General features: G+C 44.6%; 2 protein-coding genes and 1 pseudogene across 22 annotated transcripts in view; all 3 read left to right on the forward strand.

Moving 5' to 3' along the window:
• The first annotated feature begins 49,244 nt into the window (after positions 1-49,244).
• Positions 49,245-78,798, forward strand: TPM1 (tropomyosin 1). Of its 19 annotated transcripts, none has more exons than XM_040226675.1 (10): positions 49,245-49,626; positions 50,708-50,833; positions 64,108-64,241; positions 66,744-66,861; positions 68,013-68,083; positions 68,864-68,939; positions 69,397-69,459; positions 69,747-69,816; positions 71,245-71,323; positions 72,880-73,078. In XM_040226675.1, exons 1-10 carry the CDS (start codon positions 49,513-49,515, stop codon positions 72,881-72,883), a joined length of 855 nt encoding a protein of 284 aa, XP_040082609.1. In that variant the 5' UTR covers positions 49,245-49,512; the 3' UTR covers positions 72,884-73,078. The 19 variants fall into 19 exon arrangements, with proteins under 19 accessions (XP_040082609.1, XP_040082613.1, XP_040082612.1 ...); XM_040226679.1 differs by lacking the exon at positions 68,864-68,939 and adding an exon at positions 68,342-68,417 and having other exon boundaries at positions 49,302-49,626; XM_040226682.1 differs by lacking the exons at positions 50,708-50,833; positions 68,864-68,939 and adding exons at positions 50,380-50,505; positions 68,342-68,417 and having other exon boundaries at positions 49,334-49,626.
• Positions 56,123-62,461, forward strand: LOC120853070 (annotated as a pseudogene).
• Positions 78,799-141,956: 63,158 nt separating the features above from the next.
• LACTB (lactamase beta) overlaps positions 141,957-144,179 on the forward strand; it is a 16,153-nt gene continuing 13,930 nt past the window's right edge. Inside the window, exons 1-2 of one of the 3 annotated variants that reach the window (XM_040226696.1) lie at positions 141,957-142,391; positions 142,824-142,890. In XM_040226696.1, coding sequence (XP_040082630.1) covers positions 142,029-142,391; positions 142,824-142,890 — 430 coding nt within the window. In that variant the 5' untranslated portion in view covers positions 141,957-142,028. Of the gene's footprint in view, positions 142,392-142,430; positions 142,611-142,823; positions 142,891-144,179 lie in introns of those variants that run through there. The other 2 variants (XR_005718704.1, XM_040226697.1) reach the window with 2 other exon arrangements.

A 144,179-nucleotide genomic window follows, 5' to 3' on the forward strand; every position in this document is an offset into this window, starting at 1 on the left:
ATCTATCCAGTAGACAGCAACAAAGCAAAAAAGGAAAAAGACACAAGTAACTAGAAAACAAAAAGTGATAAAGGTTAGTTAAATATATCAGTAATAACAACAAATGCAAACAGGTTAAACTTATCTGCTAAAGGACACATTTTCAGTTTGGATTTACTTTTTTGTTGTTGTTGTTGTTGTTGTACAAATATGCTATTTTTAATATTTAACAATTATAAATCATAAATTATAGTTTATAAATAAACTAGTTCTATAGATTTTTCTTTTCTTTTTTTTTTTTTTTAGTTTTCATTTATTTTTTATTTTACTTTACAATTCTGTATTGGTTTTGCCATACATTGATTTGAGAAATAATTACCATGTTTTAGGCACTGGAATCTAGCTAAAGCTATTCACAAAATATACATGTGAAGAAAGTTGAAAGCAAAAGATTAGGAAAAATATACCAAGTAAATATTAACTAAAAGAAAGTTGATTTAGCAGTATTAATTTGAAACAAAATAGACCTGAAGACAGAAACTTGGCAATAAAGAAGGTGTTGATAAAAGGAACTGCTGCTGAGTCGCTTCAGTCGTGTCCGACTCTGTGCAACCCCATAGACGGCAGCCCACCAGGCTCCCCCATCCCTGGGATTCTCCAGGCAAGAACACTGGAGTGGGTTGCCATTTCCTTCTCCAATGTATGAAAGTGAAAAGTGAGAGTGAAGTCGTTCAGTCATGTCTGACTCTTAGTGACCCCATGGACTGCAGCCCACCAAGCTCCTCTGTCCATGGGGTTTTCCAGGCAAGAGTACTGGAGTGGGGTGCCATTGCCTTCTCTGATAAAGGGAACAGTTCACCCCTAAAATATAACTATCCTGAACCTATACTCATCTTGCAACATAGACTCAAAATACATAAAGCAAAAACTGACATTATAAGGAAATATTGACAATCCACATCATAGTGATGGATGTAAATCGCATATCTCAGAAAGGGTCCAAACAAAAATATTAGAAAGGCTGTAGAAGATTTGAACTGTGGGTCAAATTTATGACCCTTGCATCTCATAAGTAAGGAATAAATAGCTTTTAAAATAAAACTTACGGAAATTAATCATGTACCCTAGGCCATAAAAGAAATATCAAACGGCACTGAAGAATTGATAATATATGGGCCACATACTCTGTGCAGTGCAATAAAGTTATGTCAGAAACCAAAACATTTCTACACAAAACCCAGGTGTTAAGAAAATTTCTAAACAGATTTCTAAATAATTAATGAGTCAAATAAAGAATAATCATGGAAAATTTTAAATATTTTGTAACTGAATGACAAAAAGGTATTATATAGCAAAGAGCCATATAAATACAATTACCACCCCATGAACATCTCTGTAGCACAGGGATATACCAAGAGAATGGGGCTCTGATGCAGTTGGAAGCCTTGAAACCTAGAGCAGATAGAGTTACAGTAGTGCTGGAAGAGATTATTCCTCAAATACCTTTTTTATTAAAAAGAATACATTTGAATCAGTTCTAATGAGATGGATGAAACTGGAGCCCATTATGCAGAGTGAAGTAAGCCAGAAAGAAAAACACCAATACAGTATACTGACACATATATACGGAATATAGAAAGATGGTAATGATGACCCTTTATGCAAGACAGCAAAAGAGACACAAATGTATAGAACGGACTTTTGGACTCTGAGGGAGAGGGAGAGGGTGGGATGATTTGGGAGAATGGCTTCGAAACATGTATACTATCATGTAAGAAACGAAGTGCCAGTCTATGTTCGATACAGGATACAGGATGCTTGGGGCTGGTGCATGGGGATGATCCAGAGAGATGATATGGAGTGAGAGGTGGGAGGGGGGGTTCAGGATTGGGAGCTTGTATACACCCGTGGTGGATTCATGTCAGTGTATGGCAAAACCAATACAGTATTGTAAAGTAAAATAAAGTAAAAATAAAATTTAAAAAAAAAAAGAAAAGAAAAAAAATTGAACTACAATTGATTTACAATATCATGTTAGTTTCAAGTGTACAGGACAGGGATTCAGTTATACATACATATGTATCTCCCTTCTTTTTCAGATTCTTTTCCCTTATAGGTTATTACAAAATACTGAGTATAGTTTCCTGTGCTATACAGTAGGTACCTGTTGGTTATCTACTTTTTCTTTTTATTTATTTTTGATTGAACAATAATTGCTTTACAGTATTGTGTTGTTTTCTACCAAACATTAACCTGAATCAGCCATAGGTTTACCCATGTCCCCTCTCATTTGAATATCCTTCCCACCTCTCTCCCCATCCAACCCCTCTAGGTTGTTTCCAAGCCACAGGTTGAGTTCCCTGAGTCATACAGCAAATTCTCATTGGCTACCTATTTTACAAATGGTAATGTATTGGAAAAGGTCAGTTTTCATTCCAATCCCAAAGAAAGGCAATGCCAAAGAACACTCAAACTACCACACAATTGCACTCATCTCACACGCTAGTAAAGTAATGCTCAAAATTCTCCAAGCCAGGCTTCAGCAATACGTGAACTGTGAACTTCCAGATGTTCAAGCTGGTTTTAGAAAAGGCAGAGGAACCAGAAAGCAAATTGCCAACATCTGCCGGATCATCAAAAAAGCAAGAGAGTTTCATAAAAACATCTATTTCTGCTTTATTGACTATGCCAAAGCCTTTGACTGTGTGGATCACAATAAACTGTGGAAAATTCTGAAAGAGATGGGAATACCAGACCATCTGACCTGCCTCTTGAGAAATCTGTATGCAGGTCAGGAAGCAACAGTTAGAACTGGACATGGAACAACAGACTGGTTCAAATAGGAAAAGGAGTATGTCAAGGCTGTATATTGTCACCCTGCTTATTTAACTTCTATGCAGAGTACATCATGGGAAACGCTGGGCTGGAGGAAGCACAAGCTGGGATCACGATTGCTGAGAGAAATATCAATAACCTCAGAGAGGCAGATGATCCCACCCTTATGGCAGAAAGTGAAGAAGAACTAAAAAGCCTCTTGATGAAAGTGAAAGAGGAGAGTGAAAAAGTTGGCATAAAGCTCAACATTCAGAAAACTAAGATCATGGCATCCGGTCCCAACACTTCATGGCAAATAGATGGGCAAACAGTGGAAACAGTGGCTGACTTGATATTTTTGGGCTCCAAAATCACTGCAGATGGTGATTGCAGCCATGAAATTAAAAGACACTTACTTCTTGGAAGGAAAGTTATGGCCAACCTAGACGGCATATTAAAAAGCAGAGACATTTCTTTGTCAACAAAGGTCAACTTTGTCAAAAACCTAGTCAAGGCTATGGTTTTTCCAATAGTCCTGTATGGATGTGAGAATTGGACTATAAAGAAAGCTGAGCGCAGAAGAATTGATGCTTTTGGACTGTGGTGTTGGAGAAGACTCTTGAGAGTCCCTTGGACTACAAGGAGATCCAACCAGTCCATCCTAAAGGAGATCAGTCCTGGGCATTCATTGGAAGGACTGATGTTGAAGCTGAAACTCCAATACTTTGGCCACCTGATGTGAAGAGCTGACTCATTTGAAAAGATCCTGATGCTGGGAAAGATTGAGGGCAAGAGAAGAAGGGGATAACAGAGGACGAGATGGTTGGATGGCATTATTGACTCAATGGACATGGGTTTGGGTAGACTCCAACAGTTGGTGATGGACAGGGAGGCCTGCCATGCTGTGGTTCATGGGGTCGCAAAGAGTCGGACATGACTGAGCGACTGAACTGAACTGAATGTATGTTTCCATGGCACTCTCTCCATACCTCCCACCCTCTCCTGATTATCTGTTTTATATACAGCTGTGTATACATGTAACTCTCACATACCCTTGATTTCTTCCTACTCTTATTTAACTCTGTCTGAAATGCCTTCTTCCCTTGCATACCCTACATCTGCCTCCCCACCCTGACCTTCATCTGATTAACTTCTTTTCATATTTTAAGAACCAGTTCAATTGTCATTGATTCAGCTTACCCTTGGCTCCTTCAGCATCTCTTTTCTAGAGCACTTTTTGATCACAAGTAATTATTTGTGTACACGTTTCTCCTTTACAACAGCTACAAACTCTGCAGAGTAGAGGCTACACCCTAGTCTTCTTCACTACCTAGAGCCACACACAGTCAGCACTCAGGAAGGTTTTGTTGAAGTACCCCTCGGGTTTTCATCTCCACCCTTATGTCTTTCATTACCTGGAACATTCAGACTGTGGCCTACCTGCCATGGCTGGAAGGAAGCCCCCCCAACTCTGGTTTCCAGAGGTGTGCCACAGAAACTCAAACCGTTTCCATGCCAGAGAAAGCCAGGGAGCCACATACCCACCAGGTCATGGCCCCCACTGAAACCACAGCTATAATGCAAGGAGGCCACTTTAAAATCAGAGCCCAGGATTTCATTGCACAATCTACCCTCTGGTGATTGCAAATTTGGGCTTTGGGACCAAATCCTGCCTAGAAAATTAGCATTTACCTGCTTTTATAGAAAGAAGTAAGATTTCACTCTAGGCAAGAAAAACCTCATTACAGACTGCATTTACCTTCCTGGAGTCATTTGCCTGATATGAACTGAATCCTAAAATGCAAATTCTTTCCTGGGCATGAGGATGGCAGCTTGATGTTGCAACATTGCTCAAAATAATTTGAAAGCAATTCTGTTATTATTATTATGATCATTATTTCAACCTAGCAATTAGGTTGATATGATTAAGTCAGCATTTTCAGCAAATTGTTATGGCATGAAGGAGAGACAGAGAGTGTGTGTGGGGGGGGGGGGTGTAGCTGTCATCATCATTTCTATTCTGTTTTAGGGGTTAAATATTTAACCACAACTATGTGCTACAGGCTGAAACCTGATGCATGAGAGGGAGCCAGGGAGAAAGGGGGGCTCCTAACCATAGTTCTTATTAATATTAAGGTAATCAACATGACTACCTTCTTAATAAACTACATGTAAGCTGGTCTTTGAGGCCATAAGAGATCACGTACATACACGTCAGCATCTCAGCACCTCCCATGGATGCTGGCTGTCTCCAGGCTGAGCATTTTGGCAGCCCATAGAAGGCTAAGATGAACTTGACTTAATTAAGCAAGTGAAAGCAGCACTTGTGGTTTATATCCCCCAAAAGCCACTGCTTGACTCATTACCACCCCCAGTTACCCAACACTTCCAGCAGACCTGTAAAGCAGGGGAGAGGGTGAATAGCTTTAGATCCCTTTCATGGAGTCAGGGCAGCAGCTTTGAAAAAGTTGGAGTGAGTCAGGCCTGCATATGAGTTCAAACTGTGTGACCTTGCACAGGTTACTTAACCTCTCTGAATCTGTCTTCTCATCACAAAATAGGGACTATAATCCTCTCCCTTAGGGTGGTTATGAAGGTTAAAAGAGATAAAATTGGTATCACATTTACTGTATGCATTATAGGCACTCAGTAAAGAGTAGCTCCTTGGTTGTTATGGTTATTCTGTTCTCATTAGTTCACACCTGTTCTCATCTCAACACCTATTTTCTGCTCCCACGTGCCTAACTCAGTGCCTGCCTCGGGGCCCCCCTGGTACTCGTTGGCCTTTCAGAAACTTGACGGCCAAAGGGACTGTCTGAAGACATCCAGGAGGAGGCACCCCACCCCTGGGGAATCTCTCCACTCTCTCCCCTGGCCCTGGAAAGTAACTTGAGATGTCAGCTGGGCATTGCTCTTAGAGGACAATGTGTATACAAGTACTGCCAGGGCCATGGTGTGCAGGTTGCGATGGGACATTTGGGGATTGGGTTCGGGGTCTCCCTTCCCTGGGGACTCCCTGTTGATCTGTAGTGGGAGGCACTCATACGACTTACCCCTGCACCCTCACACACACACACTCACACATACATTCACACACATCCACACTCACACACACACATTCACATTCACACACTTATATACTGTGTTATGCCTCATTTTCTCTTTGGAGACTTCAGTTTGGACTAAATGGCAATATCTCTGTTCACAGAGTGGAAATAGAAGATACATAAATATTTTATCAGTGGTTTAATCCCCCCTTCTTAAGCCTACTTTTTAAAACTTGGAAATTATTTTTTTTTAAGTAGAAAATCAAGGGGAAAATATCTATAGTCCCACTCTCCAAACACCTTTGCTAACATTCAGCAACATCTCTTGTAAGTCTTTTATGCATATTTTATTTTACATAGTAATGATTATCCTATGTATTTAATATCTAATTGTGTATGTCTTACTTCTTTCGCTTAATTTATAGAGTAAGCATCATTTTAATAGTTGCATAGTGTTCCATAAAGGATACACCACAAATTATTTGTCCCAGTTATTGGAACCTTAGAGCAATGTCTAAGTGGTTGCTATTATAAATGGAGTTATGAAATCAAATTTTTCCTTCTTTGGGAATTGTTATATCTCAGGAATTATTTTTTTAGAAATATAAAGTTAAATGTTATAAGGCTCATAATACATATTTCCAGACTGATTTCCAAAAGAGTAACATCAGTGTATGAACCCCCAAACTTTTGCTCTTGATCTTTACTGATATGAGCCCCCAAGAAAAAACCTGGCATCCTTGAAGGGTGCGTCAGTTGGGCAGCAGGACGTGGTACCACCACTAAGTTCATCATCACTCACCAAATGGTGACCCCCACACCACTGAATACAGAAGAAGATATTAGGGTGAAAAAAACCAAACTGTTTAAAGTATTAGAAAAACTATGAGGCACACAAAATCCCTGTTTCCATAAGTATTATTGTTTAGGAGTTGGCTATAGTATGTATTTAAGTTTTATAAAAAGGTATTGGCTCAAAGAAGAACTGTGCTGTGCTCAGACATGTCTCTTTGCAACCCCATAGACCATAGCCCGCCTTTCCTCCCCCTCTGTCCATGGGATTCTCCAGAACATGGGTTGCCATTTCCTTCTCCAGGGGATCTTCCCAACCCAGGGATGGAACCTGCGTCTTCTGCACTGGCAGGTGGATTCTTTACCACTGACCCACCAGGGAAACCCCCCAAAAGAACTACTGTGTAATAAAAGTTTAGACCACACACTATTATGATAAAAGCTATAAAAGTGCAGCAGGAATGTCTATCCTGGTCAAATAGGCAGAGCCCGCTATGCCCTTAGAAGGAATTAGGGACAAGGTAGGAAAAGTGAGCAAAGAAAATTGCTTTCCACACACATAGGCCCACATGCTAATGAAAATGCAGAGACCCTTGGAGGGTTGGGGGTGAGGTGTGGGCAGCACTGTATGCTGCCTTCAGACATTGCTACCTGGGTAGGAGGGAGGGACCTAAGAAAGTGAAGGGGCCAGAGCAGACCCTGGGGTCCTAGATACCACCATGGGGGTTGGGGGCACAGGGAGAAAAGAAAAGATGAGAATGGCAACTCAGAGGGAAGTTCTATAAATTAATTTGCCAGTTTCATAATGTCACCTTGAACACAAGTGTCATCCAAGTAAAGCCAGAGCTGAGTCTTGTTTCCCTGCTGCTACAGAGCCTGAGATTCATATCAGCCAGACTTGTGGGCAGATTCTAGGTCTGCCACTTCATAGCTGTCCACATGCTCAGGTTTATAACTTATGTGGGGATGGTAGTGCTACAAGTTTCATTGCACCGCTGGGAGGAAGAGAAACGATGGATGTGCCTAGCTCGGTACCTTGCACAAAGACAGACTCCAATAGGGGCCAGTAGGAAGAATGGGGAAGGGAACAGGGAAGGAGAAGGGGGTAGAAGGGCCAAGTCGTGACAGTAGAGAAAAGAAGAGGGGAATGTGAGCTGGTGTGGAGTGGTAGTCATGCAGCTTGTTGGTAATTCGTCCCACCAATAATTCTTGGTTCTTCTCCACAGAGCTCAGAGGACATCCTGCCTCGCCCAGTCTTTTGCAGGGGAGTCCCAGCCAAGGAGAGGTGCCCGAGTAGGGAATCCCACATACCCACCAACTACCAAAGAGCTGAAACTGGTAAGAACTACCGAAAGCCTATAATACAACTTTAGCAGGTTAAATAGTACCCCCCAAAACTCATGCCCACCATGAATCTCAGAATGTCACCTTATTTGGAAATGAGGTCTTCGCAATGTAAGTGATTAAAACTCAAGATGAGATCATACTGGATTTGGATGGACCCCAAATCCAATGGCTGGTGTCCTTAGAAGGAGAGAGGACACAGAGGGGCAAGAAGGCTAAGTGCAGACAGATGCAGTGATTGGAGTGATGCTCCCATGAGCCAAGAAACACCAGGGGTCACCAGGAGTCAGAAGAACAAGGAAGGATCCTCCATAGAAACTTAAGACGGAGCATGACCCTGCTGACAACTTTTTTCTTTTTAATCAGCATGCTGATGAACTGAAAGTCTATCTTGTTTTATTTAGATCTTTAAGTATTTCACAATTGACTTTAGCTGTGTCAGCAGGAATTCAGAAGTATAACTGATTAACTATCCAAAATTGATGGGTAAGAGTCTAGTTTTAACAACATATTATGCATGGCAAATCTGACTGATAAGGAACCAGCTCAGATGTTCTGCTGACAACTTGACTTGGGACTTCTGGCCTCTCAAACTGTGAGAGAATAAATTCCTGTTGATAAGCCACTCCGTTTGTGGTCCTTTGTTACTACAGCCTCAGAAAACTAATCCACCAAGCATCTGTTTACAGAGGAAGAAACCAAGACCATCACTGTCCACCCTCTAGAACCCTCCATCCCCCATCCAGAGCTCTCCCTTAGGGAATTCCCCAAGTCTTTGGCGTACAGCTTCACACCTAGGTTTGGGCCAGAAAAAGGCCCATTTTTACAGGGCCACCTACCCCTGTGTGTGTGTCCTCCCCAGAGAACACACAGTGAGTGGAACCCACTTTTCCCAGTAATGACTTACTGCTCAATCCTGGGTGAGAGCTCTGACTGGTACGTCATCTTGAGACTGGTGAGTTTGCCTGTAGGTATCATGAGACAGGAAACACCAGCAAGCCCCTCCCCTGCTGAAACCAATAGGCAAGAGGTTAATCCCCAGAGACCTCAGTGACTGCCACACAACAGGGGCTTCATAAAAAAAAAAAAAAAAATCAAATAACATGTGATAAGTACCAGAACTTCCCTGGAGGTCCAGTGACTCCTCTGTCAGTGCAGATAAGTACATGTTGCATCAGGGGGTGTTGTTGGATTAGTATGCCCAGGTATCCCTCTAACAAGAAACAGAGTTTTCTGCTCCACTTGTGAGGCACCTACTAGGCGCCAGGTGCTGTGCTCAGTTTCTCCCTCAGGCCCTGCAGGAAGTAGGTTGGACACTCATGTCAGGTTAATTTGGGAGAGTTGAAGAAAGGGGCTGTTTACAAAGCAGGACTGTTTATGGACAGAAGGACTTCCCTGGTGGTCTGGTGGTTAAAACTTTGCCTTCCAACACAGGGGGTACTGGTTCAATCCCTGGTAGGGGAACTAAGGTCCTGGTGTATGCCATGGTGTATAACCAAAAAAATATTTTTTTGAAGTGTGGGCAGAGTATGGTGGAGAATGCAGCACCCCAGGATGGGTGATATGGAGCGTTGCTACTGGAGACTGAAGGGCTAAGAGGTGGGAGCCAGGAGCTGTGAGGACAGGAGCTGTGACATAGGGTTGAGGGCCCTGCCTGCGGATGGAGCGGCCTCCTTGTCCTGTACAGAATCCCGGTGGTGGGGAGGAGTGGAGGTGGGTAAAGGGAAGCACACCTGTCCTCTCGGGGTCAGCTGGCTTGTAATTATATCAGTTAATTTTCACAATGACCCTGTGATGGAGGTGCTATTGCTCACTAGCCTGTTTCAGAGACTGGAAAATAAAGTAGAAAAAAAGAAACCATTTCTGGTCGTTAATGGGCCAGGATTTGAGCCCAAATCTCTCTGATTCCACAGACTACAAGAGTTCTTCTGTTCTCATGCATTAGGACATAATTTGCCATGAAGTTAACACCAGATAAATGCAGTAGATGTAACTGCAAGAACACAGATGATAAAGTGCCATAAAACAATAAGGAAGTAGCAAAATTTTAGTATTTATTAAATTTTGTTTTCAATAAAATGTGTTTATTATAAGTTTATATAATTTCCTCTTTAATCATGGCAATATTTAACTACTGACTTGCAAATTCCAGAAAACTTATCAGTCACCTTTCACAAGCTGGTATGGGCTGTCTCCAGCACCCACTGAAGAGGTAAATTTCTCTTCTGTGGCTTAAACAGTACTATCTCTCCAAAATTAATCGCTGTTTAGGGGAAAAGAGTATATTCATGATTTCATGGTGCTATTAGGTCACAGTACCCACACGCATGCAGCTCACACTGATGGAAATGTTAAGAAATCCAAAGAGAAGACTCCATGTCCTCTAGTGACCATGGTCACCCTGCTGATTTAACTTCTATGCAGAGTACATCATGAGAAACGCTGGGCTGGAAGAAACACAAGCTGGAATCAAGATTGCCGGGAGAACTATCAATAACCTCAGATATGCAGATGACACCACCCTTATGGCAGAAAGTGAAGAGGAACTCAAAAGCCTCTTGATGAAAGTGAAAGAGGAGAGTGAAAAAGTTGGCTTAAAGCTCAACATTCAGAAAACGAAGATCATGGCATCCTGTCCCATCACTTCATGGGAAATAAATGGGGAAACAGTGGAAACAGTGTCAGACTTTATTTTTGGGGGCTCCAAAATCACTACAGATGGTGATTGCAGCCATGAGACTAAAAGACGCTTACTCCTTGGAAGAAAAGTTTTGACCAACCTAGATAGTATATTCAAAAGCAGAGACATTACTTTGCCGACTAAGGTCCGTCTAGTCAAGGCTATGGTTTTCCCTGTGGTCATGTATGGATGTGAGAGTTGGACTGTGAAGAAGGCTGAGCACTGAAGAATTGATGCTTTTGAAGTGTGGTGTTGAAGAAGACTCTTGAGAGTCCCTTGGACTGCAAGGAGATCCAACCAGTCCATTCTGAAGATCAACCCTGGGATTTCTTTGGAAGGAATGATGCTAAAGCTGAAACTCCAGTACTTTGGCCACCTCATGAGAAGAGTTGACTCATTGGAAAAGACTCTGATGGTGGGAGGGATTGGGGGCAGGAGGAGAAGGGGACAACTGAGGATGAGATGGCTGGATGGCATCACGGACTCGATGGACGTGAGTCTGAGTGAACTCCAGGAGGTGGTGATGAACAGGGAGACCTGGCGTGCTGCGATTCATGGGGTCACAAAGAGTTGGACACGACTGAGCGACTGAAATGAACTGAACTGAACTGAACTGAACAAGTGATACATGCTAAATAAGGAAATGTTTAAAAATTGGAGGGACTTGAACAGAATAAAAATTATGTTATTGTAAAAAAAAAAAAAAGATTAAGGGCAGGAGTAGAAGGGAGCAACAGAGGATAAAATGGTTGGATGGCATCACCGACTCAGTGGACGTGAATCTGAGCCAACTCCGGGAGATAGTGAAGGATAGGGAAGCCTGGTGTGTTGCAGTCCAGGGGTTGCAAAAAGCCAGACACGACTTGGTGACTGAACAACGACAATGTATAACTGAGTCACCTTGCTGCACAGAAGAAATTAATACACATGATAAATCACCTACACTTCAGTGAATTTAAAAAGAAAGAAAGAAAGAAAGTACAGAGTCCATTGCATGTACAAGAATAGCCAGGGGAAAGAGACAAGTGTGATTTTATGAAACTTTAGTTTCAGTTATGTATGGATGGATCTGTAATGTACTGTACAACGTTGTAAAATAAATTTACAAATAGGACATAGAACTTTTCTTCTCCTACGTTATAACTCCAAAGTGGCCACGACTTCTTCAATAGTTCGGTTCAGTCACTCAATTGTGTCCGACTCTTTGTGACCCCATGGACTGCAGCACGCCAAACTTCTCTGTTCATCACCAACTACTTCCCTGTCCCTCACCAACTACAGGAGCCAACTCAAACTCATGTCCATCAAGTCAGTGATGCCATCCCACCATCTCATCCTCTGCCGTCCCCTTCTCTTCCTGCCTTCAATCTTTCCCAGCATCAGGGTCTTTTCTTCAGTAAAGAACTCAACTTATGCCTTGTTCAGTCTGACATGGCTATTTTAGGAAGCCCAATATAATGGGGTGACAAAAGAGTGCTCATCTACTTGCTGGCCTCAGAGGAGAGGGACCCATAGTCTCTGACCCAGTAACTCAGGGTTCCAGGAGGCAGACATGCCGATACTAGGGGAGGCCCTGAGAGGACAGGGGGTAACCCAACCTTCTGATCACCCCTGTAGTTTCAATGATGCCACCTTCTGAAAGGAGGGTGGGGGGGCCACAGCTGGCTGGAATCCCTGACTCCACCTAGTCCACAACAACAGCATGGTGATTTCACTTGCCTGCTTCCTCGCCTAGATCCTGTACTCTTTGAAGGGAAGAGAAGATGCCGTCCGAGCACAGGATCTGGAGAGCAAAAGGTGATCAACAGATGTTTGGGGGTCTGAATGAGACCCCAGCAGGAGCTTCTTCAGTCTTCCCAGGAGAAGAAAGCTCTGGGCAGCAAATGAGCAAGTGAGAGACGCTGGCCCAGGATAGCCAATAGACAAGTGTTATGTTTGGCTTCAGATGAGCTCAAAGCACTGAGAGAAGATGAAAGAGAGAATGGACCCTGGCCTTCAAGAAGTTTCCCCAGGTGAGGAGCTACGCACACCTGAGATGATCAGACAAGTCTGGACTTGAGGTGAGTTCATGGGTGAGTTCCGCTGTGAGCCTGGGTGACTCATCTGAAATCTTGGCAGCAGGATGGGGATCCCGTCCAGGTTTCTTGCTCCTCAACCAGTGCTGGCAGCACCCCTTCTCCCAGAGCCAGGCAGTGGTGATGGGGAGGGCTGGAAGGTCACTTCCAGTGGAGGAGACTTCAGACATGCGGGGCTGTCCGGGGTTTTCCAGGCACACTGGAGCTGTCTGGTGGGAGAGAAAGGAGAAAAGAAGAGAGGGGGCAGCCCTGAAGGTGGGAAACCCAAGTTAAGCCTGGAAAAATGCATCAAGGACTGGATGGTGCTGGGGGTTAGGTGGGAGGGGAGTGTGGGACCAAGTTGAAAAGGCTAGGTGGTCCAGAGCCTGGAGTACTAAGAATCTGGCACAAAAGAAACAAGTGAATTTCTTCATGCATGTTGGGGTGGAGATAGTTAACATTTATTTATGTCATTATTTATTTAATGTATATGAATCAAAACCAAAACGTAAGCCTCATGGGGTGGGTTTGCGGGGACTGTGCCTGGTTTTGCTCACCAGAGTGCCCCTTCTACCTGGAGAAATGTCAGGCATGGAGCAAGCACTAAGCAAGTGTTCACAAATGAATGATCAGAAATGTTGCATTTGTATGTTTGGTGTTAGATTCCAAGGGAGTCCCAGGAAGCAGGGGTGTACAGCCAGGAGGCTCCAAGCCTTGTAGCTTGTCTTCTTTCAGTCTTCAGCATGCAGTGGGCCACTTAAAGCTGCAGTTCCCTAACAACAACAAAAAAAATTAAGTTTGGGAACCAGTGGAGCAGGTGTCCTCCAAGGCCCTCAGGGCTCTGTCATTCTGGCACAGCCTCGTGGCATCACCCAGGAGGCTGTGGGTGATGGGCCAGGCCCTAGTTCTCTAGATCAATCTGTCTCCACCACTGGTTGTACACTTGCCCACTTTGCAGGGCACCTTCCTCTAAGTTGAGGGCCTGAGCACGAAATGGGGCTTTTCCTTGCCCATTGCCTGAGGCCCCAGGAAAACGACACATCAGAAAGCCCACCCCGGTCTGCGCTCCGTCCCCGCAGGCCTGGTGTGCTCACCTCCCTCCAGCTAGCAGATGCTCTGACCTGCCGGAGGATCATCCCAAGCCCTGCCAGCTCCCTCTAGCTCCCCAGATTTTCCAGACCTCGACTCAGAGCAGCCAAGTCAGTTGAAAAGAAAAAGAAAGAAAAAATATATATGTATGTATATATATATCTCCTCCCTCCACACCCAGACTCCTCACAGTTGAGCTGGGTAAGTGCCAACAAAAATACCATGATGTCATCCCCTGACTGATCCTGTTAATCCCTTTCCTGCTGAATATTGAGTCTTGGTTTTTATTTAAAAGCAATTTTATTGTCAGAGGCTGGTTAAAACCCTCTGAGAGATGTGTGGGGAAAATGGGTGACGTCTTTGATGTGCAGAGAGGGGCAGGGCCCTCGGCCCCGGAGCCCTGACAAGGAAAGAAATGGGATTTGCAGAAGGCCAGGAAGCTGGAGGAATTCTATTTCAGACAGTATGCCTTACCAGTGGCATCGGGTTTTGCATTTCATGGCCGGTGCACCTCTGCAAGACAGCCTCTGAGAGAATTTCTCAGCCACTATGGGGCCTGTAAGGAACACCATGGGCCCACTCTCTCTAGACCTCCACCTTTCCTGCCCCCACCATCACTAGGGAACATTCTCCCCTCTGTTGGGGTGCTCTTCCTCCACTCACACACTTGTCACCAAGTGTCCAAATCCCAACCTATTCTAGAAGAGCTGGCTTTGAGATGTGAGGTGGCACTGGGGCCAGGAAACTTGGGTTTGAGGCTCAGCTTTAGACAAAAGCTGAAAGAGGCACTTCACCTCTTTCAGCCTTAGTACCTCATACATAAGACAGAATAGAAATTCCTGCCCTCCTACCTGCCCTACAGAGTAGTGACCACCCAGATGTCCAAAGGAAATTATATGTTTTCAGAAGCTCTACAAACACAAGAGCCCTGCAATGAGGCCAAATGTTATTGCAAGAAAGGTGTAGGGCAGAGGAGGCCAACAGGAGCAAGGGAGTTGGAGGTGTGTTCAAGGGACTGAGTCCAGTGAAGGAACATGGAACCTGAGACCGAAAGGGAAGTGAAGCCACTGATGGGTAGTGGGGAAGAACTGGTCCCTGTAGGCCTGGGTGCATGATGAGGTCAAAGAATTGTTGCAGGGGACCTTAAGGAAGTAAGCTGGAAAAACAAACAATGACAACTAGAGAGCGAGATACTAGAATTTGGAATTTGGGGAGTTATGCCCTTTTGGTTCGGAGAAGGCAATGGCACCCCACTCCAGTACTCTTGCCTGGAAAATCCCATGGATGGAAGAGCCTGGTAGGCTACAGTCCATGGGGTAGCTAAGAGTCGGACACAACTGAGCAACTTCCCTTTCACTTTTCACTTTCATGCGTTGAAAGAAATGGCAACCCACTCCAGTGTTCTTGCCTGGAGAATCCCAGGGACGGGGGAGCCTGGTGGGCTGCCATCTATGGGGTCACACAGAGTCGGACACGACTGAAGTGACTTAGCAGCAGCAGCCCTTTTGGTTATGGGAAAGGAATGGGTAGCTGAGGTAAGAAAGTGTTCATGACAATGAGGTTGAGATTGGGATCTTGGAAAAGTTACCCTCATGGAGAGCCTAGGAATCAGGAAGAAGCTGAGGTGGAAACAACTGCAGGAGCCAAAATGGTCAGTGAGCAAATGGTTGACCAGAAGCCCAGGGAAGCGTCAGGGATGGGAAGTGGAGTGAATGGTGTGAGTGTGAAGGAGCCGAGGTTTTGATCAGATGAAAGGGAGTGTAAGTGCGGCTGAAGGGAGCCAGGAGGACTGCAGACTAATCCTCTGACCCTGAGAATGGTATGTGAGAAGAGCAGCCCCCACCCAAGAAGAAGGCAGGGAGAAAGGAGTGTCCAAAGAAAAGGCCAGAGTTACAGAGGAGCTTACTGTCAGGGAGTGGTGGAGATAAAGGGAGAGGGAAGCAGGGCAGGCCAACTAAGCAAACGAACGGAGCAGTGTGGGGATGGAGTCTGGGAGCACAAGGATACCTGAAGAGACTGTGGTTCCTGGCTGAGCATGAGGAGAATGGGTTTGCTAGGATGGATGTCTTCCCCGTGGTCTCTAGCAGAGGGGTGAGGCTTGCAGCTGACGCCTTTGTACAATGGCTTGGCCACAGATTGGGTCTGGGCAGGCAGGGCTCAAGCCGGCAGTCATCTGAGGGCTGCTTCCATGGACTTCAAGCTGTAGATGGTGGGTCTTCAGACAGCTGTTCACACAGAGCTGGTGAGGAGGAAGGGTGGCCCGACAGGTAGGAGGGGGGGTCAGATCAGGGACCAGATGGTGTCTGAGGCCCACTTCATCTCTGCACCCTCTGATCATCTATTTCACAGTTGCCCCAAGGACTGGCCCCAGCTCTCAGCGTGAGACTGTTCTGGGTGCTTACTTCCTGGTTTCAGCTGTCACAGGTTTGCAAGTGCCTGGAACCAGATGCTGAGAAAGGAAACAGACATACATCCCCAGTCTACCCCAGAGACCTGAGTGCAACTGCCCAAAGCCAGTCCCAGAGGGAATCAAGAGTCTGAACCAGTGGGGGAGGAGGAGGGTACAGAAGCCCCTTTTTCTCAGGGCTCAGAGCAGATTGTGGAATCAAAGATCTTAAAGCCAGAGGTGATGTTGCTATCTCTGCTGCTAATTATGTAAGCAGACATTTACTGAGCACCTTCTATGTGGTGGGGTTAGTACATGGCACAGCTTTTATTCCTCACATCAATCTTAGGAGGGAGACAGTGTTCTTATCCTCACATTTACAGATGAGGAAATGGAAGCCCACAGAAATGAAGGAATTGGCCAAGTAGCAGGGATTGGGCCCCTATGCCACACTGACCCAAGCTCAAAACCCTTTCCTATCTGTGGTTAAGAAAACTAGAGATCCACCAGGGGATGTGACTTATTCAAGGACACACAGGAGGCCAGGGCAGAGCCAACACTGATGCCCAGGTCCTAGCTGCCAACCCCCAGTCCTCTCCAGCCCACCATACGGAGACCAGTAAGAGCCTCCATCTCTTTCTTTATATACAGGACACTTTTTACCACCCATGAGCACTCTTATTTGAAGTGAGATGTGTAGTATCCAGCCTCCAAAAGGGCCCACATGACTCTTGCCTCTAGGTATTCACCTAGTGTGTGGTCCCTCCTTGCCTACACAAGAGGATAGGTAGCTAAGAGGATGTTACAGAAATGATGGTGTGGTTTCTCTTGGGAAAGGCAGTGCCATGATGTAGCAACTCAAGCAAACTTCGGAGAGACCCACATGGGATGGGACTGAAACCACCTGTGAACAACCAGCGCTGGCTCAGCAGCCAGGATCGACAAGGGGAAACACCACAGACCAGCTTTCCCACTCAAAGAAGGGACTGGAGAAATCAGAGTTCCTACTGGAGCTGAGCATCTCAGAATGTGCCTTTTCGTCAAGTGAGTCTCTAGTAGCCTTGAGGCTACTCAGGCTGGGGACCCAGGCCAAAGTCCTGAATGACCTGAGACCAGAGTGCAAGGACCACAACAAGGCCTGAAGTAACAGGCCCACCTTGGGTGCTCTAGGCTCTCAGGGCAGCTCACAAAGAGTCCCATTTGCAAAGCACTGCTGATGAAACTGGGGGCATCTTTCAGTCGTGCTGTGGACTAGTTCCCAGAGGACTTGTAGCAAGTCTTTATTGGAAGAACCTATTCAACTCCACAGGTAGGATCAGCTTTGAGAAATCTAAATAACAGTTATTATTGAGAGATTGGGAAGTTCAAGTTCCAAAGACCTCTCATCAGATAGGAGGAAATTTGCATCTTCAAGAAACCCTGAAAGGGATTTACATAAGGAGGAAGCACAGCACGTGTCCATCGCTGCCACCATCATTATATACGAGCAGCTTCATTTGTTCCAGCAGAGTCCATGTAGAGCACGAAAGCCAGAGATGAGTCTTGACGGCCTGTGGTGTGTTCCAGATGTGTCCACACAGGGAGGGGGCCGCGAAGTGCCCAGAGGCCAGAGTGAGAGAGAGGCTTTCCTTGCTGCCTGCTGTGTAACAACTGTCGCGTCTGCACAGTGGCGGTCATAGTGTGTGTGAGTCAGTCGTGTCCGACTCTGTGACCCTGTGAACTGTAGTCTGCCAGACTCCTCTGTCCATTGGATTTTCCAGGCAAGAATACTGGAGTGGATTGCCATTTCCTACTCCAGGGAATCTTCCCAACCCAGGTATCGAACCCACATCTCTTGCATCAGCAGGTGGATTCTTTACCATTGCACCACCTGGGAACCATTATCATTTACTATATAAGTGCAGTTATTAAGCATCTACTAAGTGTCAGGCACAATGCTATATGCTAACCCTCAGATCAATCTTGCAAGCTCAATGTTGCTTTCTTAATTTTATGGGTGAGGGAATGCACGTTCAGAGAAGTTAAATAACTTGTTGAAAGTTAACTTGTTGCATTAAACTGGCACAGTTGGGATTCAGATCTAGATTTGTCTGACTCTGGGGCCTATGTTCTACTCTGTCAACTCTTACTCTAATAGCATTAGAGATGCAGTGGCTTTGACACCAAATGAACTTCCTCTGAGTGCAGCTCCTGGAGTTGTAGGGCCAGCCAGGATTCCTGGTTGTAAACCAGAAACTGAAGAGCTAACTTAAATATCAAAGGGGTTGGGGAGAGACATCAGGTAAATCCAAGACTGACAAACTGAAGAAGCAGGCAAGAACCCCCCCTACCAAGACTCACATGATGGGAAATTCACCTGGGAAGGCATTCAGATGCTGGGAAGCCAAGACAGAATGACAAACATTTACTGCAGACTCTCAGGAATGGCAGAGCCTCAAGGATAGAATCCCAGTAATAAAAACTTTTGGTCAAATATACCTAAAAACCATAGCCATTGGTTCAGTTCAGTTCAGTCGCTCAGTCATGTCCGACTCTTTGCGACCCCATGAATTGCAGCACGCCAGGCCTCCCTGTCCATCACCAACTCCCAGAGTTCACTCAACCTCATGTCCATCGAGTCGGTGATGTCATCCAGCCATCTCATCCTCCTGCCCCCAATCCCTCCCAGCATCAGAGTCTTTTCCAATGAGTCAACTCTTCTCATGAGGTGGCCAAAGTACTGGAGTTTCAGCTTTAGCATCATTCCTTCCAAAGAAATCCCAGGGCTGATCTCCTTCAGAATGGACTGGTTGGATCTCCTTGCAGTCCAAGGGACTCTTAAGAGTCTTCTCCAACACCACACTTCAAAAGTATCAATTCTTCAGCACTCAGCTTTCTTCACAGTCCAACTCTCACATCCATACATGACTACTGGAAAAACCATAGCCTTGACTAGACGGACCTTTGTTGGAAAAGTAATGTCTCTGCTTTTCAATATGCTATCTAGGTTGGTCATAACTTTTCTTCTAAGAAGAAAAGTAAGCATCTTTTAATTTCATGACTGCAATCACCATCTGCAGTGATTTCGGAGCCTAAAAAAATAAAGTCTGACACTGTTTCCACTGTTTCCCCATCTATTTCCCATGAAGTGATGGGACCAGATGCCATGATTTTTGTTTTCTGAATGTTGAGCTTTAAGCCAACTTTTTCACTCTCCTCTTTCACTTTCATCAAGAGGCTTTTTAGTTCCTCTTCACTTTCTGCCATAAGGGTGGTGTCATCTGCATATCTGAGGTTATTGACATTTCTCCCGGCAATCTTGATTCCAGCTTGTGTTTCTTCCAGCCCAGCGTTTCTCATGATGTAGTCTGCGTAAAAGTTAAATAAGCAGGGTGACAATATACAGCCTTGACGTACTCCTTTTCCTATTTGGAACACCTAGCCTTATTGCCCTCAATATTGAGGGCCTGGAAAAACAAGTCACCCATACAGACTTGAGGTGATAAGAGTCTGTTCCATTTACTCCTCCTCCTCCTCACAACCACCAAACTTAAGTGGGCAAGGTTTTGTAGTTTCCTGATGGCTCAGCAGTAAAGAATTTGCCTGCAATGCAGGAGACCCAGGGTGAATCCCCAGGTTGGAAAGATCCCCTGGAGGAGTAAATGACAACCCATCCAGTATTCTTGCCTGAAAAATTCCACGGACAGAGGAGCCTGGTGAGCTACAGTCCAAAAAGGTCACAAAGAGTCAGACGCAACTGAGATGCACACACACAAACACGCTGTTTGTGTGACACTAATCTCAGGACTCACTCATTCTACCTAGCCTTCAAGATTGCCCAAGTGATCCTTATCTCCTGGTATTCTTGCTCTTTGTATGGTCGCTTTCACACTAAATCAGGGCTGACCTCGGTTAACAATAGAATGCAATGGATATGCCGATATGTGACTTCCAGAGCTGGGTCATAGAAGCATTACAGCTCCTTCCTTAGTCTTCTTGATATGTAGCTGCGGAGAAAGCCGGGTGCCATATTGTGAGGATGCTCAAGCAGCCTCCTGGAGACAATGATGTGGAGGGGAACCAACTTTCCACCCATGTGAGTGAGCCACTGAGTCTGGGGTTAATTTGCTATATAACAATAACTGGAGATAAGGAGATAAGGGGAGGTAATATGTATGAAAGCTAACCACTGGAGCAGTGTCTGGCACACAGTTCTTCCTGGGGCTGAAAGGGACTTTCCAGCAGGTGTGGACATTTCCTCAGTAACATACCTAACAGATGCTCAGACTGTCAGTACACCTGGAGGTCCCTTACGTATACTTCACATGTAGTTTTGTTTGCAAGAGAGGCTAAATATCTTGACCTCCTGAAGCAAGGGTAAGATGATGGTGGAGCCCCATGTAAGGCAGTTTGTGAACAGCCTCCCCTTTATGGGATGTGTCCTTCTGGCCCTCTGAGCCTGTCTGGCCACAGACCTTCCCGTAATGTGTTTTTCCTTTATAAAAACCTAGGATTAGAACACTACAGCCCATGAATAACCCCTGTTTTTGTAAGTAAAGCTGTATTAGAACTCAGCCATGCTCGTTCATTTGTGTATTGTCTAATGCTGTTTAGGTGCTGCAAGAGCAGAACTCTGGAGATATCAGGGCTTCCGTGGTGGCTCAGTGATTAAGAATCTGCCCACCAATGCAGGAGACGTGGGAGACGCAGGTTTTGTTTCCTGGGTTGGGAAGATCCCCTGGAAAAGGAAATGGCAATTCACTCCAGTGTTCTTGCCTGGGAAATCTTATGGACAGAGGAGTCTGGTGGGATATAGTCCATGGGGTCACAAAGAGTCAGACTCTACTGAGCAACTAAACAAGAGATATTGTGTATGCCCTGCAAGGTCTAAAATACTATCAGGCCTTCTAAGGGAGAGTTTTCTAACTCCTGGTAAAATGGTCAAAGCATTGCTGGCTAGCATAGCTGAGAGCCAAAGAGGCAGCCTGAGTTGTCTGTTCCCTGTTCCCAGCTCTGCAGAGGACAAAGGGGCACCATGGCTCTTCTCTCCCTCTCTCTCTCTCTCTCTCATGATGAAGGACTTTCCAATAGGATGGACAATAGAAATGTCAAGTGGAATCCCACCAATCCTGACACATGAACCCAAGAGAGATCTACCCTCCGCCATGCATTATCTCTTCCTATGTAGCAGACTACCCCCAAAACTTGGTGCCTTAAAACAATGAACAGTTCTTATCTCTCACGGTTTCTGTGGGTTGGGAATCTAAGGAGTTGCTTAGGTTGGTGGTTCAGGTTTGGGTCTTTGATGACGTCAAAATGCTGGCTGGGCAGGTGAATTCTTTACCGCTGCGCCACCTGGGAAGCCCCACACCTGTATTAGTGGTTCTCAATCCAGGGTCACTGTGACCTCCAGGGGACATCTGGCATTGTCTGCAGACTTGATTGTCACTGCTGGGTCGGGAGAGAAGTACCATTTGGAATACTAATGACCTTTGATGTGTTGGGGCCAGAGATGTGTTAAACATCCGACAATGCACAGGACAGCCCCCTACAACAAAGAATTACCTGGCCCCAAATGTTAACATGGCTGAGGTTGGGAACCCCTGATCTATATGATCACACTTTATATTCAGTTTTTTAGTCACACTTAGTAATGGATCACAGACATTCTCTCATGTCAAAACATATTTTACCTTATCTGTTTGTATTCTTCATTCAATAATAAATTTTTAAATGAGAAATGGAAGGGAAAAAAAAAAGATGTTGGCTGGGGCTGCAGTCACCTAAAGGCTTGACGGGGGCTGAAGATCTGATACCAAGGTGGCTCTATCACCTGGATGCCAAGTCTTTGTTGGGAGTTGACAGGTGGCTTCTCTCTCACCCCAGTAGGAACTCTCTTTCGTCCCCTCTCTTGTTTAAGCCGAGCAAGTTGTTCCATGGTGTTTTTGCCTTTTCTAAAAGCTGCCCCAGAGCCTGGGGTATTCATGAGAAGTGATCTGCACACCTCATCTCAGGTTGCTGGAAGAATTACACTCTCATACTAGTCTGGGCAAAAGGCGGACGCCCCTCCTCCACTTCCTCCCCCAAATCCTGGCAGCTGGGCAAGGGTGGCACCTAAGCTGGCTGTGCAATGCCTGCAGAGAGATGGGTAACTGCAAGTCCAGGGAATCATCCTACATGGAAAGCAAGCCCCCTCCTGCCTCCTCGATCACCCCAGTCAACTGTCCGGGCTTCTCCCTTGCCCTCCAAAACACTAATGTGACACTTAGGACGTATATTTATTACATTAACAGCTGGGGAACAGCCATATCTTTTCCCAGCCAGAGTGTAAGCTGTGGAATGAAGAGCCTTCTGACCCTCTTCCTGTCCTCTGCACACCCGGCCCCGCGCCCGGAGATGAATCAGAGGTTACAAATGTTTGTCGAGTGACTGCTCCACTGACGGCATAACACATGGGCTGCAGACCCTGCCTCCCAAGGCCTAAAATAGCAGATATTGTGGTCAGTGAGGCAGTGGAAAGCAGGGTGCCTCTCAGGGCCCATGCCGGTAATTGAGAGTCAGCTGACAGGTAGGAACACTCCAGCCCACTACAGCCCCATGTGTTTCCCCAGGCTGTAAGCAGGACCTGTCCTGGAGGCCACCCCAGAGACGGAGGCAAGCCTGGCAATTTGCTGGTCTGCAGGCTGGGGCTGCTTCCCCTGAGATTCCAGGCCTTCTGGAGCGAGGTTTCAAGTTACACCTCCCTCCCCAGCTCCCCAGCATTTGTTGGGAGCTGCTTCAGGACAGGGCCATCACCACCACCCCATTAGTGCAGGAAATATTTGCCAGAGAGCGTCAGCCTCCAGGAGGAGAATGACAACTGAAGATCTACGCTTCATGTGTCCCAGGACTCTTTTAGCTTTGATGGGTTCCTTAATCCTTCCTCTCTCCCAGTCAGCTCAGACACCTGTGGGCCTTCCACACACTGCATCCTGTTTAAGTTTAGAAAGTGACCTAACAATTATACCTCCTGGCAATAGCCTTGCAAGTCCCCTGGTGTACACAGCCTGGTGTGTCTACATGGCAACGCTGAGGCAAGACAAGGAGATGGTTCCATGTAGGTAAATAATAGAATAACCACAACACTACACATACCACCATAAGTAAGCCTCAGGACAACCAGAGAAGGTGGGAATGTCACTATCCCCATTTTCAGATGCATAAATGGAGGCTTAGGGGTGTTGAGACACTTCCAGAGTCACCCAGCTGGGAAGTGGTGCCACTAGGATTCAAATTTTGGAGCATCTGGCTTGAAAGCACAAGCTCTTACTACTCATGGGCCTCTCCTGCCTGCCTGCCTGCCTGTGCTCCAGCTATCACTCTGCTACAGGCAGGGACACTTAAGACACCTACTTGACTCCCAAGTTTTCAACCCAGCCAGGATTAACATATTTTTAAAATTATAGGGAGTTCCCTGGTGATCCAGTGGTTAAGACTTCACCTTCCAATGCAGAGGGTACAGGTTCGATTCCTGGTTGGGGAGCTCAGATCCCACATGCCTTGCAGTCAAAACACCAAAACATAAAACGGAAGCAAATACTGTAACAAATTCAATAAATACTTTTAAATGGTCCATATCAAAAAAGAATCTTTTAAAATATTTTGATAAAATTATATAAGATGTTATTTGTAATCATTATAAATACGTATAGAGTCGTCAAACAATGGTGATTCATTCTGTATTTAAAGGAGGAAGAGAGTTTCAGGAAAAACTGCACAAAGGAACCTAAAAAAATACAACCTTCTTTCCCTATGGTTCAGTTTCTTTTCTGTCTTGAACGTGTAATCTTTAGCCATCATCCATCCCCATTGGCATCTCTTGGCTAAGACATCCATCAACTTGGCAAGACCCAGGCAAAAGAGGCTCCCTCTCTGAGTCCTTGCTTTACCAGGTCTCATTTGCAAAGTAAGTGGATGTATTAAAGAACACAAATGTGCTTCCGTCACTAGGGATCCAGAGTTCAGCATCGGCACCACACAGCCATTAATCCTAAACATACATTCTCATGAGTAACACTACTCAGGCCCAGGAAAACACTTCACATCTCTTGCCCTGTGTTTGTCAATCAAAAAGAAACTGTGTCCACAAGCCAGGAAGCCTTGTGGCTGTGCTGCCACCAATCTTGGAGATGAAATCCCTTCGGAGCATAGGCGGGATGTGAGCAGCAGATACACTTAGGTAAGAGTCAAGGCTGCTGGGGCTGTCACTTCAGTCGTGTCCGACTCTTTGCGACCCCACAGATGGCAGCCCACCAGGCTCCCCCGTCCCTGGGATTCTCCAGGCAAGAACACTGGAGTGGGTTGCCATTTCCTTCTCCAATGCATGAAAGTGAAAAGTGAAAGTCAAGTCGCTCAGTCATGTCCGTCCATGGGATTTTCCAGGCAAGAACACTGGAGTAGGTTGCCATTGCCTTCTCCTAGAGTCAAGGCTAAGACATTATATTCTTGCTCTTAGATATGAATGTAACAGATTCATACAGAGTGAAGTTGCCTCTCCTTGTCTCGCTGAATGTCTGTTTCTTGTTTCTCTCCATGTTCCAGTGGGTGGTCCCAGAGGCACTCAAGAATTAACACATACACAAATTTTGAATCACTATGTTATACAGTTGAAACTATTATAATGTAATATGTCAGATGTACCTCAGTTTTAAAAATCAATTCACAACAGTTACACAGGGGCTATTTTGTGATAATAAACAAATCATAATACTTTTGTTTATTGGCAGGCCCAGCCATAACATACCAGAGGCATCAGACTAATTCTTTATATTGACCACAGACAGACATTGAAAGCTAGAATCATGTTACCTACTTGTTTCCACCTGCACATTTTATTTCAGGCATCATAGTTTTATTTTTATATTCATAAAAACATTTTTAAACATTCAATTGCACTTTCAAGAGATTAAGTAGCAACTCCACCTTAGTTTTAAGGTAAAATTTTACCTTAATGTTGATTTTCAAAGTTGATATGAATTGATTATCATTTATATTTTGTATTTCAACAGATTATTTTGCATATTTATTTGCATAAATACTCAGTCACATAAAACATTGGATGGGTTCACATCCCACTCCAGTCACAGTCACTTTTCTCCCCACAACTTGAGCTGGAAAACAGTGGGTTGTCCAAGTGTGGAGCCCTTACCATCAGCACCTAATTCAGCAGGAAGCATGTAAAAAGCTCTCTGAATGAGGCAGGAGGGGCCTCTCTTACAAACTGTTTCAGCTGCCACTATGTATGCTGTTCATTTCCTCACTTTGTCTTGCTTTAACCTTGGCCTTCTGACTGTCGCTTGATACCTAACTATTCACCCAGCTTGCAGATGGCCTTGATGGTTAGTGTGAGCACTGTCCTCCTGAACCAAGTCTTTGTCAACTTGGCTTTGATCATCATCATTGCCCCCTCCTTCCCAGCAAGTATCCCTCACATCCATTGGCCTAGTGTGATACAGTTCACTAGTACAAATATTGGGTTGGCCAAAAAGTAAGATGTTATGCAAAAAGCTAAATGAACTTTTTGGCCAACTCAGTATATGCAGTAAAACTGCTCTTGTCCCCTCAAGAATACATAGAGAATGGTCTCCTTCATCACTCATTTCATATATAAACCATTTGGACAGACCACCCTGACCCTGGCCACACTAGGCCCCCTCTCAAGTAACCCATAAATCATTAAGACTAGACAGGAGATTGACCAGTTCATCACACTTTTGACAATTGGGGAAACTAAGGCACATGGGGAGGAAATGACTTGCTTGTGATCACACAACAAGAACACTGGAACTAGAGCCAGCTCTCCAGACTCCCAGCCCAGCATCCCTTCTCTTGCTCCACACCACCTAGTTAAGTAAGTGTGCATTCCTGTAGCACCCCACCCTGTCATCTCTCCATGACATCCTAAAGAACAGTTATTGTGAACTGTGGGCCAGAAATTTGACACTGAGTATGCCAAGGCAAAGCAAGAGAGGCTATTTCGTCAATGACAAAATGGCACTCTTCAAAATTGAGTTGCAGGGCTTCTGCTGCCCTGAGAGTCTGCATGCCTTTCTGGAGACTAAACATTTTCACAGTTCCTTTGGCCCAAGGGTTATTTTCTTGTTGGAAAAAATTGGAAAGGCCCCCTTACAGATGGTGAGAAAAATAACTTCAGCTGGACTAGTCCAGAGACAAAGGTTCTTCTGAAACTGAAGGAGGATATAGTAGCCAGGGGACGCAAATATTTACTTTATACAAATACTGAATTTTCTTCTGGGTTTCTTTTTATCTGGTGATATCTAAGAACTCCTAACTGGCTTATTAGAGAGAAGCTGGGTCGCATGGGTCATAGGAGGAGCTGAACAGTCATGAGCCTGCAGAAGAAGGACAAGGTCACTGGGGTCCCCTGTCTGGCTATGGTTTTTAGGAACTGCAGCCCACTGACCCTGGATGGAGAATGGAATATTTCTTCGTGGGGGAACATCCACCCACCCAGATGAGCCCCTCCCTAGAGACGGAATTATCGAAAGTCTGAGGCCCTATGTTTATTACTTACCTTCAAAAATGTATTTCTTCCTAATGAATTAATACTTTGGGCACTGAAATTTCTCTTGTTACAATTCATTTCTTGATATCAGGCTAATTTATATGCATTTCATTGATTTCAGAGTGGATTCTTTTTTTTTTTTTGGTTGCACTGGGTCTTTGTTACTACATGTGGGCTTTTTCTAGTTATGGCCAGTAGGGGCTTGTCTTGTTGCAGAGCACGGGCTTTAGGCACACAGACTTCAGTAGCTGTGAAGTACTGCACCCGTCCCTGGGGTCGCACAGAGTCGGACACGACTGAAGCGACTTCGCAGCCGCGGCAGCAGCAGTTGTCTGTACCAGCTGTAGCATGTGAGTTTTGTTGTCCTGCGGCACGTGGAATCTTCCCAGACCAGGGACTGAGCACGTGACTCCTGCGTTGGCAGGCAGATTCGTATCCTCTCTACCATCAGGGAAGTCCATAGTCGATTCATTTTTATCTGAATATTCTCAATTATTTAGCTAAAGAAAAATGAGTTTCTTTGAGGAAAAACCTAAGTTAGTATCTGTGTTTAAAATATTCCACCCAGGAGACAAACCTGAAAAAAAAAATGTAACTGTTGGAAACACTGAAACTGTCAGCAACTTCAGGTGTCACGGAAGAGAGATTTCTCCTGTGAGATTAAGGAAATCAGCTGGCAATAACATCTATTCTGAGAACCCACTGATGTTTTCACAAATGCTTACAGCTGCATTGTCATGAGTGACTGTAAATATTGCCTAACAGCAGGTTACCATCTTCTGGAATGGTTTCAGTTTGTTACATGAAGTCACAGATAAATGGTTCTTACTTGCCAAAGTGTTTGGAATTGCCCTGGAAAGGCCAGTACAAGTAACGAGCCTTAAGTGTCACTAGCTTCACAATGAATCTGCCCTGTAAACCATAAAAGGCAGTTGGCTCAGATTCCCAAGGGTCATTTCACCTATACTTCAAAAAACCTACCTTAGAGGCAATGAGATGGAAATAGCCTGGTGAACTGGGGTTACAGCATGATCCTGGGGTATGACTAGACCAGAGGAGAAAGAGCATCAGATTCAAACTGTGTGACTTTGGGTGATGTTTTACATACCAGAAATAAAATGCTATTAGTAACTGCATATTAATATTGATACTTCTATAAACATGGTTAATAATGCTAGCCTGATTCACTGCACAGAGGTGATAATCAGATTGTAAAAGATCTAGAAAAGTACTCTATAAAAAAGTACTTTGTGAAAGTAATATATACATATATATATATAAATACTTCACTCAGTCATGCATTCCTTCAATGTTTATTGAGTACTTACTATGTGCTAGGCACTGTTCCAATATTAGAGATGAAACATTAAACAAATATTATCTTCATAATAGATAAAACTGATTTTCTTCCTGACCTCTAAGCTGAAGTGTTCTTTGGCATGGTGGTCAGTCTCCAAGATGGTCCCCAGTGACCCTCAACTCTATTATCTATGGCCTTATGTTGCCCCCACCACATTGAATCTGACCTATGGGACCAATTGAATATGGTAGAAGTGACATCTGCAGCTCCCAAGGTTAAGTCATAAAAGACATTGCTGCTCCATCCTTGATCTCTTGGATTACTTGCTCTGGAGAAAGCCAGCCACCATGTCATGGGAACACTTACGAAGCTACATAGAGGTCTATGGGGAGAAATATGGTGTTCTCAGCACTCAGTACCAAATTGTATGCATTATATTGGAAATAAACCCTTCAGCACCAGATGAACCTTTAGATAATTGCAATCCGTCCGACATCTTAACTACAACCTCATGAGAAGTCCCGAGTCATAGTTGCCAACTAAACCACTTCTTAATACTTGACCCACAGAACCTGTGATAGACATTTAGTTCAGTTCAGTCACTCAGTTGTGTCTGACTCTTTGTGACCCCATGAATTGCAGCACACCAGGCCTCCCTGTCCATCACCAACTCTCGGAGTTTACCCAAACTCAAGTTCATTGAGTTGGTGATGCCATCTAACCATCTCATCCTCTGTCATCCCCTTCTCCTCCTGCCTTCAATCTTTCCCAACATCAGAGTCTTTTCAAATGAGTCAGCTCTTCGCATCAGGTGGCCAAAGCATTGCAGTTTCAGCTTCAACATCCGTCCTTCCAATGAACACCCAGGACTGATCACCTTTAGGATGGACTAGTTGGATCTCCTTGCAGTCCAGGGAACTCTCAAGAGTCTTCTCCAACACCACAGTCCAAAAGCATCAATTCTTCTGCACTTAGCTTTCTTTATAGTCCAACTCTCATACATACAGGACTACCGGAAAAATCATAGCCTTGACTAGACAGAGCTTTGTGGACAAAGTAATGTCTCTGCTTTTTAATATGCCATCTAGGTTGGTCATAACTTTCCATCCAAGGAGTAAGCGTCTTAATTTCATGGCTGCAATCACTATCTGCAGTGATTTTGGAGCCCCAAAAATGAAGTCAGCCACTGTTTCCACTGTTGCCCCATCTATTTGCCATGAAGCAATGGGACCACATGCCATGATCTTAGTTTTCTGAATGTTGAGCTTTAAGCCAACTTTTTCACTCTCCTCTTTCACTTTCATCAAGAGGCTCTTCACTTTCTGTGATAAGGGTGGTGTCATCTTCATATCTGCGGTTATTGCTATTTTTTCCGGCAATCTTGATTCCAGCTTGTGCTTCCTCCAGCCCAGAGTTTCTCATGATGTACTCTGCATATAAGTTAAATAAGCAGGGTGAAAATAGGTCAAACAGCCATGACGTACTGCTTTTCCTATTTGGAACCAGTCTGGTGTTCTCATCTCTTTCAGAATTTTCCACAGTTTATTGTGATCCACAAAGTCTAAGGCTTTGGCATAGTCAATAAAGCAGAAATAGATGTTTTTCTGGAACTCTCTTGCTTTTTTGATGATCCAGCAGATGTTGGCAATTTGATCTCTGTTTCCACTGCCTTTTCTAAAACCAGCTTGAACATCTGGGAGTTCACAGTTCACGTATTGCTGAAGCCTGGCTTGGAGAATTTTGAGCATTACTTTACTAGCGTGTGAGATGAGTGCAATTGTGTGGTAGTCTGAGCATTCTTTGGCATTACCTTTCTTTAGGATTGGAGTGAAAACTGACCTTTTCCAGTTCTGTGCCCACTGATGAGTTTTCCAAATTTGCTGACATATTGAGTGCATCACTTTCACAGCATCATCTTTTACGATTTGAAATAGCTCAACTAGAATTCCATCATCTCCACTAGTTTTGTTCGTAGTGATACTTTCTAAGGCCCACTTGACTTCACATTCCAGGATGTCTGGCTCTAGGTGAGTGATCACACCATCGTGATTATCTGGGACGTGAAGATCCTTTTCGTATAGTTCTTCTGTGTATTCTTGCCACCTCTTCTTCATATCTTCTGTTTCTGTTAGGTCCATACTATTCCTGTCCTTTATTGAGCTCATCTTTGCATGAAATGTTCCCTTGGTACATTTTTATACTAATGTACCATTTATACTAATAATGAGAGACATTATTTTTCTCTTATTTAAGCCACTAGATGTTGAGGTAATTTGTTATATAGCAACAGATAACCAACAGTCTTGGTCAAATAATTCTCCCATAAGGGTAAATGAACAAGGCCACATTTGGCTTCATATCACTACAAACTGATGTTTATTGCCTCTTATTTGTCATTTGGCTGGGCAACATTGCTCCCATAGCACCAACCATGTAAAATAGTTCAGTCAGTTCAGTTGCTCAGTCATGTCTCTTTGCGACCCCATGGATTGCAGCACGCCAGGCCTCCCTGTCCGTCACTAACTCTTGGAGTTGACTCAAACTCATGTCCATTGAATTGGTGATGCCATCCTTCCATCTCACCCTCTGTCATCCCCTTCTCCTCCTGCCTTCAATCTTTCCCAACATCAGGGTCTTACCATGTAGATGGTGCTTCATAAATAAGTGCTTGCTGGCTATTGGGTTAATGATTTTAAAACCACTGAGCACTACAGTGACTTAGAGGGCAGGAAACAGGTCACACAAGGTTGGCTAAGACACGAGAGACCCGCCAAAACAAGTCAGGTGGTGGAGAATGGTCTCAGCAATAGGTGATCTAGAAATCCAGAGGGATGGGCTGGCCTACAGGAGGTTTGGAGATAACCAGTGAACATTCTCCTGGCTAGCCAGGCAGATCCAGGCTAGGTCTGTATGGGAGGGAGGGAAGTATTAGGTATAATTTGGAGAGAAGGTAGGTACTGGGACTCAAAGGCAAGACTTCAGACTAAGAGAAGGCTGTAACGTGAAGCATGAGGGGCAAGATAAAGAAACTCAGTCTCAGAAGCTTAGGGAATCAGTGGTGAATGAGTCAGAAGCCCAGACATGGAGCTCAAGCCAGCTTGAGCAAAGCTATAGACCAGCTGCCAGACTGATTCAGCACACGTCTATAGATCTGCAGCTCTAGGTCCTGCCATTCCCCCATCTGAGATCTTGCTTGATTCAGGAGCCCAAAACAGAGTACAGCGTGCAGCAGAGACAGTTAAAGAGGCTCCCTGTCCTGTCTGGTGAAGTAGAGAGAGGAATGGGCAGAAATCAGATCCATCTGTGAGTTGGGAGAGGGATCCAGCTGGTATAAAGTGTTAAATCTCTTTCCTCAAAGTAGAGAGACATAAAGCAAACCATGAGCTGAAATGTTTGCTGATTTCAACTTCTGAGCCTCCATTGGAACTGGTTTTTCATTATTGTTGCTGGTCGGTGGCCAAGTAGACTCGTGGTTTCTTTGTGCTTCCTTCTCTCTGGCCACTTGGGGATCGAAGGTCAACTAGATAGATGGATTCAAGCAGTCTAGAGAATAGAGTCTAGGCAGCAGGATGGTTAAGAAAAGCAGACAAGCATGCAGATGACTTCCACAGATTCTCAAGGGACTCAGGGGTGAGTGTTTAAGATCAACACTCTGGAAAGTGAACCAGCCACCAGGTGTCAAGGGCACTCTACCACATGACTGCCTTCACAGAATGTCCTGACTCTTCAGCCCAATCTCTTCTCCTAATCACACCCTCACCTCTCTGCTCTCTCTCCTCTGCCACCTCAGCTACCTTTTGGATTTGGCACCCATTACAGCCCCCTTCAGGAAGCAAGTTAGAACTGGACCTGGAACAACAGACTGGTTCCAAATAGGAAAAGGAGTACGTCAAGGCTGTATATTGTTACCCTGCTTATTTAACTTTTATGCAGAGTACATCATGAGAAACGCTGGGCTGGAAGAAGCACAAGCTGGAATCAAGATTGCCAGGAGAAATATCAATAACCTCAGATATGCAGATGACAGCACCCTATGGCAGAAAGCGAAGAGCAACTAAAAAGCCTCTTGATGAAAGTGAAAGTGGAGAGTGAAAAAGCTGGCTTAAAGCTCAACATTCAGAAAACGAAGATCATGGCATCTGGTGCCATCACTTCATGGGAAATAGATGGGGAAACAGTGGAAACAGTGACAGACTTTGTTTTTTGGGGCTCCAAAATCACTACAGATGGTGATTGTAGCCATGAAATTAAAATACGCTTATTCCTTGGAAGAAAAGTTATGACTAACCTAGACAGCATATTAAAAAGCAGAGATATTGCTTTGCCAACAAAGGTCCATCTAGTCAAGGCTATGGTTTTTCCAGTGGTCATGTATGGATATGAGAGTTGGATTGTGAAGAAAGCTGAGCACCGAAGAATTGATGCTTTTGAACTGTGGTGTTGGAGAAGACTCTTGAGAGTCCCTTGGACTGCAAGGAGGTCCAACCAGTCCATCCTAAAGGAGATCAGTCCTGTGTGTTCATTGGAAGGACTGATGCTAAAGCTGAAACTCCAGTACTTTGGCCACCTCATGCGAAAAGTTGACCCACTGGAAAAGACCCTGATGCTGGGAAGGATTGGGGGCAGGAGAAGGGGACAACAGAGGATGAGATGGCTGGATGGCATCAACAACTCGATGGACGTGAGTCTGAGTGAACTCCGGGAGTTGGTGATGCGACTGAGCGACTGAACTGAACTGAACTGAACGGCCCCCTTGGTTTGTTTGTTTGTTTTAATTGGGCTGTAGTTGCTTTACAATGTTGTGTTAGTTTCTGCTGTACAGTGAGGTGAATCAGCTATATGTAGACATATATTCCATCCCTCCTGGCCCTCCCTCCCCGCATCCCATCCATCTAGGTCCTCACAGAGCACTGAGCTGAGCCCCCCATGCTATGCTGTAGGTTCCCAGCATAACTATCTATTTTACATGTGGCAGTGCACGTATGTTAATCCCAATCTCCCAATTCATCCCACTGCCTCTTGTTTTGTTTTTTATTTTAATCTTCCCCCCAGCTATGATTCTTCATCCTCAACCTAGCAAAGCATCCTTGAGCTGCTGCCATAAGTAATATCCTTCCCTGCTCACCCAGCAGTTGGACCTTCTTAGCCGGGCACCCATCCCGCAGTTAGAGTGTTCACTATTCTAACCTCAATGTTGTCTAGCTCCTAAGTCTGAGTTTACCTAGATTTGCCATGAGGGGGGTCTTTTACACATCCTTCCATGCCAAAATCTCAAGGGAAGCTGTCTCTGCTTAACCATACCATCACAGTTTTTTTTTTTTTCCCCTCTTGTGGCCTGTCAACAATGGACAATGTCTCCCAAACAGATAACAATGAAACATCACACCATATTGTGAGTCTCCAATGAGGAGTCAAGAAACTTCACTGGCAAGAGGACTTAGCCCAAGAGCTCTGGGGATAATCAAATGGAAACAAAATACAGAGTAACCAAAATAAAGTCCTCAGTTCCCAAAATATCTTTGCCTTCTATAGCTTGATCCTCTAACCACAAAAAGGATAATACAATGTGAAATGACACACTCCCATCCAAATTCCTTTTCCCCCACTCTAGAGACTGCTTGTGGTTTTGTAACATCTCTTACTTTTTCAAATTTATAAAATTTTCCGGTATTCTTTCCAAAACTAAATTCCTCCCCCCACCCAAATCACCCAGATGCTATGTAGATTTGTCCTGAGTTCTTCATGTAAACCTCTGCCCTTTCTACTCTTCATGGGAGTTTTTCTACAGCAGTTTCTCTAACAACATTCGCCAGTGTGAACTGAACCAGTACAAGTCACTGTGCCTTCCTTGAGCTGTAAGAATTATTATTGGAAGTATTTCTGAACTAAATCAAATTGAGCTCTGGTTCCTCACAATCCAAATTCAGTGTAAAATCCAATTTTGGTCATTTTTTGGTAGTTCCTCTGCTTTCTCCTTGGGTCTTTCATGACCCATAAGCAAGTCCTTTAGTTGTGGCCCCTCATGGTCACTGTTGAGGTCCCTGGTCCAAGCTTGTGGAGTCCCTTTAAAGGTGAGCTGCTCCACAGACATATCCATGACCACCATGCCACACTCAGGCATGAGACAGAAACCAAAGTTGTGTAAGTATGGTGTTTGCACCTAGGTCCTTAAGTGTCCAAGCAGCCAGCCCACCCTGGGTCCTGCCACTCTCAGGAATGAAGGTCTCCCATCATCTCTCCAATCCAAACCCTAAGCCCCTGACCCCTTTTCCCCTAGGACAACCAAGATTTCCTCTTAACCAGATCTTGTAAAACATCCCAGATTCTGGCTCCTGGAATCACACACACACACACAGTGAAGCAGTTTGTTATTGACCCTCCACTCCATTCTCATCCTCCAGGGGAAGTTGTGCAGGGCTCAACAAAAGGCAGCTCACTGGCTGCCCTATCCAGTGAGGCTCAAGGGAGAAGTATCTCTTCTGCTGAGGAGCCCATAGCATCACAAAGACGACTCTCATTTGTCTTAACTTGATCATTCATTTGCAATCACCTTTCCATGTTCTTGATTCTAAAATAATCTACACCTTTAGAGCAGAAGGTCCACGGAATAGAACTCACAGGTCAAGGGCTCAGTGAAGCTTGGTTGGCGAGTATTGAAGAATGATGTGAAACTTGCCTTGCTTCTTGCAGCTTGGGCACAGTACAGTTTGAGGGAATAAGCTAAGACTTCCAAAACTATACTAAACATTTGTCTGTTTGGTTTGTTGAAACGATTTGTTGCATGTTTGTTTGGCACTGTCAAAGATGGGCATGGGCTGGGGGAAGGAGAGGGTGTGAAGAATTGAGAGAGTAGCACTGAAACATTGTTATTGTTGCTCAGTTGAGTCTGATTCTTTGTAGCCCCATGGACTGCAGCACGCCAGGCTTCCCTGTCCTTCACCATCTCCCGGAGTTTGTGCAAACTCATGTCCACTGAGTCCGTGATGCCATCCAACTATCTCATCCTCTGTCATCCCCTTTTCCTCATGCCCTCAGTCTTTTCCAGCATCAGGGTCTTTTCCAATGAGTTGGCACTTCACATCCAATGGCCAAAGTATTGGAGCTTCAGCTTCAGCATCAGTCCTTCCAATGAATATTCAGGGTTAATTTTCTTTAGGATTGACTGGTTGGATCTCCTTGCTGTCCAAGGGACTCTCAAGAGTCTTCTCCAGAACCACAGTTTAAAAGCATCAAAACATATAGCATTGAAATATATACATTACCATATGTAAAATTAGATAGCCATTGGATATTTGCTCTGTGATGCAGGGAGCTCAAACTCAGTCCTCTGTGACAACCTAGAGGGGTGGGAGGTGGGAGGGAGGTTCATGGGGGAGGGGACATACGTATACCTCTGGCTGATTCATGTTGATATAAGGTAGAAACCAACACAATATTGTAAAGCAATTATCCTCCAATTAAAATAAATTTAAATTGATAAAAAGAAATAGATGATGTGGCCCCGACTCCTGAAGACTTTTATTCTCTAGGTGAAAAGGTATTCACCCATGAGAAAAGGCCAATAACAGTATACAATAACAGTGAAAGTAATATCCCAAGACACATTGGTACATCTCACTGGATTCCTGCAGCAATCCTGAGTGATAGGTATTCTGATCTCCCATTTTGTAGATGAGGAAACTGAGGCTCAGAGACGAGCTGGTGTCCTCCCATAAGCTATGCGTCTGGAAGTAGAAACCTACATGGAACCAGAGGAGACCGTGCTCAGCTGTAACCCCTCCCTAGCTTGGTCCCTACCCTCCCTGATCTGCAAATTTCCCAACCCACACCCACAATCTTTCCATGTCTTAAAGGGCAACTGACTCTGTAACAGTCTATAAAAGTTTTATTGTTTCTGCTTTTAGAAAGTCGCTGAATCTCCCCACTTTGTAAATAACATGGCGCCCCAACCCTGTCCCTAACCATAGGCCCCCAGGGAAGCCAAGGAAGCTCAGTCAGGGGATTCTGAGGACACAAGTTCTACCCACGAGTTCTCGACCCACCACCCCGTCTGTCCCAGCTTGCCAAGGTGACAGGTACCGTGGCCCAGGTGAGAGGCATCCTGGCTTTCCGATCTCATTCCACACTCTGCCCACCAGTCTCCCCAGTACATCTAAAGTTGTTCGTTGTCCAGTCGCTACTGTCTAATCCAGCTCTTGACAACCCCGTGAGCTGCAGCACTCCAGGCTTCCCTGCCCTTCACCATCTCCCGGAGTTTGCTCAGATTCGTAGCCATTGAGTCAGTGATGCCATCAAGAGACTTCCCACTGTTTCCTGGGTACTCCTCTTCTCCGGGCTTTGGCTCATGTAGAGGCCTCCTGGAGTGTTCTTCCTCCAGTTATGCTTGTCCAGCACTGCCAGCCTACTCTTAAGCACTAGGTCTAAAAATCGCCTTCTCTTTCAATCCTTCCTCAATTTCTTCCATCTGTATATGAGCTCACCAGTCTCTGTAATGCCACAGAATTTCACCTGGATCATCGAAAGGCATTCTTCTCCATATGCTTCTTATTACAGTTATTTGAGAATTTGCCTTGGAGGATAGGAGTGTTCTGAGTCTGTGTCCAGCCTCCACCACTTATGACTTGTGCAAAATTGGGAAACTGAGCCATAAGCAGCTCATCTACAAAATGAGGTTTCTTGAGAATGAAGTGAGATAATAAGGAGGAAAGCATTTACAAATGATAATGGTCTTTAGTTGTGTTACACTCTCTGCCTCAGTTTGCACATCGAAAAAAATGAGGAGTAATGGCGTCTTCCTCTTGGATTTGCAGCAAGGATTAAATGAATTCATGTATGTAAAGGACACTTAGCACAGATCCCTGCCTCTGGCTCTGCCCCACACACGTGATATGAGCAGAGTTGGGACCATATGTCCAGCTTTATACTCTTTACTCTGACCATGAATTAGGCATGACTCAGGGTGCTGCTGTGAACCCTCCTGCATGTGGGTGACTTCTGAAATCTGGGCAGGAATTCCAATGATCTGCAATAATAATTATCATCATAAACAGTTGGTGGTCCCTGCCTCCAGGAAATTAGTTTTGGGGGCCAGGTCTGTGCTGTGATGGGACACGCTCCTCAGGGGGAGAGACTGCAGAGCACGTGTCTATAAAACCAGAGTTGATTCTCAGAGCCAGATGAAAGGACTGTAGCTGGATGCTGTGCCAGAGTCAGAAATGCCCCTCAAATGGCAGTTTGGGGAGCACTGGTTTACATTTATCAATTAACTCAATTGTCACAACAACCTGATGAAATGGGTACTATTATTTACTCTCATTTTTCAGGTGAAGAAACTGAGGCAGAGAGGTTCAGTGACTTGCCTAATGTCACACAGCTAATAAATGGCAAGATCAGGTTGAGTTAATTCCAAAGTCTATGTTTTTCAAATAGTACTTTCCAACTCCCTAAAAAATATGCAAGTAGAAGTGTGTACCCTCGATTCTGATGTGTAAAATATAAGACAAGACATGCCCTCTTTCATTCATCAATGGTTTATACTAATGACATAGCTGGTAGCAAGACAAGTACGCTTGTTTGTTTTGAGGAATAAATAGGATTCCCTGATCATTTTCCCATGTGTAACTGTTGTAGGGGGAGCAACAGACATGATGGTTCTGTTATGACACTTAATCCTTCTAAAAATTTTATGAGGTGGATATTCTATAGTTTGCAGAAGGAGAAACTGAGGCTAAGACAAATTAAAGGGCCATCATCCCTACTCAGATTGTTACCCTGGTTGATGCCAAATACCAGAAAGGCATTTTTATCCCCAAACAAGGCAGTCTGTCTCCTGGCATTGACTTCTAAGATGGGACCCATTCAGCTATTGGGTTGAACAAGAAAGCTCATATGTGGCCTGGCTTTGCCCTGGATCAGGTGTGCTAGGGAGTGGGTTGTGACACTTGGGGCTTCTGTTTATCTCCGACAATTCCAGGGTTCCCAGGCCCACCAACTCAGCAAGTACTAAAAAAGAGTCACGTTGAACCCACAGTGGGTTCCCTGTAATGGAGGAGCCCGGAGAGCAAGCACCAGCATTTGTGCCCTGGAGGAACTGACGGATGTCTGGGAAGTTGGCCTCCCCAGAGGACAGAAGGAAGTGAGTTATGGCTCCCCCACTGAACATACACCTGGGAGAAACACATCCTTTGCAGCCAGATGGCTGCTTAGACAGAGAAGTGGATGGAGAGTGAGCAGAGATAAAAACAGGCTAGAGTGATCTTTGTCTTTTTCTCTTAGCTGGGACAATACTAGCTGACTTTCCTATTGGTGTTAGTAACCTATAAGTACAAGTTGTTGTAACTGTACTTTTTCTTTCATTTCATTTATTTTTTATCATCTATTTTGGTTCACTGGGTCTTTGGTCCCACTGCTGCACGTGGGTTTTCTCTAGTTGTGGTGAGTGGGGGTTACTCTCTAGTTGCAGTTCAAGGCCTTCTCATTGCAGTGCCCTCTCTTGTTGTGAAGCATGGGCTCTGAGGCATGTGGGCTCAGTAGTTGTGGAACATGGGCTTAGCTACCCCGTGGCATGTGGACTTTTCCCACACCAGAGAGTGAACCCATGTCCCCTGCATTAGCAGGCGGATTCCCAGCCATGGACCACCAGGGAAGCGCAGCAACTGTACTTTTTTTTAATACATCTGTGTAACATTTGTTCACTCAATAAATGTGTGTTGTGGGTCTACTGTCCTTAAGTATTGGGAGAGGTGATACAGTCTAGTGGTTAAGAAGGTGAACTCTGGTGTCTGTCAGAATTGGGTTCAAGTCCTAGCCTTGTTCAACCTAGTCTAGTGAGAGTCTGCTGCTATTATTACTTAGGACTCAGTGCAAGTCCTAAGCTGGGTCCTGGGGAAGAAGGAGAGTAGTACTCAAGGAGTGTTCCTGCTGGGAGAGGCATTAAGACAAGTACACAAATAGCCTGTGATTGTGAAATAAGAAACATGCAGAATATGGCAAGGAACCTAACAGATTATTCAGAGTTATAAGCCTTGTCCCTTTCAAAATTGTTCATTTGGGAAGTCTCATATTTATATATAAAGCATTGTTGCCGGTAGTTAAAGGAGTCTCTGAACATTTATTGATTTTTAATTATTATTATAAAATTAAAACGTTCATTTTTTAAACTTTGAAAAGTACAGAAAGTATTTCAGAAATGTCTCATAATTCCATCATCTAATAAATATACAGCAAACATATCTTGCCATATGCCCTTTTATTTGTAATTTTTCCAGAAATATTTTTGAGCTCCACTCTAGGAGCCTCTATTCCCTTAGACTTGGTAGCACATTCTTCAGAATTTACCTCATGAAGCAAATCTTTACCCTTTGAAGGTAGGTTGGCATTCTGGAACAGCCTTAAGTTGCCAGGAACCAGAAATTTGGTTAGTGATTGAGCTGAAGCCATGCTGCTTTCAGTCCAAACACAGATGGTAAAGTTATGAAACTAATTTTATGAAGTGGCTTGTAAAATAGCACTAACGATTGTTCCAGTCAGTAGCTTGAAATTTGAGTTTGCCACAATAGTGGCTTAGCAATAAAAGATCTCATGGAAGGCCAGAATGCTGGGCTGGACCACTTTATTTTTTATTTTTTTATTTTTTTGCCATGCTGTACAGCCTGCAGGATCTTAGTTCCCTGACCAGGGATCCATGTTCCCAGCAGTGGAAGCTTAGAGTCCTATCCACTGGACCTCCAGGCAATTCTCCATTTTTTAATTGATTTTTTAAATTTGTGTTTGCTTTTTGGCTGCTCTTGGTTTTCGTTGCTGAGTGGGCTTTTATCTGTAGTTGTAGCGTGTGGGGATACTCTCTAGTTGCAGTGCTCAGGCTCCTCATTGCAGTGGCTTCTCCTGTTGTGGAGCGTGGGCTCTAGGGTACAGCAGGCTTCCGCAGTTGCAGTTTCCCAGCCCTAGAGGAGGACTCAGTAGTTGTGGTACACAGGCTTAGTTGTTCTGCAGCATGTAAGTTCTTCCCGGACCAGGGATCAAACCTGTGTCTACTGCATTGGCCAGTAGAGTCTTTACCATTGAGCCACCAGAGAAGCCCCTTAATTGGTTTTTCATTGCTGTGTGGCTTTAGCCTGTATAAATGCCAAAGGGGATTTTCCGTCCTCTAAGAGACTTGGGCTATGATAAGACTTCTAGAATTTTTTGTGATACATTCAGGAGTATATTTTAAAGCAACAGTAAGAAAAATGAGAAATTGTTAGTACTTTAATTGTATAATTCATTAAAATATTCATTTAGGCAAATTAAATCTTAAAGATATGGCTGCACTCCTTTTTGATCACCATATCCAATCCTAGACTCCCTCTCCAGAGGAAGTGAATCCAATTATCAGATAGATGTGCAAATTTCCAAAATTGCATATGTTTGTGTGCATACATATGTATGATACATATATACTGTATATATCAAACATGTTTCTTACTAAATTGTACATGGTATGTGTGATTCACTGCTTGCATTTTTCACTCAACTAAATGAAAAGTGATCACTTTAAAGAGGCAAACTCATTTAAATATTTAAGTTCCAGTTTACTTCTTTTGAAATAAGTTCTTAACTTTATGACCAGGCATTTGGGAGAATTAAGAATAGCCAGAGAAATCAGCAGAGGCACAGAAGAACTTCCACTCTGGGCTAGCCCTAGAATTGTTATTCAGTCGCTCAGTCGTGTCTGACTCTTTGAGACCCCAAGGACTGCAGCACTCTAGGCCTCCCTGTCCTTCACTATCTCCCTGAGTTTGCTCAGATCCACGTCCATTGAGTCGGTGATACCATCCAACCAGTTCATCCTCCGCCATTCCCTTCTCCTACCCTCAATCTTTCCCACCATCAGGGTCTTTTCCAATGAGTCAGCGCTTCGCATCTGGTGGCCAAAGTATTGGAGCTTCAGCATCAGTCCTTCCAATGAATATTCAGGGTTCATTTCCTTTAGGATCGGCTGTTTCAATTTCCCTGCTGCCCTGGAACTGACCAACTCATTACTGTATGTCTGACAGTGGCACAAAGGCACGTGGTGCGTAGCATGGGCTGAGATCAAACTCCAGGATTAGAGACATCCAAACCATTCCCATTATCTTTTATGACCCATGCTGCACTATCCTGCATATATGTACCAGGCATCGTTTGGGAACGCATGTACACCTGTGGTGGATTCATGTCAATCTATGCCAAAACCAATACAGAATTGTAAAGTAAAAATTAAAAATAAATAAATTAATTAATTAAAAAAAAAAAAGAACCTATTTCTATTTCCAGTTTGCCTCATCTTTAGGAGATAATGAATCCAGTGAGTTATATCTGCTATGAGAAAAAAATGATACCCCTGTTATCAACCCTGTCAGGCTGATCTAGAACATCAGCTAGGGTTTGTCTCTCATCTCCACATATTTTCATAGATATCAAAAGAGGATTTTGCTTCAGGGAAATGTGTGCAGACATTCTCCTGTTGCTTCCATCTGGCATGAGCAGTAGAGAGAAAGATTGAAGTTGGGAGCCAAGAATAAAATCATCAAAACGACATCAGCTGGCATCGAGGTACACGGATCTAGTGGTTTTCTCCAATCTCTTCCCAAGGCAGATGACACACATACTAACCAGAATCGGTAGCAGCCCCACAGTTTAGGGAGGAACAAGAAGAGGAAGAGAGAGGGTAATGCAATGTCTCCCACAAGAAAGGCCTCCCTTGGGTGGTATTTTAGGACATTAGCTCAGGCTGCCTTGTCCTCAGTCATCTCGCTGGCATTTAAGCAGCCCCTTGGGTTACAGATCATGGCAGGTGCTGGGAAGTAAAGAAGGCCATGCTAAAAATACCCAGCTTCTTCTGGACCTCAGCCCGCAGCCGGAGCTCTGTCCTCCAGTGCCAGGACTTCAGAAAAAGAACAGAGAGTTTCCTTCGCCTCAAGCAGTAAGAAAGGTCTGGCTCCTTCCTCCACTGAAGTTACTGAGGTGGAAATGGTCCTCTGGAGAAAACATACTGAAAGAAGCAATTCTACTGAGAAATAGCAATTTCTACTAAATCATGACAACAGTCTCTCTTAAGGAGAAGCCAGGGTCCCGGTAGAAAGTACTTGGAGAGAAGGATTTTGTTAGTCAGGCAAGAAAGGGTATTTACAAAAACAAGAAAGTCTATTGCCTATTTTCAGAACCCTAGGCCACCAAACCAAATCATCTCTACTGAAGATGAAGCTGTTGGCAGTAGTGGGCATAGGCCCAGAGATAAAATTTTAGAAACCCCAATTTCAAACTAACCTAATGCAGCGGCTCTCCTAGAACCCAGATGGTTGGGAGCCAGACCTCAGCTCAAGCAGGAGGCACCAGGGTTGTCCACATCCATGGCATTTTTGCATCAGGTTTCACAGTCTGCAGAGTAAGCGTGGAGCTCTGCTCACCACTTAGGAGGCTGCAAAGGTCACTTTCACATATGTTCCTGTTAAGGACATCAGTAGAAACTTGAGAACCAAGTATAAAAATATAAAAATGAATAGGTGGCATCCAATATGAAGGAATGTAGGAATTGCTGGGAAGCAGTGATTAAAACCATGCCAAAGCCTCGATGTGGCCCCTGAAGCTGGCTCAGGTCTCTAGATGGTGAAGCCTATAGATGCTTTCATTTCTGTCCAGGCTCTGGCTTGGGGAAGCACTCAGTACTGTCCTGACCACATATTTTGTCTTCATTTTTCCTCAAACACACTGCCTGGATGGACTGATAGCTCATTCTTTTGCTGACCCAAAGGTTTAAAAGAAGGAGCTATAGGTTTCTAACAGTTACCTCAAACTTTCCTTTAAAGCTACTGGGAACAAAATGATTGTACTTGTCCTTCTGTCTTCATAAAAATGTTCTTCTTGTCCCATCTTGGGCCATAAACACAAGAGTAGGCAAGTAGGTTGGTTGCCTTGGCCCAACCATACTTTCTCACCAAGTTCTCCTATCACTGGGAAATGAGGGTGCCTTTAGAAGCCTAGGCTGCAGTCCTGAGCTGGGCCATGCAGGGTGAGCCTTCAGTCCCAGCCTTGTTACTATTACCTTTTAACCATGTTCACACGGTGGCACTAGTTGTAAAGAATCTGCCTACCAATACAGGAGATTAAGAGATGCGGGTTGGATCCCTGGGTCAGGAAGATCCCCTGGAGGAGGAAATGGCAACCCACTCCAGTATTCTTGCCTGGAAAATCCCATGGACAGAGGAGCCTGGCGGGCTACAGTCCATAGGGTCACAAGAGAGTCAGTCATGACTGAGTGTCTGAGCACCACCATGATATGTAGACAAGACCTCTCGTGGCCCCTTCTCCTCTCCTCTTCACCTTATAATGTGTTGCTTTTAAATATAAAATCAAGTATTAATATAAAAACAGTTGGGAACGGTTAATGAAAAAAGTGCCATTTCTGGGAACTGGGGCATTCACATTCTTATTCCTGCACAACTACCTCCCAGGTAGGTGATGTTGAGTCATCACTGCCTTTGGTTTTCTAATCTATAGAGAGGAGAATAGCACTCATCCTGATGCTGACATAAAAAGTTGTGAGGAAGAGACAATAAGCTTTTTAGGTGCCCTCTAAATTTCACATCCATAGAGAATCTTGCTGCTTTTTCTTTCTTTTCTCTTTTGACTGGGTCTTTCCAGTACTTCAGCCACTCATTGGAAAAGACTCTGATGCTGGGAGGGATTGGGGGCAGGAGGAGAAGGGGACGACCGAGGATGAGATGGCTGGATGGCATCACGGACTCGATGGACGTGAGTCTGAGTGAACTCCAGGAGATGGTGATGGACAGGGAGGCCTGGCATGCTGCGATTCATGGGGTCGCAGAGAGTCGGACAGGACTGAGCGACTGGACTGAGCTGAACTGACTGTAGTGTGCAGGGGCTTCTCTAAGCTGCAGCACAAGGGTTTTCATGCTCCTGCTTCTTTTGTTGCTCAGCATAGGCTCAGCAGTTGCAGCACGTGAGCTTCTCTAGTTGGGCTCAGTTTCCCCAAGGCACGTGGGATCTTAGTTCCCCATCCAGGGATCAAACCTGCATCCCCTGCATTGGAAAGCAAATTCTTAACCACTGGACCACCAGGGATATTCCAATATTGACATTCTTGAGACAGCTCAATTTCACGAGTTCACGAGTCAGCATGATTAAATCTATACATAGTTGCTGCTATTGAAAGAGAATTAAGATATAAGACAGGAAAACTTGTGGTCTTTTTTTTTTTTTTTTTGTACTGAGAGAACCATTTTGCCCATACAAACCCTCCAGATAGCAAGAGTATTCAGGGAGCTCGCCGCAGAATCAGGACCAGCAGTGTGTCACTAAACAATGAAGGAAGATGTCCGCGATGTCCTAAAGACCTTTCTCAGAGCTCCAAACCCTCCTCCCTAGAAACAGGGCATATTTTCCTTGGGTTCTTGAGGGTAGTATCACAAACCTGCAAGAAAGAAAATGTTCTTGTGTATGAGAAGAACACACTGTATCTTGTTCCGTGGGACATGACATGCTGGCATTCCAAAACCCAGTGCAAGAAGCCATTGTCTATCAGCTTAATTACAGATTCATCACTTTCCCTTAATTGCGTGAGTCAGCACTGTGGACTCTGGGGGAGTCACAGTAACACAGGTAGAGAGGCATTGCTGTTAAATAGTGTGGGACTATTAGGTAATAAGGTTTTTGTAAACAAACAGACCTTGATGTACATATTCAAGTGAGTGTTCCTTTTAAAGGTGTCATATTAGTAAGCTACGCTAATGTTGACTCACTTTTCTAATCAAATATTGGGAAACATAGTCTGGTAGGTATGAGGGCTCTTATGGACGGAAGGGACAGTGTACTTAAAATGAAAGATCTCCTAGAAAGCCTGTGATATGGGGACTTTCCCATTGGTCCATTGGAAGCCACACGTCCAGTGGAGGGGGCATGTGTTCAATCCCTGGTCAGGAAACTAAAATTCCACATGCTGCCTTTGGGGAGTGCCTCCCCCGTAAAAAAGTATTTTAAAAATCTGCAATATGTTCCTCACAGCTATCAGGGCGGGAGAGGGCGGCCAGACAGCATTTGGGACAACAGCAATACAGTTGAAAAACATATCAAGTGACCTCCCTCGCACCTCACCCCATCCCCCCACCAAAAGAGGGTTTTACCCTGTAACATACCTAGATGCTTTTCCTAGAGGAAAAGATCCATCTCTTACCCACCTCCCTTGATCCTATAAACTCTAGTTAAGTGTCATGCACACAAAAGGGGCTCAGTAAATATTTGTGGGACACTTGTCCTATCCTATCAAAACACTTATATCCATTCTTCAGGCAATATAACATAGAATCTCTATTTTGAATGGAATTAAGTCTTTTGAGCCTACTTTTCTTGTGGTTCCTTCCCACGAACTGTTTCTCCTATTTGTATGGTTAATAGCCAAGAAAACAGTCATTCAATAAACATTTATGGAGAGATGACTGAATAGCAAGCACTGGAGAAATCTTCTGGAAACTCCAAGGATCTTCTTGGTGTTCACACAGAACCTCTGGACCAAGGATCCTGTGCGGGGTTCCACACCACCATGATCTGGTCAGTTTTTTAACTTTCAAGGAACGTTGACTCTCTCATGTAACCTCAGGAAGGAAAGGGTATAATTATAAGGACCCCCAGAACTGAGATTTGATCATTGTTTCCCAATCTTTTTTTCCTAATGGTGTTTCTGTTTACCATATGTCTACCCCATTCTTCTTCTCTACAACCAGCTTCTCTGCTTCCTCATACCTTAAATGATACATGGCCTGTCATGATATGTTAGTCAGGAGAAGCTAGTAATGCTTCAGTAACAAACAGCCCCCAGTTCTCAATGGCCTAAAACAGCAGAGGTTTATATCTTGCTTGTGCTACATGTCCACCAAGGGTTAGTTCTGGAGAGAGGGGAACTCTGCTTACCACAGCCACTTGCAAATCCAGACTACAAAACAGCAACAACTTTGAAAAAGGAACACAGTGAGTCATACTAACTCATAGTATCTACCATAAGTTAGTTCTGTTCACATTTCCTTGGCCAAGGCAAGTCAAATGACCACACTTAATTGGGTGGGGATGTGCAATCCTACCAAGACCTGATTGGGAAGAAAGCCCAAATATCTGTAAACAGCCTTAATCACCCTCTTACAAGGGATCTCCAGCCCAAGATCATAACCCCTTTTTGTTTCAGCTGCTTCAGCTATGGATTCATATTTTCCATGCTCCTTAGTTCAAACTACAGTCAAAGAGAAGCCCAGAGGCACAGTCCATCTCTGCCTGACAGGCCACAACACTAGGTCCCTGGCTAGTCTATGGATCTGTCCTTAAGTCACAGCCACGCAGGTGGGGAATAGAAATATACTGTATATCCCATGGCTGTCTAGCTTGCCCCTCTCTTTCTTTTTTTGGCTGGGGATCGAACCCATCCCCCCTACAATGAGAGCATGGAGTCTTAACCACTGGACCACCAGGGAAGTCCCCAGCCCATACCCTTGATGCTATCCAAAGACCAGGAGATCTGACCAATATAGAAGAAATTCTTGTTTAAGTGAAGATATTTTGCCTGGTCCTAACCCTTGAAGGGTAGTGGATGGTGCAGTCCATGAAGTTGGGTTGAACCTGGTTGATTGTCAGGCTATTCATGGGGCAGAATCTCACCAGTGGTGAAATGGAAATGACTGAGGCCAGGGACCTGTTATGTTAACCCATCAGTCTAGGGATTAGTGATATGGTACCAAGGAATTTTTTAAATTGGCTCTGTGCAGCTCCATTTGCATACCGGACACCATAGTCTTTGACTTCTAAGGGGGTAAGAGAGGCAGGGAGGGGAAGGAAAAATGGATGGTTTACACTTAAACAATACGGCCTGAATATCTGAATCCCTAAATTCAAGCCCCTTCGCCAAGCACCCCTCCTATCTACCTTTCCAGTCTCACCTCCCAGTTCATCCCCAAGTGAACCTACTGTCCAACCACCATCAAATATTCTCTTTTCTACCCTTGGCTCATACAATACCCTCCTCTCTATCTAATTGCTATCCTTCTTCTAAAATCAGTTTAAAAACCACCACTGTTCAGAATAGTTTTTATCTGTCTGTCAGATTAGTTTTATCTGTCTGTCTCTGACCTGGTCATTTCTACTTCTTTCTCCACTGTTCATGCTGAACATCTGGAAGACATGGACGTATCTTACTTAATTGGGGATCCTGGAGCCTAGTGCCTACCTGGTATACAACAGGTGCTCACCAGTGGTGTGTTTGAATAGATGGTCTATAACACTAGTTCATTTAAGGAAACTTTAGCGTGTTTCTCTATGTTTGGCCCAGTAGAGAAAATTCACAATACATGGTCCCTCCAGGAGTTTCTCTAGTTCAGTTGCCTCATTTTATAAATGAGAAAACTGAGGCCCAGACACAAGAGATGACTTGCCCTCTGCCACCCGAGCAGCCACAATTTACTGAGTACTTTGCTATGTGCTAGACAAAACGCTTTTCATTCTTTATCTCATTTTCATCCTTGTAACAACCCTAAGAGGGAAGAATTTGTATACCTACCTTACAGAAGAGAAAGCTGAAGCTTAAAGAGGTTATAACGTGGTTAAGGCCATCTTGCAAGGAGGTAGCCAGGCCAAGTTTGGATTCCAGGGTCTAACTTGGGGTCCCTATGCATAAACCTTAGGCTGAGCTCCAAGTTGGGAAGTCAGCTCTCTGGGGTCCACACAGCTGTATATGACCCAGCGGCCTTGAACTCTGTCAGTGTTCCTGTGGCTGGGTTCACATGTGGCGATTAAAGGGTCCTGGTGAATTTCTGTACCATGCAGTGCCTGTGCACACAAATCTAGTCTTCTGACCATTAGGTCAGGGTTTTGTTTTTTTTTTTCCCCCTCCTGGGCAGTTGGGTTAGTGGAAGAAACCTGATAAAATCCTGGGAGGAACTTGATCATTCTCTGTAGGACTTGCAAGACGTTTGAACTGCCTGATCTGCTCAGATACCATCCAGGGAATATTCAGTATCCATGTAGGACAGGTTGTGAATTATTCTGTGGGGACTGTTAACAAGACCCAACAAGACCCTCACCAGCTATGCCTCAGCCAGTCTCAAGCAGGGTTTGGGAACAGCCCTTTCTTCCCTTCCCTTCGAAAGTCTGAAAAGAGCAGGCTTTTCCCCATGGGGACTGGGAGGAGTAAGAGTTATAGGAGGAAATCCTCCTGCCTCTGAGCAGAGCTTACTGTACAGAGCAGGGCCTGTTCCCTCCTCAAAGTTATAGCTGTGGATACAATGACTTGGCTGGGATAACATTTATCCCTGTGTTTTGGTAACCTAGTACCTGAGTGCCTAACATGGAAAGAGGCCAACTCCCTAAACTCAGTGCAAGGAAAATGATTAAAATTTAGATCTGGTGGCATCATAGGGATCATCTACCCCTCATCCCCAGGTATAAAGATGTAGCACAGAGGCCAACTCGCTTGTCAAGTTGTTAGAGCTGCTGGTGAGAGAGACCAAAAAGCTAAGTTGCCTGACTCTAAACTCAATAGCCTTTCCCGTTAAACTCGCAAGCTCCCACCCACACACCAACAAACACACCCCACCCTTTGGGGAAGTACCACACACAGGCACACACAGAACCGGGTCCTATGTCCCTAAGGGATACAACCGTCTCTCCCCTGGGGGACAGGGAACCGCATAAGACAGATTTGCAGGCGTTCTGGCCTGCACCAGCAGACATATACAGCACCCCAGGTCTCCCTCCCAACTTGTCCTTTCTCTGCTCCAGTTGAGTTTCCAGAACATGAGAGCCAGCCTGGGCTGACACCCTGTAGGCAGGGCGGGCGCCGGGAGCGCATGGGCCTGGGCGCCATCGCGGTGGCTGCGGGGACCCCAGGTCCTGATGCTTAGCGAGCCGCTGGGTCTGGCGGCCCAGAAAGCGACGACGCGCATCCTCTACCTGCCCGGCTCGCTCCTCAGGCCTCCTGTGACTTAGGACGGCTCGGCTGGGGACCCTAGGGCCGGAGCGTCAACCCCGGGAGGAGGGGGCGCAGAGGGCGGAGGGTAGTACCGGGGCCCCCTGTCCGGGAGAGGCCCCAGTGCCCTCTCTCTGGCGTGCAGGTTTGGAAAACGGGAGGCCTCGCCCGGCGGCTGCCTCGGCTGGCTGCTCGGGTCCCCATATATAGTCATATCCACCGTCAACTGGGAGGCCGGCAGGCGGCAGCGAATGGGCGAGCAGCCCCCGCGGGAGCAGCGGGGAGGGCGCGGGGGGCGGAGGGAGGAGAAGGGGGAAAGGGGGCAGGAGAAAAAAGCTCTTCCAAAAAAGTATTGGCTGTCTTGAGGAATGCGGTCGCCCCCTTGGGAAAGTACATATCTGGGAGCAGCAGGCGGCTCTGCGCTCGCACTCCGGCTCCGCCGCTTCACCGCGCGCTCGCCTCCCTGCTCCCGCCGCAGCCCCAGGGCCCCTCGCCGCCGCCACCATGGACGCCATCAAGAAGAAGATGCAGATGCTCAAGCTCGACAAGGAGAACGCCTTGGACCGAGCGGAGCAGGCGGAGGCCGATAAGAAGGCAGCGGAGGACAGGAGCAAGCAGGTCTGCGCCTCCCCAGCCGTGCGCGCGCCAGTCGCCCGCGCTCCGCCCGCCCTGGGGCCCGGAGCCCCGGGACCCGGCCTAGCACCCCTTCCTGGCCCCTCACCCCGAGGACTCCGGGAGCCACCCCCACTCCAGGGCGCCTGAGAAGCGGGAGGGGAAGAGCAGGACTGGCTTATTCTAACTTTTTCTCTTACCTGGGGACGCTTATTTCCCTTCTCCGGTTGCCGGAGCCCGTCAAGTCCCATCAAGTGCTAGAGGCACTTGGTTCTGAGGATCAGAAAACAATTTCGGATCTGGGGGTGGGGGAGAGGAGGAGGGTTGAAGGGAATCAAGTCCAGAAAGTGTTCGAAGCTCTTCTGGACTTTTGACCGGGGAATATAAAACATTCAACTGGGGGAGGGGGGGAAGTCAGGGAGAGAGGAACGACAGTCACGGAGTTTTTTTTTGGTTAAAACAAAGATGGGACAGAAGAGAGGGTATGGCGGGCGCGGAATCGGGGCCATCCATTTATTCTGCAACGCCAAGTTGTGGCCTTGAGCCCGCTGAGACCTCGGTAGGAGTGTCGTCCCCGGGAGCGGTGGGGGGTATGAAGTAGCCTCGGGACAAGAGGGGGTTACCTAGGGACCCTTGAACCCCAACTCGGTGGCGCCCCAAAGCTGAAGGGCCCCAGCCAACCCGGTGCCCGTGTTGTGTGTGTGTGTCTAACACCCGGTCCGTGCCGGCCGCCCGCGCCCGCCCGCCGCCGCCCCCCAGCTCGAGGAGGACATAGCGGCCAAGGAGAAGCTGCTGCGGGTGTCGGAGGACGAGCGGGACCGGGTGCTGGAGGAGTTGCACAAGGCAGAGGACAGCCTCCTGGCCGCCGACGAGGCCGCCGCCAAGGTACCCGGGCGCGCGCGGCGCGGCGCACGAATGGCTAACTCTGTCTCTCTCTCTCTCTCTCTCCCTCCCTGTCTTTCCCTTTCTCTCTCCCGCTGTCCCTGTCCTTCTGGCTCTGTGCACCCACAACCCTCCCTTGCGGGATCACGCTGCCTGCCGCACCCCCCACCCCATCCCGTCCCCGTCCCCCACGGCCAACTCCCAGCTGGAAGATGAGCTGGTGTCGCTGCAAAAGAAACTCAAGGCCACCGAAGATGAACTGGACAAATACTCCGAGGCTCTCAAAGATGCCCAGGAGAAGCTGGAGCTGGCGGAGAAAAAGGCCACCGACGTAAGTGCACGCACACACTGCCCCTCTCACCTCCTGCCCTTGGGGCCTGCTCTGGGGGTCATCACAGGGGCCGGAGAACCATGGAGGAGGGTCACCTCCTCTTAGCTGGACACGTGCGCACAGCCTGCCATGGCCCAGAGCACTGGATGCTGCCCTCAACTGCTACTGCACACATTCATTTTTATTTCATCCATTCTTCTCTCTTTTTTCTCCTTCTTTCCTCACCCCTGGGGTTGGAGGAGGGTGGGGGTGGTGAGAATCTGGGAGAACACAGCAACTGAAATTGGACTCTGGAGGTGAACCCTTCCCCGTGGTGGCAGAAAACCTCTGAGGTGTCATCACCAAGGTTTGTGCAAGCAGAATGCCTAGTTTTCTCCGCTTTCTTTTTGCCATCTCTGGTGGGTGGGAAGGCCTGGTTTTCAGTGACCAATCCGGTCAGGATTCAGAGGACCTGGCCTCTGTATTGAAAGAATGACATAGCTTGTGCTACTTACTCCGAGAAGGTTAAGCTTGATGGTGGGCCTCAGAAACCCTTGAGGCCTCCTTACCAGGGAAGTCTTAATCCAGCCCTTCAGATCTGCCTGGGAAGATGATACTTGCTTGGGTCTGCACTCTGAGGGCACTAGATCCAGAAAGTAAGCTGGGAGTTATATATAGCTCAGTGCTTTATATGGTATAGTGTGCTAGCTGCCCCTGGTTCCCCTGCTCGCCCCGCCCCCACCTGCCAGCCTCCGACAGCCACCACATAGTCTCGAGGGTGATGCATACACCACAAAAGCTCTGCCAGTATTTTGTCCACTGCCCTTTGAAATCTCTTCTAGCTGAAGAGCTTTCCTCTTCTGCTGCATAAGTCAAGACAGGCATTAGATTTCCAAAGGAATGACTTCTTTTTCACACCATTCTGGAAGCTAATTAAGCCTAGAGGCCCAATTAGGCAAAAATTCCTAGGGAAGTGAGCAACAATTTCAAGAATGTATGAGCACCAGGGAAAGCTATGCCCAGAAAGTTGAACTACGACGTGCAACGGCAGAATTTTTTTGTATGGGAGTAAAGTGTACATTGTTGGAGGGTCTGGGGTTTGAAGTCAGTAAAGGCTTTCTGTGATGTGAAAGGTGTGAAATGTAATCTCGAAGCGTGCTTTGTAAGTAAGAGATCCAGACACAGGACATTTAGAATCTGACAAAAAGAAAAAGTTTCAGTGAAGAGCAAGGTCCGTGGAGAGGAGGTTCAAGGAAGCACTGATTTAGCTAAAATATTTAAGTCACAAACTACCTGGCTTTAGAAAAAGAGCCCAAAAACACATATAACTCTGCTCCAGTTTTGTATAATGTAGATCAGATGTCTGCTCCGTATATGGTTAAATGGAGGATGCCTGTCTCCCCCAGATTCTCCAGCAGGACGTTTATTTAGCTTTTTCAAAAGAGCCGCTGATAGATCAAGGAGAGATATTCCTTATAAGGAAAAGAATGCAGAGAATTTGAAAATAGCCCAGTAAGACTGAAAGCAAGAGGAGAAAAAAGCTACTACAATTCTTAAGGGGGAAAAAATCATAATTATTGTGTAACTATGTGGTGCTATCATGTCTTTATTGAAAAATCTTGTTTAAGGGAGCTTTGGAATGAGATGAGGCAGAAGTAGCAGAGGATATTTAAAGCGAGTTGGGGGGGGGAGTGGGTGGAGCCAGGAGGAGGGGGAGGTTTCTGAAACTGTTTTCCCCCTCCCACTGGAAAACTGTCCCTAATATGGTACACTTTTTTTTGGGGGGGGGGGGCGGGCTAGTATATTGATTATCTTCCCCTTTTAGGTTGTTTGCAACCTGTAGGGATGTAGAAGACATTCGTGAAGAAATGCTTTATTTAGAGTGATTCCTAACTAGTAAAAATAGTCAAGACCTGAGGAGGAAGAGACAGATGTCACAAAGGGAAGGAGGAGGTAGGAGAGAGGTCAACTTCCTGAGGTCGAATCATATTACATTTGGGACTAGGGCATTGGATTGTCATTACTCACCAGTGTAAAATATTTTTACATTTTTCTACTGCTAAAAACATTTTTCTACCAAATTTTCTACTAATTTTCTACCAAACAATTTACAAATCCTATTCCAGAAATGGGCTCTTCCTAGCTTGAAAGGTGGTAATTCGCACAGTCAAATCTCTGTTGTCTTTGCTTCGAATTTCTTGTGGTCTCTCCACCTAAGTGAGGCTGGAGGGGATCAAGGGCTCCATTTTCTCTGGCCTCAAACCCATCCCCCAATAACTGTGATGTCTATGATATCTGCAATATGTGAGTCTTTATTCCCTGTAGGTCTTTTCTTCCTAAATCAGTGATTCTCAACCTTAAACATGGATGGTTTAAAAACTTAAGATCCAGGCTGCACCCTAGGCCAATTAGAATCGCTGGGATTGAGGTGATGCCAATGTGCAGCCAAGGCTGAGAACAACTGTCCTAAATGCTTTTGTATAATGACATCAGCATGAAAGTGAACTCACCTGAAACTGACTTTCCCAGGTGTTTGAAAAGCAAGACATTAAGTCACTAGTTGGCTGCTTGGAGCATGTACACGTGTCCAGCATTTTCCAGGGCTCCTGAAGGTTCCCAGATGCCCCCTCTCCCACCCTCAAAGTTGGAGACCTACAGTTGTGACCACCCTCCTGACTAGACAAACTGGAAACAAAGCAAGAGGCTCCGCCTACAGGATGCGAGGGCCCATGCTGGGACTTGTGAGTCTCAGCAGAGACTGTGATAATGTCCTTAGCAAATGAGTCAGAAAAGCAAGCTCAGTTGTTAGGGCTTTCGAGGAGAAGGGGATTGTCAACTGTGTTTTCTTTCTCTTCATTATTCCCACACTTAAACACATTGGAACTGACCTGAAGGGCCTTCTGTGAGAAAGGTGAGGAAAAGAAAGCCGTGAGACTTAGAAGACATTTAAAAGCATAGCCCAAGGGGAGTAGGGACCGAGACTCTTTCCCAGAGATTGTGTCCACTTTGGTTTTCATCCAGCTGCAGCCGGACGCTCTCCTAGGGTTCTGTTGGCTTCCTTGGTGTGCCTTTTTTTTTTTTTTTTTTTTACTTCTTGAAGGTTACATACTGTATTGTTGCATTTATATAACATTCTACCAATTATAAAATTATAGAGAAGAAAAATAGTAGACACCAGGGCTTGTATAAGGGATGAGGCAGGGGATAAGTGAACATGACTTCAGAAAGGCAATTTGAGGGATCCTTGGGGTAAAGAAAATGTTCAGTATCTTGTCTGTATTTATTGTTGTTATGTAGTCACTAAGTTAGTGTCTGACTCTTGGCAGCCTCATGGACTGTAGCCTGCCAGGCTCCTCTGTCCATGGGATTTCTCAGGCAAAAATACTGGAAGACGGTGCCATTTCCTTCTCCAGAGGATCTTCCTGATCCAGGGGTCGAACCCACCTGTGTTGGCAGTCACATTCTTTACCTTAGTGTGCTTTTAAAAGGCTTCTCAGTCCAGCCCAGAATTGTTCAGATTCCAGATTACAACCTTCCTACAATCAGAGAAGGTTGTAACTAGAGGGGACCCTTGAGACAATTGTTTTTATGGAAAAGAAAGTAAGTTCCAGAGAGGCTGGCAGGTCTGAGGTCCCACAGATGGTTATGGGCCATAGCCTGACTCTTAAGAAAGTGCTTGTGTTTGTTTTTTTTTTCTAAAAAAAAAGCTTTTTTATATTGGAATATAGCTGATTGACAATATTGTGTGATAGTTTCAGGTGAACAGGGAAGGGACTCAGCCAAATATATATGTATCCATTCTCCCCCAAACTCCCCTCCCCTCCAGGCTGCCACATAAGATTGAGTGGAGCTTCCTGTGCCCTATGGTTATCCTCTCCTTGTTGGTTATCCATTTTAAATATAGCAGAGTGTACATGTCCATCCCAATCTCCATAACCACCCCTTACCCTCAACCATAAGTTGATTCTCTAAGTCTGTGAGTCTGTTTTGTAAGTTCATTTAAAGAGTTTCATACCGTATTTCTCCTCTAAGACAATGCCTGTTAACTAAAGCTATCATTGAGTTACCTACTTACCTTGTATTGTGCTTAGTGCTTTCTATTATTTCATAATCCTCATGTACTACTTGGAGACGGCAATGGCAACCCACTCCAGTACTATTGCCTGGAGAAGCCCATGGGCGGAGGACCCTGGTGGGCTGCAGTCCATGGGGTCGCGAAGAGTCGGACACAACTGAGCGACTTCACTTTCACTTTTCACTTTCATACATTGGAGAAGGAAATGGCAACCCACTCCAGTGTTCTTGCCTGGAGAATCCCAGGGACGGAGGAGCCTGGTGGGCTGCCGTCTATGGGGTCGCACAGAGTTGGACACGACTGAAGCGACTTAGCAGCAGCAGCACGTACTACTATTAACCGCGCTTTTACAGATGAAGTGACGTTGTTTTCCAAGTCACACAGCCAGGAGAGAACCAAAAGCCAGATTGTAACCTAGCAAGACAGCATTTAGGAGGTTTAACCTCTGCAGTATTTTAGTGGTTTTCACGTCATGAGTTTGGAGGGGAGGAGAGTTATTGGGTTAGGATCTGGATTACAGTCCCTTTGGGGACACATTCAAGCCCCAAACCCCTCGCTCGGCTTCGCTCCCTCTTGGGCAGGGGAAATCTGGCAGTCCGGAGCGGAGCGCTCCCGCCGCCAGTAGGCGGCACCGTCGCCCCTTGCAGCCAAATCCGTTACTCCGGGTTCTCCGCGGCGCCAGGGCGGGGCGCTGGGAGTCGAAGTAACATCCTAGGCGCCGTGGGGCCCCCTCTCCTGCCCACCTGGTGCCCCCGCAACGCGCGCCGCGCCCTTCAGCCAGGCAGCCGCGAGCATGCGCGGTGCCTCCCGCGATTGTCGAATTCCCGGGGTCCGCGGCGCGCGACCCGCCCCGCCCGCTGGGTCCGCCCCCGGCGCTCGCGCACCCGCTTGCGGTTCGCCTAAGCTTCCCGGGAGGCCGAGACTTCCGGGCTGAGCCTGGGCCGCAGAGGGCGCCGCCGTCGCGCGCTGAGGCCTGGGCGGGGCGGGCGGTCGGCCGGAGTGCTGCAGCGGCAGCGGCAGCAGGAGCGCAGCAGCCCGCCTCTCCCACCGCAGCCCGCCCGCTTGCCGGCCCGCCGCCGCCCGGCGCGATGGCGGGGAGCAGCTCGCTGGAGGCGGTGCGGAGGAAGATTCGGAGCCTGCAGGAGCAGGCGGACGCCGCGGAGGAGCGCGCGGGCAGCCTGCAGCGCGAACTGGACTACGAGAGGAAGCTGAGGGAGACCGTAAGGGACCCACCCATCACCCACCACCAGAGGCGCCTTGTCCCCGATCGGCCCCCCGGCGCCCACCTTCTCTACCCCTCCCCCGCCTCGGGAGGCACCTGGCGCACCTGGGCCCGCAGGTGTCGTCTGGGGAGGGGTCTTGCCCCTTCACCTCGGCCCTTTTTATCTCGCTGGTCTACAGTCAAAAGAACCGAGGGGAAAGCAGGAGTGGTGTTGAGAAGGTTCTGGGAGCAGCACTTTTCCAGAAGGGGCTCTGTGTGGGGTGTTTGCGTTCGACCCGGCGTCTCGGGTCCCCCGAGGCAAAGGGATGTGCCCTTTGCCCTCCTGGCATTATTTACTCAGAAGGTGGGGACAAAAGAGGTCCCTCCTTTTGGAAATCTGTCCTTTTGGGAAGGACGCTAACAGATCACGTCTGAGGCATTGCCAGGTTTTGAAGCCCGGGGATGCTCAACTCGCCCATTTCTGTCTAGCCTTGGTTTCTTGAAAGCCTATTTCTCTAGGGTGGGTGAGACACTGACAGCGCGTGTTTTGACTTAGTATGCGGCCCTTTGCCCTTCCCTTTCTTAACCATCCCTGCTCCCAAGTTCTCCTGTACAGATAGATGTTCCTTTGTTACCGAGTCTTGAAAAAGTTGGCTAAATGGCTACGATTATTGGGTTTCTCCCTTCGGCTTCCCCCTCCCCCACTTTGAGTGTAATACCTGGCTTCCTTCCTTTTTCCTAAAGCAAACGTATCCAGCAAACAGGAACAGGATTTCAGAGGTAGTTTAGGCTTTTGCTGTTTGGTCTTTGAGTGTGTGTGTTTTATATCAGGATACTCAAACACCTTGAGAATTTTAGGGCAAGCGCTCATACACTGTCGTGCTTGTGATTGTCTGGGTGGGTGGGTGGGCGGACGTGGGCACGCTGTGCGCACGGCCTGTGCGCGCTCAGTCCTGTCCACCTCTTTGCGACCCCATGGACTGTAGCCTGCAGTACTTAATAGAGGCCTTTAGAGAAGAAGTGTATGTAATGAGATGAGAAGTGTATGTAATGGTGTTATGGTTGGCTGTAGAAGCTATGGGACCTGTGTTGCATAAAATACCTAGAAGCAAATGGATCCTCGTAAGAGGAAAGCCTAACTAGATGCAGTTTCAGATAAAATGGGGAGGAACCAGGAAATCAATAGGCAAGAAATCATTTTCTGTAGAGGACAAGACAGCAAAGGTCCCATGGCTGTTTCTGCATTTGGCCAGGCAATGAATGAATTCCAGCTTCTTCTCTGACTCGCTGTTGTCCTTGAACCATTAAAACCAATAGAACAGGATGATGGATGAGAACTGGCTGCGAATCTTTGAACTGCTCAGCCCCTCCGTCCCGGACTGTACAGTGTTTATAATGGTAGTACCTGCCTGTTGTGAGGATGAAAAGAGTATGTGTGAAGAAGTTGCCATGGTGCTTACACACTAGTGCCTTGTGTCAGTTAGTATTAGAATGGCTTTGCACTCTGCATCGCTCATTATTCCTTTGCTTTCAGTTCTCCAGCTATCAAAGGGCTTTAAAAATGGGATGCTCATTTCACTACATCTTAAAACACCCCATTTCAATGCTTCTAATCAATAATTCTTATTTCAGCTTGAACAGAGAGAGGACATAGGCAGGCTGGAAGGAATGTTTGATGGGTCAAAGCGGTGTTAGTGGTGGAAGTTGGTACAGCTCCCCTCCCCCTGCTAAGAAAGGGTATATGTGGTCTTGTACAGGAGAGCCTCTTACAGACTCCTGTCCTGGTGATTGATGTTAGACACAGAAGATAAATTTTATGAAGGGCACATTGTGACTGTTACACTCACCTTCTCTTTTGGGTTTAGTTTTTATAACAGTACTCTTCCTGGTCCAGTTGGCTAAAGGTAGTGCTTTCATTCTTTTCAAGGCTTTATGTTAAAAAGTTTAAATAACTTAAATTTTTAAAGTGATTTTTGAAAATAGTCTATCCGGAAGATGGGACAGATGGACACAGAGCTTTTTATGATAACAGCTTAAGGACTGGGTCAGACCACGGAAAAGAGAATTTCAGATTGAGAGGTGTTCCTAATTTACAAAACTGAAACTTGAAGATAGCTAATTTAAGGTGGTTTCTTGGTAGTTGTCAGACATAGCTGTGAGTTAAGCTAGCAGTCACAGTTTTTCTTGGCAGCAGAGATAAAAGTTTAGTGACAAAGTCATGAGCCACTGCAAAAAAATGTTTGGAGAGTTAGCTCTACATTCTCAAAGGTTCAGACAGGCTGTAGTTAGTTAATTGGCCCAGCACTTACCTTGGAAAAAGCAGTCATCTCTCTTTTTCTACTGGTTTGTTTTTCCCAAGGTGTGTGGGCCCTTCAAAATGTTGGAATGCAACTACTTTGCTTGATATAATGGTTGACTCTAGGTCTTGTGACCCACTGGGGTTTTGTTTGTCTTTTGTCCTTATCAAAGGAAAGGGGCGAACAAGAAGAAGCCAGCCTTCCTTTCTCCTTTCTGGATGGTACCCAGCAAACAAAGGGACTTACAGTTGCAACCTGTAGGTTCTTAGCTGGTAACTTTATTAAATCATAGAAAAAACCAACTTACAAAAATCCCAGCCCTTTCCCTCTTTAGAATTGGTAAATATTTCTGAGACCAGGATTCTAAAAGTGTATTTTGTGTTCACATTGGCACCCTCAGGGTGGCAATAACAGGAGTGTACTCTCTGGCTTTCTGCTTTCATATATAGATGAGGCTATGGCACTACAGTGCCCTGTTCCCATCTCTTCTCGCTCATTGTACAAATATGCCTCATGAATTATAGGCTTGGGTGCGGATAGAGAGGTTGTTTTTATCTCTTATCCATGGGAGTGCCCCTTAATGTCATCCGTGTTTTTTTTTCCCCTTTCCTTACCATATAAGGGCAGAAGTTTAACTTGGCTGTAGTGGCTTGGTCTTACACAGTAAAGGGTGAAACCTTCTCTGGACAACTACAGTTTGCATGAAATAAAAAGACCTGACCTGTGATCATCCCATACTGCACTCCAGTTCAGGAGGACTTGGAAAATATATTCCAGAGGATTTGTTCTTAGAATATAATATTATTCTCCTACGATTATTTCTTCTTAACAGTGTTAATGAGACTACTTGTTTTTAAAGTAAAAACCATTGCTATTTTTAAATTGTCTCTGGGTATATTGACTGTAACATCTGGATTTTGTGAAAATCTAGGCCCTGTAAAAGTTTTCTTTCAGATCTGACTCGGAGAAATATTGTTGCTGTATTGTGTAGGCATGCCTTTGATGGCTTTGTGGCATCTTGTAGAGGTGCATAGGAATGGTGCACACCTGCCCTTTTTTTCGGTATAGGTAGCTGGTACCTTGTGGAAGAGGGCTTGCCAGGTGGCTCAGTGGTAAAGACCGCACCTGCCAACACGGGAGACAGAAGAGGCTTGGGTTTGACCTCTGGGTCAAGAAGATCCCCTGGAGCAGGAAATGGCAACCCACTCCAGTATTCTTGCCTGGAGAATCCCATGGACGGAGGAGCCTGGCATGCTATATAACCCATGGGGTCGCAAAGAATCAGACATGGCTGAGCAGCTGAGCGCACACCTTGTGGAAGGGGATGGGGCAAGGCACATACAGCTCTAAGGCACCTCACAAGTACAGGGCACCTGGTGGTTGCTTAACCACAATTCTCCAGGAAGACAGTTGGTAGCCTTTACTAATATAGCAGTCTCTTTTCTGAGTAGCTCATAGCATGTTGAGACACAATAGCATTTTTTGAAATAAAAGAAACTAACATCCTAAACAAAGACTTTGCCAGCAGTGTCAACACATGGGCTGTTGCTAGAAGGTAACCTAGGACACTGAGGGTGATTTTCATGCCTGGAAATAATTTGCGTCTGGGGTTGTGACCCTTCCCAAACGGCTTGTTGTTTATATCTGCTTTTTAAATAACAAATGGTCCAGTGGCTGTGATGTTTGTACTGAGGCAACAGCCAATGAAGTCTTAAGTAGACTTCCCAGGTATTGTGATGAAAACAACCTTAGAAAATATCTGAAGAAGCCTCAGAACTCAGAGAATACATACCAGAAATAAAAGCTAGTGAAGGTGAGAGATGTGAGCCTTTTGAACACAGCATAATCCAAAAAAATAAAAAAGAGTGCCCTTAATTGATGAAATTGAATGTATCTTCAGTTCTAGGGAGCCAAACTTAATTGTGATCAGACCAGCATTGTAAGGCCTGAGAAGCCTGTAAGAGTCCAGGTTTTTCCCTGGGGAAGCTTTTGTAGGGATACATACTTCCCAGATACTGCTTTCAAATCCAGGCTATAACCTACAAGCACCTTTGCCCATCTTGCTGTGAAACCTCCCAGGGCAGCAGCCGTTGGCTTCTGGGGTTGAGAGCGAATGCTCTGTGTCCTTGTGTGAGCTGTTCCCCCCTGGTATTACTTGATAATGTTTTTGATTTTATACCACGCCTTTTTTCAAAAAGCATTGAGAGGACTTGCTCAGCAGATGATAATGAGTACAGTTCTCCTAGTCCTGGTTAGGTTTTGTCCTGAAGGCCTTTCTTTGAGTCAGGGGCTTGAATTGGGGGTGACTGTAGAGAACCTGCTGTGATGATGTCAGAAGGTGGAAAGACCCCATAGGTGAGAACCAACAATTCCAGGGCTTCCCTGAGGCTCCGGGAGGCCTTGAGAAGTGAGGCAGGCGAGCCTGTACAGGAGGAGGAGGGAACTGGGATGCTCGTCCTGTCTCCCACTGATGGCTGTGTAACCCAAGCATGCTTCAGTCCTCAGGGTCAGAGGTCCCTCCTCCTTCCTATTTTCTCGACAGAGAGCTCCATGAGAGGCTCCTGTAGGCTTTGCCAGCGTCTTTGGGTGGGGTGGTGGGTGGTTGCTTTTTTATAGTGAAGATTCCCACCTTCCTCTCTTGACCTCTTGGATCAGAATCTCTCGGGATGGGGCCTGGAAATGTGTACTTTTAATGTGTGTCTTCAGGTGAACTCAGACAGCCAGTTGTGGTAGTTAGGGACCCTTTGAGCTAAACACCTGAGACCCCGTTTTTGTGGACCACTCACAGGTCTGCTCTCTGCGTTGACCCAGTCCTGGCTCCTGGAACTGGTCTCCATTCCTGGCCGTTGTTTGGGTACCCTCTATGGTGCCTGCTGACTGGTATTCCTATAGGACACAACCCCTAATGTAGATTCTACAAAGTGCTCCAAGGGGAAAAGAAGTTCCATTTATAAAACCACATCCAGAGCTAAAGAAAGCAGAGTGGAGGCCAGAAAGGCAGAGACTTGGATCAATGGGGGTTCCTCTCAGGGAGGGAGACCTTTTGTGCAGAGGCAGGAATGAACATGGGGTGCTGTCTCCGACGCCCCAGGTACATGGGAGCCTGGGTATCCAGAGAGGCCTGTAACCTGAAAGGTCCTTTCCCCGGAGCATAAACAGTCTCCTTTCTGTGAGTACAAAGTCCTTGAGGTCAGGGCCCAGATTGAAAACAGAGCTGGAAACTTCTAGTGTGATGGCTACAGAAATTGTTTTGAAAATCTTGTTGACGTTTCTCTGGCCACAGCACCTATAACAAGCATATTTAATAAAGAGGGAAAAAATACTTTTGAGTACATGACCTAGACACTCTGCTGATTTTTTTTCTTGGTGGTATTTTAGGGGGTGGGTTTGTCTTGCTCTTCATTTTAGTTTTCAGCTTTCAGAGTTGCTTGCTTGTCCTCCCACCCCAGTTCACAAAAGGAATAGAATTTTCCTTCTATCTCAGGTCAACATGGCAAGCAGGCCAGCCGTTTCAGCATCAAGCAGGTGGAGCTGGAGGGTATTTGAAAATGGCATGCAAGGCTGCTGGGTTCAATAAACTGGGCTTAATGCCAGATGGTACAATATATGAGAATGACAATGTAAAAGAAGCCATAAGAAGGCTTCCTGAGAACCTTTATAATGACAGAGGGTTTCGCATTAAGAGAGCACTGGACCTGAGCATGAGGCAGCAGATCCTGCCTAAAGAGCAGTGGACAAAATATGAGGCAGATAAATTCTACCTTGAACCATATCTAAAAGAGGTTATTCAGGAAAGAAGAGAGAGTAAAATGGGCAAAGAAATAATTTAGTAGTCTAAATCTGTGGATACAGCTGTTCTCAAGTATTTTTATGAAGTTGGTTAAACCTGAAATGTACAATGTAGAACTATTTGGGCTGTAAATGTATTGCTTTAAGTAAATATGATAATTATTGTTGAGGGGGGAAAAAAGGAACAGAATTTTCCTGGAACTGGAAAATATAGAAATCTGACCTGACCCAAAGATATGCCCTTAATGTATACCTTCTTCCAGTTTTTTTTTTTTTAAATACAGGGCTAAAAACTTGTAAAAGTTCCCGTACTTAAGAAATGTGTTGTCCATATTACCTTCATCCCTCCCCCGCCCCAGCCCCCCAGAAAAACCCAACGTTCACTGGCCATTGAGACCTGGTGGAGCCCATTACTCTCTGTGCATCTATAACGATTGACTTTGTGGGTGGATACAGTTGTAAAATGACCTTGGATTCATTTCACATTGGCCCCTACTCCCTGCTTCCATCAGCCAGTTGTTACTACATAGTTACTTTTTGACGAGATAAAAGTGTATTTGAATGTTTTTATAGAGTCCTTCACCGTGGTTGGAGATGCCCTAATCACCTCTCTTTCCCAGAGAGAACTTGGCTTTTAAAATTTTACAAATCTAGATGAGCAGAGAGCAGAGTGTTCTCATGTTCCTTTAGTTCAAGGCTGTGATCGAAGACTCTCACTACTTGTGCATTTCAAGCCCATGTACCATGGGTCCAGAACTCAGAAAGCTGCTTTTGTTTAAGCTGTTTTTGCTTATTTTATTCAGTAGCCATTTACTGAGCCCAGACTCCGTATAGAGACTCATGATTCCTTGCACATAAGAAGGAATGTGAGTAAGGAAGACAGCACTGTAGGTAGAGAGCTAGCATCATCCCTAAGTGCAGGTCGTAATTTTTAGAAAACTCCCAAGTGTCCTAAAAACCCTATCATTCCAGGATAAGCACACATTCAAAGTAGATGAGGAAATGCTACCAGATTAGCAAATTCCATCTTTCACTTTCATGCGTAATATTTAAACAGCCACCAATACAAGTTTATGTAATGGAACCAGCCAGTCTTGGCAAGGGTCCTGAGGCTCATAGTAACAGATGCTTATAACTGTAGGTAAACATCACATCCCCAAAAAAGGAGCATATTTCAGAGATAGGTACCAAGTAAAAACAGTATCTGTACTGCTTTTCTTCTAAGGAGCTTGAAACTCTTCTTGTAGCAACCCTGACTTGTGAGAAATGCCTGTAGGCTTAGGTCACAGACGCTTGGGAAATTTGTCTTGGCGCTATTCCAGTGTGACCTGTTATCCTCAAGAGTTGCTGAAGGGCACAGGGGCTTACTGGGTTTTGTTGTGTCTCTGTATGGTTTTATATTTTAGAACCACTGAACTTAAAGATCTTTTAGTTCCTAAAATATTTAATAAAGCCCCTTTGAGAATGTGATCAGAAGAAAGGAGAATTGAGACTCCTGAGTCAGAGTTCTCTCCGAGCTCCTCTCATCTTGTGTGACGGAGCCTGGGTCAGTCCTGTCGCCTCTATCCACACCTCGGCCCCCACTGTGTGAGGTGGCTGTGATGAAGCTCCCCTCTGACAGTCAGGTAAGCCAGCATGTTGAAATCTGTGGTAGAAAGGAACCAAATGAGAAAGTGTTGCTGACGGTCCCTCTGTCCCACGAGGATGATGTGTGTGGATTTGCATATACCCCAAGGTGGACACCCACTGAATAAATCAATGGGTGAACATATCCAACAACTCCAGAGTTGACCACGGCTTGTAGCAGACTTTAGGGTAGCTCACCACAAAGCCAGGCTTCCTTGTTGAACCAGTGTTTCAGTCCAGCCCCTCTTGAAGGCACTACCCTCACATCCTCTCCAACACTAAAACACCTCTCATTCTCTCTGCCCAGGCTGAAGCCGACGTAGCTTCTCTGAACAGACGCATCCAGCTGGTTGAGGAAGAGTTGGATCGTGCCCAGGAGCGTCTGGCAACAGCTCTGCAGAAGCTGGAGGAGGCTGAGAAGGCAGCAGATGAGAGTGAGAGGTGAGACCTCCTCGTCCAGCCCACCTGTTAGCACAGCCTTTCCTCCTGATGGAACCAGAGGGCTCTCTGATCTTGGGTATCTGAGGATTTCACAGTACCTTGGTGCCATTTCCTCACTTGATCCAGGTGTAACTACTGGTTTTATTTGTTAACACTAGTGGAACACTTTTGTTTTAAATCTCAAGGTTGCAAAGAAGAAAAAGACTGTTCCTGCTCTCCTAGAGCCCACCACCCAGCGAGGGAGATGGATGTATAAACGGGAGGTTCTAGGGATGTGATTTGGTTCTTTCATTCCTGCTGACCATGGAGCAATTCTGCATTTTGTTTAAAAGATAACTTTATGTTAAAATACACCAAGAAGGCTTAGGCTGAGGTAAATAAATTATGGGCTGTCTGTTGTCAAATAGCCCAACAAATGGGTGAAAGAGAAACCACAGATAAAACAGAAATGTAATCCACAAAAGTAAGTTGTGTTGGACTTAGTAAAGCTGGTAAGACATGTGTGCACAAGTAAATGCAGTCAGATCTTCATGTCCTCTGAGCCCACTCACCCTGTAACCTGGCTCTCCCTGACTTATGACCCCAAGATCCAGCCGTGTGGTAGGAAAGGAAGACCAGGGCCCTATCAGCCATCATGTTATTCCAGCAGGCATTTCTCTCATGCTCAGCTGCTCAAGTTAATGTACTCCTGTTGCTTGGAAGCACTCCAAGAAAGACTCCATGAGACTGGAGAGAGTTCTCTCCTTAGAGAGATGAGGAAGCAGAGTAGTCTCAGACACTGGCAGTGCGTATCTGTGCTATGACCTGGCAGGTACATGCAGTCAATCATTTTGTCCCTTTCTCCATTTTTGAGGTATATTTCTGCTCCCTGCCACCATGGGAAAAGGGTGATTTCAGACTTTAGGATTAAAAAAGCTCGTTAGCTGAAGTTTTTCAGCTCATTATTCACCGTTGTGTGTTGTCTCTTTTCTAACTAAGAGTTTTGGAGTTTTTAAAGATGACTCACCATCTCTTACGGTATACACATAAACCAGTGGTTTTGTGGCTGGCTTCTTCCTTAAATACACTTGTTAGTGAACCTGAAAGGCAATTTGGCAACGTTAAACTTCATAGTAAAAAAATATTTTAGAAATCACTACTCCAGTCCCCTGATTTTACAAATGAGAAAACTAGGGTTCAGAGACAGGTGTGGCCTGCCTGAACTCTTAAAAAGAATATATGGCCGAGCCAGGATTCCAGTCTCCTGAGATATATTGTAGTCTTTACTTTTTAAAAATAGATTTAATGAGTTTAATAAGTTTGCCCCTTCAGTTCCTATTTGCAGCACCCAATATTCTTTGAAATACCAGACCAACCCAGCAGTGGCCAGCAGTAAAGTTCAGACCTTCAGAGTTGAAAAATTCAGGTTCTCTGAGCATTCCGTGTTGCAATGGCAATGTAGTCTTTATTTTTTAATTGATTATCTTACTTAGATTTTGATAAATGAATCCCATTTTAACATAACTTTATATAAATGCAGCATATCATACGTCAGTTAACAGTTTCTATAACTTACACCAGGCTGAAGGATCCACACATCCACATCAACACAGAAGATGGTGTTGGTCTTGGCTCTCAACCCCTCCACTATAAAAGCATCATCATAGGCAAAACTCAGTTTCTTCTCCAAAGTCGTCCCACATGAAACTGCCATTTTTACGGGTGCTATCGGAGAAGGGAATGGTACCCCACTCCAGTACTCTTGCCTGGAAAATCTCATGAGCCTGGTATGCTGCAGTCCATGGGGTTGCAAAGAGTCGGAGATGACTGAGCGACTTCATTTTCACTTTTCACTTTCATGCATTGGAGAAGGAAATGGCAACCCACTCCAGTGTTCTTGCCTGGAGAATCCCAGGGACGGCGGAGCCTGGTGGGCTGCCGTCTATGGGGTCGCACAGAGTTGGACACAACTGAAGCGACTCAGCAACAGCAGCAGCAGCAGCATGGTCAGATACCAGCAGTTTCATTTGGTTCAATCTAATAGTTACATTTGTGGCTAAAGGGGTAAGAACAGCTACTTTCTTTGTGGGAAGAAAGTACACAAAGGTAAATTTGCTTTTGTTCTAACCTTGGTCCATTTCCAGGCTGAGGCTTCCCACTGGAAAAGGGAAGAAGTCCCATTATTTATACAGCAAGTAAAGCATGTTGGCTTTTCTGATTCCACCCCTTCCAGATTCAAAAAAAAAAGGCCCATGCCATGGTGCCTTTCATTTAACATGAGCTGCCTGGACAGTGTCAGCAGTACCAAAAGTATAAGCTTTCCTTCACAATAAACAGAGAGAGGGAAGTGGATGTCTTTTCCTGCCTTCGGCTCTGGAAAGTCTCACCTCGTGGCTTGGAAGGTGAAAGTAGCTATGTTTCAGTCTGTCAGTCACACTGAACCTCACAAACCATGGCTGTGCAATGGGAGTTCATGGAAGGCACCTCTAAATCTTGGCTTTTCCTGCCAATCTTCCTTTCCAGAGGCATGAAAGTCATTGAGAGCCGAGCCCAAAAGGATGAGGAGAAAATGGAGATTCAGGAGATCCAGCTGAAAGAGGCCAAGCACATTGCTGAGGATGCCGACCGCAAATATGAAGAGGTCAGATCCTGGAGCTCAAGGCCTCGTGGGTCCCCAGGCATGGCCCAGAAGCAGGGACTGGGGGAGCAATGAAACCATCTGCTTCCTTAGCAGAAATGGGTGTTTTTGAGAAGGAGATTTCCTTTGTCCCCAGAAGATGGTTCTTAATTTTGATCCTACTAGGCAGTCATTCGCACTGGGAAAGACCAGGGCTTTTGTTGTCCCCCTGCCCTCAAAGGCTAGGACAAAAGATCTTTGGCCAGACAGCAGGGAAGGTTGGGTCTCTTATATTTTGTGAAAGGAGCCTCTCATTCTATCACCATGCAAGCAGTTATCCCTAGTGAGATCCACCTGGTGCAACCCAGTTTAGGCAGGGCAGAGACGCAGACCACACATTTGCTCCCTGGATTCATGGGGGCACCTCTCAGTTTGTCCTCTCTCCTCACGATTCATAGGTGAATCACCTCCTGGTCGTGTCCCCATGAAAGCACCCTTCTGTGTTAAGAGCCCACATGACTCTTTAAGGTTTTAGTTTTCCCTTTAGCGCTCCTGAAACACCACTGACTCTTCATCGTCATCATCCTCTCCAGGTTACGCTATGCTCACTAATTTCGAAATGCTTCATAGGATCCCTTCTTCCTGGTCCTTTCTTCCTTTGACCTCATTAATCATTTTACCAACCTCATGTTAGCATTTCTTGCTATTTCTCTTGGCATTTTTAACCTCCTCCACCAAAAGGAAGTGGAGGTACAGAGCTCTAAATTGATGAAGTTCTTTTAGGGTTATTTTCAGTCTTGCCTTGCAGCTCCCACCTTTTCAGCATAAAAGGCATCATGTCTCATCATCCTGCTATTTCAGAGACAGGGAATTTCATCTCTCCCCCTCCTTCCACAGTTGGTCTGGCTGCTGTGTAATTATACAGGCTTCACTTGGGTCAGACTTCAAATGTGCCTGCCTACTCATAACTGACCATTCTGGATCGTTGTGAGCAGATGGCCTCCTCTCCGTGGGCATTCCTGGTGGAGAGTTGCTTCCCCGCCAGTCCATGAGAGAGAGGATCATCTTGTTTGTAGGCAAGAACTCCCAGGGGCTAAGTCTAGCCCCTGACACACACACACCATACTCAGAGCTTGGAAGCCCCATGGTGTGTGTGTTTTGTGTTTGTCCTGCAGGTGGCCCGTAAGCTGGTCATCATTGAGAGTGACCTGGAGCGTGCAGAGGAGCGGGCTGAGCTTTCAGAAGGGTAAGCGGGCCTGGCGCCAGGAGGCCCTGTGTGGGGTGCTGCGGAGCAGTGACTAAACAGCATGACCTTCTGGCAGCTGCACATTTACCTGTTTCAGCTCCGGGCTCCTCATGTGCTCATTCGACATGGATGAGCCGCGAGTTTGGAACATGGAGGACTTGTGTGGGGTGTCTGTGTATGAATGCGTGTATCACTGCATGCCTTACCTGCACACTGATTTTGAGAATGGCCTTGTGCATTTCCTGTGTCCACTAACAGCCAAGTTCGACAGCTGGAAGAACAATTAAGAATAATGGATCAGACCTTGAAAGCATTAATGGCTGCAGAGGATAAGGTACTGATGGCTCATGTATGGGTTTTAGGTTTAGCTGCAACCCAGGCGTCTTTCAGCTTCCAATGCCTACTGGTCCGTTTTTATAACGACTGCACCTTCACTACACCCTCTGCTATCTTATATCTTGCTTTAAGTGCTTTCTTTGGGTCCTTTATACTCTTGTTTTTCCTTCATAAATGCTCTTTGGTGCAGCCAAAAAAGAAGCCAAATCATCACACTTTGAAGTTGTCGAATTTTGTCTCCCCACCTCTCTGCGTTGGAAGGAAGGTCCGGCGCAGTGTCCATGGTGAAATTGGACATCTCAGCCCCTGATGGTTTGGCTTCTTTAAGGCAGCCCTTTGTTCTCTAGGACTCGGTTTTCATTTTTTTCCCGTCCCTCTCCTTTTTCTCTTCCTCCTTCCTCTGGCCTGTCTCCCACCCTTTCTATCTCTGATCGAAAACATTAGCAAATGTGCCGAGCTTGAAGAAGAGTTGAAAACTGTGACGAACAACTTGAAATCACTGGAGGCTCAGGCTGAGAAGGTAGGCCAGGAGCACCGTGTTGGGGAGAGGCATCGTTTAAGAGCTACTCAAGAGACACCCCCTTGTCCCTTCTGAGGCCCTGCCAGGCAGCGGAATAGTCCATTAGACACTTTAGCCAGAGGCCTCATTTTGAGGCTATTTCCTGGTGGTTATTGATACCAGATTCTTACTTTTTTTTCAATGGACAATCCATTTTGTGTTGAGTAGGTGAGTCATCCATAACAATTTAATTTAAACGAAGTGCCAAATGGATAAGTGATCTTGTTCTTATCCCATGTAAAACAATAGGCAGGAAAACGGAGACCGCATTGTGGCGTGCCATTTGATCCCAGAGGCTCCATTACCTCCTGAGAGATGCTCAACATCTGTTGGCTGGGCTGGCACTTTCTTTGTATTAGAAGACACGAGTATAGGGTGAGCTGTGGCCTGACATCTGGAACGTTCTTTCTGATTACAGTACTCGCAGAAGGAAGACAAATACGAGGAAGAGATCAAGGTCCTTTCTGACAAGCTGAAGGAGGTAATATTAGGGGTGTTTTGAACAAAGCCAAATGGATTGAGTTTGTCTCTGTGGAGCTGAGTGATTTTTCATTTTAATGTTACAATGATCCAGAAATACTCCAGGGTGGGCTTGGAGAGCCAGCAGTGGTAGCCAGCCACCTCTCATCGTGGTGATTCACTGGTGTGTGGTTTCAGACCACTTTGTGGGTGCCAGGATTGACTTTCATTTTCTGGTTTCCCTATTTTTGTAGCTATTGGCCACCTAAAACTTCCCAATTTTGATTGAAATAAATTGAATTATTGCAGGCTGAGACTCGGGCTGAGTTTGCAGAGAGGTCAGTAACTAAATTGGAGAAAAGCATTGATGACTTGGAAGGTAAGATCTTAAGTCTTGTTTCTAACTTAGTCCTTATGGCTGAATACTGACGTGGCAAAGTGACTTTCCAGTCATGGCATCCTCCTTGACACACTCCTTTGCTCTTGCACATTTTTCTGGTCTGCCCTTTGGAGTTCTGTGGCCCTTAAGCTCTCTGCTCGCCAGATGACTGCTAGCCACCAGAGGGGCCCGTCTTCTTTTTGTAACAGCAGATGCCAGGTGGCTCTACTGCACACTCTTAGAAGTGTAGCTGGTTTAATTTTTACTGTGAGTGAGGCGGTTGTAGGTGAGAATGACTGGTGTGTTTTCTGTCTTCAGTGATACCTTCTTATTGTCAGAATGGTAAGGATTTGGTTTTTACGCACAACTTAATCTTTCCCCAAGTGTGAATTCAATGTAAGGGCTTGGGTTTATTTTTCTAAGTTACTAATCATCTTGGCATATGCTCTGTGCCCTGAAAGGGGGTTGGAGGGTAACAGGGCATTATTGAACTTGGACATTATACATAAGCATTTCTTCACTAAGATATTTAGGTTTTATTTTGGTAACACCCTCTCTGTCTCTCAGAAATTCCAAATGTTGAGTTCCAAGGCTGTGAAAAAAGAAAGAAAAAAATATGTAAAATATATACATCAAAGGTGGAGGGGGCTAGAGGAGGAATTGGGGGTTGGTTCAGATGATAATCAAGCTGGTGGAAAAGAGAAAATGACACATGGTGGCAAAACAGTCTGCAAAGTGCAGCAAGGTGTGACACCCTCATCACAGGAAAACTGCAGTATAGACTTGGCATAGTGACACTGTAAGAAGCGTGGCTCTCCTCATTTTCTAAGCCTCCTGGACCAGTGAAGGAAGCTTGAGTGGGAAAGCCACAAGGGATATTATGGATAGCACCAAGAAATCCATTTCCCACTGGTCAGGAAGTCAGTGGTTTGAAGGTGGAGCCAGATAAGGATTACAGACTGTAGTCACAAATTGTTCCTCCAAAACAATGCCCGTGGCTATTTTTTCCACTGTTTATAGTTGCAGGTGGCTGACTACTCCAGTGTAGTTAAATTATAGCTCTATAAAAGAAAAGCTGTCCTATTGCTCCTCCCCCAACCGGGAGATAGCCTTCCGTGGTTTTGTTTAGGGTTTTAACATGGTTTACTGGTATACCTACCATATTTGTTACGATTTTCATAACGAGTTTCTTGTTTTATTTTCTAATGGGTTTTGTTCTTTCTGTTTTTGTTTCAATTTCATTAAAAAACAAAACAAAACAAAACGCACGTCTCCTGCATTGGCCACCTGCTGCGGCATCACTTCCTTCATGCATTGCCCTTTTCTTGCTGCTGTGTCGGGATGGTGTCCCTGCCACCCTCATTCACCTTCCATCTCTTGATCACTCTCCATGTCCTTGCACCTCTGCCTTCCACTTCCTGGTCATAGACGAGCTGTACGCTCAGAAACTGAAGTACAAAGCCATCAGCGAGGAGCTGGACCACGCTCTCAACGACATGACTTCCATGTAAATGTTCAGCCTGCCTGCTCACATCCGTGCCCTCATGCTAATATGATCAGTTCGCCACCACTCCCTCTTGTATCTCCAGAATCTCTGCCTTTACACCTTTCTGCTCACTCTCTTTGCACAGTCTAGGATAGTCATTGTTTGTTTGGGTTTTTTCCACATTCTACTAGTATACAGCCCAAGTAGACTGTCTATACAAACCGTCCTCCTTTCAGAATCCATGCATTTCACATTGTCTCAGCTAGATCGTTCCTACCACGCAGTGAACTGGCGTATAAGTGACTTGGGCACTATACTTGGAGGAACGTAAACTAGGCTTAAGTAAAATCAGTAGGCCATGCAGTTGTGCAAGAATTGCCCAAGAAATAGCAAAAGTCAGTTTCCTGTGATTCAATTAAATATAATGTGAACATTTTTTCTAAAAAAATACAAATTTAAGGAACCCTACAACCTCAGATGACTGAGGCTCTGAGAGGAGGGAAATTGATCCAGAACAGCATAAAGGATGTTGCTGTAAAACATCACATCTTTCTTTTAAGAATTTTAGACAAAAATGAACCTTCTGCTGAGCAGCCAAGCCTTTAATTTTCTGTTTATGTAAAAAGAATTAACATACAAACACCACAACCTGTGTCAAAGAAATGGGACATAAAGCATAGATTGTGTGCTCTTAAGCACATCATGTATTCTTTAGGAGGGGTTTAAGTTTCTGTTTATATAAAAAGTAATATACAAATACCACAACCTGTGTCAAAGAAATGGGACATAAAGCACAGATTGTGTGATATGAGTTTGAGGGTTAATGGCCCGGCTTTTACTACTGCTGGGCAGTAAGGGTGGAGTAAATAGTCTTAATCTCATGAGAACCTGGAGCATACACAACTAACTTTCATATTGCTAACCTAGCCTGAACATTGAACCGGTTCTGCCCCACTAAATTCTAACTTGGAGTGTTTCACAGAGGCTTCCTTTTAATCTCACAAGATGGCACTGAATTCCACATAAGCTGGAAATTTCACTTTCCAAGCCCACCTGTCATTCCTTTACCCATGCAGAAAAATGGTAGCCTGAAGAGTGTTGGCATGTGCCTGCTGCCTTACACATTATAGAATCATCATGCTACCCCTGGAGACGTGACTGTTACCATGGAAACTGGAGAAAATTGCATCCTCTCTCCGCTCATTTATGAATGAGGGGGTCAATCAGATCATCTGTCTCTGATTGCTAAAATATGGTGATTCTGTGAGGAAAACTTGCAGCATCACGTTTGGTTATGTACTCTGAAAGGTGGGCTAAGCTTAAAATCTGTTTCTGAGTTCCATTCACTGGTCTTCTTACAATGGTCCCTCCCGCAGAAGAGGCTGGGGCTGGCTGCCGGCCCAGGCCCCGGTGGGCAAGGGTTCACATCCTGCCGCAGGTGTGCCTGGTAGCAGGATTTGCATGTCTGCTCCTCACCTTTGTTTCGAGCGCTGCTCTCATCTGTTTGTTTAGCTTCCCTGTTTTCTGTTGTACCACTTTTGTTTTTCCTGTTTCTCCCACCTTTTCTCTTCATGCAGATAAGTTTCTTTGCTTCACTTCTCCCAAGACCCCTTCGAGCTGGATGTCCCACCTCTCTGAGCTCTGCAGTTTGTCTGTTCTCCAGCTGACCCTGATTCTTTTCTTTTCACATCCTGCCTTAGGGCCAGGTACACACTGTGCTTCCTGTTGTACAGAAGCTCCTCATTTCAGTGTAAAATAAACACTATGTAAGCTGTTTCTGTTTGCTATTCTTTTTACTTCTTATTTATTTATATTTTAGTTTAAATGCTGAATAAAACCACAAATCTGCTTCACACACAGGAGGGTTAATTTTTGGCTGCTGCTTTGCTTTTTTTTTTTTCCTATTCTGAACATCATTCATTAATATCAACAGTCTCTAAAGCGGTAGTTCCTTGTGGAACTTTTTCAATATACACATGCCTGGGTCCTTCTCTGGGTTTTGGTTTGCAAAGGTTAGGGTTAGGTCCAGGCAGCTGTGTTTTTTAGGCATTGGGATGGTCCTGGTGTATGAAATGGGTTGAGAACCTCCACACAGGGGATGTTGCTTGTTTAAGCCAGGTCTGCCTTGAGTGGGGCCTTCGTGTGCAGATGTTGAGTTTGGTATGTGGTAAGCCTGCTGTGTTGGTATTTAGATGGTCCTGCTTGAGAGTGGGTAGCTAACTAAGGAAAGGCTGCCAACCCACACTGCTAGACTATCCGAAAAGATGAAAAGGATGTGGATACAAAAACAATGTAAGTTGAGATCATTATTGATCATCCTTTTACAGCACAAAGAAAAGTATATTCATTCCTCAGCCACCTTCATTTTGATCATGAAATGACATTCTTAGATTTTAGGAACATATGAGTATGTTCAAGTCAAGATTTATTTTTTGGCTCTTAAGCACATCATGTATTCTTAGGAGGGGTTATACTTACATAATCTTTGTGATAACTTTTTTTTATTTGTGAATATTTTAATGCATAGCTATTAAAGTTGGGTTTTTTTTACCCCTTAAAAATAGTAGAAATTGTTCAGTTATGGTTTATTTTATCAGTTATATTTATAAATTAAAGAACAGCATTTAACTGATTTTTTTTTAAACACATCGCAAAATTAGAAGTTTAAAATGATGTGGAGTTTTCTCTCTTAATGCCCAACACTTCTCATCCTCAATAATCTGTTTATATTTCTCCTGTGTTTTAAATGTGGTTGATTGTTACCTATGTATAGTATTTCTGAGCCTAAGTACTTATATATCCCTATGTTCAAATAAATTTGAGCAAACTGAAAATGTCAGTCACTCTACAAAGACTTCAGAATAGAGTAAAAGTACTCTTTTTAAGAGGGGTGTGAATTTAGTAGTGGTATAATAGACTTTTAAAATTTTATAATCTAGACAGTCTCTCTCCCTTGAGAGTGTCAGGACTTCTGTAATTTCTTTTCTTTTCCTAAGGCTGCTTAGGCCTGCTTTTGACTGATTCCTGCTTTGTTCTTTTAAAATTCAGAGTAATAAAAGTGGGCCCTTCTCTGAGTAACCCTGCTCCCTGCCATAGAAAGAAATGACAAGTCTGAAAGTTGTGCTGAGCAGATGTTTAGTTAATTCTGGAGGCACATCAGTTTTTTGGGAACCATTCCAGAGACTCTCACACTTTCTCTAGATATATTTTACAGGGGGAAATGGGAAACCGATGGACTGCAAAGGCAAATCTGGAATAGCCCAAGGACTTCCCCGGCAGTCAGTGCAGGGCGTCCAGGTTCAGTCCTTGGTCGGGAAACTAATATCACACATGCCACAGGGTTTAGCCAAATTAAAAAAAAAAAAAAAAAATCTGAAACAGCCCAAGAAGGTATGGGCACACAAGAGGATGACTAGCTAGTTGATTTTATCAAGAAATTGTTGGGGCCCAGGCTTCTAGCTCAGAGGCTCATGCCATCATAGAGGCAGCTGCTGCAATAGCCTTGGTTGGACCAAACCCCAAAAGCATTGCTTGGCAGTTGACGTCCCAGATATTGGGGAGGTAGAACAGGAGGGAAAAATATTTTCAAACATATAATCCTCCCAGGCCCCCCAAGCATACCGGTTCTGTGGTAGCCAGAGTAGAGCAGGTCCAGATGGGGCCGTAAGGATACTGTCATTTAAACTGCATTCACATCGACCCTCTGGGGTTTCTGCAGAGTTCTTTCATCCCAGCTTGACTGTATGTTGGTTCAGGAAGCTAAGACATCTACATGCCCATGGTGGTGTCTCCCACGGGAGAGTGTGAATGTGCTGCTGCTAGTGGGGTTAAAATTTTGCAGCCCCCAAACATGCAGGACATCATGAAAGGTAGGGAGGATGTGGTCAGGAGATCAACTGGAAATGTTCTTGTTCTCAGTGAGCTGGCCGTCTTGTGGGAATATAGATGAGTGAAGCAGGTCTGACCTAACAGATGGTGTACATTTAGAGTCCGTGAGGAATAGGGACAGTAATTCTGATTGGGAGCTGCCTGGAGAAGATGACATTTGACTGGGGTTTTGCATATTTAGAACATTTGGATCAGCAAAGAACACAAGGCGGAGATATTCCAAGCTAAAAAACACAATGAATATAAGGTATTCCTCATCTCCTACCATATGTGAAAGTGAAAGTGTTCGCCGGCTAGTTGTGTCCGACTCTTTGTGACCACGGACTCTAGCCTTCCCGGCTCCTCTGTCCATGGAATTCTCCAGGCAAGAACACTGCAGTGGGTTGCCATTTCCTACTCCAGGGGATCTTCCTTACCCAGGGATCAAACCCAGTTCTGCACTGCAGGCAGATTCTTCATACATGAGAGAACATTAAAATGAGGACTGATTGATTTCCCAGTGAACCTGGGAACTAGAAACTGAACATTTTTATTCTCCCCAGGTGTAGGATTGTCAGCTCTTCAGGATCATTGAGTTAGAGTTTGTGGGTTTAGGTTGTCACTGGCATGCAAGACAGTTCTGTAACCTCCAGCTTTCCGGGATAAGGGCCAGGTTCTTGTCCTTGTTTGGGCATCCCCTGGTATCCCCATCAGATAAAAGGCTGACTAGCAGCTGCCTTCCTTGCCAAGTGAGAAGATTACATGCCCTTGTGCAAGATGTACTTCACACCAGTCTCCATATGGACGTTTGGGATTTTATACATGTCCATTTAGCACCAGAGAATGCCATCCTTTCTAGGAAGTCAGCAGTTATCAGTTTTGAGTGGAGTAAGTGCTTATTCTTTTGCTGTTTGTGTAGAGTAACCCGCCTTATATCTAAGCTGGATGAGAGTTTATACTGTATAACACAGTGACTGGGGTAGAGACATGGAGCTTATTAGTTCTGCATTTCCAGAACTGTTAATACAGTGGCAGTGGCCCCTCTAGGGGCCACCTGAAAGGAAAGCCAGCCCTAGGAGTGGAGATGAAAGGGTTCCAGGGAGGGATGAGCAGAAACGGTAGGTCAAGGTTTTGCAGGAAGCTCTCTCAGTCACTGAGCCCTACAGGGAGTGGGTGACGTACGAGGCTCACCTCCAGCCCTACCCCAGTTCCTGAGGCTGTTGCCAGAAGCTTCACTGGGCCCAGTTCACATGGTGGTTTTAGTGAGATGCATAAGGAACATGCCCCCTCTCTCCTCGGATCCCGCCGAGGAAGAGGATCCTTTTCCCCCTCTTGTTTCCCTTTCCTCCTGCCAAGAGAGGAGTCCTGGCTCTTCCTTGGTCAGCCAGGCCTTCCCTGGGCACAGGACAGCTTCTCATGGGGTGAGGGGAACCTGCTCAGCAAGTGACCAGCACCTGCGGTATCTCTGTGTTCTGTTCACTCCTCCTCACCAACTCCAGCTAACCTGTCTTCCTTCTGCCTCTTCTCTTCTGCTAACCTGCTTGCTGACCTGTACAGATCAACTCTACCAGCAACTTGAGCAAAACCGCCGCCTAACTAACCAACTAAAGCTGGCCCTGAATGAGGATTAAACTTAAGTGGGGAAGAACCTGGGCTGAATTCTAGGAGTGCAGCCCATGTCAGGAAATATAAGACTGTCGTACCTTCAGATAGTAGGGTTGAAAATGATTGCTTTCTGCAGAAGTGAACATGAATCAGTTGAAAGGTTGGCCTTGCCTGCGTTTTCCTCTTCTGTCTGGAATAATTAAGCTCTCTTTAATCCCCAGACCGCTTCTATGGTAAAATGGCATCTGTGTGTTTGGACCAGTGTTTATAATCAGTTCTGCACTCGTCTTTGCAATAGCAGGCCCTCTTGTTTGGACTGATGCCTAATGAGAACCAAAAAGGTGTTTTCTGTTTCCTGCAGAGAACTGAGTCTTGCTTAAAATTAGAAAGTCAAAGCAGAGGGGTGTGTATCAGCATATATATATATATATATTATATATAGGATGTGATATATATAATATATATTCCTATTACATATTCATATTTCTAACTTCTAAGTATCTGGACTAGTGTTTGAAATATGATTAAATGTACCTATGCTTGGGCAAAATAGCTTTTGAAAACAGGAGTTCATGTCAGAAGTCCCCGATTGTCTGAAAGGTATGCTTTTATTTAGTCTTAACAGTGTTGTTGGAATCTGGTGAGAATGTCATGCTAATAATAAATAGAACACTGTGAGAATAATAAGAGAATGTCCTACTGGAGTGTGCATGAAACATGTTGGTTATTTTTCTTTTAATGAGCAACAGAAATAAATCCTTGAAACATTGTCAGAAGGCCTAGATATGTCATCTTTGTTTTCTCTGAGATTGTGTTACAACACAGCTCTCGGGCCTTAGCTGCCTGTAACTCAGAAATGTCTGCTGCTGTTATAACTTGAGTGCTGCAAGCACCTCTCCCAGTTCCCACAGCGCATGAGCAGTGAACATCCACCAGCCCCCATCTGCATTTTGCTCCCCGTGGATTGCTGGTGGAGATTCACCTGGCCGCTCTGTGAGAGCCTGCTGTGCCTGCAGTTTCTTCAGGTCCAAGACAGCTTCCCCTTCATAGGTCCCTGTCTGGAAATGAGTCATGTCTTATGAGCATGCCTGGTCCTAATCATCTCATCCTGTGTTTGTGATTGATGTTTGCCTGCCTAAGTGTACAAACCACCGCTGTGTCCAAAGCTCAGCTATTCATGACTTAATTTTCTAATCCCACCACAGAGAAAGTGGCTCATGCCAAAGAAGAAAACCTTAGTATGCACCAGATGCTGGATCAGACTTTACTGGAGTTAAACAACATGTGAAAACCTCCTTAGCTGCGACCACATTCTTTCATGTTGTTTTTATTTTTTTCATTTCGTTTTGTTTTCAAACACCTTGCTTACCATGAAACCCTTGAATGCATTTTTTATTCACTCTTACCACTGTCACAGAGACATCCACAGGATGGCCAGCTAGATCGGGGGTGGGGAAGACACACACGCACACAGGCAAGCCCGGGTTCAGGGTGACAGTGATCTAAATGTGCCATTTCCCAAGTTGACATTGCCACACCATAGAGAGTTTAGCGACACAGTATGCTTAGTCAGTCCAGGAATCCTTGAGGAAGCAGAAAAATTTCCACTCAAACTGCCAATGACCAGGAAGGGTAACGTTGGAAACAAAATCAGGTGTGGATTGGTGCTACTTTAAACAAAAGGTCCCACTGTGGTCTCTCCTTAAATATTGTACGATTTACAAGTCTGTCCAACACTAATTTATTTTGTCATGAGTTTTACAATGAGGTGAGACTGTGGATCCTGTCTGCCAGAATTCACTAAAGCCGAAGCTTTGTAAGCCACCGTGCTCTTCTAATTGGCACATTTGCAGCTCATTACAACTTGTGAGATAGCATGCGATGTGGATTTCCAGCATGTTCAAATGAAAGATGTGGGCACCACATACAATGGTGAAGAAAACACATTGTCTTAAGAGTTATAACTGTATGGAAACCTTGTACAATGATACGGAATAAATGCACATTGTAGGACATTTTCTAAACAGGGTGGTCCTGTCGTTTGTTTTTACTTTGTGAACTTCAGATCGCATGATTGAGCTACCTTCCCTCACACATGTTTCTTAAAGCTTATTAATATCTCAGTGTCTGGGAGGGAATGGGTTTCTTGTGTCATCCTCCCAGAAGCACTCAAAGCAGGATCCCTTTAGTCTGTTAAAGTTACAGCAAGCAGCAAAGGGGCTTCCCCAGTAGCTCAGTAGTAAAGAATCTACCTGCCAATGCAGGAGACATGGTTTTGATCCTTGAGTCAGAAAGATTCCCTGGAGGAGGAAATGGCAGCCTGGAAAATTCCACTGACAGAGGAGCCTGGCAGGCTACAGTCCACAGGCTCACAAAGAGTCAGACGCAACTGAACGACTAAGCTAAAACAAGTAGCAGAGGACCCTTCCCAAGTCCCAGCCTTTCTCCAGATTATGGATTATATCTGCACATACATACATGTAGGCCTTTTGCTGTGGTTCTACCAGTTTGGGGAGTTTTCCTCAACTCTTAGCTAAGTCTTTAGCAGTGGCGATCATACACATCAAAAAATTGCGAGTTAATGCACCAAATGTGTTGTCCCCCAGCAGTGTGATTCTATTTAAAAGTAGAAGTGATTCTATTTTTAAAAACTCCCCTGGTGGTTCAGTGGCTAACACTCTGCACTTCCAGTGTAGGGGCTCTGGGTTTGATCCCTGGTTGGAGAACTAAGATCTCACATGCCATAACTAAGACTTGGCACAGCCAAAAAAAATGAATATAACTTTTTTTTTAAAGTAGAAGTAAAGGATCTTGGTGATTTTCTGCTTTCTAACTCATGTTTGAGTTCTGAATTCCAGTACTTCTTTTTATTGGACTTGGAAATTGAAAACATCACTGGCCAGTCTTGAAGATGTTAAGCAAAGAAAAACAGATTACACTGTTAATTGGCTAAACTTGTACTACAGGAGAAAAAAGAGGACATTCTCATATAAAGCAAACACAGTCAAATGAAAACATTCATTTGGATGCACAGATGTTTTCACTGAAAAGGATCCAGTATCGCTCGCTGTTCTTCCACACTCTTCTCGGGTATTCTCTGCAGAGACCCAAAGAGAAGCCTGGCATCTGAGTTACAGTTCCCACCTCTAAAAAGTTGTCCTTTTAGTGGATAAAAAAGATGTGGTGTATATATACAATGGAAAATGACTCAGTCATTAAAAAGAACGAAATAAGGCCATTTGCAGCAACATGGATGGACCCAGAGAGTGTCATACTGAGTGAAGTCAGTCAAAGAAGGAGAACTATCATCTGACATCCCTTATATGTGGAATCGAAAAAGAAACGATGCAAATGAACTTGCTTATAAAACAGAGACTCTCAGAAAACTGAACTCATGATTGCCAGGGAAAGGGATAGATAGGACTTTGGGAAGGTCATGTACACAGTGTTATATTTAAAATAATAACCAACAAAAACCTATTATATAGCACATGGAACTCTGCTCAAATGTTATGTGCCAGCCTGGATGGGAGAGGGGTTTGGGGAAAATGGATACATGTATACATATGGCTGAGTCCATTCACTGTTCACCTGAAACTGTCACAACATTGTTAATCAGCTGTATACCTCAATACTAAATGTTTTTGGTATTTAAATAAAAAGCTGTCCTTTTGCTCAAAGCAAATATGAACTCTGCGTCTCAGCCTTCTCGCATCTTTAGCAGCCCTGGGCACTCCCCTGCCCACCCCCAGCTGGACAGAGATACCCCTGCCTCCACTCAAAAGCTTTCCTATGCCAGCATCTTTTCACCTGGGGAGCCAGATCTGACTGCACGTTTCCTCGCTGCCTAGCCTGTCAGGGCCCTAAATTAGATTCTTCCTCTATGTAATGGGTACCTAGCACACAGGTTACTATCGTGGGACTGGAATGGGTGAGCCAGGTGATAAGTATGCATCACAGTACCTCAGGCGGACTCAGTGACCACTCCTGCTGCTGCCCCTTGTGCCCAGAGACCACCACAGAGGACTGCCGGGTGCTGGTACAACACTCACTGCCCGACGTGGCGATGGTAGCTATGAGGACTCTCGTAGATACCCTGGGCCGCAACCTGTCGTGAGCGCCTTACGGCTGTTCTTTCAGCTTCACCTCAGCCCCATTCATTTCACTTACACGGCAGGCTCAGGGGGTCTGAGCGAACCTGCTCTCGGGTCCAGAGTGCACGAGTAGTGTGGTCAGAAGTCAAATTCAGGCCTGTGCAATTCCAAAGCCCTGTTTGGGCTCTTCTTTCAATTGTTTCAGATGTTTTGCAGCAGAAGAAAAGCAGCTCCCGGACATGGATAGAACCAGTGGGGGAGGCAGGTACAGTTGTGGGAGGATGAGGCCAGAGGCTGACCCAGCCTGCAGCTGCTCTGACCCCCGTGGGTGGTTTAGGGCCCAACTTCCTCCCGGGTTCCAGGGACTAGATGAAATCAGTGGATTACTGTGGCCTCATGCCAGTTCATAGAATTGTTATTAACTGATGATTCTGATACGTAGAAAAGGAAGAATACCCTGTCCCCATGGGGCACACATCTTAGGTCAGACCCAGCGTGATCATCTCTGAACGTGCTGCTCTGTGAGGTCGGGAGAGCAGTGACAGGTCTTCAGAGTGCCAACACCAAGGCTGGACACTGATACAGTCACCATTTAGAAAACCATGTAGTGCAGACAAAGAATTCAAGGTTCGTACTCTGAATTCCATTGTCAAGACTTAGCAGGCCCAGATTTCAGAATGCACAGCCAGACATGTTGCCTTTTTCAGTGTAAAACAATGTGGAACTTCACAGAGAAAGGTTACAAGGTAAGCATATAAGCATCTTCCAAAAATACTTAATTTTGTGATGGGAATTCTATGATATCTTATTAAGGAAAAAAAAAAGCACTTTGTGGATACATTCTGAAACTTTTGAGGCTGGCATTGAAGAAAACAGTACTTACTGCTCTTAGAGATATCATTAGCAGAAACAAAATCTAACTTTTGTGTGTGTTATGTATCCTCCAGAGTTTAAAAGCTTGGGCCTGATTTTTTTTTTTCCCTCCAAGAAAAATTCTTCAATTCAAAAATCTTCTTGAATCTATCGTAACCATTTTTTTTTTTTACCTTTTCAACACTATTTGTAAATGTGATTAAAAAAGAAAATGCCCTCAGATGTACATACCAAAAAATCCTCTGAATTCTCCAATCAAAATAAAATGCTGAGGTATTCAGGGAGCCCTCATTTCGAAAACTGGAGATGGGTTTGGAAAGAAATTGCTAGGAATGGCAGGCGATGCAAGAAGTGTTCCTTCCATTTTATACACGTTTTGACATTGAGGGTTTTCAGGGCTACATTCCTCTGACAGATGTCATGAATTTTGTGTCAAACGATGAATGAAGATATGTTGAGGGCTCACTAATGTGATTGCAACTTTTGCCAAATGCTTGACGAATAGGCATCGACCTAAAAGATAAGACTGGTTCCTGCTGCCTGTGAGCTTGCCTTCCGTCTGTTACCAAGGCCATGGAGAACAAAGAGGGGAGTCAAGGCCTTATCAGGGCCTGCCAAGGCTAATGCCATAACTGAAATGCTGATGCGGAGCCGGAAGGAGGCTTATCATCCTCAAGGCTAGAGAGCTCGGTGGCTTGCTCAAGGTCACCATCTGCTTGAGTTCAACCCCAGTTCCCCTCCAGGCTAGGCAGCACAGGGTGAGGCTTGGAAACCAGAGACCTGCTTCAGGTCTTCCATCACTTACTGAGTGCCCCCTGGTTAATCTTAACCATTTGTGCAGCAGTTTCTCCAACCTTAAAGATGGTTCGCCTGTGCACTTCCTCACAAGACCAAGAACTAAACGAGGTGATGTGTGTGGACTACCCCCCCCACCCACCCCCTGCCCTGCCTCTGCCTCCAGTTCTTCTGGTCCTTGACCTAAGCCTTTTTTTCCCCTTGCATTGGGTCCTTGGGAAAACTGAAATAACTTTTTCCTTTTGAAATGAAAATCCTGAGCACCAATCTCCAGTAGACTGTTCATGGTTTGCAGTGGTACTTCCACATAAAAGGCATTCACAATACAGTTGTTGATTGACCCAGACACAAATGCTCAGGTAACAATTTCAGCGTAATCACCTGTGCATAGAAGGTGAAGAATGTTTCAGAGTAGCAAGAGTCGTATCATTTTTAAGCAAAATACTGGCTCTTGAAAATTTATGTTACTCCATTTCTTGAACTGCATTTGGATGTGTTGCTGAGTGAAAGGGAACAGAATGTCAGATCCTGATGGTTGGCCTCGCAGCAAATGTAAGACAGATCAGCCCTCGTTCGTTCTTAAGGGACTGCAGTAGGTCCCCATCTCCAGAGGAAAGCTAGTGACGAGAAAGGTGAAAAGCCCTTCTGTATGTGGCCCAGGAACACACAGAACACTGTTCTATCTCCCAAGGGGCCAACTGGACATGGCTGGGCCAGAAGCACAAAGGAGTGGGCTCCCCTGGGTGGATGCTGCATAGGGATGGAGGTAAGAGAGGAGTACAGTTGATGATAGCGAGTCCTGACCTGCTATCAACTCAGGGTTTGAAATGCTGCCTTTCCAGTGGAACTCACTGCTTGGACTCATAAATGGAAAATTAAATTCCCCAGTAGATGCAGTGGGCTCCTGTAGCCCTGTGGCCTTCTGATGAACCAGGTTTTGATGTGCTGGCCACATGCTGCTTTAGGACCTCCAGCCACCAACCCTGTCCCAAGCCCACTTCCTCTGAAAAGCACGTTTCATAGTAAAAACAGTTTGCCAGTTAAGTGTTTGAGTCATGCTGTGGTCACAGACAACATTATCCAAAGTGAGCACCATTGCCATCCCAAAAGGGTTTGGCATTGTTGCTGAAAGTCCAGCAATCAGCATATTAGAAGTGTGACCCAGCACCCAGGCAATAGGGTTTTTCATTTTCATTTTTAAGGTAAGTGCTAGCTTCGTGGAGATGGCTGGCTTATCTGTATCTTAGGACCCAGCTGGAAAGTGATTCATCAGTGGCTTACTTGAGCTTAATGACCAGCATTTCCATCATGTGTCTTCCTGCTCTGTTCTCACGAAGTACTCTCTTTTTCCAGGATACTCCAGGACTGTCTGCCTTAGCACCTTCCCAAGAAATTAAAAAGGAATGTGGCGGGTAATTTGCCTAGAAATAGGGATGTAATCAATGTAAAGAAAATGTGACTCAGTGAAGTGTCTCTGGTCTCAAATCCTGGCAGAACTGTTCACATCTCTTCCATCCCTGATCCTCTGCTTGAAAACTCCTATCTGGACCTTCTCCTGTTTCTGGCTTGTGTTCTCTCTTTCCCTTCCAGCTGTAGTTTTTCATTATAATCTCATTCTGCTCACTCTCAAACATAGAAAGGGTTTCTATATCGTCTTCTAGTGACTATAGAGTATGTGGAGATTAAAATTGTAAGTAGGGATTTTTCTGGTAGTCCAGTGGTTAAGACTTTGCCTGCCAGTGCAGGGTGTGTGGGTTGGATCCCTAGTCAGGGAGCCAAGATCCCACATGCCTCCTGGCCAAAAAACCAAAACATTAAACAGAAGCAATGTTGTAACAAATTCATTAAAAACTTTTTTTAAATGGTCCAAATCAAAAAGAAACTTATCCAAAAATACATCAGTAATTTGGCTTACGGGACTAAGAATTTCCATTTCCACTTAAAAAGCACTCCTATTATTTTAGGGACTGTAGGTTGGAGGAAAAAGTATAGAATTTTTGGCCGCCAAGTCTATAATCTATGGGAGGCAGTGCAGACATGTTAAGAAATAATAATAATAGGATATGATTGGCAAAATGAGAGTAAATTACACAGAAGTGCATGGAAAACAGGCAGTGCTCCCCCTTCCTGGAAGATTTTTAAGCACCTAAAACCAATGGGAAAGGCTTTTCTGGGCATGCTGTATAATTTTCTTGAGTATTTTAGCCACAGTCATGCACAACTCACCCTTACCTCTCAAACCTTGAAACAAGAGCTCTGTTACTTTAGATCTGCTTTGATCTTACTATTTACTCTCACCACCAAGTTTTTTGCTCGTTATTGTAGGTTTCCTTCGTCAAACTTAATTTACAACTTTTCCCCTCTTACCCTGCCCTCATTTCTTGTTTTATGCTATTGACTTTCCAAAAAAACAAGAGAATTGGGATCTTACTATACTTTTGCTTTTCTCTTAGAGCATCTCCCAATCTTCAGAGCAAAGAGAAGCGTATACCTAAATAAACATAGGCTCTTCAAGATTACAAAATCAGCTTTCTACTCCACGAGGGAGGTCTGCAGGGAGCCAGCCTTTGCTTCCCAGGAAAGCAGTTGGATGAGCATTACCACGAACTCATTTAGTCCGTGGGAAGACGTCCCCCATGCTTTTCCTGAGGCCCTTAGAGAAGAGTCACCTGACCTGCTGGCGTTGCCAGACTTCAACTTTCTTAATGGGATAGGAGCCCTGGGGATCTCTAGGTAATCTTTCTTCCAGCCTTCCATGAAAGACAGAAAGCAAGATAATGTACATGGGCTTTCACTACTGTGGTTTTTTTTTTTTTTTTTAATTTTTGGGCACAGCATGTGGGATCTTATTTCCTGACCAGGGATCACATCCTCATCCCATCTATTAGAAGCAGAGTCTTAACCCCTAGGCCACCAGGGAAGTCCCTGTACTGCTGTATCCATAGGAATTGCTTGGTGGTGGCAGCTCCCTTTCACTTTACTAGTTTGGATTCTGACCCAAGAAAGATAAAGTATTACTGATTAACATGGAATAATGAAATTTGGATGAAAAAGACTAACCAGGAGAATTAACTCCAGCTTGTCAGCAATAAATAGGTGTTACATATTTAAAGGAATATGTAAATTTCATGTAGCGATTTAGAAATTCAAATGAAAACCTATTTGCCATATTTGGATATAGGACTGCAAGGTAAATAAGCCAAATGTACATCTAAAGTACAAGGCACCATATAATTGTAAACATTTCTCAGTTTATCTGTCACAAAAGATTATAAAAATAGAAAATCTATAAAGAAAAAGGTCACTAGAAGTCTCACCATCACTTTAAAAAATTATTTTCCATGTGTTTTGCCTGTGTGTATGCAGAAGACTTTCTATTTAAAACTTTGCATAAGCACCTTCCTATTTTGCTAACCTAGTCTTCAAGGTGTCATTATATGAAATGGTCAATATGCCATAGTTTGTTATTCTCCTGTTTTTGAACATTTGAATTCTTTCTGATTTTTTTGTTCTTATAACTAGAACTGATACGAAATTCTTTGTATATTTTCTGACTCATAGGAAATGAAAACATACACTTCGGGGGAAAAAAAACTATTTATTTTAAGTGCAGGCATTCCCTAAATATAGTGTTTAAACTGTTTAACTGTCAGTATAAAGTGATTCCTGCTCCAGCCTGGACTGGACAATCCATTTGATTTCCAGCCTTTGGGTTCTTAAAAAAAAAAAAACAAGACAGTTTCTCCAAGCTGGTTGAAATAGAGGGCTTTAAGAAATCCAGTTCCATGTTATCTCTCTTTCTGCCCCACCTCCTCCCACCAACATAAACACACAAACTTGAACTTTAACAGGTGCTTTCATGGCAGCCACTCTTTCCTGTAACCCACATTTAGACCCAAAGTTGATAAAAGTGAATAATGGGTGTTTGCCAACAAAGATGTCCATCTAGTCAAAGTTATGGGTTTTCCAGTGGTCATGTATGGATGTGAGAGTTGGACCATAAAGAAAGCTGAGCGCCAAGGAATTGATGCTTTTGAACTGTGGTGTTGGAGAAGACTCTAGAGAGTCCCTTGGACTGCAAGGAGATCCAGCCAGTCCATCCTAAAGGAAATCAGTCCTGAATATTCATTGGAAGGACTGATGCTGAAGCTGAAACTCCAATACTTTGGCCAGCTGATGTGAAGAACTGACTCATTGGAAAAGACCTTGATGCTGGGACAGATTGAAGGCGGGAGGAGAAGGGGACGACAGAGGATGAGATGGTTGGATGGCATCACCGACTCAATGGACATGAGTTTGAGTAAGCTCCAGGAGTTGGTGATGGACAGGGAGGCCTGGCGTGCTGCAGTCCATAGGGTCGCAAAGAGTCGGACACAACTGAGCGACTGAACTGAACTGTTGTGTAGTCTCCAAGGCACTGCTCAGGGTCACTCTTGCCTCCGTTTTTGGTAAGATCCTTAACTACTGATAGTGAATGGTGATAGAGGGATGAAGCAACAATAGAAGAAACTTAAACTGCACTATGACGGATGCGGTCTAGGATAGAGGTCAAAATCCCAGGCTTTGCCTGTTCTTGTTTAAGGACATTTTCCAAACAGGTTTGTTTTACATTTTGTGTTGTGTCCCCGTGTGGTGAACAGATGGGAGGTGTTTATTGTAAGTTTTTTTGACCTGAGATTGACAGCCTGGAGAATTTCCTGAAACATGGACTGAAATTGCCATTTCAGAACAAACCCGAATGAATGTATGCCTCAGAACATATGCCTCAGAGTCTGTTCCAGGGATGTTGCTGGGCTCTGCCCCTTCGCCTCCTCTCTCCCTCTTTGTGTGACAAAAATAAAAACATAACAACTACAAAAACAAAAAAAGCCAGACTTTGAAGTAAGACCAGATTTTTGAAGTCACTCTGCCACTTGCTGGTTGTGTGACTTTGAGAAAGCTATTTAATGTCTCTGTCGGCACAATGGGGGCGATAGTAATAGTACCTGCATCCAGGGCATGATGGAGATGCTACGTGTAAAGTTTCAGTACAGTGTCTGACACAGCAAGCTCTCAGAGAGGGATAGCTTCATTTTTTTGTGTTGTTATTTAAACACACCTGAGTCTTGTGTCTGCCATCAGCCATTACAGCCACCCTCCCTGGCTTCAAGGAAAAGGCTGCCTCTTGTCTCATCCATACTCACCTAGGAGGCTGCTGTATGGTGCCGCCCTTGTTCTTTCAAGACTGCCTCTGGTGTTCATCAGGATGGTTCAGAGCCAGATAGCCCACTTGGATTTCCCCCCTGAAATCACAAGGAGATAAGGTTTCATTGCCCTGCAGAACTAAAATGCAGGGAATTCCCCAGCGGTCCAGTGGTTAACACTGCGCTTTCACTACAAACGATGGCAGTTCAATCCCTGGTTGGGGAACTAAGATCCTGCAAGCTGCACATTGTGGCCAAAAAGCCCCTAAATCCAAAACTGATGAACAATAAGAACAGCCCCTCTCCAGTGGGGGAGGCAGGGCTTAAGTAGACCCTGCAAGACGGAAAGGCCAACCAGCGCCAGCCCTCTGGGAGCCACCTCCCCCATGCCATCCAGAAGACAGCATGCAGGTCCTGTGTCTCCACCAGGGCACAATGGGGGCTTCTCAGTGACACTATGCAAACCCAGCTCACCCGGCTATTGATCCTTTTCCCACACACTAGAAGGTTACCAAGAGTAACTTTTTCTTCAGACAGTAACAAAATCCTCCCTCCTCTGGTGAAGTCCTTAGCATCTGAGGTCCTGCTTCATGGTTTCCTCTGTTGAGATATGGCTCCTGCCTCTGTATCTCTAGCCTGGAAACAAGGGGTCAGGAAGAGGAAGCAGGCTCTTCTCAGTCAGAGCTCGTCCTGCAGGTACAGAGGCAGGAGCTGTGGCTTTTATCACGGAGTGTGGGGCAGGGTGCAGGGACCCAGCCAGCACCAGGAGCAAAAGCCAAGCACCTGCTCTGTGAGTCTGGGTCTGGTTGGCCAGGGTATCTGACACCAGGGGACATCTTTCCTTTCACACTCTATTGTCCCCTGGCTTCAATTACATTCTTGACTCAGAGCCCAGGAATGGGGAAAACAGGCACTTCAGAAATTCTTAGAGCAGTAACTCATTCTAAAGTTCGCAGCCTCCCCGCCTTCCTAACCACACCTTGCACTGCTGGTCTCCAGGTAGAAGCTGTCACCACCACTTCCACATAGCTGGGCCAGGTCCCCTCGACCTCAGAACTGGTATTAAGGTGTGTCTTACAGGGGTGTGTACTGAGTGTATCAGCAAAAGCAGGGGATCCAGAAGAATTAGAAAACATGATAGAATTTAGGTTGTCGTAGTTCCCCAAAAAAGCATTGATTAAATCACCATTGAAAAAATCTAAATATCCTTATTTCCACTTATATTTTTTAGTTTCACTTGAAGTATAGTTGATTTACAATGTTGTGATAGTTTCAGGTGTACAGCAAAGTGATTCAGTTATACATACATTTTTTTTCGAGATTCTTTTCCTTTATAGATTATTATACTGAGTATAGGACTTTCCTGGCAGTCTAGTGGTTAAGACTTTGCACTTCCAATACAGGGGGCCTCGGTTCGATACCTGATTGGGGAACTAAGATCCTACATGCCACGTGCCCCCCCCCAATGTTTAATTTTAAAAAATATTGAATATAGTTCCCTGTGGTATACAGTAGGTCCTTGTTAGTCCTCTCATTTTAATCTACAAACGTGTGGAATCTTAAGCTGACTGCATATCTCACGGATGCCATGGCCCGCCACCACGAAGAGTTGGGCCTGTCTGCAAGATTCTCATTGTACATTTGCCTTTGACTCTCCTGAGCACCCCAACCCACCATGCCCAAACACATGTTCACATACACGCACACCCAGAGCCGTCATCAGCCCCACCACTACTCTCACATGGGGCAAAGGCTGGCCTCAGTAATGTGTTAGGTTTCATGTGTTCTTGTGAGTCAGCAACACATAGAACCTGGGTTCACTGTCTGGTTCTTCCCAGGTAGACACTGGATGATTTGAGGCAAGTTCTTTTGGCCTCTCTGATTTTGTTTCATCCTCTGTCTAAGCCTGTCCTTTATGATAGCATTAAAGAATAAAAAATATATGTCCAGGGTCTGGTGTGTAGTAGGCTATCAGTAAGTATTAGAGTTGTTGACACCTCTTCTCTACTCTCCTGACCCATTCTAAAAGGAAGAAAGACCAGAGGTCTGTCTCTAAAAAAGAACCACCACTGTCTCGTATTAGCTCAAGACTACGCTGGGCTGGAAGAAGCCCAAGCTGGAATCAAGATTGCCGGGAGAAATATCAATAACCTCAGATATGCAGATGACACAACCCTTATGGCAGAAAGTGAAGAGGAACTTAAAAGCCTCTTGATGAAAGTGAAAGTGGAGAGCGAAAAAGTTGGCTTAAAGCTCAACATTCAGAAAACGAAGATCATGGCATTTGGTCCCATCACTTCATGGGAAATAGATGGGGAAACAGTAGAAACAGTGTCAGACTTTATTTTTGTGGGCTCTAAAATCACTGCAGATGGTGACTGCAGCCAGGAAATTAAAAGACGCTTACTCCTTGGAAGGAAAGTTATTACCAACCTAGATAGCATATTCAAAAGCAGAGACGTTACTTTGCCGACTAAGGTCCGTCTAGTCAAGGCTATGGTTTTCCCTGTGGTAATGTATGGATGTGAGAGTTGGACTGTGAAGAAGGCTGAGCACCAAAGAATAGATGCTTTTGAACTGTGGTGTTGGAGAAGACTCTAGAGAGTCCCTTGGACTGTAAGGAGATCCAACCAGTCCATTCTAAAGGAAATCAGCCCTGGGATTTCTTTAGAGGAAATGATGCTGAAGCTGAAACTCCAGTACTTTGGCCACCTCATGCGAAGAGTTGACTCATTAAAAAAGACTTTGAAGCTGGGAGGGATTGGGGGCAGGAGGAGAAGGGGACGACAGAGGATGAGATGGCTGGATGGTATCACTGATTTGATGGAAGTGAGTCTGAGTGAACTCCGGGAGTTGGTGATGGACAGGGAGGCCTGGCATGCTGCGATTCATGGGGTCACAAAGAGTCGGACACGACTGAGCGACTGAACTGAACTGAACAGAACTGAGAGGGGTACCTTTACACTTTGAAGTAGCCTCTTGATTTGCCCACCTCCACTTTAAAAAGGTGCACCTCTGGAAAGAGGCTTGTTCAAAGGGTGGTGCTGGCATCATTTTATGAAATTAATACCTTTTTTTTTCTTTTAGAGTCAACCATTAACAAAGCACCAGGTGAGTATGTCTGAGGACTCTTCAGGGAGGGAGGCCCAAATGGGAAGGGCAGGGCCAGCCCTGAGCCTCCTTGAGTTTCAGCAAGTGGTGCATTTTTTTTTTCTATATTCATAACATTTTATATAACTCATAAAAGTGCTTATATAAAACTCCACAAAGAGTTGCTAGAGCATACAGTTACCAAAAATGTCCTGGGTTTTTGTTACATTTAGTTTTCTAAGGGTGCACTCAAGTCAATGGTGAAATACAGACATTATACAATGTTTCATTGTCTTTGGTAAAACTATTCTCATTATTTTGTCTCCTCACAGTATTAACTCTGGTATCAGGGTCTGCTATCACTAGGATGTCCGAAAACAGTGAGGCTGGATCTGTAAGAGGCAAGCATCCCTGAACAACATTGAGAGCCCCTTGGCCCCCGGGCCCCCACTTCTTTTTTTCTTTTTTTGACCCTACAGTATGTGGGACCTTAGTTCCCTGACCAGCGATCAAACCCATGCCCCCTGCAGTGGAACAAGTGGTGCATTTTCAGCAAAGCTGCTTTGCGAGGCCCCCTGTTGTGAACCTCAAGGGCTGCAGCATGGGCCATGCCATGGTGGGAGGAGTGGGGGACCTTGCCAAAATGCAGATTCTGACTGTGGTCTGGGACAGGCCTGAGGGTCTGCATTTCTCACCGGCACCGGGCGATGCTGGTCCACGGACCACACGTGGAGTAGCCGGCTGTGAGGTGTGACTTGGACTGGAATGTCAGCATTACTCAGGGAGATTGTAGACGGTGGAAAGAAACAGAAACTAGCTCATTCAGCCCAGGAGTCACAGTCCAGAAGGGAGCATGTGATGCCCACACCAGCCTAGTCTCTGGGGAATTAAGGCCGTGGGAGAGTTCCACAGGACTGGATACAGTGAGAAAGATGTAATTCCTCACCAGGGAGTTGGGGTGTCTTAGGTAACCCAAACCCAAAAATGCCAACTCCAGCCCTCCCAGGCTCACAGCAGGCTCTGCCAGTATAGCCAGGTAGGGCGCTAGGGTGCAAAATTCAAGGAGGTGCCCACTTTCCAGGTCATGCAAGCACATACACATGAAGACTTCCTTGGCTTTTGCATCCTGGAGTTCTCACTTGCCTCTCCCTAGTCCAGCCCTGCTAAGGCAGAGACCAGTTACTCTGTGGTTTCCCTCTTTGATGTTCCATATGGGACTGCCAGCTTGACACTTTTGTGCATTAAGAAAAGCAGATAACCAAATGAAAACGAGGAAGACCCAACCCAGGACCTGGAATATAGTAATTCTTCTTCAGTTCACTCAGTGAAAGAGAGTGTCTGACTCTTTGTGACCCCATGGACTGCAGCACTGCAGCTTCCCTGTCCATCACCAGTTCCTGGAGCTTGCTCAAACTCATGAAGTCAGTGATGCCATTCATCCATCTCATCCTCTGTTGTACCCTTCTCCTGCCTTCAATCTTTCCCCTGCATCAGGGTCTTTTCTAATGAGTCAGTTCTTCGCATTAGGTGGCCAAAGTATTGGAGCTTCCGCTTCAGCATCAGTATTTCCAATGAATATTCAGGACTGATTTCCTTTAGGATTGATGGGTTGGACCTTCTTGCTGTCCAAGGGACTCTCAAGAGTCTTCTTCAACACCACAGTTCAAAAGCATCAATTCCTTGGTGCTCAACTTTCTTTATGGGCCAATTCGCACATCCATACATGACTACTGGAAAAGCCATAGCTTTGACTAGATGGACCTTTGTTGGCAACATAATGTCTCTGCTTTTTAATATTCTGTGTAGGTTTGTCATAGCTTTTCTTCAAGGAGCAAGCATCTTTTAATTTTTGGCTGAAGTCACCATCTGCAGTGATTTTGGAGTCCAAAAAAATAAAGTCTGTCACTGTTTCCATTGTTTCCCCATCTATTTCCCATGAAGTGATGGGACCAGATGCCATGATCTTAGTTTTTTTAATATTGAGTTTTAGGCCAGCTTTTTCGCTCTCTTCTTTCACCTCCATCAAGAGGCTTTTACGTTCTTCTTCACTTTCTGCCATAAGGGTGGTGTCATCTGCATATCTGAGATTATTGATATTTCTCCCTGCAATCTTGATTCCAGTTTGTGCTTCATCTAGCCCAGTGTTTCTCATGATGTACTCTGCATATAAGTTAAATAAGCAGGGTGACAATATACAGCCTTGATGTACTCCTTTCCCAATTTGAAACCAGTCTGTTGTTCCATGTCTGGTTCTAACTGTTGCTTCTTGACCTGCATACAGATTTCTCAGGAGGCAGGTAAGGTGGTCTGGTATTCCCATCTCTTTAAGAATTTTCCACAGTTTGTTGTGATCCACACAGTCAAGGGCTTTAGCATAGTCAATGAAGGAGAAGTGGGTGTTTTTCTGGAATTCCCTTGCTTTTTCTATGATCTAGCGAATGTTGGCAATGTGATCTCTGATTCCTCTGCCTTTTCTAAATCCAGCTTGAACATATGGAATTTCTTAGTTCACGTACTGTTGAAGCCTAGCTTGGAGGATTTTGAACATTACTTTGCTAGCATGTGAAATGAGTGTAATTGTGCAGTAGTTTGAACATTTTTGGCATTGCCTTTCTTTGGGATTGGAACTAACCTTTTCCTGTCCTGTGGCCACTGCTGAGTTTTCCAAATTTGCTGGCATATAGAGTGCAGCACTTTCACAGCATCATATTTTAGGGTTTGAAATAGCTCAGCTGGAATTCTACCTCCACTAGCTTTGTTCATAGTGATGCTTCTTCCTAAGGCCCACTTGACTTCATGGCCAGGATGTCTGGCTCTAGGTGAGTCATCACACCATCATGGTTATCTGGGTCATTAAGATCTTTTTTGTATAGTTCTTCTGTGTATTCTTGCCACCTCTTAATATCTTCTGCTTCTGTTAGGTCCATACTGTTTCTCTCCTATATTGTGCTCATCTTTGCACGAAATGTTCCCTTGGTATCTCTAATTTTCTTGAAGAGATCTCTAGTCTTTCCCTTCTATTGTTTTCCTCTATTTTTTTGCATTGATTACTTAGGAAGACTTTTTTATTCTCCTTGCTTTTCTTTGAAACTCTGCCTTCAGATGGGTATATCTTTCCTTTTCTCCTTTGCCTTTAGCTTCTCTTCTTTTCTCAGCTATTTGTAAGGCCTCCTCAGACAACCGTTTTACCTTTTTGTGCTCAGTAAATGTTTTGTTCAATGAATCATTGACTCTTGTCACTCAATGGAAAGGACCTTTTATTATCTAATTGCAGTTCTCTTCTACCAGAGAGCAGGGGCTGTTTCGGCTCATCTTTGCACTCTGTGTGTTCCTGGAGTATAATGGGGGTCAACAGAAGTCTGTTGATTTTGCCAGAAGCGAAATTCATTCCCCTTGAAGGTAAAGTTGGTAGTTGTTTACAAGGTGGCAAAAGAGGTACCTTCTTCAAAATATTTCCCTTGCTCTTTCTGAATTTCCTGTGTTGATAATGTGTTCCTTTGACTTACCTTTTCCCTACCCACCTATCTTACTTTATTTTTATTTTTATCCTTATTGTGGCTATTAATTTGTCAAATTCCAGAACTTATCCTCTGTTAAAGGCATTTCAGCTATCGAGGAGGCAGGAAGGTGTGAGGTTTTTTTGTTTTGTTTTGTTTTAATATTTATTTATTTATTTTTATTTGGCTGTGCCAGGTCTTAGTTGCAGTGTCTTTAGTTCCCCCACCAGGGACTGAACCCAAGCCCCATGCATTGGGAGCACAGAGTCTTAGCCATTGGACCATCAAGGAAATCTCAGGAAGGTCTGGTTTTGTTTAGGGTGGGGATGGGCTTTCCAGGTGGCACAATGGTAAAGAATCCACCTGCCAATGCAAGAGACAAAAGAAACATAGTTTTGATCCCTGGGTCGGGAAGATCCCCTGGAGTAGGAAATGGCAACCCACTACAGTATTCTTGCCTGGAAAATTCCATGGACAGAAAAGCCTGGTGAGCTAAGTAGTCCAGGGGGCTGCAAAGAGTAGGACACAACTGAGCGCACATGCACGCATAAAGGGTGGAGGTACAGGGGACCTTTACCACCGCAGGCAGCCCTGAGTCGTTCTGTTGTCCCTGAATGGAATTTTTTTTAATTGAGGTATAGTTATTTACAGTGTTGTATTCGTTTCTGCTGTACAGCAAAGTGATTCATTATACATACATATATATATTATTTTCCATTGTGGTTTATTATAGGCTATTGAATGTAGTTCCTTGTGCTATACAGTAGGGCCTTGTTTAGCTTATTTTATATATGGTAGTTTGTATATGCTAATCCCAAGCTCCTAAACTCCACCTCACCCCCACCCCTGCCATTGTCTTAGTTTTGTTTTGTTTTTTTTCCATCTTACTTTAAAATAGTAGGGCCATAGGGAAGGGAAAGGATTAAATCAACCAAAACCAAAACTTTGCTTTCATTACATTTTTGCCTTGGGAATTTTGATAAATTGGGCAAACGATCTCCTGTGGGCACTCTTCAAATCACAGCCTGTTTTTATAAAGCCTGAGAGCTAAGAATGGCTTTTAAATTTTTAAATGATTGAAAAAAGCTTGAAAGAAGAATAAAAGTTCATGACATATGAAAATTATGTAAAATTCAAATGTCAGCAGTTTTAAGTAAAGGTTTACTGGGACACAACCACGTTCATTAAGTTCTGTGACGTCTGTGACTGTTTTGTGCTACAATGATGGAGCTGAGTGGCTGTGACAGAGACTTACAGGTCCACAAAATCTAAACTATTTACTATTTAGAAGTTTGTTGACTCCGTACTCTCAAAGGAGGCTGTTTCTACTCCTACACTTAGTCCTATCAGCTTGTTCCAGTATTTTTTTTTTTACAAAATATATAAATGTACAAATATATCTGTATCACTAGATATAATCTAATTTTAGTGAGGAACCAACACTCATTTTAGAAGCTACATAGATTACCAGAAAGTTATGTGTAAGTAGAAATCTTATAAATAGACTCATGGTTTAAACTTATTTTTTTTAATTTAAAAATTTTAAATAATAATAATAATTTTTATTTATTTGTTTTTGGCTGTGCTGGGTCCTTTTGGCTGCGTGACTTTTCTGCAGTTGCGGTGAGCAAGGGCTACTCTACAATTGTGGCTTCTCATTGTTGTGGCTTCTCTTGTTGCAGAGCATGGGCTCCAGGGAGCGCAGGCTTCGGCAGCTGCAGCACATGGGCTCAGTACTTGCAGCTCGTGAGCTCTAGAGCACAGGCTCGATAGTTGCGGTGCACGGGCTTAGTTGCTCCACCACATGTGGGATCTTCCGGGGTTAGGGATGGAACCCTTATCTCCTGCATTGGCAGGTAGATTCTTTACCACTGAACCACCAAGGAAGCCTGGTTTAAGTGGGTTTTATACTTCTACTTTAAATGGTTATTTAGGTGTAGAGAGAAGAAAATGTCCTGTGTCCGAGTTTCGGGTCAGGTTGATCTGATGCAGGCACTGCCTTACCGCTGAGGCACCTCCTCTTCATCGTGTCTTTTCGCTGCTCATAATTCTTAGAGCTCAGGCCATCGACACTGGTTGCACTCCTCTCACCTCCCTGGAGACAGACTGCTTGAATTATGCTCCTACAGGAAAGGGACAATTTTTCTCAGGGTGGAGGAGAAAGTGATTTATTCCGTGTACTGCCAACAACATGCCTGAGTAATCACCTGTCTGCAATGAAATGGTTTCCGTAACTGCAAAGGGCAGGGTGGGCAGAAACAGGCAAGGATAGGAATTCCAGAATTGGTGTCCCTTGTCCCCTACCCCCCACCCCACCCTCCAGGTTAGCAGTCGGTATGAGGTTGTTGTACTGGCCCCACATCCTCACACGGACTCTCTCCACAAACTTACGGTTTTGCAGCTGGTTGCCTGAAGGAATGTGAACTTGGGCTGAGTTGGTAGCAATGGGATTTTCAAGTGTGACATCACCTCCCAGTCGGGAAAGTTGATGAAGCCTGATCCCAGCCTGAAACCTGTGGTTCCCCCAGGCTCTCGGGAATCCTATGTGTTCCTGGATTTGTCTCGGGGATTTTGTTGAGTGTTGAGTCTTAAAGCTCCGTTTTCCCTTCTCATCTCAGTGCCCTATGAGAATTTTCAGGCCACTAGCAGCACAGGAGGCTTCTAGTTGCTCACCAACTTGAAACCCAACTCCACTTTCAGGGTTTGAACTGAGGGAGGTTAATAGAAGGCTCCAGGCTTTCACTCTGCCTTTTCCGGTGAATTTTTCCAGCTCCCATTTTTGTAGTGTCATGCTTCCCTGATGGCTCAGAGGGTGAAGAATCTGCCTCCTGTGCTGGAGATGTAGGAGACACAGGTTCAATCTTTGAGTCAGGAAGATCCCCTGGAGAAAGAAATGGCAACTCACTGCAGTTTTCTTGCCTGGAAAATCCCATGGACGGAGGAGCCTGGCAGGCTACAGTCCATGGAGTCACAAAGGGTTGGACACAACTGAGTGACTGAGCATGCACACACCTTTAAACAAAGAATCCTCCATCTTTTCTTTGTGTAAAGAAATTTTGCCAATGCCCTCATTAGGTCACCTCATTAGAATCATAAAACCCAAGCAGTTACCACACCCACAACACTTCTGACACCACATATGTGGATTCTTCACTACAACAAGCTGTTTGGCACCAGCCAAGTGGCCTACAATTCAGTTCAGTTCTGACACAGTCCACTTGGAGTTAGCATCAAATCTCGAAGGTTAAGCGCTCAGTGTCCCCAAAGGGAGAGGGTTTATGTATACATACAACAGATTCATTATGTTATGCAGTAGATGCTAATGCAACATTGTAAAGCAACTATTCTCCAATAAAAATTAATTAGTGAAAAAATTAAAATGCAAAAATAATTTTTTTAAAGACTCAGATCCACAAGACTGCTTCCACTTCAGGTGGTAGTCCCAAGTCCCAGGCTGTCACCTGTACTTCTGATTCCCCACTGGCTATACATCAGATTTCCTTTGACCCCTCTTTGGGTTAAAATATTTGCTGGATGGCCCACAGAACTCAGGAAAATACTTTCTTTTGTTTACAAGTTTATTGTAAAGGACACAATAAAGATTAAATGATTTAAATGATTAATTAAATGATCAAAGCCAGATGAAGAGATACAGAGAGTGAGGTCCAGAAGAGTCCTGAGTACAGGAGTTCTGTGCCCGTGGAGTGGCAACATGCCACTTCCCAGCATGTCAATGCTCACCCCAGAGCTCCCCTAACCTGGTCCTACTGGGATTTTTATGGAGGCTTTACCATACAGGTATGTGTGTGCTTGGTTGTGCCTGCTCTTTGCCATCTCATGGACTGTAGCCTGCCAGGCCCCTCTGTCCATGGGATTTTCCGGGCAAGAATACTGGAGTGGATTGTCATTTCCTCCTCCAAACGATCTGCTTGACCCAGGGATCAAACCTGCATCTCTTGTGTCTCCTGCATTGGCAGGCAGATTCTTTACCACTAGGCTACCTGGGAAGCCAGGTCGATTATTAACTCCATTTTCAGCCCCAGAGAATGAGGGGTTGGGGCTGAAAGTTCCAAGCTTCTGATCATGGCTTGGTCTTTCTGGTGATGAACCTCATCGAGAATTTGACCACAGGTCACCTCATTAGAACAAATGACACTCCTATCACTTAGGAAATTAAAAGGTCTTGGAAGCTCTACGTTAGGAACTAGAGTCAAAGACTTAATTAAGTATCAGAACAGATTCCCCTAGGACCTCTATTTTTTAAGAGTTTTAGGAATTCTTTGTCAGGAATCAGGTATAGACATATATATGTATTTATTATTTCACAAAGGGATACCTAATATTACAGATATGGAACTGAAGACCAAATTGTTGGAGTAAGTTGCCCAAGATTCTGTGGCTCAGGGGCAGCAGGGTTCACATTATAATTGAGGGTCCCTGAGCTCTTACCCAGATGACTTCCCAGCACACCACACTATCTTCCCTTGGCTAGTGGAGGTGGGTGGCAGACAGAACCATGAAGACAGATTATTAATGGATAGGATTAGGTCATTAAAAAAGAGTGAGAGGAACTACCCTATGCCAAAGGAAGAACCATCTTTGCTGCAGCTATCAATATTTATTTATATTGCAGAAAGTACGAAAACACAACTTTAAGACATATGCCCTAGACTCTACTATCATGCTGCCAACCCTAGGCTCCCACTGGGTCCTCGGACTTTGCACAGGTTCTCTTATTCAATACTTGCAATAACTGTATAAACAGGTAATGTTATCCCCATTTTAATTGAAAACAAAATTGAGGCTCAGAAAGCACACAAAGTTGGCAAGTACTAGAGCTGGGGTTGGAATACGGGGCTGACTGTATTGGAGTCAAATATATGACTGTATATGGAGCAAAGTTCAAGTTGTTTTTTACCCTTTTCTGCCACTTCTCTGCAAGAATGCTAATAAGCTTCAGGGAGGAGAGGAGGGGCCCAGTGGGAGTGGCTGGTTTGAGGATGGGCCGGGCAAGGCTCCAAGGCCTTCTAATGGATGGCCTACCTGACCTTCAGGGAACCCTGGGTTGAGCTGTAACTGGAATGATAGTCCAAGAGAGGAGATGCACTTCCCCCCAGATGGAGAGAGCTGAGCCCTGCCCCCAGAGCATGGTCCATGGCCTTACAAGAGGACTGGGCTGCTGGCTCCAGTCCATGCTGACCCAGAAAACAGAACCAGCCTTGTAATTAGTTCCTCTGGTTTACCTGACATAAGTGATGGTTACTCATAGTTCAGGAGGTGCCAACTTTCCATTCCCCAAGCAGCAGCACAACTTTAAATGGACTTTCACGTGTAAAGTTCAGTGAGCAGACACCTGCCCACCAGGGCCACATTATAATTGCCATGGACCCTGGATGCTCTTGCTTTTATGGGCTCCTTCCTTCTTAAAAAAAATGATTAAATTTTATTTTATGTCTGTATTGGTATGAAGACAAATATTATTATATATTGAAACATTTCCTTCAACCTAAAAATTGTTTGTTTGTTTTTCTTCTGATTTTAAAGGAGATTAAAGGACTTCCCTGGTGATCCAGTGGCTAAAACTCTGCACTCCCAATTCAGGTTCAGGTTCTGTTCCTGGTCAGGAAACTAGGTCCTACATGCTACTAAACTAAAGATCCCAACAACTGAGACTCAGCACAGCCAAATAAATAACTTTTTTTTTTTTAAGAAATTAAACATTTTCATGGGCCTCCTAAGCCTTGTGGGCCCCGGACACTGCACCTCCTGTGGTTAATAGAGAAGATGGACCTGTCACCCACCCTGCCCCTTCTGCTCCATCCCATTTCCGTGGCCCTGTTTGCTCAAACAAGCCAAGCGTCTGTGTTTACTGAAGGAAATTCACAGTGCAGTGCATTTCTTTCATGAAGAAAGCCAAGTAATAAAAGACAGTCAAAAGGAAAGAAACCCTGAAAAAGCCCAGGACTGGGAGTGGAGAAGACAGGATCTCAGCTGGGTCTTGTCACTTGATTCCTCCTTCATTATCCTGTGAAGACAGGAGTATGTTGTTTCAGGGGAACGTTAAAGGTCAGAGGAGACCATGAGGGGGAAATGAAGTTTCATTGAAACCAGAACTTGGACTGATCTAATTAGTTTCTTTTTTTTTTAATTAATTAATTTATTTGGCTGCACTAGGTCTTAGTTGCAACATGCAGGATTTTTGATCTTCATTGCTGCACATGGAATCTTTTTAGTTGCAGCATGTGAACTCTTTAGTTGCACCATGTGGGGTCTAGTTCCCTGAGTAAGGATAGAACTGGGGTTCCCTGTGCTGGGAGCATGGAGTCTAAGCCCCTGGACCACCAGGGAAGTCCCATGATCTTGTTAGTTTCTAATGGTGGAAAAGGCAAGCAGAAGCTCTGACCTGAGAGATGAGAAGTCCTCATCCAGAAAGTGGCCAGCAGGGGCTCCTGCCCAGGTGCTCTCCAGAAATGAATGAACCAGATAAATGCTTATGAAAGGAGACAGGAAATTCAATGAGCCTGGAGAGTGCAGGCCTTCCTGGCGGGTCTTCTCTTTCAGAGAGAAGCAGCCAGACAAGGGAAGGGGAGGGTGTGACCCTGGAGAGCCGCCCTGGGTAGGGTGGCCACAGGCAGATTGGAGGATGTGGAGTGAGGGATGGTGGACGGGGTGAAAGGGTCGTGCTGACCAGAGAGCAGAAAGCTGCGAGGTACGTGAGTGACCTCTGTCCATGGCCCTCAGAACTTATCGCGTCTCCCCCTTTGTGGAAGATTCAGTGTGGTTGGATATTTTGTAGGAGACAACGAAGGAGCTGAGTTTGTGACCAGTTTCAATACCAGCTGAAGTGGAAACATGAGCAGATATACAGGAGTAAGGAATCAGAAGATGCCAGAAGTGAAGTGAGGGACAGTCCATCTTGAGAAGGTCTTTTAGCAACAGGACCATCTGGCCAGCAGGCCTTGGGAAAACAGGGCCCCTGGCAGACCAGCTTTTTCAAAAGCTTATGAAAACATGTGAGATGAGAAACAAGTTAATGGACCTAAAACACAGAAATAAAAGTATAAAATTGAAAGTAATACATTTTAATGAAACATCTATAAGATGTAATTATGTTGACTTCATTCATTTTTCAGTTTAGTATTTGTAAGTTCTCTACATTTGAAAAGAAACCTACTGTTTGCTTTTCTCACTCTATAGAATTTCCTGTGTATGTATGATAATAGCTCAAAAGTCATAGCCAATCATATAGTCAGTGAATGATTGGTACCTAAATAATTTCAAAAGCAAAATTAAGAAAACCCTTTTATTTTTTTTCACAGCAAAAAATGTTATATTTAATGTGAAATGTGGGTATATACTGATGTGTTTGGTCTGATGTGGAATGTAGACTCCATAATTAAAAGGCTCAGGGCCTGTTATGGTCTGAAACCAGCCCTGTTCACAGGCCCTGGAACTGGGGTATAGGCCAAGTTGAACCAGATCTCTGAGGAGTGAAATGGGGGCCTTAGCTGATGTCAGATAATAATTACATTGGGTAAACTAGAACCTTCAGATTCAGAGTCCATCTGCACACAAGTGCTTTCAACCCTGAAGAGCTAGTCAGATGTGTAAGCTTCTGTTTTTATCTTTTATATACAATATGTTATACATTTTTAATCATTAAAAATTTTTTTATATTGTATACAATTTTGAAAGGTTACTCTCCATTTACAGAATATTGGCTATATTCACCATGTTGTACAAAACATGTATCCCTGTAGCCTTACACCCTATAGTTTGTACCTCTCACTCCCCAATCCCTATAATGCCCCTCCTGCCACACTGGATCACTGGCTTCTTTGTATCTGTGAGTGTGCTGCTTTTCTGTCCTATTCATTAGTTTGTTACAGTTTTTAGATTCCACATATAGGTGATAGCACACGGTATTTGTCTTTCACTGTCTCACCCTTAGCATAATGCCCTCCGAATCATGCTGCAAATGGCAACATGTCATTCTCTTCTACCTGTGTGTGTGTGTGTGTGTGTGTACTACTGCTTCTTTATGCAGATGTATAAACTTTTAGATTGCATATATAAAGCTCTCTGGAAGGAATAAGCACCTTACAAGTGAACCGAACTGTTATGTTAAGTCTCCACTGCTGTTGCTGCTGCTGCTAAGTCGCTTCAGTCGTGTCCTACTCTGTGCGACCCCATAGACAGTAGCCACCAGGCTCCCCCATCCCTGGGATTCTCCAGGCAAAAACACTGGAGTGGGTTGCCATTTCCTTCTCCAATGCATGAAAGTGAAAAGTGAAAGTGAAGTCTCTCAGTCATGTCCGACTCTTAGTGATCCCATGGACTGCAGCCCACCAGGCTCCTCCGTCCATGGGACTTTCCAGGCAAGAATACTGGAATGGGGTGCCACTGCCTTCTCCTAAATTATTCCTGCTGCTGCTGCTGCTAAGTCGCTTCAGTCGTGTCCGACTCAGTGTGACCCCATAGACGGCAGCCCACCAGGCTCCCCCATCCCTGAGTCTCCACTAGGGCTAATGTAACTCATGAAGGAGAAAGTGAGCCAGAATGAGCAGGTGATAAATTACTACTTGGTTGGTGGCAGGGATTCTGCCCAGGTCAGGAGGTCCGGGTGTGTTGCGAGGAGTTGCTGGGGGCCTGTGGCCTAGACTGGCTGGACTTAGCAGTGGTGGGTATCCTGATGGTAGCTGGAATAGACTGTCACCCTCCCCAGCACTCTAAGACAGCACTCAATACCATTTCCCCCCTTTGTTCCCCTTAATGATTTCACTGTAACACCTGAGGAAAGGGAGGAGGGAAAAAAACAGTGCCCCCCAGACTTCTTTCTCCCCCGTCATTTCTTGTCTTTGATCCTCTCTCTGGGCTCATGTTGTGCCAGGCCCTTTTCTCGTCACCAGCTGTGTTCTCTCCCTGTCCCCACCGTCTCCAGCCAGGTGTCTTTGCCTGCAAATTTCCTTCATTGAGGTCACAAAAGTGGTCATTAGATACCCTCTCAGAAGCCTTGCAGGCTGGGTGTGGAGCTGTGGGTGGTAGAGAGGGGAGAGGCCAGTTTGAGGGGCCCCAGGGGTAACTATGGGGGGGCCCCAGGGGTAACTATGGGGGGCCCCAGGGGTAACTATGGGGGGCCCCAGGAGTAACTATGGGGGGCCCCAGGGGTAACTATGGGGGGCCCCAGGGGTAACTATGGGGGGCCCCAGGGGCAACTATGGGGGGTCCCAGGGGTAACTATGGGGGAACCCAGGCCCTCCCTGTCACCCCAGCACCAGGGGCTCTGCGCAGAGTCGGGCCGGAAGTAGCTGTGAGGAAACACTGTCTGTAAAGCCACTGCTGTTTGCTCTTCGTGGCAGGTGACCTGAGGAAGGCAGCTTAATCGGTCTGTGTGTCTCTCTATCATGGGCACCAGTGACCAGAAAAGCAGCAACCAGAGCAAAGCGGAGCAGTGGCCGTCTTCCCAGGGCTCCCTCCACCACACCAGGGTCACTTCAGACCCTGAGGTCTAATCATTTTCACAATAACGAACTGGTATTCTCTAGTACTTCCCTGCAACTTGTGATGCTGGCAACAAGGTGGGGCAGGTGTCAGAACAATGCCCATTCTCCAGGTGAGGAAACATTCCAGGGGTGCGCTGACTACCCCGTGTTCTGGGACTAGTAATGCATAAGCCTATCAAGGTTGGAACCTCGTTCTTCTGGCTCCAAGCTTACTCACAATGTGTTGGGCTTGGACCAAGAACCCACAGGAAGTACTGTCTCTCACTAAGCAGCCAATCAGCCGTGAGTATGTATCTGAAGTAGGAATATGCACACAGTGAATACTTGTGATCCAGAACCAGAATTTCTGTCTCAGGCAACTCTCAAGTTTCTTAAAATGCTGACAGCATAATAAAGCCATTACACCATGTAAAGAATTTTAGAAAGATCGTTTCTATTATAGCAAAATTCAGTTTATTCATTCATCCATGCTATTTATTCACTCAGTGTGTGTGTGTATCTCCAATTTCAATAAAGCAATACTCCATCTCCAATAAAAGCAGGACAATTTGCCAAAAATCAGTGCCCCCCAAAACCCGATCTATGGCATAATCAGCTCACTTGATTTGTCGATTTAATCACTTTGTCAACTGACTCATTTACTCTTTTTACCAAATTTATTCATTTTAAGAGCTTGAACAGTAATGTTTTAATAATTAAAATGTTGGCTACACGGAAACAGTAGAAATTAACATTTTTTCCACATGAAACACTTAATACTTTTCCAGGCAAAATTCCAACTTTTAACTATATGATATAATTATTTTGGCTACTTCTGGTTTCTTTACGTGCTTTTGAATGTAAGTGTATATTTCCAAACGTAAATATTTTTTCATCAGCTTCTCAAAATGGATATAAGCCTTAACTTCTTAGAGGCAGTACAGGGAAATGGCTGCACAGGAAGGTCTGGACCCAGAGCCAGCCACCCCGGGATGTCAGCCCAGCCCTGCCACTTTCCTAGGGTCATCTCACTCGTACATATGTGATGTGACCTCAGCCATGTTATGTACAAACACTATGGGGAAAAAAACACATCGTGATGATAACAGGCTTATTTCTGGGTGGTAGGATCATGAGTAACTTTACTTGTTTTCCTTATAAGTTTGTCAAGGAAAAAAATTAATCAATCGTCAAAGAAAGAAACGGAAAGTTTTATTTGAGCTGACCTGAGAACCATAGCCCAGGAAAGACAGTGGATACTCTGGGGAACTTCTCTGAAGAGGTAAGGGGAGAGGTCAGTAATGTGCTTTTGACAAAGAGGTACATGCAGCCAAGCACACATCTCAGGAGGAGATTGTTACTAGTCACGAGGAACAGATGTCTTTGATGATGTTTGCAGTGCTTTGCTAAGTATGGGAAGGTGTAAGAATCCAGGCTATAAGAAAATTTTCCTTAAAATATATAACTATCTGAAGGCCTTCTGCCAGATTTCCCAGAGCACAGAGTGCCTCATTCCAGATCTTCACCCGGAATTTCCTTCTCAAATATACCAAATATAGCAACTGATGATTTGATTCTTATAGAACTGGATGGTGGGCAACATTCTTTATTTTACAATCCCTTCCCTTTCAGTCTTAATTTCAACGGAAGTTTGGGAGGCATATAGTGACCAATTTGTCTCACGGTGCTAGACATCCCAGGTCAGGCAAGTATTTCATTAATAGACCACTCAATGTGCTATTACTGGACCAGGCCCTGTGAACAGCAGCCCAAAGCCTCTGGACCATCTGTCTGTTATTGTTAAGTAAATGGTTCCCTCTTGTTGCTTCTTCCCATACCTAGAGTCACACTATCACAGTCTTTGATCTACGTATATGTGTGTATACATATACATACACACACATATCTATATATATATAGATATAGGAAACTTCCTTTATTTATGGCTGTGCTGGGGTTTTGTTGCTGTGTGGGGCTCTTCTCCAGTTGCGGTGCATGGGCTTCTCATTGAGGTGGCTTCTCTTGTTGTAGACAGGCTTCAGGGAGTGCAGGCTTTAGTAGCCGCACCACTTGGACTCTGGTTGTGGTTCCTGGGCTCTAGCACAGGCTCGGTAGTTGTCGCCCACGGGCATAGTTGCTCTGTGACATGTGGGATCTTGACAGATCAGGGATCAAATTTGTGTCTCCTGCATTGTTATGCGGATTCTTTACCACTGAACCCCCAGGGAAGCCCAATCCTTGATCTTATTGAACTACATATTTGGCCAATCATTTCAAGTCACCTAATCATTAATTTTACCTGAGGCTCAATCACATATTTGATAATACAAGAAATAATAATCTTGTAAAATGGGCAAAATACAAGTAACATTGATAAGATCATAGGTAAATATTTAGACTGAGAAATTCTATTAGCTGGGGCCCAGTATTCCCCCAGGTTGTCTGACCAGTCTGTTCTGCTTTAAGGGGTGATGTATTGACATTGTACATTAAATTCACCAAAGACGCCTGCACGTACAAGGTGAGTGGTAAGTTATTGTGACCCCTTACAGGATTGAGAAAGGAATGTTATCTTCTAAGGAGTTACAGGGCACCAGAAGGAGAAAAATTGACTTTCGTGGTTGAACAGGTATTTCTGCCCTTGGGAAGATCTGGTTAACACATAAGCAGAGGCACAATGTACCCTAGAGGGGAGGGAAGAGGCCAAAGGGCAGAGAAAAAGTTTTATGTTTAAATTTCTCTTGTCTTAAAATGTGAATTTTATTTCAACACTTTTCCGTATGTTTTAAGAAACCTTGTTAATGATTTTAAGTGTTATTACATAAGAGGAACTATACTAGAGGGCTTCACATGTGTTGTTTTATTTAGTGCTCACAACAAACACACAAGATGGGCAATATTGTCGCCATTCTACAGACAAAGAAACGGAGGCTCCAAAGCATTATTAAGTGACTTGCATGTGGTCTCACACCCCAGAGGAATCTGACTTCCTCTTCTGACTTCAAAGTTCATGCTTGTGTTCCTTCCTCTGGCTTAACCTCAGAGTCCTTCTCTGTTCAGTCTGTAGTATCTACATCTCAAAACACGGAGGAAGGATGGAGTGAGATGCTGACGTATGAAAGAGCCCACCACAGTGATACAGCTCTCTACAAAGAACAATACTAATGAGGACCATGTGTGGCATCCACTGTGCTGTTCTGCTGCTGCTGCTGCTGCTGCTGCTGCTAAGTCGCTTCAGTCGTGTCCGACTCTGTGCGACCCCATAGATGGCAACCCACCAGGCTCCCCCGTCCCTGGGATTCAATCATGGTGCCAGCAAGGTCAGGTTCAGGTGAGACTTTCTTTTTGGTTAGAGCACACAGTGGACCTCATGTGTCTTTTAAAAGGATACTAATCTTATGGTATCAGGGCCCTGGACCCTTATGATCTGCTGCTGCTGCTGCTAAGTCGCTTCAGTCGTTCCAACTCTGTGCGACCCCATAGACGGCAGCCCACCAGGCTCCCCCGTCCCTGGGATTCTCCAGGCAAGAACACTGGAGTGGGTTGCCATTTCCTTCTCCAATGCATGAAAGTGAAAAATGAAAGGGAAGTCGCTCAGTCATGTCTGACTCTTCATGACCCCATGGACTGCAGCCTACCAGGCTCCTCCGTCCATGGGATTTTCCAGGCAAGAGTCCTGGAGTGGGGTGCCATCGCCTTCTCCGATGCTGTTCTAAGACTACGTATGTATCATCTGTTCCTTTAGTCATCTCGGTGACTCTGCAAGGCAGGTGGCCATTGTTAGCCCATTGTAAAGAAAAGGAGATCAAGAAGCAGAGAGGGTAACGAAGCCCACAGCACTGTACGACATTAATGGTCTCGGGGAGAGCCTTTTCTGTAAATGACTTGCAGGTCATCTTTCCCAGTCTCCCCTATGAGTTCCTCAGGGAGACACCACAGAGAAAGGGCAGCACCCTTTCTCTACTAGACATCAAGACAGCCCCTGTGGCTCAGCTGGAGGCAGATGAGGGGTGGGAGGCAGGTCAGATATCACAGGGAAGGTATTAGGATCTGCACCTTCCGCGGTGCTTATTGACCTTGCTTTCTAAGAACTGCAAGGGACAAACCCAGACTCCAAGCACACTGCTGCCACCTGCTGTTCACACATTCTTCATCCAGGGGCTTGTCCTCTGCCTTCCTGCACCAGTGTCTCAAGATCTTCACCCCTGTCTTCCCCAGACCCCTTCTACAGCCTGGGTAAGAGAATTTCCACCTTTACTCAGTTTCAAATGCAGGAAGTGTATGCCCTTAGCAGAAGTAGAAGGGCTCCAATAAGAGGATGCAGAGATTTTTTTGAGGCGTGCAACCTGGGGACAAGACCTTGCTTCTTTGAGTCTGTGTCTTCACCTGCAAAACAAAGATGAGCATAATATCTGCTTCATGCGACTGCTTTTAAAATGAAGTAAGTTTTGGCCCTCTAAAATCTACCTTCTTATCAGGAAAAAAAGTTAGATATGTAAAGGACAAGCCAGGATGGGGAACAATTAAACATCCCCGGATGCCTAAAATCAACCTCTGCTTATGTTAATATTTTTAAAAATCAATTATTTCTTTTACTTAATAAAGCACTTCCCTTTATATTTTACTACTGATTTTGGATTTATTGAAATTATGCTTCAAGTCTTTTCCCATGCATTTTATTATATGCACCAGAATACAAAATACTGAAAAGGGTATGTGATTTTGTATTTTTTAAGAGAAAAAGTTTTCATTGTTGAAACTGTCTCTTCCATCTGAGACTGTCAGAGTCATTTCCAAGATTCTGGTTCACAAGATTCACATCACTTCTTTTAGGCAAGGCATCTAGCAAATGGGCAACGAAAAACTGAGAAAACTGGAGGGGGCTTTTTCCACTCAAGTTCCCTTGGGAACCGATACAAACAGCAAAGCTAAGAGGCCTGGCTCCCTCTCTCAGCAGCTAAAAACATCACACCAGATTCTATTTGCCTGAACATTTCTTCCAACTGTGTCTAGATGCTAGCAGTTGGATACCAATTAATTTTCATGTTGCCAATCTAATATTTCTTCTCACACTATCTGGAATTTGTATTGCTGGTTTAATAGTTCAGCAAAACTGAAATTCTTGATGGGTGATTTCCAGCAAATATCTCTCAACGATTTCAGGTCTGTCCACTCCACTACACACTACAGGCCTGGCTGTGATGTAGATTCCAGGGGCAGGGCTGGCTACTCTTGTCTTCTAAAAGGAAGTTTGGGTACCAATTATCTCTCTCACCTTCTTGGTGTGGGCCGAGTACTAGATGAAGATATTAATACTGTCTGCTGTCTGGATTGCTCCTGTGAGACACAAGTGTTTTGAGTACCTGGGAGAAGCATGTAATGCCCTGTTGGAGAGCCTGATGGCGAGGTGGTTAAGACAGAGTGTGGAACAGCTGAAGGGAGATGACCTAGGACCTCTGCACCCAGAGCAAGGAGGCATCTTTGGGAGGGAGACGAAGTTTATGAAGACGCAGCCTGGTGGAGACTCTGGGAGGGAGAACAAAGGTGGACCTGGACTTTGATCTTTGACCCTCAGTGATGAAGGAGACTGAGAAGAGAACATTGCCAACTGAGACTCGCAACATAGAAATAAAAATGACCCTTAAGATGTTATTTAGGTACAGCTCTTAAGAAGCTGCTCAGTAACCCATACAATAGGTGATAAAAACAACAGGATTCCCAGTGGCTCTGTGGTTCATTCCCATGGAGCTCTGGGCCCTGCCGACCCACCCTCTGGTCCCTGAGTGCTCTGTAAGGACTTCCACCTTCTGTCTTTTCATTTGATGCCTGTGTGAGATAAGATTAATGGTTGCAGATTCTGGGTCGTATGTCCAGCCTCTGAATACCCTAACACATTTTCAGTGTCTGTGTGGGCACTGTGGTTAAATAGGATTGGGGCCAAGTAATCCTATTTGAATTGTCAGGACTAGAGGAACAAAGAATAGAGATAGGGAATTCCCTAGCAATCCAGTGGTTCAGTTCAGTCGCTCAGTCGTGTCCGACTGCAACCCCCTGGACTGCAGCACGCCAGGCCTCCCTGTCCATCACCAACTCACGGAGTTTACCCAAACTCATGTACACTGAGTCAGTGATGTCATCCAACTATCTCATCCTCTATCGTCCCCTTCTCCTCCTGCCCTCAATCTTTCCCAGCATCAGGGTCTTTTCCAATGAGTCAGCTCTTCACATCAGGTGGCCAAAGTATTGGAGTTTCAGCTTCAACATCAGTCCTTCCAGTGAACACCCAGGACTGATCTCCTTTAGGATGGACTGGTTGGATCTCCTTGCAGTCCAAGGGACTCTCAAGAGTTCTCTAACACCACAGTTCAAAAGCATCAATTCTTCTGTGCTCAGTTCTTTATAGTCCAACTCTCACATCCATACATGACCACTGGAAAAACCATAACCTTGACTTGACAGACCTTTGTTGGCAAAGTAATGTCTCTGCTTTTTACTATGCTTTCTAGGTTGGTCATAACTTTCCTTCCAATGAGTAAGCGTCTTTTAATTCCATGGCTGCAGTCACCATCTGCAGTGATTTTGGAGCCCCCCAAAATAAAGTCTGACACTATTTCCACTATTTCCCCATCTATTTGCCATGAGCGATGGGACCAGATGCTATGATCCTAGTTTTCTGAATGTTGAGCTTTAAACAAAATTTTTCACTCTCCTCTTTTACTTTCATCAAGAGGCTCTTTAGTTCTTCTTCACTTTCTGCCATAAGGGTGGTATCATCTGCATATCTGAGGTTATTGATATTTCTCCCAGCAATCTTGATTCTAGCTTGTGCTTCCTCCAGCCCAGTGTTTCTCATGATGTACTCTGCATATAAGTTAAATAAGCATGGTGACAATATATAGCCTTGACGTACTCCTTTTCCTATTTGGAACCAGTGTGTTGTTCCCTGTCCAGTTCTAACTGTTGCTTCCTGACCTGCATATAGGTTTCTTAAGAGGCAGGTCAGGTGGTCTGGTATTCCCATCTCTTTCAGAATTTTCCACAGTTTATTGTGATCCACACAGTCAAAGGCTTTGGCATATTCAATAAGACAGAAATAGATGTTTTTCTGGAACTCTCTTGCTTTTTCAATGATCCAACGAATGTTGGCAATTTGATCTCTGGTTTCTCTGCCTTTTCTAAAACCAGCTTGAACATCTAGAAGTTCACAGTTCATGTATGCTGAAGCCTGGCTTGGAGAATTTTGAGCATTACTTTACTAGTGTGTGAGATGAGTGCAATTATGCAGTAGTTTGAACAACAGACTGGTTCCAAATAGGAAAAGGAGTACGTCAAGGCTGTATATTGTCACCCTGCTTCTTTAACTTACATGCAGAGTACATCATGAGAAACGCTGGACTGGAAGAAGCACAAGCTGGAATCAAGATTGCCGGGAGAAATATCAATAACCTCAGATATGCAGATGACACCACCCTTATGGCAGAAAGTAAGGAGGAACTTAAAAGCCTCTTGATGAAAGTGAAAGAGGAGAGTGAAAAAGTTGGCTTAAAGCTCAACATTCAGAAAACGAAGATCATGGCATCTGGTCCCATCACTTCAAATAGATGGGGAAACAGTGAAAACAGTGAGAGACTTTATTTTGGGGGGCTCCAAAATCACTGCAGATGGTGACTGCACCCATGAAATTAAAAGACGCTTACTCCTTGGAAGGAAAGTTATGACCAACCTAGATAGCATATTGAAAAGCAGAGACATTACTTTGCCAACAAAGGTCCGTCTAGCCAAGGCTATGGTTTTTCCAGTGGTCATGTATGGATGTGAAAGTTGGACTCTGAAGAAAGCTGAGTGCTGAAGAATTGATGCTTTTGAATTGTGGTGTTGGAGAAGACTCTTGAGAGTCCCTTGGACTGCAAGGAGATCCAACCAGTCCATTCAAAGGAGATCAGTCCTGGGTGTTCATTGGAAGGACTGATGCTAAAGCTGAAACTCCAATACTTTGGCCACCTCATGCGAAGAGTTGACTCATTAGAAAAGACTCTGATGCTTGGAGGGATTTGGGGCAGGAGGAGAAGGGGACAACAGAGAATGAGACGGCTGGATGGCATCACCGACTCGATGGACAAGAGTTTGAGTGAACTCTGGGAGTTGGTGATGGACAGGGAGGCCTGGCGTGCTGCAATTCATGGGGTCACAAAGAGTTGGACATGACTGAGCGACTGAACTGAACTGAACTGAACTTGAGCATTCTTTGGCATTGCTTTTCTTTGGGATTGGAATGAAAACTGACCTTTTCCAGTCCTGTGGCCACTGATGAGTTTTCCAAATTTGTTGCCATATTGAGTGCAGCACTTTCACAGCATCATCTTTTAGGATTTGAAATAGCTCAACTGGAATTCCATCACCTCCACTAACTTTGTTCGTAGTGATGCTTCCTAAGGCCCACTTGACTTTGCATTACAGGATGTCTGGCTCTAGGTGAGTGATCACACCATCGTGATTATCTAGGTCGTGAAGATCTTTTTTGTACAGTTCTTCTGTGTATTCTTGCCACCTCTTCTTAACATCTTCTTCTTCTGTTAGGTCCATACCATTTCTGTCCTTTATTGAGCCCATCTTTGCATGAAATGTTCCCTTGGTATCTGTACTTTCTTGAAGAGATTTCTAGTCTTTCCCATTCTATTTGTTTTCCTCTATTTCTTTGCACTGATCACTGAGGGAGACTTTCTTGTCTCTCCTTGCTATTCTTTGGAAGTCTCCATTCAAATGGGTATATCTTTCCTTTTTTCCTTTGCTTTTTGCTTCTCTTCTTCTCTAAGCAATTGTAAGGCTTCCTCAGACAACCGTTTTGCCTTTTTGCATTTCTTTTTCTTGGGGATGGTCTTGATCCCTGTCTCCTGTACAGTGTCACGAACCTCCATCCATAGTTCATCAGGCACTCTGTCTATCAGATCTAGTCCCTTAAATCCATTTCTCACTTCCATTGTATAATCATAAGGTATTTGATTTAGGTCATACCTGAATGGTCTAGTGGTTTTCCCTACTTTCTTCAATTTAAGTCTGAATTTGGCAATAAGGAGTTCATGATCTGAGCCACAGTCAGCTCCCAGTCTTGTTTTTGCTTACTGTATAGAGCTTCTCCATCTTTAGCTGCAAAGAATATAATCAATCTGATTTCGATGTTGGCCATCTGCTGATGGCCACGTGTACAGTCTTATCTTGTGTTGTTGGAAGAGGGTGTTTGCTATGACCAGTGCCTTCTCTTGTCAGAACTCTATTAGCCTTTGTCCTGCTTCATTCTGTACTCCAAGGCCAAATTTGCCTGTTACTCCAGGTGTTTCTTGACTTCCTACTTTTGCATTCCAGTCCCCTATAATGAAAAGAACATCATTTGGGGTGTTAGTTCTAAAAGGTCTTATAGGTCTTTATGGAACCGTTCAACTTCAGCTTCTTCAGCGTTACTGGTTGGGGCATAGACTTGAATTACCGTGGTATTGAATGGTTTGCCTTGGAAACAAACAGAGATCATTCTGTCATTTCTGAGATTGTATCCAAGTACGGCATTTCAGTATCCAAGTACAGCATTTCAGACTCTTTTTGTTGACCATGATGGCTACTCCATTTCTTCTAAGGGATTCCTGCCCACAGTAGTAGATATAATGGCCATCTGAGTTAAATTCACCCATTCCAATCCATGTTAGCTCAATGATTCCTAGAATGTTGATGTTTACTCTTGCCATCTCCTGTTTGACCACTTCCAATTTGCCTTGATTCATGAACCTAACATTCCAGATTCCTATGCAGTATTGGTCTTTACCATATCAGACCTTGCTTCTAACACCAGTCACATCCATAGTTGGGTGTTGTTTTTGCTTTGGCTCTGTCTCTTCATTCTTTCTGGAGGTATTTCTCCACTGATCTCCAGTAGCGTATTGGGCACCTACCAATCTGGGGAGTTCATCTTTCAGTGTCCTATCATTTTGCCTTTTCATACTGTTCATGGGGTTCTCAAGGCAAGAATACTGAAATGGTTTGCTATTCCCTTCTCCAGTGGACCACGTTTTGTCAGAACTCTCCACCATGACCCGTCTGTCTTGGGTGGCCCTACAGAGCATGGCTTAGTTTCACTGAGTTAGTCAAGGCTGTGGTCCATGTGATCAGATTGCCTAGTTTTCTGTGATTGTGGTTTCAGTCTGTCTTCCCTCTGATGCCTTCTCTCAGCCCCTGCTGTCTTACTGGGGTTTCTCTTACTTTGGATGTGGGGTATCTCTTCACAGCTGCTCCTGACCTTGGACATGGGGTATCTTCTCTCAGCCGCCTGCCACCCCAGTGCTACGCAGCCGCTGCCCAGCACTTAGGACTCCACATTTCCACATCAGGGGGCCCGGGTTCAATCCCTAGTCAGGGAACTAGATCCCCACATGCCACAACTAAGAGTTCACACGCTGCAACTAAAGATCTGTCATGCCACAGCTAAAACCTGAATGTGTTAGTCACTCGGTCCTGTCTGACTCTTTGCGACCCCACAGACTATAGCCAGCCAGACTCCTCTATGGGAGGAGTCTATGGGATTTTCCAGACAAGAATATTGGAGTGGGTTGCCATTACCTTCTCCAGGGAATCTTCCCCACCCAGGAATTGAACCCAGGTCTTCTGCATTGTAGGCAGATTCTTTACCATGTGAGCTACCAGGGAAGCCCAGCCTAATTAATTAATTAATTATTAAAAACAAAAGAAATTGGGAATTCCCTGGCAGTCTAGTGGTTAGAACTCCACACTTTCACTGCCGAGGGCCTGGGTTCAATCCCTGGTCAGGGAACTCTCAAGCTGTGTGGAAAAAATAATAAATAAAAGAGTATGTCCACCAATTCCACAGGATAATACAGAGATTCACTTGGGAGGTAAAAGTATGCAACTCTTTTTGCCAAATGAGGTTAAGAAAGCATTTTGCCCTTTCATTCTCTCTCCGCTTTCAAGAACTATCTTTTTAAGTTTGTTCTTGGGCCTGGCTCTGGGGCCAAAATTCTACCCTTCACTAGCAATAGATCTTAAATTATTTAATCTCTCACTTTTCCAAAATAAAGCAAATTTTCCTTTCCACCAACCTTGCCATTTACTTGGCTTTTGAGGGGTCAGCAGCTGGACCCCACTTTCGGTTACACTCCCTCTCAGGGTTGTGCTGAGGAAAATGAGCTCAAATGGGATAGCTTGGTAACAGAGAGATAAGCAACAGAGGCAGGAATTAACCTCTGGTCTGCCAGATGACCAGGTGGCACTAGTGGTAAAGAATCCGCCTGCCAGTGCAGGAGACTTCAGAGACTAGGGTTCGATCCCTGTGCCTAGAAGATCCCCTGGAGGAGGGCATGGCATCCCGTGGACAGAGGAGCCTGGCAGGCTACAGTCCATGGGGTTGCAAAGAGTCAGACACGACTGAAGTGAGTTAGCACACGCACTGCTGGCTGAAGCCAAAGTGGACACCTTGAAGAGGACGAACTACAGGGCTTGCTTATCATGAGTTCTCACCCCTTCATTCCATTCTGATGGTACAGAGCTCTGAAAAACTGCCCAGCTTGTTGTAGAAAGTGACTCGGGTCCCTGACCATCTAAAATGTCCTAACTTTCCTTTCACAGGAGAGCCCTGCTAACATGGCTACACTTTAAGCTTCGTGAAAGTATTTTAGTAAGGGCCTGTTAAGATTTTCTCAGTGAGCCCAGCTTCTAACAGCTTCTAACAACTTAATAAGAAAAGCCTCTTAAGACAAAGCTAGATGTTCTGATCTCTCCTGAGAGAAGCTAACCCTCTGAACTCTCACCGTGGAGGATGCTGCTGGAGCCCATGGCTGTCACCGAGATGAGTTCCTCAGGCCTACACTTTCCAACATCCTCTTTACTTCCTGTGTAAAATGGCTCTCTGGTCTAGTCTGAAGTCATGTCTGACTTTGAGACTCCATGTACTTTAGCCCAATCTGTCCTTGGTAGTTCCAGGCAAGAATACTGGAGTGGGTTGTCATTTCCTTCCCCAGGGGATGAAAAGCAGCCCTGTACTTTAGTGTTTCCCTTAAGATGGGAAGATTGGCCCAGTGAACACAGCCTGAGTCTCAGAATTTGAAGCACTTTCTCTGGGAATCCTTGAGGCATTTGTGTGGATAACCAACCCAAGGGCAGGAGAAACCCTGGAACAATTAAAGTCTGTTTGGATAAACTTCCCTGGAGCCTGAGGGGAGCAAGGTGCCCCCCCCCCCCGCCCCCCGCCCCCGTGCCTCAGGAAAGGAGACTGCAGAGAAACGAGCTGTTGGGAAGGAATGCGCAAACAAAAAGATGACCTTTGTTTCAAGATTTAGTGATTTCTCTAGACACATGTTATACACTTACTTGAGTCACTCAGCTGAGTCCGACTCTTTGCAACCCCATGGACTGCAGCACGCCAGGCTTCCCTGTCTATCATCAATTCCTGGAGCTTGCTCAAACTCATGTCCATCGAGTCAGTGATGCCATCCAACCATCTCATCCTCTGTCGTCCCCTTTTCCTCCTGCCTTCAATCTTTTGCAGCATCAGGGTCTTTTCCATTGAGTCAGCTCTTCACATCAGGTGGCCAAAGTATTGGAGCTTAAGCATCAGTCCTTCCAATGAATATTCAGGACTGATTTCCTTTAGGATTGACTGGTTTGGTCTCCTTGCTGTCCAAGGGACTCTCAAGACTAATTTATGTCCCCCCAGATTCCTAGTTAGTTGCTCAGTCATGTCTGACTCTTTGCAACCTCATGACTGTAGCCCGCCAGACTCCTCTGTCCATGGGATTTCCCGGGCAAGAATACAGGAGTGGGTAGCCATTCCCTTCTACAAAGGATCTTCCCAACCCAGGAATCGAACCCTGCATTGCAGATAGATTCTTTACGTTCTGAGCCACCAGGGAAGTCCCAAATTCCTAAAGTAAAGCTCTAATCGCTAATACTTGGAGGTAGAACCCATTAGGAGATAATTAAGGTTACCTCAGATCATAAACAGAGAAGGCAATGGCACCCCACTCCAGTACTCTTGCCTGGAATATCCCATGGATGGAGGAGTCTGGTAGGCTGCAGACCATGGGGTCACTAAGAGTTGGACACGGCTGAGTGACTTCACTTTCACTTTTCACTTTCATGCATTGGAGAAGGAAATGGCAACCCACTCCAGTGTTCTTGCCTGGAGAATCCCAGGGACGGCGGAGCCTGGTAGCCTGCCGTCTATGGGGTGGCACAGAGTCGGACCTGACTGAAGCGACTTAGCAGCAGCAGCAGCAGATCATAAAATCCCATGGACGGAAGAGCCTGGTAGGCTGCAGTCCATGGGATCGTGAAGAGTCGGGCATGACTAGGCGACTTCACTTTCACTTTTCACTTTCATGCATTGGAGAAGGAAATGGCAACCCACTCCAGTGTTCTTGCCTGGAGAATCCCAGGGACGGGGGAGCCTGGTGGGCTGACATCTATGGGGTCGCACAGAGTTGGAACGACTGAAGCGACTTAGCAGCAGCAGCAGCAGCAGATCATAAGGGTCCAGGGCCCTGATACCATAAGATTAGTATCCTTTCAAAAGACACATGAGGTCCACTGTGTGCTCTAACCAAAAAGAAAGTCTCACCTGAACCTGACCTTGCTGGCACCATGATCTCAGACTTGCAACCTCCAAAACTGTGAGTAGATAAATATCTATTGTTTAAGTCACTCAATCCATAATATTTTGTCATGACAACCAGAGTTGACTAGATACAAAACAACACTTGGGAGTAATATGCCCACCATTTAGTCAGTATCTCCCAGTGACCCAAGCCTTGTTTATGTTAGTCTCACTAAATTTGTATCTGTATCAATTTAATCCTCACTCTCCAAGTAAGTGGGTAATAATTTTTTATGTTTTAACAACTGAAATTAGAACAATGAATTTTTTGTATTATAGAATGAAAAAGCAGTAAAGTCCACAGCTGGGTGGTCTTATACAGAGCACTTACTGTATCTGAGCATTAATTTCTCCAATTTCTCCTGCTTCACAGATTGCTTACGAAGATCTTAGCAGCTGCGCACAGTCCCTAATGGGGGGTGTAGGCACTGACTAAGCAGGTCAGAGCCAAGTCATTTTCCTGGAAGCAGGAATTAGCAGAGACCAGAAAGGAGAGTGTCAGAGAGGTGAGTATCCATGTTCTTAAACCACACAAGGTTCCAATGCTAAGACAGGGAATAGGAGCTGGACTCAAACAGGAAACACAGGTGAATGCCTTGTTTCAGGGGCAAATGTGCTGGACAGGTAGACAGATAATGGAACAGAACTGCTGTGGCCATTGCTTGCCTTATAGGATCAGGTAAGGTACAAATGGAGTGAGTTGGGCGACTCACCTATCACGTGGAAATGACTGAGAGCATTACCAAAGGCATGTGTTTGTTTACTAAAACCCCCAACTCCCACACCTCAACCCCCATGATTCGAAGTGCAGGTTGAGAATCACAGATATTAATCGTGAAGTAGCGGTTTGATGAAGGTCAGGGCTCAGATGTGCATAGATCTCAACTGTGAGATTTCAGAGCCTTAGATGTGCTTTGGATTGGATGCGATAGTTTTTGTTTGTTTTGTTTGGGTTTTTTTAATTTATTTTTGGCTGTGCTGGGTTTTTCTTCCTCCATGTGGACTTTATCTAGTTGTGGTGCAGGACTTATCGCAGTGACTTCTCTTGTTGTGGATCATGGGCTCCTGAGTGTGGGCTCAGTAGTGGTACAAGAGTTTAGTTCCCTGAGGCATATGGAATCATCCTGGACCAGGAATTGAACCCATGTCCCCTGTATTGGCAGGCAGATTCTTAACCACTGGACCACCAGGGAAGTCCTGGATGCAATAATTATTAAGTGCAAATTTGTTTTCATTATCCCTTCCCCTTTCATAATGTATAATTGAATGTAATGGCGAAGTTTGGAGCTCACTGACCCTACTTCCCATTTAGGAGCCTTCAGTGTTCATCCCAGGATACCCACTTCTCTCCCCACTGCCCTTCTGCTGAGCTCAGAGGTCTCAGATCTCTGACCCTTGGGTGAACAGAATCTGCCAGGATGTTCCATAAGGGCCCACTCACTTTAACAAGTGATTTTAATGAGAAACATCCAGGTGATGCCAGCAAGATACTTAGGACCAGAGACTCAAGTTTAAAGTCTTAGAATTTCTCTCCCAGTGAAGCAACCAAATTCCGTGTTATAGAAAAGCATATAAATAAAAATATATCCGTGCAGATTCTCATTAGACCAGAGAATCTGTTGTAAGTGAAAAGGGCAAGGATTCAGAGACCTGCCCAATAAAGACATCTAATCTGAAACAATGAGCCAGAGATTGCTCTGGACTCTGTTGCTTTTGCACCCCAGAGTTATTTGGTTTGAATGACTGCCAAATCCTCAAGTTCAAAAGGCAGTCACAAGTGGGGAAAGAGGCCAACATTCTTGGGGTTGGATTCCCAGAATTCTCCCATTAATTGTAAGCCTCGCCTTCTAAGGTCAGCCCGCTCTGCTAGTGGTTTGGTTCTGGAGATAGCCCTTCCCTCTACTATGAAGACTGTGAGAGAGATCCTGATGGTAAAATCAGCAACCATATTGTCCACGCAAGGACCTGATCTTGGGTATGTCATTTTCTTCCAGAAGCCACCACCGTGGTCATGTCTCAGGTTCATAAGGATGGGCAGCTCTCTTACACTGAATGCGTCTGTTCTCATTAGGCCTGTCAGAACATACACAAGAGCGAGCATTTCATTCAAGTGTTTGATTGCAATTGAATGTAAACACATATTCAGTTAATAGGAATTTATGTTAGCCATTAAACTTGTTTTGTCTTTGAAGACTTTCATTCTTTTGCCCTGCATGTTAAACATGCCCTAATGGGTTTTGCCTCCAAATTACCACAAGGAACCAGCCATTTCTTCTTTTTTAAAATTTTATTTTATTTTATTATCTATTTGACTGCATGAGATCTCATTTATGGCATGTGGGATCTTTTTAGTTTTGGCATGTGAACTTTGAGCTGCAGTCTGGAACACCTAGTTCCCTGACCAGGGATTGAACCCAGACCCCCTGCATTGGGAGCGCAGAGTCTTAGCCACTGGACCACCAGGGGAATCCCATGGACTAGCCACTTCTGTTCTCCATTGTCATCACGCTGACCAGTCCCCTTCATGTCTCCTCTGTTACTGTGAGAGCCTCCTTACCACCCTCTCTGCTCCAGTTCTGCACTCCCCTCCCCAACAAAATCTGTTGGCCATGCTCTGACCCAAATCTGAGCGTGTCAACACCCTCCCCTTGCTAAAAACCTTTTGCTCTTAGGCTAAAACCCAGAACCCTTCCCTGGTCTCTGCCTGCCTCTGCCACCTCATCTTGACCCCTTTTCCATCCCACCCTCTCTGCCTGCAGCCACATTAACCTCACGGCTTCCCCCACCTTTTTCCTCCACTCACCCATTGATCACAGTTCAAATGGCACTTCATCGGGAGTTTCCCATGAGACCCCCTATTTAGGGCCGGTCTCTTTAAGTTTTCACTAACCATGTTTCTTTTCATAAGAGTAATTACCTCCATTTTTTAAAGGAGTAATTACCTCCATTTTTAATTACACTTTCATGAGTGTGATTATTTAATAAAGATTCATCTCCCTACTGGTCTCTAGGCTTTGTGAGACCAGGAGCACAACTGCTCACTATCATATCCCTGGGCCCTTACCTAGTGCCTGGCAAATAAACAGATTCCCATGGGACATTCTTTGGGTAAATTTCAGAGGTAGACACTGAGTGGAAAACAGACAACTGTGAGTCAGAGTTGTTGTTTTAAAAGGTCAGTACTTTTGAAGGTAAGGTAAATTATTCTCAAAACTTCAAGACAAGGTTACTTATAAAAATGGACACATGATGAATGAGGGACTTCCAATGGCTAAGACTCCACACTGCCAATGCAGGGGGCCCAGGTTCAATCCCTGGTCAAGGACCTAGATCCCAGATGCCACAACTAAGAGTTCATATGCTACAATGAAGTTCGAAGATCCTGTGTTGCAGCAACTAAGACCTGGCATAGCCAAATAAATAAATAAATAATTTTTAAAAAAAACCTGAAACACATAATAGATGAGATTATTTGTGCACAGAATCCAGGAGAGAGAAAAGTCCTAATAGCTTGTCAAAACCACAGAGGACTGCCTGGAGTATATGATCAAAAGTCAGGTGGTGCTAGTGGTAAAGAAGTTTGCCTGCCAATGCAGGAGATGTAAGAGACGTGGCTTCAGTCTCTGGGTTGGGAAGATCCCCTGGAGGAGGGCATGGCAACCTACTCCAGTAGTCTTGCCTGGAGAATCCCATGGACAGAGGAACCTGATGGGCTACAGTCCATGGGGTCAGAAAGAGTAGGACACAAGTGAAGCAACCTAGCACGCATGCATACAGAAAGAGGGAGAGGGAGAGCAGGGAGAGCACTGAGGTCCTGGACTGGCCCGGGTTAAACACAGTCTCTGGAGACCGGTTTGTAACATGGTCTGTGAGACCATGTTAACAGGCACAATTAATGGGGACTGAGGGTGAGACAGGTCAGGTCCCATCAAACAACCAGAAGAAGTGATTTGTTAACACACCATGTTGGGGAGTTGGGATCCACCCAGATCTGTAAGCAGGGAGTAGTAACTGACCATGGCATGTGGTCTGCGTGATGAAAGTGCACGGCATCAACAAGGAGAAAGGCCTGAGTACAGGGGGTTCCCACTCCCTGTTTGTTGGGCGAAGGATGGTTGCTCAGCTGGCTCATGTTTGACTGATAACTCTGACCATGGAGATGATCCACACCACAAGGCTCTAGTCTCAGTTTCCCCAAGCAGTCCCTGATCATAGACTAGACCTATATGGAACCTTCCTGCTACAGTGGAAGACCCACGGTGGGTCTAGTTGAGTAATGACCAAAGGATTGGTGGATTGGTTGAATATCACTGGTTGACCCCCAAAGATATTCACATCTTAATCCCTGGAACCTGTCTCTGTGTTACCTTATGTGGTAAAAGGAATTTTGCAGATGTGATTAGTAAGGACTTTGAGGTGGGGACATTGTGCTGCATTATCTAGATAAACCAGACATAATCCCAAGGGGGAGGCAGGAGCACAGGGTCAGAGAGAGGCGGGGAGATGGCAGTGCTGACGGCTTTGAAGATAGATGAAAGGGCCAAAGAATGAAGGAAGGGCGTCTCTAGAAGCTGGAGAACTCAAAGAAATAGTCTCTTCTAGAGCTTCCAGAAGAAACACAGGCATGCCCACACCTTGATTTTAGACCAGTGAAACAAATTTCAGATTTTTAATTCCAGAACTACAAGATAATACATCTGTAGGGGGGTTTGTTGTTGTTGTTGTTATTTTATTGAAAGATAGTTGATTTACAGTGTTGTTAGTTTCAAGTATACAACAAAGTAAGTTAGCTCTACGTATACACCTTTTTTTCATATTCTTTCTTCTTATAGGTTATTACAAAATATTGATTATAGTTCCTTATGCTATACAGTAGGTCCTTGTTGGTTACCTATTTTAAAAAATTTTTTATGTATTTATTTGTCTGTATTGGGTCTTAATTGTGGCCCTCGGGTCTTCGTTGCATCATTACGTTGTGGGTTCTTTTGTTGTGACACACGGACTCTCTAGTTACGGAATGTGGGCTTAGTTGCTCTGAGGCATGTGGGATCTTAGTTCCCCAAACAGGGGATCGAACTCACATCCCCAGCATTGCATGGCGGTTTCGTAACCACTGAACCACCAGGGAAATCCCCTTGGTTATCTATTTGATATGTAGTAGTGTGGTGTGTATTTGTTAATCTCAAACTTCTAGTTTATCCCTCCTCCCAGCCTCTTTTCTCCTTTGGTTACCATAAGTTTGTTTTCTGTGTCTGTGGCTCTATTTCTGTTTCGAATGTAAGTTCATTTTTATCTTATTCTTTTTTCGATTCCACATATAAGCTATGTCATATTATAGTCTTTCTTTTTCTGGCTTACTTCACTTAGTCTGATAATCTCTAGGTCCCAGTGTGTGTTGCTTGAAGCCACTAAGCTTGTGGCAATTTATTACAGCAGAAGTAGGAAAGTAATACATGGTAATAGGAGTATCTGGCCAACAGATTAGTTCCTCAGTCATGCATAAGTCTCTGGAGAGTTTAACTGTTTTCTGTCAGTTCTCCTGGGTCTATGCCCCTGCTAGAGGCATAGACCCAATTTCTGAATCTGCTGAGAACCAGTATGGCTGACCTCAACTTCCCTAAAGGTCCTTCCTTCCACCCTGGGATGCCTTGCCTCACCTGGCCTGAGGCACCTCTGGCTCTTCTTTGTAAAGACCATGCTGCCACTGATAGTTACTCATTTGTGTGGGCTGTTAGGTGATCTCTGGGAACAAAGCACAGCCTATGGCATCAGAAAGGTCCGAGTTCAAATCCCCCTTCCAGGCCTGAGATGACATCTTCCTGATTTATACTGTGGTTGTATGGATTGAGAGAGGTGATGTATGTCCAACACCAAACCCAGGGTCAGCGCCAGAGTAGGCATCCATTCAAGGTTACCCCTGTCTTCTCACATGTGCCAGCTCTACCATGAGTCTTTCCTGTCCTCAGCTTTTGTAATGTAGGTCTCTCCAGCTACCTTCTCTGTAGCTTTGCAAACCCAGTGAGAACCCTGTCTATTGCTAGCACTCCAACTACAGATCAATGCCCTCAGTGTCACCCTCCCAGTGACTTGATGTCTAGTTGGAGTTTCCCCAGAACTGTTACCTGAGACAAGGATTCCAGCAGTGGTGGTTTGTCTGGGAGATGGTCCCAGAAAATACGAGTGGAGGAAATGTATACTTGTCTTTTGATTTGTGCTGGGAAGAAACACCATTTCCCCAGCAAACCGAAGGCTGCTTTGTCTGGCATAGGCTTTCTATTATACTTTCAAATATCCTACAAAACTGCCTCCTTTTGGTAAGTTTCAAAGCCAAAATCTGCATATATTAAAGGTTTTAAGTTTTTATTTATTTTTCTAATGTATTTATTTATTTTTTATTTTACTTTACAATTCTGTATTGGTTTTGCCATACATTGACATGAATTAAACCCAAGAAAAACTTTTCATCACCTCTAAAACCTTTACTTCCCCATTCCATCACCTAAAGGTTACAGCCTCCCAGGGTTACTGTTATTGTTACCTGAGAATATTTTCAAATATCCAGATAATTGAGAACCCTAATTTAATAAGTCTGGATAATAGGAGGGTCACCATATGAAATGCAGGCTGATCATTGCCTGAATAAAGTACAGAGGAGGCATTTCAGATGTGCTCAGCCCTGAAAAGCCAACACTGTCACCCTGATGCTGTTCATCATTAAGTGATATGTATCAAATGCCTGCAAGATGTAAGGCACTGCGCTGGGTGCTGGGAGGCACTCAGAGAGGCTTGAGAAGGTCTTGGGCAAAAAAGAAGAACTTTCCTTCCCTAAAACAATCCTGAGTCTGTTCCAGCTTCCACTGTTAGAGTCTTTTTTTTTCCTGGCCTTATTCAGCATCCCCTTATACAATGAACCTCTCACTAGGAAGGACTGAAACCTCATATATCATGTGGCTGAGAGGGGCCCTGAGGTCCTGCTGGTGTACAGACAGGGACTCAGAGGGGAAGTAATTATTAGCTGGGAGTGACCCAACCCACAGGTGGTACAGCTAGTCCTGAAATCTTTCTCCCCAGTGTCTGCTTTCTTTACATTTTAAGCTGTTGCCAGACCTTTGTACATGGGGGTAGGGGGAATTAATTAAGGGTTGGCCTCTGAGATGGCTTTCTAAGAGCACGTACAGGCAAAGTGGATTCCCCCAGCTGTACTTCTTTCCACTTGGTAGCTGGCAAACCCTGCTCCAGTGAGCCCAGCAGACCCTCTGCTGCCTAACCTCCTCTGAACACCCTTCTGTCTCAGTACTGTTTCTTCTCTATGTGAAAGTGAAAGACGCTGAGTCCTGTCTGACTCTTTGCCACCCCATGGACTATACAGTCCATGGAATTCTCTAGGCCAGAATACTGGAGTGGTTAGCCTTTCTCTTCTCCAGGGAATCTTCCTAACCCAGGGATTGAACCCAGGTCTCCCACATTACAGGCGGATTCTTTACCAGCTGACCACAATACCCAGATCCTATAGGAAAATCATTTTAGATGTTCATTCTTGAGCGCTTCCCCAAACCTCCTGAATCAGAACTCATCCTTGGGGCTCCAGCCAAAGAAACCACACTTGTAAACAGGCTTTCCATGTGTTTCAGACCACACCAGAATCTGAGAACCACTTGCCTGGGGGTGGCAGCCCAGTGCGCTCAGTGTGGCTTAGAAGGCCGGCACCATCTGGCTGTGGCTACCCTCTGACCTTACCTCCATCAGCCAGGTTGAACTGCTCCCTGTTCTAGAAACAGATCTTGTCATATCAAACCTCTGAATCTTTGCTCACTCTATTTCCCCTGCCTTGTTTGCTTTTCTTTCACTAAACGAGCACATTCCTGTTCCTCTTCCAAAGCCCTCATGAAATGTCCCTCAATCTCTGTCCCTCCCTTTAACTCCTTCCCCCAGAAGACTCTCCTGCTCTCTCCTCCCGCCTTGTATCCGCCTCTAAGACAGCACTTTTCTTATTTTGCATATGTTTTTAATATTTATGTATTCATCTGGCTGTGTCGGGTCTTAGTTGTGTACCTTTTGTTGCGGTGCATGGATTATCTAGTTGTAGCACCTGAGCCCCGGAGCACAGGGGCTTAGTAGTCGCTGTGTGCAGGCTTAGCTGGTTCTCAGCATGTGGAATCTTAGTTCCTTGACCAGGGATCAGACCCGCATCCCCTGCACTGCAAGGCAGATTCCTAAGCAGGGGACCACCAGGGAAATCCCACTTTTCTTTTTATATTAATGAGCTCTAAGGCTGTACCTCAGTCCAGAGCTGCAGGGAGCACACCTTGCTCATTTGTGCATATTAGAAAGAGTCACCCCGTCCTTCAGAGCCAGACACAGGAGCACAGGCTGCATCTCCACTCCCTCACCCCTCCACAGACTCCCTTGTGCAGGACAGAGCCTGTCGACTGTGTGCAGAGACTCTCCACCTGTCCTCTCTGCTAACGAAGAGCTCCCGAAGGCCCTGGCTCTTGTTCATGCTTGTAGATTCCCAGCGTAGATGTCTGGCCTTGTAATGACTCCCTGTGAAAGGTTTTATAAGCTGCAGTGAATTGAATGCAGCCTGTGAGCACAGGCAAGCTGATTGCCCACATGTCATCAAATGCTGTGAATTGCAGAAAGCCCTCGGAGCAGCAGAGGCTGGATGAGTTATGTCGTCTGTTCTGTTCTCTGTGGATTCTGGATATTTTAACATCTGCAACTGGAAATTGTTTAGAGCTGTGAGACTAAAACAGATGCCTAAAGCAGTCTGTTAACTCATTCTTTGTCTTGTGGACCTGAAAAAAAAAAAGCCATATATATTTTGAATGAAAAGTGGAAGTGAAAGTTGCTTATTTGTGTCTGACTCTTTGCGACCCCATGGACTATACAGTCCATGGAATTCTCCAGGTCAGAATACTGGGGTGGGTAGCTGTTCCCTTCTCCAGGAAATCTTCCCAACCTAGGGATTAAACCCAGGTCTCCCACATTGCAGGCAGATTCAATTCTATTATATTTTGAATAGTAGTCCTTTATCAGATATGTCTTATACAAGTATTTTCTCCCAGTCTGTGGTTGGTCTCCTCGTTCTCTTGATACTGTCTTTTACCGAACAGCTTTTAATTTTTAGGAAGTCCAGCATATCAATAAACTTTTTCATATTTAATCATATCGTTGGTGTTGTTCCTAAAAAGGCATTGCCATACCCAAGGTCATCTAGGTTTTCTCCTATGTTTTCTTCTATAGATTTATAGTTTTGCATTTAGACAAGTTTGAGTTAATGTTTGTAAAAAGTATAAGGCCTAAGTATGTACATATGTATGTGAATGTTCAGTTGTTACAGCACCATTTATTGAAAAGACTATCTTTACTCCATTGTACTGCCTTTTCTTTGTCAAAGTGCAGTTGACTATAATTATGTGGGTCTATTTCTGCAATCTTTATTCATTTAAACATTTTTATTTTATATTGGTATATAATTGATTTACAATGTTGTGTTAGTTTCAGGTGTACAGAAAAGTGATTGAGTTAGACATATACATATACTCAGTATCCTTTTTCAAATCCTTTTCCCATATAGGCTATTATAGAATATAGAGTTCTCTGTGCTATACACTAGGTCCATATTGGTTATCCATTTTAATATAATAGTGTGTATATGTTAATCCCAATCTCCTAATTTATTTCTCCTTTCGCCACCTTTCCTCTTTGGTAGTCATAAGTTTATTTTTAAGTCTGTGAGTCTGTTTCTGTTTTGTAAGTAAGTCCATTTTTTAAAAAAGTAAATTGAAGTTAATTTCAATCACTTTTTAAAATTCCACATGTAAGTGATATGATCTGGCACTTTCTGTTTCTGATTTATTGTACTTTACTTAGTATAATTTCTAGGTCCATCCCTGTCATTGAAAATGGCATCTTTTCATTCTTCGTCATGTCTGAGTACAATATTGTACGCATATACATCTTCTTTATTCGTTCATCTGTTGATGGATATTTAGGTTGCTTTCCATGTCTTGGCTGTTGTGAATATGGCTGCAGTGAACACTGAGGTGCAGGTATCTTTTCAAATTATGGTTTTCTCCAGATACAGGCCCAGGGGTGGAGTGGCATTGTTGGATCATATGACAGCTCTGTCTTTCGTTCATTAAAGAAGCTCCATCCTGTTCTCCATAGTGGCTGTACCAGTTTATATTCCCACCAACAGTGTAGGCGGGTTCCTTTTTCCCCACAACCCTCCCTAGCATTTATTGCCTGTAGACTTTTTGATGATCATTCTGACTGGTGTGAGGTAATACATCATTATAGTTTTGATTTATATTTCTCTAATAATTAGAGCATCTTTGCGTGTGCTTTTTGTCCATCTGTATGTCTTTTTGTTCTGTTTTTTGATATTGAACTTCATGAGCCGTTTGTCTATTTTGGAGATTCATTCCTTGTTGGTCACATCACTTGTAAATATTTTCTCCCATTCTGTGGGTTGTGTTTTTTGCCTTGTGTAGGATTTCCTTTGCTGTGCAAAAGTTGTTAAGTTTAACTAGGTTCCATTTGCTTATTTTTGTTTTTATTTTCATTACTATAGGAAATGGATCCAAAAGGATATTGCTGCAATTTATGTCAGAGTCTTGCGCCCATGTTCTTTCTCTGAGGTTGTTTTTTTTTTTCTTCTAATATTTATTTATTTGGCTACACCAGGTCTTTTTATTAATTTATTTATTTTTAATTGAAGGATAATTGCTTTACAATATTGTGTTGGTTTCTGACATACAGCAACATGAATCAGCCATAAGTATACATATGTCCCCTCCCTCTTGAACCTCCCTCTCACCTCCCACGCCATCCCACCCCTCTAGGTTGTCACAGAGCCCTGGTTTGAGTTCCCTGAGTCACACAGCAACTTCCCCTTGGCTATCTGTTCCACATGTGGCAGTGTATATGTTTCTGTGCTGCTCCCTCTGTTCGTCCCACCGTCTCCTTCCTCCCGCTGACCCATGTTCACAAGTCTGTTCTGTATGTCTGCATCTCCATTGCTGTTCTGCAAATAGGTTCATCAGTACCATCTTTCTAGACTCCGCATCTGTACATTAATATATGATATTTGGTTTTCTCTTTCTGACTCACCTAACTCTGTACGATAGGCTCTAAGTTCATCTACCGCATTAGAACTGAGTCAAATGCATTCCTCTTCGTGGCTGAGTCATATTCCGTTATACATACATGTCACGGCTCTGTGCCAGGTGCACGTGGGATCTTCCGTCTTCACCCCAGCACGCAGACTCAGTTGCAGCACGTGGAATCTAGTTCCCTGACCAGGATCAGACCTCGGGCCCTTTCATTGGGGGCACAGAATCTTAGCCACCAGGGAAGTCTTCTTCCCTCCTCTAAGAGTTTTATAGTGTCCAGTTATACATTGAGGTCTTTAATCCATTTTAAGTTTATTTTTCTATATGGTGTTAGAGAATGTTCTAGTTTCATTCTTTTACATTAGCTGTCTAGTTTACCCAGCACTATTTCTCTGTTGTGTGTTCTTGCCTCCTTCGTCGTAGATTAATTGACAATAGGCACATGGGCTTATTTCTGGGCTTTCAATTCTGTTCCACTGATCTATAATATAAGAAGTATAAGATATAGACAGAAAAGTACACAGTTAATAAGTGTACAAATTTTCACAAAGTGAGAAAACACTTATGAGACCTTGTTTTGGAAAAAAGATTCCTGTTTCTCAAGGGTGGTATTTTGGGCAGAACAATTTTTTTGTGAACTGTCATAGATAAACACAGCTGGATGTTAGTTAAATTTGTGAAAACAGATTTATTCAGAAACTGACAGTAGAGGGAAAGCTGAGCACCAGTTCTGTTTGTGCAGAGGGAATGGAGGAGAAGGAAGGAGGCAGTGAGCAGTGAGCAAGGAAAAACTACAAAAAACTGGACAAAGGCGTCAGTCCACATGAAAGCCATCTAGATTTGCTAACTGGCTTATTGAATGAAGCTTATTAATTATTAATTGAAAGTTAGGCCCCTACCTTCCCACAGAGACTGAGAGACAGGGGCCCTATCATCGGGTGTTGCTGAAGCAAACAGTAAATGATTCTGGCAGCCTTGGGTTTTTATCAGGCAGACACTTTAAATTGCCCTTGAACTGTTAGAAACTGTTAGTATTAGTTCAAGACTTTATAGTCAAAGCTGAGGCCTTGCATTAAGAAAAGGACTCAAGGATTTCTCTGATGGTCCAGTAGCTAAGACTCCACATTCCCTATGCAGGAGGCTGGGTTCAATCCCTGGTGTTGGAACCAGATCCCACAAGCCACAGCTAAGAAAGAGTTCATGTGCCACAACTAAAGATAGTTAGTTCAGTCGCTCCGTCGTATCTGACTTTGAATCCCCATGAACTGCAGCACTCCAGGCTTCCCTGTCCATCACCAACTCCTGGAGCTTACTCAAACTCATGTCCATCGAGTCAGTGATACCATTCAACCGTCTCATCCTCTGTCGTCCCCTTCTCCTTCTGCCTTCAATCTTTTCCAGCATCAGGGTCTTTTCTAAAGAGTCAGTTCACATCAGGTGGCCAAAGGAGCTTCAGCTTCAGTATCAGTCCTTCCAGTGAATATTCAGGACTGATTTCCTTTAAGATGGACTGGTTGGATCTCCTTGCAGTTCAAGGGACTCTCAAGAGTCTTCTCCAACACTGCAGTTCAAAAGCATCAGTTCTTTAGCACTCAGCTTTCTTTATCGTCCAACTCTCACATCCATACATAACTACTGGAAAAACTATAGCTTTGGCTGGATGGACTTTTGTCTGCAAAGTAATGTCTCTGCTTTGTAATAGGCAGTCTAGGTTTGTTTGTCATAGCTTTTCCTTCAAGGAGAAAGTGTCTTTTAATTTCTTGACTGCAGTCACCGTCTGCAGTGATTTTGGAGCCCCCCAAAATAAAGTCTGTCACTATTTCCATTATTTCCCCATCTATTTGCCGTGAAGCAATGAGCCCAGATGCCATGATCTTCATTTTTTGAATGTTGAGTTTTAAGCCAGCTAAAGATCAACTAAAGATCCCATATGCCAAAACAAAATTCAAAGATCCCACATGTTGCAACTGAGACCCAGGGTAGCCAAATAAATAAAAAAGAAGGCACACAGCTGCTTTTAAAAATAGTAAATAAATAAAGAAGAGGGCTCAGAGGAGGCTGGCTAGAGTTTGGTCAAAGAGAGAATCTTTGTCAGTACAACTGTCCCACAGATTGAGGATTTTAAAAATCATCCCCACCACCACATTATGCAAAAGTAATTAGGTGCATTTCCAAATGCCTTATCCCACAAAAACCACACTGCTGCTGCTCGCTTCAGTCGTGTCTGATTCTGTGCAACCCCATAGACGGCAGCCCACCAGGCTTCCCCGTCCCTGGGATTGTCCAGGCAAGAACACTGGAGTGGGTTGCCATTTTCTTCTCCAATGCACAGAGTGAAGTGAAGTCACTCAGTCGTGTCCGACTCTTTGCGACCCCATGGACTGTAGTCTATCAGGCTCCTCCGTCCGTGGGGTTTTCCAGGCAAGAGTGCTGGAGTGGATTGCCATTTCCTTCTCCAGGGGATCTTCCCGACCAGTGCACACTAGGTAACATCTAATATGCCTACCAGCTTCGAAATCCTACAATAATGTCACTGGCTATTTTGTCTCCATTTGAAGACAGAGATAAAGAAACCAGCTGAAAAGACAGTACACAGAGTGCTGGACAGGGGGTTGGAAGCTGTAGGAGGTTATGACCTTCCTCTGCAGATTTTCATATGAATGCACACTCCCTTGCCTGAATTACTTTGCACAGATTCCCAGGAAGACCAGGCAAGGAAGTAGGCAGACTATGGAGTTAACCCTAATTAACATTTTGACTATGCCATTTAACTTTATTTCCATGAGCCACTTAGCTTCTCCTGGCCTTGCTGAGCTTTGCAAAGCCAGTCTTCAGTGGTTCCTGCTCAAGGTACACAGGCAGCCATACCCTCTAGAGCCAGTTCTCCAAGGCTCTGCCAGCTGCCTGGCCCAGCAACTGGGAACCTGTACCAACCATCATTCTCCAGTCTACTCCCTTTCGCCACACCTGCTCCTGACAGTGGGTGTGGGCCTGAAGAACTAAAAGGAAAGGAACCAGGAGATGAAAGAAAGCAAGCAGACAACTTGGTTAAAAAACAACAAACTGCACAACTGCTATTCAAGCCCTGCCAGGGCCTCCGTGCAAGAGGCACCCTGTTCAACTCCAGGAGAGAGGGCATTAAAATGGACTTGGCAGAGGAAAAAGTACCTACCGCAACTGAATATTCCCTAGGAAACACACTACTTTTATAGCTAGGTAAGGCTTAGAAGGTTTTGGACCAAGAAAAGATGTCATTAAAGTTCCCTTATACCCAGTAGGAAAGGGATTTGGCTGAGCAAATTAGATAGCTAGGAAAGACAAACCCTTCTCTGTTTATACTTCATTGGTTTGAGACCTCTCAAAGGACCAGCTACAGTTGTTAACTACCTCCTGGTGGTGTAAGGAAAGCCCAGACCTTCAGGACCCAGAGGTCTGGCTACCATCTTGGCTGGGGAGAAAATGTGGTTCACTCTTGTGGAATTATTCCCCCCAAGAAAAAAAATAGTTTTTCTCAATAGTTATCCACATGCCTAACCACAGGAGTCTGGACTTTCTCCTGTTGGTAAAGGGAGGTTTAAAGCATTTCACATGGGGGATAGATATGATTGAGTTTCAAAATATTCATCCTGGTTCCTAACACACCTTTTACTGTTTTAAAAAAATGTTTGTATTTTTTTCTTTTACTTTTAAATAAGCTTTTTTTTATTTTGAGATAACTGTAGATTCACATGCAATTCTAAAAAATAAGACAGAAAGGTCCTATGTACTTCTTTCTCAATTTCCTCTTAGTAACAGTCTTGCAAAACTGTACTACATTAATCACAACCAGGATACTGACAATGCAGTGAAAAAAGAGAAAAGCTCCTTCACTGCAAGGATCTCTCATGTTGCCCTTTTAAAGCAATATCTACTTCCCTCTCACTTCTACCCCCGCCTTAACCCTTGGCAAACTCTAATCCGTTCTCCATTTCTTTACTTTTGTCATTTCAAGGATGTTATATAAATGGAATCATATGGACCTGTGCCTTGGGAAATTGCTGTTATCACTCTGCAAAATTCTCTGGAGATCCATCCAGATTGTTGTGTGTATCAATAGTTTGTTTCTCTTTTGGCTGAGTAGTAATCCATGGTATAGATGTACCCAAGGCTTTTTTTGTTTGTGTGTGTATATGTATATATATATATTTTAACTATTCACCTGTTTGAAGGACATTTGGACTATTATGAATACAGGTGGTATAAATATTCATGTACAGGCTTTTGTCTGAATATAAGTCCTATTTCTCTGAGCTAAATGCTCAAAATTGCAAATACTAGGTCATATGATAGTTACATGTTTAGTTTTTTTTTAAATAACCTTGAATCCTTGGAATAAATCTCATTTGGTCATGGAGTCTATTTCCTTTTACATATTGCTGAATTTTATTTGATATGTTTTATTAGAAATTTTTGTATCCATTTTCCTAAGGGATATTGTGCTATAATTTTTATAGTACTTTTGTCTAGTTTTGCTATCAAGGTTGTTCAGTTCAGTCACTCAGTTGTGTCTGACTCTTTGCGACCCCATGAATCGCAGCACACCAGGCCTCCCTGTCCATCACCAACTCCCAGAGTTCACTCAGACTCACGTCCATCGAGTCAGTGATGCCATCCAGCCATCTCATCCTCTGTTGTCCCCTTCTCCTCCTGCCCCCAATGCTTCCCAGCATCAGAATCTTCCAGTGAGTCAACTCTTCGCATGAGGTGGCCAAAGTACTGGAGTTTCAGCTTTAGCATCATTCCTTCCAAAGAAATCCCAGGGCTGATCTCCTTCAGAATGGACTGGTTGGATCTCCTTGCAGTCCAACGGACTCTCAAGAGTCTTCTCCAACACCACAGTTCAAAAGCATCAGTTCTTCGGCGCTCAGCCTTCTTCACAGTCCAACTCTCACATCCATACATGACCACAGGAAAAACCGTAGCCTTGACTAGACGGACCTTAGTCAGCAAAGTAATGTCTCTGCTTTTGAGTATGCTATCTAGGTTGGTCATAACTTTTCTTCCAAGGAGTAAGTGTCTTTTAATTTCATGGCTGCAGTCACCATCTGCAGTGATTTTTAGGGAGTAGTTCTATAAATTTTCTTGTCAGCACAACTTTATCTCTGTTCCAAAAATTTTGATATATTGTATTTCACTTTCATTCACTTGAATGTATTTTTTAAATTTTTCTTGAGGTTCGCCTTTGGCCTATATATTATTTAGAAGTAGAAAAATGTCAAAACAGAGGAAGTTAATATGAAATTCTAAACTGTCAAAGCAATTCCCTTGTATAAGACTTTCTCCATATAGGGTGTTGTTCCAGACATTCAGAAGAATGGTGTGTATCTTGATTCCAAAAATAGATTTGCAGGTCCTGGCATGAAGGAATAGGTTGCCACCTCATGTAGGAGACATGTTTTGTGATGGTTGGTGCTGTAGTAAAGGATTCTTTGATGAAAAGTTAACAGAAACCCATCAGACTAATTTTGGGCGAAAAGGAAAATGAAAGAAAAAATTGGAGAGATTATTGGAAATTTTAAAGGAATTCCTGTAGACATCCCCCGAAACACTGAGAGTCATGGTAAGCTGGAAGCTGAGCCATCAAAACTAAAGCAGCTCCTATTCTCAGTTGTCTAACTAACAAAGAAACTCCTCTTTGCAGACAAGTTTTCTCTATTTCTCAGTACATGAGGGGAAAGATAGCTATCTGGTCCTCCTGAATCTGCCAGCCCAACTATTCAAGAAAGACTGACCAGAATTTCTGTACCACAGTTACACAGTTCTGGTACAAAAACTCTGATCTGGCCTACCTTGGGTAAGGATTTGCCTGTCATCCCATCACTTGTAACAAATACACAGGCACATGGACTTCTTTTTCTGTCTTCTGCTCAGTAAAAGTTTCTGAAGCAAGCTCTCTGAGAACAGGTTTTGTGAGAGAGTATAGGGATGGGATGAACATGAATGACAATGCTGACACAGTACGTGGGCCCTGCATCCACCTGTTGGGTCATGAGGAGGTCCACTGGGAGGTGTGCATATTCCCAGATCCAAATTGGTTAAGTCTCACCAACCACTGCCCTTTTCTCTGATAAACAAGGAACTCCATGATGCAGTAAGAAAAAACAGCCTGGAATTTCTTGCTAGAGACTTTGAAGATATGGGTCAGAAACTGTAGGACTTAAAGACTAAAATGATGGGAACTTGGTAAAGGATTGAGCACTCTTAGCAACTAGTACAGTGCATAGAACACAGCTGCTGCTGCTGCTGCTGCTAAGTCGCTTCAGTCGTGTCCGACTCTGTGCGACCCTATAGATGGCAGCCTACCAGGCTCCCCTGTCCCTAGGATTCTCCAGGCAAGAACACTGGAATGGGTTGCCATTTCCTGCTCCAGTGCTTGAAAGTGAAAAGTGAAAGTGAAGTTGCTCAGTCGTGTCTGACTCTTCACAACCCCATGGAATGCAGCCCACCAGGCTCCTCTGTCCATGGGATTTTCCAGAGCAGTCTTCACTAAATGTGATTGAGTGAATGACAGACTCTTCATAACAACCTGAAAGAACATTGTCAAGAAGAGACTCATCCAGAAATGAGCTTCTAGTGAAATTTAAGTTTTTTAATTTCACAGAATACATATAAATTTATTCTTTAACATGAGAACCTAACAGATAAAACTAATATCCTCTCGGACTACCACTTTGAATTACTCCTTCCTTTTCCACTCTCCAAGAATAGTCACTGGTATAAGTTAGATGTATATACCTTGCTAATATTTCCACAAACATATGTACCCACCAGAAATATGTAATATTGTACAGGTTTAAAAAATATATGAATGGTACTAGTCTTACAAATTGCTCTTCAGTTTCCTTTTTTCATTCAAAGAAAAGTTTTTTATTTTTTCTTGTTGACCTCGAAAGAGACCTAGCTCATTCCTTTCAGTGAATACATAGGATGCTTTGGTATGTATGTGCCACAATTTGCCCACCTCCTTACTGAAGGATACCTAAGTTGTCTTCATTGTTTTGTTATTATCAAAAATGCTGCAATAAACAGCCTTATGTTGTTTCTATATGCACACACGTAGAAGAAGGCAAAAGAAAAAGTCGCACACTCCACTCTCCTTGTATCCACACACTTCGCAATGTGGTTTTGCAGCTCTTCCCAACAGATAAAAGTCCTTTTCTCCCCAACTCTGAATCTAGGATGACCTTGGACTTAAATCAGCCAGTGGAAGGCATGTCAGTGTGCCAAATGCAAGCCTAGACCTCGAGAGGTCTTGAATGCTTCTACTTTCTATCTCTTGGAGCTTTGTCCAAGCACCAGGTGAATGCACAAACCCAGGCCAGCCTGTTGGTGAAAAAGAGACCACACGGAACAGAGTTGAGCTGTGTCAGCCTAGAGCATCCTACACTAGCCAGCCCCCAGCTATCTCAGCACCGGACTGAGCCAGAGGAAATCAGAACCTGCCTAGCTGAGTCCAGCCCACGTTGCCAACCTGGAGACCTGTGAGCTAAGTAAATACTTGCTCTAACAGTGAAAGTTATCTCATACAATGTGTGCAGATATTTCTTTAGAGTAGATTTTTTTTTCAAACTTTAGCTTGTGTCAGTATCAGCTGGTGGGATTTTAAACTCACTGATTTGCTGGGTACCACTCACCACTCTGATTTAGTAGGTCTGAGTGGGACTTGAGTATTTGCATTTCTAACAAGTTCTCAGGCAATGCTAATAATGCTAGGGCCGTACTTGGGAAGTCACTGCTCTAGAATATATAACCTAAAAATGGTGTTGCTGGGTCATGAATTATAAGCATGATTAATAGCTAATAGATACTCCCAAGCTACCATCCAAAGTGGATATATGCTCAGGGTGTCTCTGGTGGCTTAGTGGTAAAGAATCTGCCTGCCATTGCAGGGGACTCGGGTTCAATCCCTGGTCCGGGAAGATTCCCACATACCGAGGGACAACTAAGTCTGTGCGCCACAGCTACTGAGCCCATGTGACACAGCTACTGAAGCCCACGCTGTTAGAGCCCACGCTCCGCAACAAGAGAAGCCACTGCAAGGAGAAGCCTGCACACTGCAACTGGAGAGTAGCCCCGCTCACCACACCTGAAGAGGGCCCACATACAGTAACGAAGACCCAGCACAGCCATAGATAAATAATTTTTTAAAAAACACTTAAAAAAACCCAAAGTGTATCCTTATAGAAAATTTAAGGGGTAAAAGAAAAAGCCACTGAAACAAAACTTTTAAACCGGATAGTATGAGGAACAAATGTGAAAAATAAAGTATCAGTGTGAAGGAGGAAGTAAGTCAGTAATTCTTGGGGTTGGATGGTGAAACAGGAAGCTGATTAACAGTAATTCTTATGACCAAAGCACAGAATATGAATGATGAGGTAAACCTGAAATGTTAAGCCAAGAAAATAAATAGTATTTCATAATACTGCTTATTAGAGTATATGCTAGAGCAAGACTAGAAGCTGCTCTAGAAGAGTATTCCTTTTTCGAAGAAAGTGACGGGGGAGAGATAAGATCCTGAGTGGTCATTCTGCAGCCTCATCCCTCACCTCCCTTTCCTTAGTTCTCCATGCCAGTTTCCATGGTTATCTTTCACTTCCTTTCATGAAACCTCCTCTCTCCCACCACAGGGCCTTTGCACTTACTGATTCCTGTGTATGGAACACTTCCTCTTTCTTTCTGCCCATATTCAACCAAGTTAATTTCTATTTAACTTTAACATTTTAGATCTAACTTCACTTAATCGGGAAAGCCTAATCTCCCAGACCAGATGAAATTTCACCGTTATAAACTCTCAACACACTGCATTTCTCCTACACGGCACTTAATATAGTTGGGCTTTTACCTTTATTTTTGTGTTTATATGACTGATGACTGCCTTACCCTCCAGCCAGTGAGTTTCAGGAGGGCTGAAACTGTGTCTCTTCTCATCACCATTGTAATCTCAATATCAACTTTGGCAAAGAGCAGATATCCATAAATATGTGTTGCATGAGTAAAATAGGGCTTGCAAAAAGCTTTTAGTGAATCTGAGGTCAAGAGTACAATGAGAAACATTCAGGAGAGGGGAAAAAAGAGGAGGAAACAGAAGTATTATCTTCAGGATACCACACAGTAGTGGGTCACAGAATAGCAATGATGAGCTCCCGTTTGTTTGAACAACCATATCAAAAGAGTACTGGCTAGTGGACCTCTGATCCCCTGGAGAGAAGTTTCCATTGGTGTACTAGTGGATTCTAAGGTCAAGCCTTTTTCAGTATTTTTGAATTAGAAAGTTTGCCTATACCATCTTTGCAGATAACATGAGAGCCAAAAGGTTTATTTTGGCATAATTTAGATGAAAAATAATACCCAGAACTACAAAGTCAAAACCAATAAAGTAAAGGTCAATAAAGATACATATTAAATCAATCTTGCAAGTACCTGATTATGGAAGAGAAGCTGGGTTTGACTACCTGGTTTATATAAAGACTTGATTGCTGACAACAAATTCATAATGAACAAGTGCTGTGAGACAACTGGTAAGAATGGTAACTGTCCAGAGAATGGGAACTGATGGTCTCACTTTACTGGTAGATTTTTGAGTATTATATCCAGTTCTTAGAGCCAGTTTGAGGCCTGGAAACCTTGAGATAGGAAGAATAGCATCTGGAGACAATTAGCCTGCAAAAATAAACACTAGAGGAAAAACAAAAACTGACCTTGGATAGAGATAGCTCACCAAATGTGTACCTCCAGCTCAGGAAGAGATACTCTTTCTAAAGCTCTCATGATTTTTTATTTTTTATGATTTCTGATAAGTTCTTTTTCATCTTATATTCTTGTTTCACTTCTTATTTCATAATTCCTCATTTGTTTGTGAATATTATAATTCATTTCTCTGAGAATTCTTTGAAAAAGACTTTTGTTTTCTATTAATCCATGTTTAACCAGTGAATGGCTTCTTTTCTTTCTTTTAAGTATTTTTACTTGGCTGTGTCAGGTCTCATTGCAGGATGCAGGATCTTTCCTTGTAGCACTCGGGCTTCTCTCTAGTTGTGGCATGTGGGCTCAGTAGTTGCAGTCAGTGGGTTTAGTTGCCCCACAGCATGTGGGATCTTAGTTCCTTGCTGCTGCTGCTAAGTCATGTCAGTCGTGTCCGACTCTGTGCAACCCCATAGACGGCAGCCCACCAGGCTCCTGTCCCTGGGATTCTCCAGGCAAGAACACTTGAGTGGGTTGCCATTTCCTTCTCCAGTGCATGAAAGTGAAAAGGGAAAGTGAAGTCGTTCAGTCGTGTCCGACTCTTCACAACCCCATGGACTGCAGCCTACTAGGCTCCTCCGTCCATGGGATTTTCCAGGCAAGAGTACTGGAGTGGGGTGCCATTGCCTTCTCCTTAGTTCCCTGACTAGGAATCAAACCTGTGTCTCCTGCATTGGAAGGCAGATTCTTATCCACTGGACCACCAGAGAGGTCTCACCTTTTTTCTCTTTTCCTGTAGATTATTTTAATGCTTTCATTTGCCTGAGCTGATTTCACTCCTTGATCACTGATTTTGGTGCCAGTCTTTCTTAAAAATATTTTCCTTATGTATTTCAGAAAATTGGTTTGCAGGTTTACTTTTAGTGGAAAAATTTCCTTCTTCTTTTGCCATCCTCTCCTTTTCCTGTCATCCCACTCCTTTTCCATCTCTTGGTTTACTTTTCTTCTATTTGGTTTTTGGGTCTCCCAGTCCAGAGACAGCTGAAATATTGCAGCTCTAAGCTCCTGCCTCACAGTGATAGTAAAAATCCTGCCACCATGTCTGCCAGCTGCTTGATTAAGTTGCCTCATGCTGATGCTGCTGCTGCTGCTAAGTTGCGTCAGTCATGTCCAACTCTGTGCGACCCCATAGACGGCAGACCAACAGGCTCTGCCGTCCCTGAGATTCTCCAGGCAAGAATACTGGAGTCGGTTGCCATTTCTTCTCCAATGCATGAAAGTGAAAAGTGAAAGTGAAGTCGCTCAGTCGTGTCCATCTCTTAGCGACCCCATGCCCTTGATTTTCTTTTTCTTTTCTTTTTTTTTTTTCATGCCCTTGATTTTCATGGGGAACATCTATTCTTCATTACATTCACAGAAGCCATACTTTGGCCTCTCCCTACTTCTAAAACGGTAGAAGTCCGTGAGGATCTTGGCTTTTGCTCTCTATATGGCTCTCTGCTTTCTGATTCAAAGAGAGGTGAAGAGTGCATAACATGCATGGTATAGTTTTTAAAAGAATGATAAAATGAGAATTTATTGTAACCACTATTGGCTGTCTTTTACATTCTTATACTTTTCTCTCTCACTGAGATGTGCTTGGAGTAGTGGAGTCCCCTCTAACAGGAACCTCCAATACCATGGTGCCAGAGTACACCCTGTCCACTCTAACAGCAGGTGGTACTCCAGGGTCCTCAGTGAGTTTCACTGCAAAAACCTGTGGGTCCTAGGATAACCTGGTCTCTTCAGGGTTGTAGGCTTTATAAACAGCCCATCACTGTATAATTATTTAGCTCAAGGATCTTCTGACTAGATATGGTTACCATTATTGCCTTTTCCTTAAAATTAAATAATAGCTCTAGATGTTTGGGGTTCCCTGGTGGTTCAGATGGTGAAGAATCTCCCTGCAATGCAGGAGACCCAGGTTTGATCCCTGCATCAGGAAGCTCCATGGAGAAGGAAATGGCAACCCACTCCAGTATTCTTACCTGGAGAATTCCATGGACAGAGGAGCCTAGCGGGCTGTAGTTCATGGGGTCGCAGAGTCGGACATGACTGATCAACTAACACTTTCATTTTTTCAAGATGTTCACAACTTTTTCTCTTGACAATAGCTTGTCAAGTCTGTGAATTCTCTCTACAAATTCCACGTATAAGGAAAGACAGGCTCATTTTATACATTGTGTATGCTGCCCCAGTGCTAAGGTTTACAAGCTTTCAGAAATCCTTGGGAAATATATAAATGTATTTATTATTTATATTTTTATTTTAAAAATACTATGATATTTTAAATATACCATATATAATATGTAATATATAAAAGATAATTATATATCCCGAAGTAATGAATGCTTATCTTCAAAATTAACATCTCGTTAACTGTTCAGTTAGGATTATACACCTTTTACATTTTATGGTAACCTGAGGTTAGGTTTCTTATTTCACAAGAACCTCTGATCATCTACAGCTGTCAGAGATCATAGCTAACTACAAATTACATGATACTTTTGGATTAGAAGTTTTAAGTGCAAATTTTATTCACAGAATTTTTAACAGTATTTTTTTTTAATATGAAGCCTAGATACAACAATATTGTTATATGTTTGATGTGGTGTGAAGCTAGACTTTCAGAAGTAAGAGATTTTAAAGAGCCTCAGAGAAATGGAAGAAGCTGAAATGAGACATAACGAATAGACATGACAAGAGAGGAAAAGGGTCCTGGGGAAAGGAGCTGCCTACTGAGCTGCTGCTGTGTGCCAAGCGCTGTTGCAGGAGCTGAAGATCTAAAGTAAGTCGGCCCGTAAGAAATCAGATTAGTTGAGTGAAACAAAGTGTTAAGTGTTACTGAAAGTTATGACCAACCTAGCATATTCAAAAGCAGAGACATTACTTTGCCAACAAAGGTCCATCTAGTCAAGGCTATGGTTTTTCCAGTGGTCATGTATGGATGTGAGAGTTGGACTGTGAAGAAAGCTGAGCGCCGAAGTATTGATACTTTTGAACTGTGGTGTTGGAGAAGACTCTTGAGAGTCCCTTGGACTGCAAGGAGATCCAACCAGTCCATTCTGAAGGAGATCAGTCCTGGGTGTTCTTTGGAAGAACTGATGCTGAAGCTGAAACTCCAATACTTTGGCCACCTCATGCGAAGAGTTGACTCATTTGAAAAGACTCTGATGCTGGGAGGAATTGGGGGCAGGAGGAGAAGGGGACGACAGAGGATGAGATGGATGGATGGCATCACTGACTCGATGGACATGAGTTTGGGTGAACTCTGGGAGTTGGTGATGGACAGGGAGGCCTGGGGTGCTGCAATTCACGGGGTCGTAAAGAGTCGGACACTACTGAGCGACTGAACTGAACAGAGCTGAAGATGTGCGCATTGGGGCTCCAGGTGTGGAGAGAGCTCCTAGGGAAGGGCCTACGAACGCTTCTCTGAGGAGGCGACACCGGCTCTAAGAGGAGGCAGAAGGGGGGAAACTGGAGGGGAGGGAGAAAGATGAAGAAATATCAAGAAAGAGACAGGACAAAGTTAAAAAAGGAAAAGAGGAAGGACTCGATGCTATCGGCGCTCCGCCCATCGTGCCTTGACTGCTAGGGCCTGAGCGCAGTCACCGCCCCCCTCCCTTCCCCGCCCGCCCATCCCTTCCTAGAGCCTCAGCCGCCAGCCCGGCCTGTGGGAGCTCTGAAGCTGCCCGCTCGCCAGAGACACCATGTACCGGCTCCTGTCAGCCGTGACGGCCAGGGCCGCGACCACCGGGGGCTGCGCCTGGGGCTGTGGGCGGCGTGCGGTTCATCAGCGCGCCGGGCTGCCGCCGCTCGGCCCCGGGTGGGTCGGGGGCCTCGGGCTGGGGCTGGGGCTGGCACTTGGGGTTAAGCTGGCCGGCGGGCTGAGGGGCGCATCCCCCGCGCCACCTGCCGCGGCCCCCGACCCCGAGGCCCCGCCTCAGGCCGAGCCGCTGCAGGCGCAGGAACAGCCCCTCGCCCCGTGGTCTCCGCAGACCCTGGCGCCGCCGCACGCCAGGCACTTCGCCAGAGCCATCGACAGCAGCCGCGACCTCCTGCACAGGATCAAGGTGGAGCGACCGGGGGTGTAGGCAGCCGGGAACCCGGCGCCCCACCCCCGGCGTCACCCCGGAATAATGAGGCCCCTTGGTGGTTATCCCTCCGGGCGAGAGGACCCCATCCCGGGCGGCGGGATGCCGGCTGGTGGCGAGAAAGACTTCCCGTTTCCCGTTCTCTCGGCCATGGTCAGAAGCTGTTGGGAGGTTGCCCCAGTTGGGGCGGAGGTCAAGGTCCGCCTCGGGGACCGCCCCTTCCCCCTCAGGGTGCCCAGCAGGCACACCCCTCACCGTTAGCGCCCGGCCGGCCCGAGCCGAGGTGGGCGGGGCCCGGGCCGAGGGGGCGTGGTGGGGCGGGACCGAGGGAAGCCCTCGAGGAAGGCGCAGGCGGATTTCGGACCTTCTTTGAGCTGTGCTCTTGAACTATGCTTTCCCCTTGGCTCTTAGGATGAGGTGGGCGCACCGGGCATCGTAGTTGGAGTCTCTGTAGATGGAAAAGAAGTCTGGTCAGAAGGTAGGCTCAGAATAGCTTTATTTATTGGCTTATTTTCTGCCAGTCGGTGAATAAAATCTTCCATGAAGTGGAATACATAATTTAGAGAAAAGTGTCTAACAGTAAAGAATCGGACTTTATTCTGTGTTGGAATAGAATAGCAAGGCTTAAAATATGACTGATGAATAAAATGGAGTCTTAAAGATGGGTTGTTTTTACCCCCACTTTCTTAAAAGACTGAATTTATTGCTTTCAAAGTTGTGTATAAAACAGTCTGTTAACTGCACGTTTGTAGATAACCCTTATGATTAAATAAAACATCAGAATGTAGTGGTTTTCTTTTTTAATTCAGTCAATTTATTGAGTCCTCTGTTGTATAAAATGCACAGTACTAAGAACTGGTGATATACATGATTCCTTTTTCTCAATGAGTTTACAATCTACTTTATTTGTTTTTGTTTTTGACTACACGGGGATGTCAGCTATATTTTCCGAAAAAAGCTAGCAACTTGGGAAGATAGATTTATAGTCATTCTGTGATATTTTTATCAAAGAGTTTTGTAATTTGGTTTACTTTTCCATTGTGCACAAACTGGTCCAACTCATCACAGAAGGTTTTTAGAAACCCAGCTTTTAGGAAATGTTGTCTCAGACATCATTTAAAGGAAGGAGTACTTTTAGAAGTTGATAGGAGCAGTAAGGTTTTGAATTTAAAGAAAAAATGATTCTTTATCCAGGTTTAAGCATAGCCCAATCAACATTTATGAAAGATATTATAATAATTATATAAATGTCAGCTCTGTAGGTGATGGCTCTGTTTTTATGCAAGTATTTTTCTGCATAATCTACATTTACAGGTGAAAATAATTAGACCTTTTCATTCTTTTCAGATCTAAGTTCTTTATATATCTTAGATTGCCACACTTTTATCCTACAGAAGATGAAACCAAACTTAAAATATTTTCTGGGCTTCCCTGGTGGCTCAGAGGTTAGAAGGAGCTTTATTTAAACTCGTTGTTCAGCCAGTCGTGTCTGACTCTTTGCGACCCCATGAGTACATTAGTTTTCTTCTGACCTGCAGCTGAATTTAATTGATGATTAGCTTGATTGGTTTTCTGGGGCATCTTTTCACATTTGTTTTATTAGTCATTTTAAGGGATTTTGTATAAACTCACAAAAAAATCAAGAATAAATATAATCTGAAGAACAATGATGTTTTCCTTAAAGAATGTAATTTATTTAAAATATGGAATAACCAAATTTTTTAGATAAGCTAAGCATTAGTAACTGAATCATAACATTACTGTTTT

Source organism: Oryx dammah, unplaced genomic scaffold (genome assembly GCF_014754425.2).
Source record: "Oryx dammah isolate SB20612 unplaced genomic scaffold, SCBI_Odam_1.1 HiC_scaffold_26, whole genome shotgun sequence".
Taxonomy (NCBI): Eukaryota; Metazoa; Chordata; class Mammalia; order Artiodactyla; family Bovidae; genus Oryx; species Oryx dammah.

Coding starts and splice junctions, on each gene's coding strand:
- TPM1 (XM_040226692.1), top strand. CDS start 49,513: ATGGACGCCATCAAGAAGAAGATGCAGATGCTCAAGCTCGACAAGGAG. Junction 66,862..68,012: donor CCGACCGCAAATATGAAGAG/GTCAGATCCTGG, acceptor TTTGTCCTGCAG/GTGGCCCGTAAGCTGGTCAT. Junction 69,460..69,746: donor TTTCTGACAAGCTGAAGGAG/GTAATATTAGGG, acceptor GAATTATTGCAG/GCTGAGACTCGGGCTGAGTT.